Raw genomic sequence first — 108,230 nt, 5'->3', positions numbered from 1 at the left:
CCTGTGACACAATCCCTAGCAAACTGATGTGGCAAGGGTTTGGGATCCCACACATTCTAACAGGTAACTAGGTTGATAAGTTATTTCAGTATGTTATGGATGAACAAAAAACAAACAAGAACAAAAACCTTCTGCAGATCATCCTTAGATCCTAAGGAACCTAGAGAACATTCCAGAGGCTCCCTCTAGAACTCTCCTGGGGCTCAGTGTACATGAAGGGGTGGAGTTGAGACTGCTGAGAGCATTCCTTTCTCATCTCCCTGACTGGTGGCTCCCTACTGCATCATAATTACCTGGAAGACACATTAGCACACACATTGTTGGACTCCAGCCCCAAATTCTAGATATGGTAGGTCTGACATTTTAGCATTTAATAAATAGTCAGCCTTTTTAAGAGATGTCTACCGTCCCTTGTTCTCAATATAATTGTAAATTCTTCATCCCAGAAATGTCTCTAGTCACCATCTTTGAATATGTATTGTTAAAGAGCAAGACCTTGAACTAAGCATGCTCAGGAGACTGCTGGCCTCTATGTGCAGTGCCAAGCCCTTCCAACATGGATGCAGGTATGTCCCTCAGTAAAATCCCTTGCCTGTTGAGTTCAGAGATACTGTCTCTCCTTGTTTGCTGAAAGTACTAAGATATCCATCACTGTTTGTCTCTTGGTTTCACTTGGTTTTGTGCCTACCAAGGGCTGGACCCACAAGCTTGATTGCAGGGCTGGACTCTAGCACTGTACTTCTGATACATCCAGGTAATGCTAATACAGCTGGTCCTGGGCCACACTTGAAGACCACTGTTCTGGAGCTTTCCTAGGCACAGGACACCCAGCATACAAGGCCATATCCCACTCTGCTGGGAATACACCTCCCTCATTTAGACTTGGTGACAAGCACATGTTGGTCTTTGTGCACATGATACATTTTTTTAAGTCCTGTACCTAATTTAAAGAATTCATATCCTTAGCATCATTTAACTTATACTGCTTGTTGATGGGAATGAGCATTAAGATTGGCATCTTGTGTTGAAATATATAGGTTGATTGTACCCAAGAGAAGATGGCCTCCAAACCATATCTTTGTTCTTTTCACTTTTATTTTATTATCCTATCACTCAATACTAAATGGCCAGTGACAAAAAGGAAATTGTTGATTTCTGGAAATGTTCATTATTAGCCATTGCTAATAATAATTTTCAGCACAGACCGGATATAGCAATAACCCCACCAGCTAGCTGTGTCTGATTTCCAGGTTGTAAGAGGAAACAAACACCTTCAGGAAGCTGGAGCCCACATCTCCTTTCCTCCTCCCCTCAGAGGCTGCCCTCTGCCTGGCTTGAAACATCGGGCAAATCTTTACCTCATCTATCAGGTGTTTGTCCCCACACCCCAAAAAAGAACTTAATTCAAGCAAAACTTGCCAGAGTCTTACATTGGTGTGGTTGACTCCAGTAGATTATTAGCAAAGTAAGAAGTTTCAAATATTCTACATACTAATGGGGTATTGGGTAATACATCACTACATGTATATATTTTCTAATCCAGCTAAAGACATCTAGTTCTTCAAACATCATTCATTCCAAAAATTATTTTTACTCTTTTAATCAGCACATAGTAACAGGTTTTCTTATGGCATTTTCAAACTTAGTTCTTGTTGATCCATGCCCACCCATCCCCCTCCCCATTTGTTCCCTCCTACCCCAAGCACATCCCTTTCTGCTTCCACATCAAACATGTGAGTATGTTCTATCACCCTCCCGCCCCTCTTCCTTAAATCCTCTTTTCCACATCATGAGCCCTTTCTGATTTCATGACCTCTGCCCACACTCACTCCCATATAAGTACATGTGTGTACAAACTAGAAAATAGATCTGCAAGTGAGAGGAAGCCTACAGGTTTTGTCTTTCTGACATGAGTGACCTCGATTAATACATATTTTCCAGTTCTATTCGTTTTCCTGCCAGTCTCATAATACATTTTTTACAGTTGAGTCATACTCCATTGTATAAATGTGCCACGTTATTGTCACCCATTCATCTATTGGCAAACATGTAGGCTGATCTACTTCTTTGCTATTATAAAGATAATCAATAAGCATGAACCTGCAAGTGTCTCTGTAGTAGGATACAGAGTTCTTTGGGTATGTGCCCATGAGTAGTATAGCTGGATCCTATGGTAAATCTACTTTTACTTTTTTGAGAACCCTCCACACTAGTTCACATAGTGGCTGTACCAGTTTACACTCCCGCCAACAGTAAGTAATATTCTCACAAAAATGTGCCACCTCTTTTCTTGATGACAGCCATTCTGATGGGGTATTTGACAGAAAAATAGTTAACATCCTTCCGTTTACCTTTTGAGATGTGTGTAACACAGTGGTTACCCACGTAACTCTTCTGCACAGCGGCCTCCTACAGCTCCTTATTCCTATCCACCAAAGCTCCAAAGTATCCGCTGATCAACCTTTCCCATCCCACTTCCCATCTACTCTTCCCAGCCACTGGTGACCACCATTCTTCTACCCAGGCCTATGAGACCAACATTTTATATTCCACATATACATGACATCATAAGACTGCATGGTACTTGTCTTTCTATCTCTGACTTATTTCACTTCACACAATATTCTCAAATTCCATATATGTTGTCACAAATGGCAGGACTCCATTAATTTTCATGGCTAAGTAGCATTTCATTGTGTATATGTACCACATTTTCTTTACCCATCCATTAGGTCATTGATGGACACTTAGGTCACTTCTGTTTCTTGGTTGTTATGAATAGTGTTGCAATAAACATGGCAGTACACATATTACTCTAATTTACTGATTGCATTTCCTTTGGATATATACACAGGAGCGGGACAACAGGATCACACAATAGTTCTATATCTTTATGTGCATGAGTGTTTTGTCTGTATATAAGCACCCTGTCTATGCATCAGGGGTGTGCAATACCAGAGATGCCTAAAAGAGAGTGTCAGATCCCCTGGGACTGGAATCACAGACAATTTTGATCCTCCATATGGGTGCTGGGAATCAAACCCAGGTCCTCTGAAAAGGCAGCCCGTGCTCTTAACTGCAGAGCCATCTCTCCAGCCATTTTTAGTTCCCACCAGCAACCAGTAAAAGATTCTGTTGCTCTGTATTCTCACCAGCATTCAGTGTTCCCCAGTTTACTTTTTAAACTACGTTAGCTTCTAATGTGTGTGGCCACATCTCATTGTTTTGACTTGCAGTATTCCCAATACACAGCATCTTCTCACAAGTCCTTTGTGTATGTTCTATTTAGTATGTCTGTCTAGACAAGTGTGCTTTTTAACAGTCCTTCTGGGTGTTCCTGGAAGTCAAACTCAGAGGGGATACTTCTAGACACATCTATTTAACCATTCAATTTCCACCACAGTATCCTGGACAGGGATTGAAATACTTTCCCCATTTCTTGATGTCCCAGATTGAGATTTGCAATCATTTACTTATCCATCAACAATGCAAGTGAGCAGAAGGGTAATCTGTTGCCAGAAGAAGCTTTACACATGGGGATGTGTAGTTGGAGAGCTTCTCTCCAGCCCCTGCCAAGCCCTATTAGTCCAACAACCCACTTATAAAATAAACACACAGACATTCATATTATTTAAACTGCTTGGCCATTAGCTCAGGCCTACCATTGTCTAGATCTTACTCTTATATTTAGCCCATTTCTATTAATCTATACTTTGCCATGTGGCTCATGGCTTACCAGTACCTTACATCTTGTCATGGCAGCGGCTGGCTGTATCTCTGTCTTCGCTTTCCACTTCCCAGAATTCTCCTCTCTCCTTGTCCCACCTATACTTCCTGCCTGGCTACTGGCCAATCAGCATTTTATTTATACAGATCAATATCCACAGCACTTCCCCTTTTCTTTTATTTTAAAGGAAGGTTTTAACTTTTACATAGTAAAATTATATATAACAAAACAATTATTAAGCAAGAATTACAGTTATAATATTAAGGAAGATATCCTATTTATCTTATATTTGTAAGTCTAAGGTTTTTATATCTAACTTATCTTTTATCATAACTGAGGAAATTATAACTATCTAGTCTTCAGGGATGAGCTCACGGATTATAACAGCAACTTAGAGATGTCCTACCTTCTACAGATTGATGGATTCTTACTCATAAAATGTGATTCCATGGATCACCATGATCACCTTGTCTGGTATCCCAGGGTCTTCCCAGGCAAGGATACTGCTATGCTGGTATGTTCAGTTCATAATTCAGGACACATTTTGTTTTCTTGATAAAACAGAAGATGTAAGTCTATTCGTAAAAAAAAAAAAAAAAAGACAATTCATTTTAGATTAGGCTTATACTTAAGTACAAAATAAATAAGTATCAGTACACTAAAAAAAATCAACTTTTTCCTAAATGGCCACTGATATCACAGCTGTTTCTACTCTTTATCATAAGAAGAAATTTTCTATTTCTCAAGCTTCAGATGTCCTGGGGTGTGTGCCACTCACACTTCCTGGAGACTCCTCACTACCTAATATCCTCTGCACCTTCAGAGCATGTTGTCACTTTCACAGAGTAGGGGTCCATTGCCTCCTCCACTCTGAATCAGCAGCAGGGTATGCTAGTGACACCCAGATCCTCACCAGGGGACCTGTAGCTCTGTTCCCCTTTTGCTGTTCTTTACTTACTTTGAAAGGTCAGAAGAGACAATCACCACCCTCATCATCGCCGTTCTTAACACCCACCAGCTAGATATGTTACACATTCTTCAGCACCTGTATGTTTCATAAACTGCTTTTTCTCTACTCTCTCCTAATTCAAGGTCAGGATTATTGGCAACCAAACTCTCTGTTACTATCCCATACCATTTACAGCTCTTGGGAGAGGGGATTATCAGAGTTTTCCTATTTAATTCCATGTACTTATCAGTAATTATCCTTTTCATGACCTTTTATAGTCACCTCTATGTATTTTATTTTGTTTGTTTGGTTGGTTGGGGGTTTTTTGTTTATCCAAACAGGACCTCCTGTATATCCCAAGATATCCTTGAACTCACTATGTAGCTGAGAGTAATCTTGAACTGAGACTCCCCCTACCTCTACATCCCTACTGCTGGGCACACAGGCATGTTTCCCATGCCTTGCTCTGTGTTAGGTAGCTTTGAGAAATGCATTCCTGCAAACTTTTGATAACTGGTTATTCTTGGCTTCATTTGATGACTTAAGCTATGACCTTTTTCAAAGATTTCTTTATGCTTAAATTCATCCTCTGGTAAAAATACTGACCCACTTCTTCAATCCACAGTGAGTATTACCTAATAGATTGTTCTGAAAATGTCAGGGCCCATAAACATTTTTATTAATGTGCTAAGCTATAAACACACACATTGAAAGAAGCAAGCCCTCAATTTTTAATTATAAAATATCAGCCTGAATACTGCTACCTATATTTACCTATATAATACTAGATTTTTAAAAAGAAATCTAAGAGTTCATTTTGCCTAAAAAATAGCTAATACATATGAAAGGAACCTTTCAGTTTTATTTCATTTAATTACCCTACTTACATCAAAGAATTTTCTAGAATTTTAGACTAGTGAATCTTACATATAATCATACTCTTACATAAATTGTGAATATAATTTTATCAGACAATTTAAGAATCTTTCCATCCAGTCCTTTGATCATCTCTAAAAGTACATATTTCCTACTACTTCAAATGTTTAGTAGATGTGGGTCTTTAAAGAAAACATAAGCTATTTTACATGACAGTCTTTTGGCTACTTCATGACAGCTATCAGGGTCACTCAAAGCTTTTTCAGCTTCCAGTTCCTAGTTCCTTCCTTCATTCAGGCATGGTTTCTTGAATTTAACCTCTATCCTGTCTGTCCTCTCAAGACAGGTCCAGTTCTTCAAAGTACACCGCAGACACAGAAAGCTCTGTGACCACCCAGTGGGAAATCGCACCAGGCTGCCTCCCCTCCTGTGCAACACCCTCCTGTGCAGGCACCCAGCCACAGGCACCCAGAGGCAGACATTGTTAAGATGCTCCCTCATAGGCCCTGCCTTCCAGCCTAGAGCTTCAGCTGCAGACAATTGGAACACTCCAGATCCTGCAGCTCTCCTATGCATCCTGCCCCCTGAAGTCCCTAATGACAAATACAGGTGCATCAGTACTCACCAAAATAGTATCAGGCACCATGACAGCATCATCAGGACAATCCGCTTATGCCAACAGATCCTTGCTCATCTGCAGTTCACCAACATGACTTTGTATTAGAGACCTCTGAGGAAGTTTGACAAACAAGTGCCCCTGGGCTACCCAGAGGCTTGGATAGAATCAGACTGGCTAAGACTGACAAGGTACTTAAAAAAAAAAAAAAAAATTCTCACATGCAATCAGGACTAAAAACAGTGAGGAAATACAGATTCATCCAGAGGATATGCTCATCCATCTGAACACATTTTCTCTCTCATACAACTATGGTTTAAATGTAAACTATCCCCCACAAGCTCCTGTGTTTAAACACTAGCAGTGATGGTGTTTGGAGAGGTTTTAGAACCTTCGGAATTAGGAAGTGGGTCGCTAGCAGGTCTTGAAGTTTACAGCCAACCCACTTCGTGCTGGCCTATGCTTCTGGAAAATGCCATAAATTATACAAATGGCTCCTACCACCACAGCCAGAGCCCCAGCCACTGTGCCTCTCATGAAACTGTGAGCTAAAATAAATCCTTCCCTTAAGGTGCTTCTTGTCTGGAATTTGGTTAACACAGTGAGGCAAGTAACTAAGACCGCTGGGTCAGTAAATGGCTCCCCTACTCCCTTCCACCAGTCCTCTGGGTTGTTAGTGTAGGCATCTGCCATTGAATGGTGCATGAATAAATGATGACAGATGCCCTTAAGACATTCATCTTTGGAGAAAGACAACCTCTCCTCTTCATCCTTTACCATGGACTTTTGGGTTTATCTTTGTGTTTATTTCCACCTGATAGACCTGGAATGCCTTCACAGGCTGTTTACTTCTTCCTTAGCTGAACCAGGGACTGTTCACCTCAGCCATTCACTCTCCAGTCCATCTTCAGACTTAACACCATTCGGAGCATCTCTCCGTAACTGTTTCTCCCCACGGTCCCTTTCCAGCCATCCTCTGTCTGCTCACACTCTTCTTTCCCCTCCCTTCTTGTGTCTTTTCTCACAGCAACATATCAAGACACACTAGTTTTCATTCTCCAACACTCATTTTGCCATCCCTGTCTTCTCCTCAACTCGCATCACTCTGCTTTCTCACCCCAGTGTGTCACAGGCATCCTTGTTAGGGATGTCTGTGAGTCTTTGTTTAATATGTCACATCACTTTCTTGAAGTCATTTCCTCTCTCAGCCACACTCTTACAGCTTGTCTCTCATACCACTGATCACTGCTTGTCATTGTCCTTTTCAGGCTCCTCCTCTGCCACCAGACATAAATGGTATCAGTCCCTAAGGCTCCAGTCTGTTCCCTTAATCACATTTAAATTATCATAATCCTGTTTATTGCTTCAGCTGTTGCTTTTAAGCAGATAATTGCCAACACTTCATCCCAGACCTTTATTCTGAAGTATGAATTGAGTTTAAGAATATCTCATAGTCCTCTCAAATCTAATACACTCAAAATATAACCCATTGCCTTCCCATAGAAACAATATTCTTCTGCAAAGTTATCTGACTTGGACTCCATCCTTTGACATTTAAGAACTCCTGATGGGCTCAGGAGATAGCTCAGGGGATAAAATGTGTGCCCTTCTGATCCCCAAAAACCACATAAGAGCCAGGCAGGCATGGTAGTCTCCTGTAAGACAGAGCAGGGGCAGAGCAGGGGGAGCTCAGGGCAATCTGGCTGGCCAGACTGCAGACATTGGTGAGCCTTACGTTCAGCAAGGTGCCCTGCCTCAATAAAGAAAGTAGAAAGTGCTCAAGGAAGACCCCCAGTACCAACTTCATGACTGCAATGCACTCCACGTAAACACACACGTGCACCTACACACATGCAAATATGCATACACACCGTGAAATATACAGATGGGGAAAAATCCCTAAGAACACCAACCTAAATGTTCAAAAGCTGCCTCATGGTCTCTCCACTCACTATCAGCTTAGCAGAGCCTTTTTTGCAACGTCCAACCCAAAATGATTTCTTCCCTAGATTCCCTATCTAGATATAAGCACTGTTTTTACCCTGGTGTTTAAAAAAAAAAAAAATTCCAGGTCAAAAGTTCACCCCCCTCTTCTACATCAAAACAATCACCAAGTCTTGTTAACTCTCCCCTTTGAAAACTTCTATTCAAAAACACCTATTTAGCATTTTCTAACTCCCAGGTATGGTTCTGGGTTTTGGAGATAATGTTGTAAACAAGAAAGCTACAACTTTGCCCTTAGCAACTCCATAACCAATATCTGACAGAGATCAATCAGAAAAGAAGAGCTTCTGAATGACAAGAGTCTCAGAGCAGAGACTGACCTTGTGTCGCTGTGGGAGGTGGGTGACTGGTTTACGTCCAGCTGTTGCTTCTTCGCATGGTGTTGGCTTGAAGTCAGTAGGGTGGGCAGTTAGGAAGGAAAGATGGGCAGGAAGTGGAGACGGAGGACAGGCTTAATTTCATGTGGGAACTCGAGAGGACAGACCAGAATGAGCCTCAGTCTGCTGCTTCCATCAAGCCTTCATTTTCCACAGTGTGGGTGACCTGCAACAGAAGCCAATACCCTATCTCCGCAGTCTAAACCCTCATCTAGCTTAGGAGTTGGAGAAACTGAAGAGGCTTCTGAGCCCTAGCTGCTCCCTTATGCCAAGAAGGTGAGCCAGCACATCCCCGACTGTGAATGTGGGCAATAGTACCTGACCCTACACCAACTTTCCATATAAACATTCATGCCCTCCTTCCCTCCTTCCAAATGGTGTGTGTGCGTGTGCGTGTGCGTGTGCGTGGGTGTGGGTGTGGGTGTCTGTGTACACTGCTTTAAGACAATGTTTCACCACACGGCCTGAACTGTCCTAGAACTCAGTATGTAGACTGAATGCTGAGATTAAAGGCATGCACCATCACTCCCCGCTTATAGAAATATATTTTAAGGCCAGTTCTTAAAACCCAACAAGGGACAAGAATTGTTGGAAATCTGTTTCCATTTTAGCTAAGCTAACCAAGACAAAGCTACTCACTGCCGCATCTATCCCCTGAGCTGTGAGACTCTGTCTACCTCTGATCTGCCCCGTTCTCACTATGGTACCTAGGAGATGGCTATAAACTCTAACCAGCTCAAATCCATGCCACCTCTCCATCAGCACCGTCCAGCGCCGGAAGTCCTTTGTTCAATGAATCCATTAGGTATGTCTGGAAGAGACAGTAAAATCAGAATAATAGCTGCTTAAACAAAACAAAAAAACGTATTTTTCAGATAGAATTTTGTTGCCACCTCTGCCTTTTCAGCCCTGAATCTCAGCAGGCATCTCTAGCAGGAAGAACTCGGAGAAGAGTGCGGAGGACTAAGTGCCAGCACTCCAATCTGCCCCTGTTTCTGTTCTATGAATGCAGTCTGAAATTGCTAGGGACAGAACCCAGCCCTGTAGGCCCTGTGGCTGTGGAACTGTCCCATTTCCTCTTGTGTTTCCTGGGACACGATCAAGCACAGGCTCTGACAGAAAGAGCAACCTGAGGAGAGGAGCAATGGCTTCTCCACATCTCATGCCCATTGAAGGCACACACAGACGGTTCCTTACAGTCTGTGTGCCTCAGGGAAGAAGACGTATTTCACAAGTGTCAGCCAAAGTGGCATTGGATGCCTTACAAAGGTTAAGAAGAGGATCCTCTGTGGCAAACTAAAGGCCAACACGACAAATATCACTACTGTGGGCACTTGGCTGCTTACACTGCTGCAGTGGTGGGGGAATACCCCCCAGCTAGTAAGTACTTTACCCTCCCCCTGGTCATTACTTCAGAACAGGAGGCCCTTTGAATGTCAACATGTCCCTACCCTCACTCAACTAACTATTATCTATTCTTTTGAAAACACATGAAAGCTCTTCCTTTGACCTACAAATACACAAAACTCTGAGGAAAGCCCTTCCTGCTAATTACTGAGACACAGCTGGCATTACGTCTTGCTGAAAAGCAAATTTGAAAACTACACAGTGGTACAAGCAGTTTGCTGCCCTGTCTCGCTCAACACTCAAGAACCTGTTTGAACAGTTCCAGGCCTTGGTCACCTGTCATTAGAGACCATTGAAAGGCAAACCCAGAAGACCATACCCTCAGTCACGATAGGTGGCCCGTGCAGCCTTTCAGAACACCCCAGATGCTGCTGGTGGAGGTGTGACCATTTCAATCAGAAAATACCACTTCTAAGAAATTATTCCAAAAAATTAATCATTGTTGTGTGCAAAGATGTGCAGGATAATCACCTCATAAGTGTGGGCAGAGCTGTGAATAATTACCTCATAATAAAAGGGAACAATGCACACACATATGTGCACACATACACACACACATATATGCCAAGAAACATATGTATTGTCATAAAGAGTGTCCATTGTGCTAGGTAAAAACATGGGGATATAAAAGAGACTATTCTGTGTGATCCATGTTCTATTTTCAAATGAATTATTACTTCATATATGACAACATAGTTTGCTAGGTAAGTGCTGGCCTAGACTCGGGTGCCTGAGAAACTGGCATCATGTGCCTTCAGGTATAGCCATCCACACTGAGACCTGGATTGACTTTGTCTCTGCCCATGACCACCATGGATTCATAGAGTAAGAATGAGCAAAGACTTCCTGAAGACCTAAACCCTTCCTTCTGACTCCAGAGTGTTTGTGAACTGTCTGATACAAAGGTTGAGGGTAAGAGGGCTGACTGAGTTTGAATTTGAGAAAACCCTGAAGGGAATTCACAATGTGGATAGAAGGAATTATGAACAGTGCATTCACCTGATCAACAAAGAGAAAGGATCCAAGGTGATTGTGATTCTATGTCAAGTACACATTTTCCCTCATAGCGCTTCTCAACTCAACTATCTGGAGATAGGTTTATATCATAAAGTCTGATCTCAGACTCTGTCTTGGAGGGGACATACCACAAAGGCCTCTGGCTTAGTAGCGGTGAATAAAGGAATAAGATAATAGTCCAGTGGAGGTGAAGGTCTGGTTGAAAACCCCAGAGGGGCTGCCAGATCTTCCACATAGTAGTAGTGACATCCAGCTGACCCCAACTGGTATCAACAGCCTTACTTAGAGACTCCATTCTATCCCCAGCAAATTTATGATCAATTGCATAGCTAATAGAAGAAATGCCTGTGTGTGACTGGCACTTGGATCTCTGGGTTAACAATCAAAACCCTCTCTCTTTTTCTGCCACCTTCAAAGCTGTTCTCCATTAGCAGCCAGCTCTGGAGTTTGTTCAGCCCATGACTGGTAGTCCAAGGAAGACCTGAGTTCCTATGCTACCTACAAATAGAAAAGTTCATGCCTGGGAACATTCCACTCATTTTATAATTCTTGGGGATAAAGATGCTGAAGGAAGCTAGATCTCCTGCTAATTTAGCTAGTAATGTTCAAGAGTCCATCTAACCTAAGTATGAGTGTGAGGATGACCAAGCCTAGAAACCTGTAGATGGGAGTGGGCAGAATAGCCTTCCAGAAGGATGAGTTTGTCCAGGACACTCTTGCTATAAGAATAACTACTATGTCCAGAACAAATATGATGTGAGCTCTGGAACCATGTACTGGTATTGTGTGACATGACTAGTGGATTCCAGTGAAACTGAGAATAAGGGGCATTAAAAACCACTTCCAAACTTTGCTCATGAAAATCTCAAAAGAAAATAGACAGGCCTTGGTTATTTGGAGTGCTTAACCGTGATCTTTATGTCTTTACAAGGATTGAGGGGTTGGGATTCTGTGCCCTCGTCCAGTGCCTCTCTTTACTTCAGGTTCCTGAAGATGGGGTGACCTGATGGTACTGTGAGGATGAGCGAGACTGTGTTATGGAACAACCACATATTTGATTGGAGATGTTCTGCAAGGTGTGCCTCACTAAGAGTGTACAGCCACAGCTCATCAAAAGCTCCTGTCTAATGCCATGAGTGAGAGACTGGATGGCCTCGGGATTTCCTTACCCTTATCCTGTGTGCAGAGCCTGCCAAAAGGCAGAGGCAGTGTCTTCTCCTGGAGTGTTTATGACTAGGATATCTAATTTGAATCTTGAAAATACCATGTTGAAAGGGCTCTTCAATTCCCAAACAGTGGAAAAAGAAAGCACTGAGCAAGCCATGCAAGGGGTAATGTCCTGCCCTTCCTGGGTGTGACACCATCTGTGTTTGGGGAAACAATGTGAGGGTGGGATGTCGGGTGCACCACCCGGAAAGTGGCACCACAGAAAGAGTGCCAAACATGAGGTTAATATCTGACTAGGATGGGTGGTTAATGGCATCCTTTCAAGGGTGACTGTACACTTGATTGTCTAAACCATGATATCTTGAACATCAAAGGGGGCCTGTTAATATTTATACCAAATAATAGACATAATACTAGGACTGTCCCAGACCAGTCATAAGGCTTTAATGATGTAACTGCAGAAGAACAGAAAAAAAATTAAATGTAACATGAACTATAATCCTCTGAATAAATACACCTAAGTATATTTTTGAACCAAAGCCAGTAACAGGCCTAGTACATACCAGACTACATGCTCAAGATCCAGTTGTTTTTAATGACTGGTGTTTTTTTGTTTGTTTGGTTGGTTGGTTGGTTTGGTTTTTGGTTTTTCGAGACAGGGTTTCTCTGTGTAGCTTTGCGCTTTTTCCTGGAACTCGCTTTGGAGATCAGGCTGGCCTCGAACTCACAAAGATCTGCCAGGCTCTGCCTCCCGAGTGCTGGGATTAAAGGAGTGTGCTGCCACCACTGCCACCACCACCCAGCTTTTAATGACTGTTTTTAAAATGGAGTGTTATCCAATGTATAGAATTAACAAAGATGCTAAAGGAAATATGGTATTCCTCCATATTGTAAGGGTCCAGTTTAAAATCTTGGCCCAAGGGACCTGGAAGATAATTAATTTCTAGAATTTGATGGTAAACTGATTCATAAATTATATGAAGGGACATTTTATTTATTTGACTCAATATTTATATTAATATTTGGGAACGTAATCCCTTTTCATCTGGGATATAAAGGTTTGGTTACATCTTGACAGGTACCAACACAGACAGGTTCTTAGTGGCTCAACAAATTTAAAGTCAGATCACAATATATTTATACAGCCATGTGAGCCAATCAGCCATCTGTCTTTCTTCAGATGGACCAACTCTAAATTATGAGAGTAAGACTCTTCAACAACACCTTTTAAACCTCGGCCCTCAAGGAGGGGCCAGGCTTCAGCTTCCCAAGTCCGCCTGCTTTGTGGAGGGTTTCTCTGTGTGTCTGCTATGTGTGCCTCTTTTCTGTCCCTAACAAAATAGTTTTCCAAAAAGTAAAGCACATAGTATTACCAGGATTATATCAGAAGTGCAGCATCACTACCATGGCTCTCAACACAGTTCTATCAACGATCTAAGACCTCCTTGAAGTTCAAGGGCTTGAGGAAGCAGTCAAGGAAAGTTATGGCATTGTTGTTAAAAGGCAGACAAAAGACATCTTTCTAGGACAGGCGATCTTGGAGGATCCCATTATCCCAGCCATTCTGAAAGCCCATCAGAGGAAGATTTGTGAGCAGGCATGTCAACCCTCAACATACTTCTAAATCTGAGTTCATAAATAGGCGTCTGTTGGCATGTCTTCCTCCCAAGCCTTTGGTCTATATGTTCTTGCTAGCTCTGTGGATTGGGAACTGTGCTCTGTCTAGAATCCTTAAGGGAGAGAGAGCCCAAGTTTTCACCAAAAGACTAAAACTTGGTACAATCACCAAATGTAACCTTCTTGCTGCCAAAGGACAACTATATAAAGTCCAAGAATGTGTTTGCCAGGTGCTTCTCTGGGGGCAACTGACAATTCCTTACTCTATGAATATATCATCAATGTACACTGTTATTGAGTGGTGGTAGAACACCCTGAGAGTTCAAGATGAACAGGTCTCTTTTGGAAACACAAAGGAAAGATAGAATCTTAAAGTTGCTTTAGGACTCACTTAAAAGCATACCATTCCACAGTCATGGAACTGAGTCTCTCTTTTACAACAGATGAACTATGGCCTCCTCAGGGATACTGGCATATAAAGGGACTTGGCTTTCCAAGAGTACAGACTGACATCAGCTATGTGAGGCACCTGCTCAGGCCTGGCTGGTCATTTGGTCCCTGAGAATTAAGAGCTGATAAAGCAGGGAAGAAGATAGCAGAGAGGACAGGGTAGCCAAGGTTACCACAGCTGGGCTCCTCAGAACCAGAGAGACACCCTGGCCTCTGCAGAAACACAGGCCAATTTCTTTCAACCCAGATATAAACTCAGAAAAAAATAAGATGAATGAAATACTTTGCTGCTGTGGCTTGGTAATATAGATAAGATCATGTTTACTTTCTTTTCCCTCCAAGTTGTGTGATTTTATGAATAATGTTTTTAGGTACAATTACATTCAAAAGACCTCTGTTTTGATTACAATCCTTCCTTTTTATCTCCTATTGCCAAAACAAAGACAAAATAGAAGATAAATGTGTACTGTTACCATAACTAAAAATATATCAAACAAAAGGCCAAAGACTAACAGGTAAAAGGGATTGTTTTGAAAACAGAGTCGGTGGCTATATAGAACCAACATTTGTCATCTTTATATATGATAATTCATACATTTCAGAATAAGCTTTATTCAGAAATATTCCATCAAAACATCTTAGAAAGATTATGCTATATAAAATGGATTTAGCAACTAGCAATTTAGCAGATTCTGTAATGTGGCTTTCTCCTCCTCTAAATGTGTTGGCATCACATGTGTTAGGAAAAGATTGAGTACTTGTCTTAATTAGGGATCCTGCTGCTGTGATAAACACCAAGACCAACAGCAACTTAGGGAGGAAAGAGTTCATTTCATCTTACAGCTCATATTCTATCATCCAGGGAAATCAGGGCAGAAACTCAAGTCAGCAACCTGGAGGTAAGAACCAAAGCAGAGGCCCTGGAGGAAAGCTGCTTGCTGGTTTGCTCCTTGTGGCTTACTCATCCAGTTTTTTATATCATCCTGGACCACCTGCCAGGGATGGTATCACCCACAGTGGGCAGAGCCCTTCCATATCAATCATTAATCAAGGTGACTCTATGGACTTGCCTTTAGGCCAATCTTACAGAGGCTTTTCTCAATTAAGATTTCCTCTTCCTAGACATGCCTAGGTTTGTGTCAAGCTGACAGAAACCAACCATCACAGTGCCTGAGTGAAGAAGTCAAGGCTCTTACAAGAAAAGAACCTTTGAGACAATATCTGCTCAGTATTAGCAGTTGGAGAAGTTATCCAGAAAATGACTAAAAGATGTCAGAGTCAATTGATTATTAAATTAAAGGGCAATGTTACAACTCTAGTGCTCACTCTCCTAGCCTGACACCATTACAACCCTCTAATACCACTTTGAAGTACACTTAAACCTCTGCCTTGTGTGATCTAAGTGCCAAAGTGTTCTTACTCTGAAAAACTGATATCCTCCTCATTAGACCATGACAAACAACATTGGATGGCCAATATTACAGAGGAACATCCAAGGCCTTTTACAATGAGAGGCATATTGTAATGAAACATACCCACTCTTTGTAGACTTACATAGATATCTTAGTTTGGGTTTCTATTGCTGTGAAGAGACACCATGACCACTCCAACTCTTTTAGGGAAAACATTTAATTGGGGTGGCTGACTTTATAGTTCAGAGGTTCAGTCCATTATGATCATGGTGGGAAGCATGGCAGCAGGCAGGCAGATGTGGTGCTAGAGCTTAGAGTCCTATATCTTGCAGGCAACAGGAAGTTGGCTGACTGTCACACTGAGGGAAGCTTGAGCAAAAGAGACCTCAAAGCCTGCCCCCACAGTGACACACTTCCTTCAACCTTCTAAGAGAGCCACTCCTTTTGGGGGCCATGTTCTTTCAAAGTGTCATAGTAGCCTAGCATGGATGGACTATTTTGGACATCAGCATACTAGGGCATGTAAAATGATGATTTAGTGTATAGAAATACATCTGGTTTCAACATTCTCCATGAGGAGAAACTAGCACCATTTGCTTTGAAAAACAGCAAGATCCAAAGGGTCCAATGGTCTTAAGAAGCAAGCTGGTGTAGCCATCCTAATATCCAGCAAAATAGACTTCAAACTAAAATCAATCAAAAAAGATGATGAAGGACATTACATACTCATTGCTGGAAAGATCCACCAAGATGAAGTCTCAATTCTGAACATTTATGCCCCCACCACAAGGGAACCCACAGATGTAAAAGAAACATTACTAAAGATTAAATCACATATAAAACCCCACACATTAATAGTGGGAGACTTCAACACCCCACTTTCACCTCTGGACAGATCGGCCAAATTGAAACTTAACAGAGAAATAATGAACTTAACTGATGTTATGACTCAAATGGACGTAATCGATATCTACAGAACATTACACCTGAACAAAAAAGAATATAACTTCTTCTCAGCACCCCATGAAACCTTCTCTAAAATCGACCACATACGTGGCCACAAAGCAAATCTCAAAAGATATAAAACAAATGGAATAACCTCCTGTGTTCTATCAGACCACCATGGTTTAAAGTTAGATGTCAACAACAAAAAAAAGTACAGAAAACCTACAATCTCATGGAAACTGAATAATGCTCAACTGAATCACCAATGGGTTAAGGAAGAAATAAAGAAAGAAATTAAAGACTTCCTAGAGATCAATGAAAATGAATACACCACATACTCAAACTTATGGGACACTATGAAAGTAGTGCTAAGAGGGAAATTCATAGCACTAAATGCCCACATAAAGAAATTGGAGAAATCTCACACTAGTGACTTGACAGCACAGCTGAAAGCTCTTGAACAGGAAGAACCAAAGTCTCCCAGGAGGAACAGACTCCAGGAAATTATCAAATTGAGAGCTGAAATCAGTAAAATAAAAATAAAGCGAACAATACAAAGGATTAATGAAACAAAGAGTTGGTTCTTTGAGAAGATCAACAAGATAGACAACCTCTTATCCAAACTAACCAAAAGACAGAGAAAGAGCGTCCAAATTAACAAAATCAGAAATGAAAAGGGGGACATAACAACAGACAATGAGGAAATCCAGAGAATCATCAGGTCATACCTCAAACACCTCTACTCCACAAAACTGGAAAATCTAAAAGAAATGGATAATTTTCTGGATAGGTACCACATTTCTAAGTTAAATTAAGACCAGATAAACCATTTAAATAGTCCAATAACCCCTAAGGAAATAGAATCAGTCATTAAAAGTCTCCCAACCAAAAAAAGCCCTGGACCTGATGGTTTCACTGCAGAAAACTACCAGATCTTCAAAAAAAGACAATACCAATACTCTTTAAATTGTTTCACACAATAGAAGCAAAAGGTATATTACCACACTCCTTCTATGAGACTACAATTACCCTGATTCCTAAACCAAACAAAGAAAGAGAACTACAGACCGATCTCCCTCATGAACATTGATGCAAAAATACTCAATAAAATTCTGGCAAACAGACTCCAAGAACACATCAAAACAATTATCCACCATGATCAAGTAGGCTCCATCCCAGGGATGCAAGGGTGGTCCAACATACGAAAGTCCATCAATGTAATACACCATATAAACAAACTCAAAGAAAAAAAACCACATGATCATCTCACTAGATGCAGAAAAGGCATTTGACAAAATCCAACACCCCTTCATGATAAAGCTCTTGGAGTGATCAGGAATACAGGGAACATACCTAAACATAATAAAGGCAATCTACAGCAAGACAACAGCAAACATCAAATTAAACAGAAAGAAACTCTAAGCAATACCACAAAATCAGGAACAAGGCAAAGCTGTCCCCTCTCCCCATACTTATTCAATATAGTACTTGAAGTTCTAGCCAGAGCTATAAGACAACATAAGGAGATTAAGGGGATACAAATTGGAAAGGAAGAAGTCAAGCTCTCCCTATTTGCAGATGACATGATAGTATACATGAGTGACCCCAAAAATTCAACCAAGGAACTGATACAGCTAAAAAAAAAAACCTTCAGCAACATAGCAGGATACAAGATCAACTCAAAAAAAATCAGTAGCCCTCCTATATACAATAGACAAACAGGCTGAGAAGGAAATCAGAGATACATCACCCTTTACAATAGCCACAAATGATATAAAATACCATGGGGTTACTCTAACTAAGCATGTGAAGGACCTATATGACAAGAACTTTAAGTCCCTGAAAAAAGAAACTGAAGATGTCAGAAAATGGAAAGATCTCCCATGCTCATGGACAGGCAGGATTAACATAGTAAAAATGGTGATCTTACCAAAAGCAATCTACAGATTCAATGCAATCCCTATCAATTTACCAACACATTTCTTCACAGACCTGGAAAGAATAATACTCAACTTCATATGTAAAAACAAAAAACCCAGGATAGCCAAAAGAATCCTGTACAATAAAGCAACCTCTGGAGGCATCACAATCCCCGACCTCAAGCTCTACAATAGAGCTACCATAATAAAAACAGCTTGGTACTGGCATAAAAACAAACATGTGGACCAATGGAATCGAATTGAAGACCCTGATATTAACCCACACACCTATGAACATATAATTTTTGACAAAGAAGCCAAAAATATACAATGGAAAAGAGAAAGCATCTTCAACAAATGGTGCTGGCATAACCGGATGTCAATGTGTAGAAGGCTGCAAATAGATCCGTATCTGTCACCATGCACAAAACTTAAGTCCAAGTGGATCAAAGACCTCAACATAAATCCAATTACTCTGAACCTGAGAGAAGAGAAAGTAGGAAGTAGTCTTGAACGCATTGGCACCAGAGATCACTTTCTAAATATAACACCAGTAACACAGACACTGAGAGAAACAATCAATCAATGGGACCTGTTGAAACTGAGAAGCTTTTGTAGATCAAAGGACACGGTCAACAAGACAAAGCGACAGCCTACAGAATGGGAAAAGGTCTTCACCAACCCCACATCTGACAGATGGCTGATATCCAAAATATATAAAGAACTCAAGAAATTAGACATCAAAATGCCCAACAGTCCAATTAAGAAATGGGCTGTAGAACTAAACAGAGGAAGTTCAAATGGCTGAAAGACATTTAAGGAATTGCTCAACATCCCTAATTATCCAGGAAATGCAAATCAAAATGACTCTGAGATACCACCTTACACCTGTCAGAATGGCTAAGATCAAAAACACAGAAGACAGCTTATGCTGGAGAGGATGTGGAGCAAGGGGAACTCTCCTCCACTGCTAATGGGAACTCAAGCTTGTACAGCCACTTTGGAAATCAATATGGCGCTTCCTTAGAAAATTGGGAATCCATCTCCCCCAAGACCCAGCTGTAGCACTCGGGCATATACCCAAAGAATGCTCAATCATACCACAAGGGCATTTGCTGAGCTATGTTCATATCAGCATTGTTTGTAATAGCCAAAACCTGGAAACAACCTAGATGCCCTTCAACTGAAGAATGGATAAAGAAAATATGGTACATGTACACAATGGAGTACTACTCAACAGAGAAAAACAATGACATCATGAGGTTTGCAGGCAAATGGATGAATCTAGGAAAAATCATCCTGAGTGAGGTAACCCAGACACAGAAGGACAAACAGGGTATGTACTCACTCATAGTAGGATACTAGATGTAAAACAAAGATGACTAGACTGCTACACAACTCCAGGGAGGCTACCTAGAAAATGGGACCCTAGGAAAGACCCAGGGATCACCCAATGACAGAGAAATGGATGAGATCTACATGAACAACCTGGAAGACAGGGGGAGTAATGAAGGACAAGATTCAAGGGAAAGAAAGCTTAGGGGAGCAGGAGATCCCAGCTGGATCAAGAACAGAAAGGGAGAACAAGGAATAACAGACCATGATAAATGATGACCACATAAGAACAGGAATAGAAAGAGTGCTGGAGAGGTCCCCACAAATCCACAATGATATATCCTCTGTAGACTGCTGGCAATGGTTGAGAGAAAGCCTGATCTGACTTAGTCTGGTGATCAGATGGCCAAACACCCTAACTGTCGTGCTGGAACTCTCATCCAATAACTGATGGCAGTGGATGCAGAGATGCTTGGCCAGGCCCCAGGTGGAGCTCCAGGAGTCCAATTGTCAAGAAAGAGGAGGGACTGTAAGAGAGTGAATTGTTGAGACCAAGATTGGAAAAGCACAGGGACAAATATCCAAACAAATGGAAACACATGAATTATGAACCAAAGGCTGTGGAGCCCCCAGCTGGATCAGGCCCTCTGGATAAGTGAGACAATTGAATAGCTTGAACTGTTTGGGAGGCACCTAGGCAGTGGGAGCATGACCTGTCCTTAGTGCATGAGCTGGCTGTTTATAACCTTGGGCTTACACAGGGACACTTTGCACAGCCTGGAATGAGGGGACGGGACCTACCTGTTCTAAATCCACCAGGTTTAAATGAATCCCCAGGGGAGTCTTGGCCCTGGAGGATATGCGAATGGAAGAGAGTGACTGCAGGGAATGTGGGGGTAGGAGCGGGAGGGGGGAGGACAGGTGAACCCATGTCTGATGTGTAAAATTAAAACTCAAATATAATAAATTAAAAAAGGGAAAAAAAAGAAATAAATAATAAAAATACTTCAAAAGATATCAAAAGAAAGGTATAAAAGAATCTTGAGTGCTCAGCTTTGGAGCTGGCCTCCCTCCAAGTTGCCATCAACTCTAACTTACATGACAGCTAGAATTAAGAGAAGAAAGAGCTGAGAAAGGAAAAAGAAGGAGAAGTAGAGGGGGTCCAGCATCAAGCTACCTGCTTCTTTGATCATTGTTACTGCCTTAGCCAACCTATAATTGCCCTTCTGTCCCTCCACCCCATCAGCCATCCATCTTCAGGTGTCTGTTCTTATTGCTGGGTACTATGCTACAAATCATGAAGTTATAGATTACAGTCATCCAGGGACATGGACAGTTACACCTATGATCAGGCCATAACCAAACATATTTCTAGAGAACTCTCTAACTCTTCTAGTGGGTATCCTTGTGGCACCTAAATTCCCCTATAACAAGTTATAACATCTCCCCTCAACACCATTCAAAAATGAGGAGTGAAATTAAAAGTGGAAGATTGGTTGCCATGCTCTAATCTTATACCACCTACATGGCCTAGATGAATGGCCACTTCTCCTAATCCTGTCCATTTTTGAGGACAAGATACATACAAGGCCAAAAGTTTTTCAACATGTGGCCTGGCCAAAACTGACTAGATCCAAGATGGCTACCAGAGTGACATCAGGTGGCCTATAACTTCATTGTAATCTCATCTCATGCTAAATTGCACCATCACAGTGTGGTGACAGTTAACAACTGGCATGACGATAACCAAGAAGAACCATTAAAGGAACAAAATGGGCCCTAGCCTCTTCCCATACCTCTTCCCAGTACCATAGTTGAGACCTCATTGTGTAATCCTTCCTATCAGTGACTGGGAAAGTTCTCTTTAAGACACATGGGACAGCATGTGATGGGATAGAAAGTAATATAGGAGCCCAAGATTCCATTTCAGACACACTATGAGTCAGTCACTATTTCTCATATCAATTTCTTGTTTCTGGTGATGGTACTGGAACCCAGTTTTTGGGGCATGTTAAAGATGCACTCTGTCATTGAGCAACAGCACCTCACTTCTCATTTCACATATAAAAGTACCTATATTCTATTGCATCTCTTCCACATCCACCACAAACTCAGTTTTTTTCATTCTCCACTCATGTTTCTCATATTCCTCAGATCATTTTCTATCAATTACATCATTCATTTCCTCTTCTTATATCATCCCCAGTCTTCTCTCCTGCCACACACACATCAACTGTACTATATCCTGTTCTTTCTACCTTTCTGTTATTTACTAATGTCAGCATCACAACCCACCCACCATCTTACAGTGAGGACTTCTGTAGGCAGATTTTTTTGGTCAGGACCATTGGCTCCTCAGTAATGACATGGAGACTCATTATTAATTATGAAAGCTCAACAAATAGCTTAGGCTTGTTTCTAACTAGCTCTGGTAAATTAACCATTTCTATAAATAAACCCCGTGGCTTTATTACATTTTCTTCGTATTGCCCATCCTGATTGCTCTGAGTCTCCTGGTATCTCTGCCTTCTTCTTCCCAGCATTCTCTCTGCTCCCAAAATCCTACCTAGCTATTGGCCATTTAGCTTTTTATTAAATCAAACAGAGTGACACATCTTCACAGTGTACAGAAAGATTATTCCACAACAGACTTAAGAATTTTGTCACCCACATGGATACATTTAATCTCCACATAATCATCTACAGAACAATGTCCATTCAACTTTTATTGGAACTCTGGGTTGTTCTTGCACAAATATTCATTTTCATTCAACTGCTAGCATTCCATTCTAAAAAACATGGGCATTCTAAATAAGCATTTGATTCTGACGCTCTAGAAAAGTAAAAACCATGTTCCTAGCCTGTTTGAGCCTTATCTTTTTTATGAACCAGCTGGGGCACAAGGTGACAGGTCAGTTATTCAGAGTCAGAACCATCCATGGCCCCAGCAACAGTCTCTTCTATTAAATGGTTTCATCTCTTCAAGATGGCTCCTCTCACTCTGCCAGATAATTTAATAAGTCAGCAAAGTCCTGTTCACTTAATCACCTACATATTTCTTTAATATTCTCAATGCTCATTGTTCCTATTTCCATATGATCTATTTAAGAGGCCTTATTATCTGTTCATTATTACCGCTCTACTAACCTAACTCCCTACACATTGCCCTTTTAAATATGTTCTCATATTATCTAACATATAAATTTGGCCACAATATTCTCCTATTTGATCATTTTTCTAGAGAACTTAACCTTTGCAATAAAATGACAAAAAAAATCAGGAATAATAAGTAACAGCAGAGAAAAGCTATCATTACATTTAAGTATCTTAATTATCTACTAAAATGCAATAAACTGAAGAACTATTATGTCACAACCGCCAGTTATAAACATCTTCTACAGAAATTAGTAGCTTCCTTAGGAACTGATTATAGCCAGATAGAAAAAACGATGAAACTGAAGCAGTGCTCATATAGCAAAATAGATTGTAAAACATCTAGCAATAAACTTTAAACTAAAAGTGCATATGCATTTAAAAAACAGAAGATGAATAAAAGGAAGACCAAGCTATACCTGGCTACAGAGATCTGATATCCTAGTATTAACTACCTTGAATTTGCATCTATAAATTGAATGCATTTGAACTGAAATCCAAGAAGGGTGGAATGAGGTGTTGTGGAGATGGTAACTCTTCTATTCCAGTGTACATTCTTCAAACTCTTTCTTTGAAATAAAACTCTCAAACTCTTGCTGGGCACTTGGCCCCTTAGAACAGGGATACATATTTCCAAGCTTCAAGATTGATCAGGATATTCTGGGACCTAGTGAAGCCAATAAGATGTAAGTACAAATGTTCTATGTCAACTGGCATGAAACCTCCTCTAAATACCAGTATGATGCTTCATTTTCCTCATGATCCCTGTTTCCTCCTCCAGGTGCTGTGGCTGACCTTTTGAGTCATTGTGGATGAAGAGGCAGAGGCCATGAGGGTGATGAAGCAATAGTACAGAAAATACTGATATTAACCATGGATGTGTCTGAGCCTGCCTAAACTAAGACTCTGTTTGCAAAAAAATGTAAGTTAAGCCCCTGCAGGCTTTGTGACTTTAGCTGTACCTGGTCATGATGGATAGACTACACAAAAAGAGTGAATGAACAAAGAATAGTGAACAGCAAAAACAAACAAAGCATTTTTAAAAGACTGATTAGGTCTGGCAGACAGAGGGAGCAGGATAGGCACAGGACATGTGTCCTGAACCAAGCCTGGAAGCTGCAGAAGGTGCCACAGGGCTCTGTAGACTGGATCAGAGCATGGGACTCATGATCTCTCCAAGGATGGGGGTAAATGCAGGCTTAAACTAGTTTGGGGTAATGTGCAATAAGACATACTGTTTTCTCTGACCAAACTTCTAGGAAGAACCCTCTATTTACCATCTTATACCCATGCATAATTGAGCATGCATATGATCAAAGCCAAATGCATTATGGGAAGGCCACAGGCATTAGAGGAAAGCTTATGTAACTCAAATCTGCCAATCAAAATAGAGAAGTGCCCAATCTATACCCCTTAATAATCAGCACCTCTTTCCTCTAACCCCCTTAAAAGATGATCCAGTCTTTGGACGCTCTGTCACTCTTGACCACATATTCTGACCTATACTACCATTTTGCTTTTAAATTAAATTTCCTTGCCACTTTACAATCTAAGCACATTTACTTCAGTTGCTTGAATAAGATGTCAGAACCTGGAAACAGCCATTGCAGACACCAACTACCAGTAACAATAGGAAGGAGGAAGAAGGATTTCTCCTACAGTTCTCAAAAGAAACATGCCTTCGCCAGCACCTGATTTCAGGCCAACAGCCTGCAGACACATTTTTATTGTTTCCAAGCCACACAGTTTGCATTGCTTTGTTGTTCAGCCTTGGAAGCTAATGCAGTCTCTGTCTTTAGTGTATGAAAAGACAAACATACACACATAAAGTAAAAAAGGCAAAACAAACCAAGAAACAAAAACATGTATTAAGAATCAAGAATAATACCAAGTAGTGACACCTTTACTAAGGACCCAGAGAGGGAAGCATTGGGGCAAATTCACAGATGCAATGCAGCTGACTTTGATCACAGGATGGCCATATAAACAACCTGAAGAAGGAAGGATAATGACCTCAGCACAGAAACCAGGTGCTGCAAAACCTGGAGGGTGAGATGACACTGCTGGTATTTTATTGGAGAGCTAGGGTGCTGTGACTGATACCAAATCTAGCCATAACAACAAAGATTCAAAAGTCAAGGGTTGGATATTGCAGCATCCATATGCTGCCTGCAACATCCTGAGGCTGTGCCAAGAAGGCTAGAATTTGCCCATTCTGTGATGGGGAGCACTGAGGTTCATAGGTCAGCCATTTGACCAGAACTGAAAGGTCATACTCTGAGCAAATACAGTAGTTAGGACAGATTTCTGATACCAAGCCTGACAGAAAGACTAATTACTAAGCTAACATTTTCTTTTCAGTCCCTCATGACTTCTCTCTTCCCACCCACACCTCATCAGTCCCAAAGGGACCATCAGACATCAGGTATTACAAAGAAAAGAGATCAGTCAAGTTTCTTATGGCCTGGGTTGTAATTAAGAGTAACTGATGTAAAAGAGAAAATACCAAAAAAGCATTCATTTGCTGTAAAAATCTTTGTAATTATTGCAGCCCCCTCCCCAAACCAATACAGTCTCTATGAAGCAAGAACATTCTAGGCTAAACAAATAGGAAATGTTTCCCTCCTCTGAGTTTTTATACATTTCTTAGTACTCCAATTTACATTGTGGAGAATTCTAGAGAATATTTCCCTAATATATTTTTTCTGCCAAGTATCACAACCCAAACCTGAGCGTGCCTTGAGAGTGAAGCCAGAATTTTCTAGGAGGTACTGATGCTTCCTTTCGCTGGGCTGTATGGCAAGAGATCATCTCTCTTAAGAACGAGTGGCACATTAGATTAAGCTATTTCTAGGGTCACTTTCAACTCAGCTTGCCATTACTCTGTGGCTATTGACAATTTCCTTGTGCTGAAATCCAATTTGGTCTATCTTCAATATTTCATTTTATTATTGATTTATTTAAAAGGGAAGCAAGTTTCACCCACAATTAAATGATAAACAAAACTGAGCAATAAGGATGTAACTTTTTCTTCTTTACTTACATAAAGACCATTCAGTCCCTAGGCCAAATAAAAGATATTTCTTAATCCAGATATACAGAGAGCCTTTGGCCATAGTATCACACTCAGTAAGTAGTGTGGCTTTCTTTCAGATCTATATTCTACAGGATGGACAGCAACTTATACTATTCCTAAACTTTTTCCAGAAATGGGAAGAAGCATTTTACTCTTTCAGAGGAACACTGTCGTCTTTGATGCTTAGAGGAGTGAAGGGTGAGCAAACACACACAGAGGTGATGTGGAAGGGAATACATGGAATGCATGCCTCTCACCTTCATGGTAACCAGAAAGTACCTGAAAGTTGACTCAATTGAAAGTGAGCAGTAGAGGCAGGAAGAAGTTCTGAAAGAAATCTCTATAGGAAAGAAACAGAGAGTGGTGGAGAGAGGGAGATAACTTTTAGAAGATTTCCAGACCATTCCACTGTTTATACAGAACTTTTACTAATTTCTAATGATTTTCAAAACAATCCCGTGTGGTGGATAATATTGATGTCATTTACAAGTGAAGAGTTGAGTGTCTTATCCAAGTTCCTAACACATACTGAGAACTTTTGATTCAAGTTCAGTGATCTTTCCATCCTCTTTACCATTCTGATTAGAACCCCAATGTTAATATGGATCATAGAAGCATACCATCAAGTGGAGGAGCATCAGAATATGGATTCCATCAGCTGTGGCCAGGGTGCCTTTCAGACTGGAAGCCCATGCATGGAATTGCAGACATGTGCCTGAGCTTATTCAAGTGTCCAAGCTAAGTGGTTACCACTGACTGCCAGCTTGACATAATTTAGTCACCCAGGAAGGGAGCCTTAGTCTGTGTGTCCATGAGAGAATTTCTCAGTTGGGTTATTGAAGTGGGAAGATCCAGCCTACATATGGGTGGCAGTATTCATGGACAAGGTCCTGGGCTGTGTAAGAGTAGACAGAGAAAGCAAGTTAAGAACAAGTGTGTGTGGGAGACCTTGACTTGGAGAAGGTGGGAATGGGTGGTAGGTTGGTGGGTGAAGGCTGTGGGGTGGGAGGAGGGAGGACAGGAGAATCTGTGGTTGGTATGTAAAATGAATAGAAAATCTCTTAATAAAAAAAAAGAACAAGTGTGTGTGTGGGGGGGGGTGTGTGCGTGTGTGTGTGTGTGTATGTGTGGGTGTGTGTGTGCGTGTGCCCACCATCCCTCTGCTCTTGAATATGGACATGACTAGCTGCTTCAACTTCCTCCCATCTTGACATCTCTACTTTGATGAGCTATAAGCTGGAATTGTAAGCTAAAATCTACCCTTTCTCCCCTAAGTTGCTCTTGTCAGGGTGTTTGGTCACAGCAAAAGGAAACAAAACCAGAACACCAAAAGTTGCCTGGACCGAGAAGTGCTCTACTTCCTCCCAGCAGAGCACTTTCCTCAGCAGCAAAGTCACATCATGTCATCTGAAGGTTCCTGAGATGCCAAGCTGTCCACAAAGCAGTTAATATTTTAAATGTGTGATTTTGATAGTCTTAAAAACTTGTATTACCTCAAGGCAATAAGAAGTAGTGCAGTATTTACAATGCTTTATAAAAAAAACTGGTTTATTGATGGCATGACTAAATGAATTGCTAACAAAGAAGAGAGTTAATCAATACAATATTGTAAAAGCATGCCATTTGAACCACAGATCTTCACAAGATGAAAGCAGTCACATAAGCTGGTGGTATATATTATATCACAAGTGTTATTTTGGCCCCATTTTAAAGAAAATTGTGAATACATTTGCTGGATCCATTGATTCTCCAAGAGCCTTTCAGTAGTTTTTCTATCAAGAAAGCCAGATTCCTTGACTGTATGCTAAACTCAACCAATATGTACAATCTTGTCCATTTAAAAGTGTTCAAGGAAAGCCAAATTGATAAACATTTGGTGTTCCTGATTATTTTCAACAAAGCTGCATCCCTATGTACCCAGTAGGTCTTTCTTTCTACTGTCTTCCTTTCTGATCAGTTATCCTCGCGACAGACCGTGTGGAGAGAAGGAGGAGAAAGATTGCAATCTGCAAAACTAGGTGGTGAAGTCTGTCCAGAGATGATCTTTTGTTCATTACTTCTTCATTTTTCTTAGTTGCAGAAAGCTATTAGGTGAGTGCAGGACAGGCAAAGAGTAGAATAAAGAGAAATCCATTGTAACTATTAGGTGGATTCAGGGCAGGCAAAGAGTGGAGTAAAGAGAAGTCCGTTGTTCCAAATAATTGTGAGATTTTTGTAAGGGAAGAATCTAAGAATAGAATAAGAGCTGGGGGACGGGGGTATAAAAACAAGATGGAGACACAGAAGGCAGGGTGGTAAGGAAAGGGGCACCAGAGAAATGACCATTTGTGGGCGTGGTTGTTGGGCTCAGAGAATGAGCATAAGCAAACTACTACTTTATATTTCTTTCTGAGCTACATGAAGTCACACAAGCCTGATTTCAACCTTCATCACCTAAAACCAAGAACTCAGGGCTAGGGCCTAGAGAGGAAGGATTTGTAATAAGCCTAACGATGGAGTCTATTGGTGGAGGATGCAAAGTACATGGAGCCTCTTCCATTGGAATACGTTGTTTCATTGAGAGACAAAGCCCAGGATTAGGACCTAAACAATTCTCAAGATCTGGGGGAAATTCAGGGGGAGGCACCTAATAGAATAGCAAAGGATCCTCAGGTTGTTTGATCATTTTCAATCTAGCATTCCAGGTGACCAGATATCATTCTTCTTCCTCTGAAGAACAATCCCCATGTGTTTAACAAGCCTAATGCCTCCATTGCTTTCTTTAAACTGTACTTCATACAGCTATATGTAAACAATAAAGCAAAAGAGAAGGAATGTTGGGAGCAGAAATGTGGAGACAAGATTGGTGGGAGTGACGGTAAAATACAGGACTACTGGCTGAATTTTAATTCCAGATGACATTTGTAGTCATAAGAATATCACAAATACTGCTTGGGATATACTTGTGCCAAAAGTAAAAAATTACTGTTATTAGTTTAATTTGGCGAACCTAAAAGCAATTCTCCTTCCCTTTTCCAAAAGCCTTTGGTTCTATTGTAGGGCATGAATATTTCTCTTTTTTTATTTGATACTGGGTTTATTTACATTCATTCAGTATGCCTTCTTACATCACAGCAGCCAAATTGAACTGAGAAACTTAATACAAATAAGCAATCAATTCCCTGATACTAGTTTTAAAACATTACCAACCCAGTAATCCATAACTAAGCATCTTTTCTGTTTCCCACATCAGTTTGCTATAGTCCTAGCATTTTAAAATAAAGACTATTTTCTGAGTGCTTTATTTCCCATGCTACAAAAAGAGAGATGAGAAGTGGATTTCCTCTTGCCATCACAGGGTTAGTCAGCTTGAGCAACCTTCCCAATCAAATCATCTAAAATGCAGATTGAAACATGGTTTTAGAAATACTGAAAATGCATCCCAGAGCTGGTACAAATGAAGCTCAAAACTGAGCTGAGATCAGGAATCCTCCACAATAAGCAGGGACCAAACCCTACAGGAAGAGTTTGCAATACCCTGGCTACAAATGGAGTAAAACTCACAATGCTCAGGAAAAGCTCCTTGAGTCCTAGACAACACAGAGAATTCACATGGAGAGCCCTGCAAACGAGGGAAATCTAACCATGCTCAGAATAAAGGTGATGAGCAACAAATGCCTCCTTCTCTGCAAAAAGAACATTGTGTCTGCACCTGATGCTCATACAAAGGAGAAATCTAGCCTCTCCTGAGATCTCACAGCCACAGAGGAGTCTCCTGGGGATCAGAGTCTAAATTTAACCAAACTCTATGCCCCAAGATCTCACAAAGAAAATGTGAGGTCCCTCTAGGACCTCCTCAAAGTGAATGACAGCAATAGGGTGAAGTTACTGAAACTCCCCGAAACTTATCCTGAAAAACCAAGAAAAACAACCTAAAAATGCTGATGGAACCCACATCTACCTTTCAGATGCTGGCCAGAACCTCAGGATGCTTTCTCTGGTACTTTTGGTTCTTTACTCTTTCTCTAAAGCTTCCTTCTCCATCCTGTGGCTGCTCCTCTGCCATATGTCTGGCTCCATGTCCACTTAAAAGGCTAGATTTCTTCCCTTCTCTCCTCCACTCCCGTCCACTGGCCTGTTGCTGAGATTTAGTTTGCTGCCCTGCACTTTTTTTCTTTTAAATGCTAATAAAATTGTTCTTGAGCTTTAAAACAAGTTGATAAATACTCAACACCAGCTTTAAAAAAGAGGTTGGCAAATCCTTGGCATTCCTGTGGGTCTTGGAAAGTGACCCTGAGGACAGATGGAGGGAGTGACAGAAAGCCTCGGAATAGTCAAGTCCCAAACCCAATACAACTGCTGCTGTACTGAAGCTGTCCCACCATTTTAAATCTTAGAGATTTCCCCTAATTTTCCCCCAGTGCCTCCCACTGACAAATCAAATAGTCAGCTGACATAGGAACTTAGAACACAAGGCTACTGAATACCAACTTCTTGTATTGTACAGTAAGTAAGAGAAGAGGCAAAGATAAGTTCATGTCAGTCAGGCAAATGACCAGGACAGCCATTGTTTTTCCTTAGCGCTAACATTTAGTCTTACTGATCTTAATCTATGGACAACAAAATTTAATGAGATATGTTCTGTCATTTACAAACTGAATTTTGCTTTGTATATAATACTATATTAAAGTAAGGTATAATATAATAATTTTTTTATATTTTCCTTATATCAATTTATTTTAAATCACTTATAAAAAAGGTATACACATTACCTTTAAAATTAAAACTGAAAAGATTTTGTAGTCTATTTTTTTATTCTTTCTTTATTTTATTTTTCAAGACAGGTTTTCTCTATGTAACCTTGGCTGTCTTGGAATTTGCTCTATAAACCAGGCTGGCTTCTGTAGACCAGATCCTGCCTGCCCCTGCTCTCTCCGGTGCTGAGATTAAAGGTGTGAGCCAATATTACTCAGCACTATTTTTAGTAATTAATGGAATGACATTTTATAGTATAAGTTTAGATCTACGGGACACTTGAACAGCTAACATGGAAGGTCCCTATGCCCATGTGGTGCCCTCATCTTCCTGCATTCCTCTTAGTAGTTCTATTCACTCTAGTTCACAGTTTACACTTACATGTCGTTCTTCATGTTGTAGGTTTTAACAAGTCATTACCACATTTGTCTTACACTTTCACACCTAATTGCCCCACCACACTAAAAATCCACTGATTCTTCACTGATTCATTCCTGTGGTAGTTTGAATGTAATTGGCCTCCTTAGGCTCATATGGAGTGGCTATTAGGAGGTGTGGCCTTGTTGGGAGGAAGTGTGTCTCAGGTCACTTCCTGCTGCCTGCCAATCAAGATGTAGAACTCTCAGCTCCTTCTCCAGAACCATGTCTGCTGCATGCTATATTCCCCACCACGAAGATAATGGACTAAACCTCTGAACTGTAAGCCAGCCCCAATTAAATGTTTTCCTTTAGAAGAATTGCCACGGTCATGGTTTCTCTTCACAGCTGTAGAAGCCCTAAGACAGTTCCAGTCTCCCTCCCTAAGACTCAAGAAAGTTCTGGTCTTTTAGCATCTCTGAATTTTTGCTTTTCCAGGATGTCATATGGTTAGAATTAGATAATGTGTGGACTCTTCAGACTGGCTTCTTTCACTTAGGCTCACCTTTTAAATAATAACATAAAGCTCTGTTGTGAGAAACTATGGAAGGCCAAAGACATGTCCTATAGTCTTGGATATAGATATAATACGAAATGCACTAATTAAGATTCACTTAGGTACTTGCAATATTCAAAAATGTGCAGATAAACATACAGAAAGAAAATAACCACAGAAAATGAGTAATTAGTACAAATTTCAGGGTGATTACCATTGGGGAGTAGGTTTATAGTAGAATATTATTTTAGTGTGTCGTACTTTCATTTATGGTTTATTTGTTGAACTCTGTGAAGCTGTGTTACTGTGCCTGTGTAAAGCACCTGATGGTCTAATAAAGAGCTGAATAGCCAATAGCAAAGCAGGAGAAAGGATAGGTGGGGCTGGCAAGCAGAGAGTATATGGAGAAGGAGAAATCGGGGAAGAAAGATCTAGCAGCCAGAGGAGGACAACTCCAGGGGCCAGCCACCCAGCTACACAGCAAGCCACTGAGTAAGAGTAAGATTTACAGAAGTTAGAGAAAAGGAAAAGCCTGGAGGTAAAATGTACTTGGAATAATTTAAGTTAAGGGAAGCTGGCGAGAAACTAAGCTAAGTTAAGGCCAGGCATTCATAATTAAGAATAAGCCTTCCATGTGTAATTTATTTGGGCTGGGTGGCAGGCCCCCCAAAAAGAGCATAAACAACCTACAATATAGGTTCACTGGGAGAAGGTTCCTTAAGGGCCTTCTGAGTTTTTATAATGTTCTGTTTCTTAAGCTGAAGCATGAGTGTGCAGCCATTTATTTTACTTTTCATTGAACTGTGAAGTTAATTTGATACATTTCTAACTATACATTTTAAAAACAGAAATTTGGGGGCTGGGGCTATAGCTCAGTGGTAGAGCATTTGCTGTATCGTGTGTGAAGACCTAAGTTCAATTCCTAACACTACAGGTGAAAAAAGAAGGGAGGGAAATATAAGAGAATTGAAAAAAAAATAAAAGTAATAGTAAATGATTTTCTCAAACTGTCAACTAGCCTATGGTTGTCTTGAAAATTCCTGGTTAATGTTAGCCTTCTTAAATTTGTAATGACCAAGCTGTTACACCCCCAGTATTGTTCCACATCCTAACCCATTGCCTTGTAGAAGTACATGATACAGGAAAAATAAATGAATAAACAAAGCCTCATTAATTCTCTATAATGGTACTCATCTAAGCCAAAGCCAATCATTCTCATCTTCAGAACTATAGTTCTCATGTTCCTATATCTCTAAGCCCTGGTGGTGTGCCTTTATTTCCTGCCCATTGTCGACTGGATCTCCTTTCAGCTGAAATGGTTGACTCACTTCCTCATATATGTTTAATGAAGTTGTCAGCAAAAACCTTCCTCAGCATTCAGCCTGGCTTGTATTTCACTTAATGTCTTATTAGCATACATAATTGTATTTGCAGAAAACACTGGTAATTAAAAATACCAAGTCTGAGAGAATAGCCCAACAACATTCTTGGCATTTAGCTTGTATCTACACCACCCAAAATGCAGGGTCCTAATTCTTTTACTGGACTTCAGTAGCATGACAGAGCATGAGCATTTTCTCCAGAGTCAGTGAAGAGCCATAGTCAGACCAAGGAGGAAGATGAGCCACTGGCGTAGGCAACAACAGTGACAATTAGCTTACAAAATAGTGATGTGGTGGTTTGAATGGCAATGGCCCCCATAGGCTCATATGTTTGCACACTTGGTCTCCAGTTAGTGGAACTGTTTTGTGTGGGCTTGTTGGAAGAGGTGCATCACTAGGGATGGGTAGGCTTTGAGGTTTCAAAAGCTCACCCCATTCCCAGTTGGCTCTTTCTCTCTACCCCCTCTCCACCTTCTGCTTGTATATAAGGATGTAAGCTCTCAGCTACAGTTACAGCACCATGCCTGCCTGCCTACTGCCATGCTCCTCACATGATGGTCTTGGACTCAGCCTCTGAAACAGTAAACCCTAATAAACACTTTCTTCTGTAAGTCACTTTGGTCATGGTATCTCTCCATGGTAATAGAAAAGTAACCTAGACAAATGGATTTCATTGTGAATTTCACAAATATATAACTTTTCATCTTATACGCATTCTCCTGTCATTCCCTCCCCTCATACCTCCTTCCCTCCATGCTGCTGGCCCCCTTCCCTCCCGATAGTTACTCCTCTGCTTTGGTGTCATACAAAGAGACATAAATATAAATATACATACAGATATTAAAGTCTAGATATAAATATAATCTGTCTTTCCTCAATTATCCTCTCTTCCTACCCTGCCTCTCCTTTCAGACCTGCCCTTCCTTTCTCATAACCTCACTTTGATCTTCATGTCACACACACACACACACACGCACACACACACACACACACACACACACACACACGTTTATTAAAATCTTGCTTTTATGTCACACATACACATGTTTATTTAAATCTAGCTTTCATGTATGATATTTGTTTTTCTGGATATGGTTTGTTTCCCTTAACATAATGGTCTCTGGTTCTATTCCTTTTCCTGCAAAACCAATCATTTCATTCTTCTTTAAGGCTGAACAAAACCCTACTGTGTGTATGTACCATGTTGTCTTTATCTACTCACTTGTTCCCAGGCTCCTGGTGTAGCTCCATATCTTGGCTATTGTGACTAGTATAATTAACACAGATACACAAGCATCTCTGTGATAAGCTCACTTATTAACTTCTTTGGAGGATGCACCCAGTAAAGGCATATCTGGGTCACATGGAGCTCCACATTAGTCACAGAAGCTGTGCCAGCTACATTCCCAGCATTAGCTCTCTTTCTCATACACACCTGTCAGCACTCATCTGCTTCTTCATGGCAGCCATACTGACCAAGGTGAGATAGATCTCAATGTTGCTTTACTTTCCATATCTCTGGCGGCTAAGGATGCTTTATGCTTTTCCAAATATGTATTAGCCATTTGTATTTCCAAGAACTGTTTGTGCAATTCTTTATTGATGAGAGGTTTTTGTGTTTAAAAGTTTTAGTTCTTTCTAATACTAAATATGGATCTCCTTTAATCAAGGTTGGGGTGATATTGACTTTCAATGTGAGTGAGTAGAAAAAAGAACATGACTACAACCTTTCACAACTCTGAGATATGATCAAGAGACCAAACCTGGGTCAGCAAGATGGCTCAGATGGTAAGTATTAGTCTTACCAACAAGCCTAATGACCTGAGTTTGATCCCCAGGACCCACATGGTAGAAGAGAACCAACACTTGCAAGTTGTCCCCTGACCTAAACACACACACACACACACACACACACACACACACACACACACACACACACACACAAAACCCTGTACATACACATATACACACAGAGAGATAAATAAATAAATTCAATTTGTAAAATAAGAGAATAAACCTAAGAATTCATGGAATAAAAGAAGAAACAGATCAAAATACAAGCATTAAAAGCTGTTTGATCCCAGCACTTGGGAGACAGAGGCAGGTAGATCTCTGAGTTCAAGGCCAGCCTGGTTTATGGAGAGAATTCCAGGACAGCCAGGGATACACAGAGAAACCCTGTCTCAAAAAAAAAGCTCTGTTGAATGAAATTATAGCAAACATTTTACAAAACAGGGAAAGTAATGTGCATCCAAACACAAGAGACATTTAAAACCCTAAGTATACATGATGTAATAAGTAACCATCCAAGGCACATTAGAGTCAAGATGCCAAAACTGAAAAACAAAGAAAGAATATTACAGGCCAGAGGTCTGGGTGGGTGGCTCGGTGGATAAAGTACTTGCTGAAAAGCATGAGGACCTATGTTAGCATCCATGTAATAGATAAGAGTAGCAGCTCATATCTGTAACCCTGGTGCCAGGGGCCAGAGACAGGCAGAGACAAGGCTTGCCTGCCAGTCAGCCTGGCCAAAACAGTGAGCTCCAGGTTCAGCAAGACACTCTGCCTCAAAAAATATGTGGGAAATGATAGAAGACATCCAAAGTCAAGCTCTGACCAACACACACAGGTGAGCATATAACACATGCTTGTGCACACACATGCACACATGATACATAAAAGAGAAAAGGAAAAATTTGTAAGAGAAAAGCCTACTTTAAAAAGGCAGACACATTGGAACAGCATCACATTTTTTAACAAAAACTGTGAAGTCCAAGAAAGCACAGAACAACATATATCAAGCTGTAAAAAAGAAAGAAAAAGCTGTAAACAACTGTCAATCAAGTTTTGTACATATAGCAACACTGACTTTTTAAAAAGATGGAAAAATACAGAAATTTTAAGACAAGCATGAACTAGAGCAATTCATGACCACCAAGCCAGTGATGCAGAAGATAGCCATTGTTGGACTACCAGACAGCATCTCATAAGACAATCGAATAGGTCCTCTTTCAACACATATTCATTCGATCAGCTCTGCTCTTCTGGAGAATTCTAATCTACCCCTTGTTCATTTTCTTTTTTTTCCCTTGTGCATTTTCAGTGTCCTTCCCTGCTTTCTTTTTTAAGGGATACAGTCTATTATTTCTTATCATGACCCTCATTATCACATCGCATGGCAACATCTCATCTGGCATCTTTCCTGAGTTGGTACCAAATAAACTATAATTTCCTGTAGGAATGTTCTCCTCCCCAGTCCATTTCCCTCTCATACCGACTCTGGCCTTCTCCTCACCAGCACCTTATTTTCAAGAGACTAAAATACAGATTTTGGAACTAGAATGTCCTACATTCTAGTGCTGACTCCGCCAGTTAAAAAAGATACAACTATAAAGAAGCTATGTGCCTTCTCTCAGCCCAGCGGAATAGCACCCATCTCAAAAGATCCTCATCAGATACGTTGGTAAACAGCAATCATGATCATTTCCTCCATCCTCAGAACAAAAATTCTGAATGGTATCCCAGTGTTATCTTCTCTGGGATTAGGAATGAAATTGTTTTTCAAGTCCTACATTTATATTAAGAAAGAAAATAATATATTAAACTCTAGGAAACTCTAGGAAATTCTTAAGAAAAAAATTAATGTATTAAACTTTTTAACCAACTAAAATCTAATGAGTTGGAATTGTGTATTTGGAAAATACACAGTCCTTCACTCAACACCCACACAATTTGAAGTAGTTTACTAACTATTCCTGATAGCTGAGAGGACCCAAGACCTGCTCTGAAACCTCAGGCACAGGCATGTCTCCGTTCACTTTCCTAAAAGAACAGAACACTGTTGTGAGGCATCAAGCCGTATTTCCTTGATGCAAGTCCCTCTTTGTTGTCTTTGTTTGTTTTTTGCTTGTTTGTTTGTTTTACTTTTCTATTAATTTGACAATTTAACATCTCTAATGAAACATTCTGGAGCCAGAGAGGTGGCTCAGTGCATAAAAGTGCTTGCCTTCAAGGCTGATGAGCTGAGTTTGACCCCAGTGTTCCACAAAGTAGGAGAGAGCTGACTGGTTCTCCCCGACGATCTGTTCTCTGACCTTCACACATGCATGGCTACAGAAAAGCAACTAAGTATGGGGAGTGAAGTGAAGGAAATTATATATGTGAGGTTCCAGAATATTCACATTCTCTCACCACCACCACCACCATCATCACAATGTGGGTGAAACACACAGCAAAAGTGCTCTATTCTACTAGGAATGTATGAAAATAAAAATGGAAGTGTTGACTGGTAAACGAAGACAAGAAAGAATTCCGTGGAGTATGCATACACTGTCTTAGTTGGGGTTGGTTTATATTGCTGCAGTAAAACACTATGACCAAAAAACTAGTTGGGGAGGAAAGGGTTTATTTGACCTACACCCACACATTGTAATCTATCATTGAAGGAAGCCAGGATAGGAACTCAAACAGGGCAGGAACCTGGAGGCAGGAACTGATGCTGAGGCCAGGGAGGGGTGTTGCTTACTAGCTTGCGCCCCATGGCTTGCTCAGCCTGCTTTCTTATAGAACCCAGGACCACCAGCCCAGGGAATGGCACCACCCACCATGGGCTGGGCCCTCCCCCATCAATCATTAGTTAAGAGCATGTCCAGCCAGATCTTATGGAGGCATTCTCTCAATTAAGGTTTCCTCCTTTCAGATGACTCTAGCTTGTGTCCATTTGTCACGAAACTAACCAGAACCTCTATTAAGAAGATATTCTTGTTAGACAACAACACACAAGCTTGAGTAAGACCTACTTGTCTCCAAGCCCTCAGTCATCCAGAATCTCATTGTTAAGGTAGCTGAAGCCAAACCTCTAATGCACACCACAGGAAGAGTAGGTCAATGAAATTACTTCCTGCTCTAGCTGATGGGAGAGGCTGCCCAGGAAAGGAGGGGGGCATTTATTCAGGAGAGGCATGTCTGCAAGGGCAGTACAGGCAAGCACCAGCAGAAATGATACAGGGAGCGGCCTCTTTGCCAGGCATCTAGATGTAGGGGTAGAAGAGATAGGAGAAAAGACTCCAGAGGCCAAACCAGACAAAGCTGGATGCTCTGTTCCACAGCTTCACCCCGCCAGGGGATAGAGGAGGCAGTGGCTGTAACTGGCTTAGAGCAACAAGGACAGAAAGAATATGGAGGTCATGCTAGTGGCAAATTCCGAAGTAACAGGTGACAGAGAAGAAGGAAGAGATGGAACCAAGGAGAGCCAGCAGGTCCCCAGTATGTAACTGGCTGTGCTTTAAAGAGTTCAGAAGTAGGGGGGGTGACATGGGATGGAAGGAAGAGCGGGAGTATTCATGAGGTCCAGGCAATGAGAAGCCTGCAGTTCTGAGCTGCCAGAGTGAACGTTTGAAAACAGGGTCATTGCCAGAGCTGATGGCAGAATTAAGAAGTGAGACATGAAAGAGTGCAATGGCTGGCCTCTGCTCTCCCTAGGAGCCTAAAGCTCAGAGGCCAGTGCTGAAATACACCACACAGTGGCCCAACCCCACATCCAAACTCATCCTGTGTTCCACAAACACTTCTGTTTAAACTCCACAGCCTGAAAGCACTGCAGAGATGAAAGGGGGAAATGTGTTGCCCTGCATTAGAGTCCCTGGCATCCGTGTACTTAATCTTCAATGTTTTCAATTAAATCATGAGGAAATAATTATGCAAACTGTAATTTCACCATCCACAGGGAAATGATCAGTGTATTATCCTTGAGGGGTTTGTACCAGAGCATCTAAAAGCCTTAGATAAGGAACTAATTTAATTTTGGTTCCCCTCATGCTAAGATTTCATACTCTGGGGTAATATATACAAAATAAGGAAAACATGCACAGTCTCTAGGTCAAGAATATCAATGTGCTTATTAATGAGCAGAGAGATGGCTTTCATATTCCTGAACTTCTTACATCACTAACACTCTTTCTTGCTTGCTAATCTCCTTTATTCTTACAGATACTATGATATGAGGAAAGGATCTAAAACTAAGCTATACTCAAGGCAAAGTGTGCCTTGGGAGGAGTCTCATTTTTTTGTATATTCATCACCGAACTTACAACACTTCAAGTCAAAGAATTTTATAGCTGACTGAAATCAATTCAAGGAACCTCACTTATCTGGGTGTTATCAATATAACACAAGGACCACAGGGACCCACATGCTTCAGTCCATTCCTCTGTCCTCCTCCGAAGACTTTCATTGTCTACCGGTTCCTTTTAAAAAGCAAATCGTCTCTAAGTTATAACTATCTCTATTCAAGCTCCATTACTCTCTCTGGCTTTACCTTCTCCCCTCTACTTGTTTTCCTAAGTTTATCAACCTGCCACCATCCTTTGATCATGCCTTCCTCTTAAGCTTCAGAGACAAAACTTTCAAAAGAACGTCTCCCTCACCATCTACTCTTCCTTCCTTCCCCTTATTCCTCAGCCCACTGCCATCAGGAGCCTGGGCTGCCACTCCAGTGAACTCTATGTTTGGAAGTCACTCAAGGTCTCAGTCCTAGGAAAAACAAAGGGACCTGTCCTTTTGCAGACGTCTTTACTAACTCTTCTCCCTTGGCACCAAGCTCCAGCCCACACGGTGTGTCTTTCCCACTCAGCCTCCATGGCTGGCACTTCGCATTTATCAGCCAGGAGCATTAAAGCCATGAGGACTGAGTCAGCTGATCTAGTGAGGAATAAAAGAAGAGGCACAGGTGTCTCAGCCCACCCACATCCTGAAGCCATGCTCCCAATGCAGAAGTCATATGTTCTCTTCTTTCATTTATTCATTCAATACCTATTTGTCAAACAGAAATAATGTAGCAAGTAATGTGCTGAGAACAGCTTATGAGGAGAAGGGGAAGTATGGAAGCTGCTTTCTCTCTGTCCCGCCTCCAGCCACCATGCTCTAGCTTCTCCTTCTCTTGGGAAGAGGTGGCAGCTTATGTGGGTCCTTCTGCCTAAACTCCACCTGTGATTATTTTGGGAAGCATTCCTGTGGGCATGGTGTGTAGATCACAATCTAGTTTATTTTATTTTATTTTATTTTAAATTGTGTATATGTGTGAGGGTAGGTATGTACACATAAATACTGGTGCTATGGAAGCCCCCAAGAGAAGGTCAGTTCCCCTGGAGCTGAAGTTACACCTGATTGTGATCTACAGAGCATGGATGTTGACAACTGAACTCAGGTCCTCTACAAGAATAGTATGGACTCTTAACCACTGAGCTATCAGTCCAGCCCCTTAGTCTATCTGCCTAATCGAACTTGTTGGCATTGCCCCAAGTGAACATCACAGTACAACTGTGATTTTTCAGAATGTACACTTTCACGCCTCCTTTCTTTTTTTACATTTGCTGTTGTCTCCCTCCAGAATCCTTCAACTACATTCCATGTATAGTAACATTTTCTTCTTCTCTCAAAGACTAAGCAGAAGGGGATTAGGGATTTAGCTCAGTAGTAGAGCACTTGCCTAGCAAGTGCAAGGCCCTAGGTTCAGTCCTCAGCTCCAGAAAAAAAAAAAAAAAAAAGACTAAGCAGAACGTCCATCTCTCTCATGATACCTCCTTCACACCCCCTGCATCTTGTTCCCATAGCTCATCAACATGTTGTAGCTCCTTCCAGCACTAACTATATCGAATTAGTCTTTTTTCCTGTCAGCCTTCACACTAGATGATCTCTAAGAACAAACCAATGTGATATTTAACTCTGTGCATGCAGATCCCTTGAGAGGCTCTGATACAGTTATTTGTTGAATTAGTGACTACATTGTTGTTGGGACCATGAACAGTTGCTATAGTGTGTCCTCAGCAACACTGAGGATTTTCTGGGTTGATGTCTTCTTTACCTTTCACCGCTTTTCAGTCTATTTATGGACCTCAAATGGAAAAGAAAAAAACCTGACCTCTTTTTTTCATCCCTCAGGCTCCTCTTTATTAAGTTAAAACTGAAAAAATACTAAGCCACAGAAAGACTTTTTGTCCAGCGCATTTAAATAAAGAGGCCAGATTTCTTTTCATGAAATTTGATTCATTCCTTCATAACGGAATAAAGATTAACTTTAGGAAAACAGTATATACAACCAGAGGTAATTCAATGACTAGTGAGATATTACATAACCATTTAATTGGTTATTCTTCATTTAAAAGGCGCAACCTCTGTGTTCTACAATGTTGAATTTCCTTTCATTCTTTCCAAGCATGTCATTGTACAGTGATTTCTACACAGCCCTCTTTGAAAACCATGCCTTCCGCTCATCCTATTCCTGTCCTTTGAAAAGAGCCGAACCCACCCACATCAGACCTCATTGAGATTGAGTTAAAGTCGACACAAAGAAATATAGGTCATCACTCTGCCTCCAGGGTACCAGAGGTTCCTGCTGCTTGCTCACCTCACTGTGTCTCCCACCGGGATGTTGAGGTTCCTCCGTGCTCTCATGTGGGGTCTGTGTATGGCCCCTATGCTCTCCTGGTAACGTGGGAGACTGGGAGTTTCTCTGGGATAGGATATTCAGAGCTGCCACTTGCTGCTCACCGAGTGTCTGCTGGCCACCAGGTCCCTGCTTCAGGCCACAGAGAACCACCCTGGGAACACAGACTTAAGAAGTCCAGGCCTAGAAGGAGAGGGGGCTGATGGGATGCCATGCTGCCTCATAGTCATAGTTTAATCAGTCCATCATGTGTTCTAAACTCTCCTTCCTCAGCTCTTCTTCATCAAGCCTTTACGTCATAACAGCCTGCACAGTGGGCCTCCCCTCTTCTAATACTTACCTCCTGTGGAAATACACCTTCCCTACACGGGGTAGAAGGCAGGATGTGGATGCCCCCAGTGCCCACTCTTGCTTTAGCTCATTGACCCACAGGTACCCTCCTTTAAAATCTCTGCTCCTATGGAGGTTGTGCCATCTGACTGTGCATTGCCCTGCTGTCAACCCTGTCCCTCCAAATTACCATCCACTTCCTCAACTTCATTAAAGATATGAGCTACCTGGATCAATAGACACGTAATTTCGGCAAAGGGTGTAGCTCAGTGGTAGAGCACTTCCCTACTATGCACAAAGCTCTGAATTCCATCCCTAACACTGTGACCACTCCTCCAAAACATCTTCTCCCCAAACCATTTCTCTGTTAAATTTGTAACTCAAACTCTGCCTGACCCAACTCTTTCCTTCCAATTGATCTGCCAACCATTACCACTATTCTTAATTCTCAGGGACCTCCGATTCATGGGCCCACACACTTCTGTATACACATCTGCAGTTTTCCCATCCCTCTCTCTCTACTCTGCCTCACTGGACCACACTTCCTACACCCTCCCCAGAGTTCCAGTGTCCTTCCCTCTCTGGCTTTCCCCGCACATGCCCAGGGAAACCCTGGGTGGTCCCAGCACATGCTCTCTTTGTGCAGGAAATCTTACTCACCCATTCTCCCTGTCTTCTCCTGGTGGCCTCCATGGATTGCAAGGCAGAGGTTGCTCTCTGTCCTGGAGGGGGCGCTGCTTCACCTGCTAGCTGCTCCTCCTCACCTAACTCCTTCCCCCGCCCCTCTCACCTCCTACTAGAGACCAGTCTCCACCCTTACCCCCTCTACTCACTCCTTAGGTTATCACCTGACATCTCGGCTTTCAATAGTATCCAGATGCTCATGACTGCCAAATGGTGCATTTAGAATTTCACAACTGCCTACCTAAAATTTTGACCTGAATATCTAATGATTTTTCACTGTTTTTTTTTTCCCTTTTATTTTGCTTTTTAATCCCTAGCACGGGTAAACCCAACTTGATTGCATAAGAACCACCTGGAGGTGGCATTTAGAGAAGGAAGAGGAGGAGGAGGGGAGGAGGAGGAGGAGGAGGAGGAGGAGGAGGAGGAGGAGGAGGAGGAGGAAGAAGAAGAAGAAGAAGAAGAAGAAGAAGAAGAAGAAGAAGAAAAGAAAAGAAATGAAGGAAGGAAGGAAGAAAAGAAAAAAGAAGAGAAGAAAAAGAAAAGAAAAGAAAGAAGAGAAAAGAAGAGAAAAAGCTAGCTATGTAGCTCAGGTTTGTTTCAACCTCTCAATATTCCTATTTCAGTCCCAATTTTTCCTACATCCAAAAACCAATTCTCCAGCTCTCTATTCTAACAACCTTGTTATTCATACTGCCTCTCCACCTGCATTATAGGCGACTTTATCATTCTTTCTTGGGCCAAAAGTCTAGAGTCATCCTTAACTCAACCATTTCTCATCCCGTATCTGACCCGTCTGCTCTGTCTGGAAGAGCACTGAAAAACACCGTACTTCCTCTGCAGTTGTTTGGTTCAAACTACTAATATGTGTGCACAATATCAGTCTGCATCCTAGACTAAACACTGCCATTGCCTGTGAGGACCAGGCTGCGTCCCACCTACCCCACTCCACCCACCCCACCCCGAAGTTGTATTCCTTTGCTCTAGGGTCAGTGGAGAGTTTTTAAAGCCACCTGCCTCCAGCTGGGAGTGGTGTCACTTGCCAATAACCACAGAGCTTTGGAGACAGGGGTGCTGAAACAGGAGGATTGAGCGTTTGATTGAGTATCTGATTGGGTGTTTGAGCATTCCCAGCAGCCTAGGCTGTTGTCATTTTTTTTTAAAGCCACTCTAGGTGGTTCTTATGTGGTCAAGTTTCCAAGCCACTGTGCTAGGGATGCAAAATACTTTTAAAGTAAAAAAATAATTAGTATTAATCAACATTTAAATGCTAAGTGGATTTGGGTATCATACACAAAGACAATATCCCAAATAGTACAGTAAATCATAATTAAAACTGTGATGCTATGTAAATACACCCTAGCCTCTGCATTCCTTTAATCTTCAGTAATCTTTGATTTCCTATTTTGATTAAAACCTTTTATGACTTTTAAATGTTGATCTTTTGCTCAGACTATCTTTCCACTACAGATCACCCATTCTCTGCTCTCACTCCTCTGTGTATTTCCATTTCAAGTGCAGATTTTTTTTTCTTTGAATTTGGAGGAAATGAGCTGAGAAGAAATGAAACTGAGAACCCACTCACCACTGGCAGGGTTGCCAGGTTTAACAACTGAACAAGACCACTTTTATCACCTCGACTTTCTTTCTGAATTTCCTAGCGTTTTTCCTCCAGAGGCATTCAGGCTGTGGCATTTTTATGGGGAGGTGGCTTTGAAAGTTGTAATGGTTAGTCAACAGACAAGCAGAAAGAGACATTTGGGAAGTAAAGAATGGCATCTGGACCTGGCAGAGGGGCTGACACTCTGAATTCTAGCATTCGGGAGGCTGAGACAGGGGGGAAGAGAGTCAAGGACAGCCTTATCTCTGTAGTGAAACCATGTCTCAAAAAAGAGAAAGAGAAAGAAGAAAAAGAAAGGGGGAGGTTGGTACTGGGAGTGTGGCTCAGTGGCAGAGTGCTCGCCTGACATGCACAAGGACTTAGGTCTAAACCCCAGTGCTTGAAAATAAAAGTCAAAAATGACTGGAGAATAAGAGGAAGGAAGAAGTGGCGGCAAGTATCTACCCCCTTCCTCCATTCCTGTCTTTGGCAGGGAGTCGGCTAAGAAACCCACAGGTGGTCAACCGTGTGAGACACATCATCACGTCAGAACCTGACATTTCCCTTCCACATCCTAATTTCTATGTGTTTTTTCCCCCTGATCAAGACTTCTATGTGGTGGTGGCTATGGGCTTTATTGGGTGTTTGTTTGTTATTGTTATTTGTTGTTACTGTCTTATTTTGAGATGGAGTCTCTCATACATCATTGGCTTCAAACTTGTCACCAAAAAATGACCTCGAATTCTTGATCTTTCTGCCTCCAATTCTTAAATGCTGGGATTACAGCCTTGTTCTTCCACATCAGCTACCAGAATTTCTATTTCTACCAGAATTTCTACTTATACTTGTTTCTGGAGCCAAAAGAAATTTCAGGCTAATCCCATGATGCAGTTTAAGTCATGTGACTTTCCTACTACATTCTTCCTCTGAGCTTGCTGTCCTAGCATCTACTAATGAGAAACTTCCTTTTCATTTCTCTAGTAGGGGAGCATGGGTGAGTGGGTCCCCTTGTGTGTGTGTGCACATGTGTGTGGAAGCCAGAAGTTAACACTGGGCATCTTCCTCAATCTCTCTTCACCTTAGTTTGTGAGACAGGGTCTCTCACTGAACCTGGAGCTCAAGGATTCCTCTGAACTGGCTGGCCAGCAAGCCCCAGGGATCTGCCTGTCTCTAGCGGGGTTACAGATGCATAAAGCTGTGCTGGAGTTCTGGGGATCCGAACTCAGGTCCTCATGCTTGCACAATAGGCAACTGAGCCAGCCCCGCAGCCCCCCAATTGTTATTTCTTTTAAAACATATCAACCAGAGTACTCAAAAAAAAAAAAAAAAAAAATCAATGAAAAAAACGCCTATAAGAAAAAAGAAAAGAAAAGAAAAATCGGAGAAAACTAAATTTTGGGAGCATTTTATTAGCTATTTTATTTTATTTCCACATTTGTATCCTAAGCTTCGCTTACAATGACACTTCTCAAATGATTTCGGGAAACGAAAAAGTAAATAAATAAATAAAAGTATTTACCCACATAAATATCCCCGGAAATATTTTCCATGGTTCGGAACATGTACCTACGATTCGCTCCATCAGCAGCTTTGTTTGTTCTTCCAAACATGTCTCATTTCACTTTTAAAACACAGCATTTTTCTGGTTTTGGAAAAACGTCTTTAAAAGCAGGAACAAGCCCTTCTCTTCAGCGGAGCACAAGAACGGCTTCTCTGTCGCCTCCTCTCCTGGAACGGTAACAGGCTGACCCTGATTTCACTCCTCTAAATAGGGTAACGGTGGTTTGAGCAGGAAATCTAAATCCGGCCTCCAAGGTAGCCCAGTGATTTTCCAGGTCAAGGCAACGGGAGAAAGCAGAGTTGGGAGGCTTTTGCAGTCAGTCCTCTCCCAGGTACCAACAGGCCCGGCGCTCGCTGGGAGAAGTCTGCCACCTAGTGGACCATAGAGGCCACTGACGCCACTTGTAACCCTTACTGGCCTCAAGAAGTAACTGGAAAAACCACATTCGACCCCATAAATATGTACAGTGACTGTGTTAGTTTAAAATAACAAGTTTAAAAAAATAAGTGTTGTGGTGGTATCGTGTACCCCAAAATATTGTGCACCCTAACAAATTTATCTGGGGTCAGAGAACAGACAGCCACTAGATACAGAGGCTAGAAAATGGTGGCACTCACGCCTTTAATCCCAGCATTTCAGAGACAGAAATCCTTCTGGATCTCTGTAAATTCAAGGCCGCATTGGAAACAGCCAGGCATGGTGACACGTGTCTTTAATCCCAGGGAGTGATGGCAGAAAGAGGAAGATATGTAAGGCGTGAAGACCAGAAACTAGAAGCTTTTGGCTGGTTAAGCTTTTAGGCTTCTAGCAGCAGTTCAGCTGACACCCATTCTGGATGAGGACTCAAAGGCTTCCAGTCTGAGGAAATAGGATTAGCTGAGAAACTGACAAGAACTCATTAAGATTCATGCTACAAAGTGTGTCTACAGACAAATATAGCAAAGTTTCATGGTCCAAAGCAGAGTTAATGCCAAGCAGAGTAACAGAATAAATAGTACACACCACCAGGTGGTGGTGGCATTCAAAGCCAAGACACAAAATGTTCCTACTAATGGAAACTACGTGCAACTACACGTAGACGTCTCCTCATACAATAGTGTCGTGCAAAGTGGAGTGTTTTTATTTAACAACCCTCTCATTTTGACAGCGACCTGTGTATCGTGGGTGCTTTTTTTCCTTTACAATGAATGAATAATACTTAGCCTATGTCTCAATAATTAAAGTCACACAGTTATAAACTCCCAAGCAAAGAGTATTTTCTAACTTGTCACACCCATGTAATAAATCATTCATATTGTCTTTTGGAAATAACTGATAGTGTCATGTGAAATTGATGAGGTCAGAGCTAGAGCCCAGGCTGGATCAAATGACTCAAATCACGCTTTCTTCTTTTTTCATTCCATTTGTCACATTTCTCCAGGTTATCCTGAAGAATTGCTAAGAGTTTCCATGAAAGAGGCACAGGTGCCATATATATTTGACAGCATAGCCCAGACCCTCCCAACTCTAGGCTTACTTTCTAGTTGCGGCTCTAATAGATGGGTTGTGGGCAGGGGTGCCATTTCCTTCTCTGGGTTTCTACCTGGACACTGTCTACTGAATTCTGTCTGCTGTGAAACCACACTGCCACATTTCAGTGACACTTGGGGACTTAGACATTCAGGGGATAAAATCTGTTGTTAATGCTAAGCAAATGAAAGAAACCACCCCTCTGGGTACTGAGCTTCATGCCACGTATCACCGGAAGCTTCATCCTGAGTCACAGAGCACCAGACTAGAGACAGCTTGAGATTTAGTCTCTCTATACCTTCCCCTTCATCTCATCTCCAGCCGCCAGGTAACATTTCCTCCCCTGTGGTGTTCAAATGTGGAAACAGAAGTGATTTCAGTGAAAGGCTCTTCTGTCACTGGGAACACCCACATTGCCTGTAGAGTGGACTCCAGGGATCCTAGAGAAGTGAGCAGAATTCTCTCAGCATCATAGAGGGAAAGGGTGGACCCAGTGGTTGGAAAGGAGACAGGGGTGGCCAGATTCTAGTCCTATGTCATCCCAGTTAAGCCCAATTCAAGCATGGCACAGTGGCTGGAATCAGACACATGAAGACTGGTATAAAAGACCTCTTGGCACTGATTGATGTGGCCCCTGAGTCAAATAGGCCAAGAATCACACATCACTGCCTGGTCGTTAAGTGATGGGGGGGTTTCTGATAGGTTTAAATTAATTGCATGACCATGTCACACACTAAGATTCAAGTGGGCACCTGCTTCAAGATGACAGACTGGCGGGGGGATGCATGTCTGCAGGGGACACTTAGAGGTGGCAGGATTTAAACTAATCTGCCCTGAGCCATGGCTGTGGCTGGTTTGTAGAGTCTGTGTAAATAGATTAGTATAAACTCATTGGAAGACATGGGTGTCTAGGGAGCACCTGGAGTCTGTGACAGGTTTGTTCCGAAGGGTACTTCAGAATGCATCAAAATCCCTGAACAGTTCCACTCCATGCCCACCGTCACGAGTGCCAAAACAAACCACTTACCACTTACCACTTGTTTACTACGGTTGTCTTTGTGGAAGACAAAGGGGAAATGGAGATTTTTATGTCTCTAAATTAATTCTCTTTAAAAACTTACCTTCTTCCTAGAGATGGACAGGCTAACCAGGGAATGGACTGACAGCAGGGGGGGAGTGTTGGGGGGGACAGAGAAGGACACTATTCTACCTGCAGTGGAAATGATGTCTATGTGAAAACAGGCCTCCACCCTGTTTCCAGTAACGAAACCCCGGAGTAGAGACATGTGGATCTTGTTTAGGGAACTTTACCAGAGGAGAGCTGCTATTGCAGAACTAGGCAGCAGCAAAGGAGAACTAAACAGTTAACGGCCTTGCTGAAGTCATGTCTTCCCTGACTGTCCTCCTTCAGGCTCACTTCCCACAGCCCTGTGCATTGGCCTGGCCTCCTTCATCTCCCTTCCTGTGGCCACTGCCACTGCTGTGCGCTCTACCCAACATTAGCAAGGCTTGTGCCTGTCCACCTCCACACCCTTGTTCCATTTTTATGAATTGAAGTCTATACTTACGTTTGATTTGCTTTAGAAAATTTCCTAAGTACTTATTTGTAAACTTGCTCGTGTTTTGTTTCACATAGCTTCAAGGTAAAAACACGCCCCACCAGGATATGCCATGCTAATCCTACAACCTTGGGGTCTTCTAGGTACTGGAAACCCCTTGGGCCATGATCCTCACTTCTAAGTATGAACTCGGAGTACCATGGAAGCATATGAAGCATGTCTTCTGCCCAAATAAATGCATGATACCATCGCTGCTCGGGGAAGGCAAAAGATTAAGAAAGACTCGGTGGAGCCAGGTGTGAAAAGCATTGTTTGAACCATTGTCAGTAGTATAAATGTGTGACACCAAAAAAGAATTACTACTTATCAATTCTTTTGCAAAAAGTGTCCTCAGTTTGCTCTGTCAGCTGTCGGCTAAGAGTCACCTGAGACGGGAGTCTTGATAGAGGGACTGGCCTGTGGGCGTGTCTGTGGGTGACTGACTGTCTTCGATGTCAGTGGTGGAAGGAACAGCCCACATGGTTCCTGCTTCTGCCCTGCCCTGACTTCTCTCCATGGCATGGCGTGGTAAGGGGAAGTAACCCTTTCTTCCCTGTGTTGCTTTCATTTGGAGAGTTTTGTCCCAGCAACGGAGAAGACACTAGGACAATCAGGAAACAAGTCATTTTACAAACAGACAGACATCTTTAATACAAATGAGCAGTACTGTGTAGCAATGTCAGAAATAAGCTGTCTTCAATGAGAGGTTTTTTTTTTTTTCCCAAAAGATACAAGATGCACAGATATAAATCAGTGATACTTTACACATGTTCAATGGGGGGGCACTTTAATTTCATAATGAACTATGAATATTTTCATAGTTTTCAACCATTTGAAATTCCAAAAACATTAACAGAATTATTCATTTCCATAATTGTTATAAGTAAAAAAGGAATGAATCCTGTACCTTAATATTGTCATTCTATGTATTACACAAAAGTATAATAACCCTGAGGACAAAGGAGAGTTGCTCCCTTTCCTTACTTACATAGTATAAAAAGACTGAGACAACAGCAAACGTCCATCACTAACACAAACCAAACTATGCTGTGGAATCAGTCTCATAAACACAAGTCCATCTGTTCTCTTTGGTTCAAAAATTAAAAAAGAGGTAGGCTAGAGTCAAAGATTCCCATTTCACTAGATTTTTCAAAAAGCAATTATAACAAAAATTACCAGAAACCAAATGAGTATATGGACTAAATCTTAAAATGTTAAGAATGTGTGTGTGTGTGTGTGTGTGTGTGTGTGTGTGTGTGTGATTTTTTTTTTTTTGAGTCAGGGTTTCTCTGTGTAACTGTGGCTGTCCTGGAACTCATTCTGTAGACCAGGCTGGCCTTAGACTCAGAGATTCACCTGCCTCTCCCTCCCGAGTGCTGGGACTAAAGTTCTGTCCCACCACTGCCCAGCTAAGAATATTGAATGTCTTCTTATAGAAGAAATCAGATTTTTCTAAGTTCTAATAAAACAAATCATAAAAGATAATTGACTACAAAATCAGCTTCAGTAAAAATTTTAAGTGCTGTTGATATTAAAATGTCCTGCTACCTTCCTAAATCTTGAGTCAAGTGAAAATGTGGATGCATGTTTACAGATTGAGCCTTTCATTCTAATACATAAGATGAATATATACTGCTGTTGAATGTGCTGGTGTCTTAGCTTTGAGCCACTCCATCTGAGGAGCGCAGGTTCAAAAGACTTCAACAGTAGGAGTGAAATGAAGTGTCATTTACCTGAAATCAACTCTCAAGTCATGAAAAGATCAATTTCAGATTGCCATGAAGGTCCCAGGGAGCCTTCCTGATTAAGAGAATTTGATTCAAAGAGTAAAAAATAAAATAAAAAGAACAAAACCAAGACATTCTCTAGGAAATGGTACAAGTCAGCGGTCTTGTTCACAGATGTTTTCCATAGCAATGGCAGAATAAGTAGGATCTACCAAATAACTTATATCAATAATTTAACAACATATGACAATCAGTGTCTAAAATTGGAGCCCAAATAACAATGCAAGTAGAACAGAAGAATGTCCACAGAAATCAATACTATCTCACTGCTCCTCCATACACAAATTTGGCTACTATAATTCATCCTTATTCTGCTTACAGATGAGGATATCAATTGTGCAAGACTGATTTTAAGTACAGTGATTTTTTTCTACTAATGTTCCTGTAGGAGAATTTTACATCTATAAAGATATCCAAAATATTTAGAACAACTTAAGTCCCAAGGCTTTCTGATCATTTTGGTTTAAAAAAAAAAATGGGTCTAAACAAATTGACATAAACTTGGACCAATCAGAACAAAGATTAGTGATTTATAATTCTACCACACAAAATGATTTCAGCTTAAGCAAGTACATTTTCAGATTTAGGGTGCAAGGCACGGATCTTTATCGGCAAATATAAAGTACAATTTTGTGACTTCTTCAACACTTATTGAACTATGATTTTGAACATGACTGAAGATATAAAACTGAGCCCAAATGCTTGAAGTGATTGCACATTCTCTTCCCTTTGGCTGGGGGAAAACAGCTTCTTTTGCAAGGGACTTGCTGCAATCCCAGAAGACATTGGAGAGCGCTGACAGCTTTGGTCATCATGGAAAAGAAGGCTTGGACACGTCACTTCTGAGCTACTCCTAGCATCTGCTTCATATTTTCATACACCACATAGCTGATGCCGACAGCAGGGAGCACCTTCATGAAGTTTGGGGTGATGCCTCTGTAAAGTCCTGACACTCCTTCTTTGGAGACTATTCGCCGAAAAAGGCCAACCATGCTCAGCTGCGGGGCCCCTTCTACCATGGCTAGCAAACAGAGAGACAAACAAAAAAAAAGATAAATAAAACTGAAGGAACCAGGCTAATCACATATTCAGGCATGCCTCGTTATTATTATAACAGACAATTGGGTTTTCAGAACGGTGTCTGGAATACAATGGACCGATACAAATCAATCACAAAAGCAACCCTCTTTGTGAGTCACCCACCAGTGAGTTACAATGATGGCGGATCTTTATGAATGGTTGTTCTAAGTTAGTTACTTTCCATGCTAGCCCTTCAGGATAAATATACACATTTCACAATTGAGCAATTAGAAACTTGTCCTGAAACCCTAGTTAGCTAGTAGCGAAACCAAGAAGCTGTGGTTGATGCTCAAGCCCGCCACTTTTAACCACATCACTCCATCACAGCATCCTCCCCACGCTCTGACTAGAATGGTTACATTTTGGATAATAGGGGAAAGGGGAGATTTGGAGAAGTTTAGACACAGTGTAGGAGACCTGGGCCTTGTAATTGTCTCAGTAAGGGGGGGAGATGAAGAAAGGAGGAAGAGGAGGAGGAGGCAGCCCTGTATTGCTGGTACAACAAAGGACAAAGGCAGGAACGGGCATGGGAGAGGGGACCATGGTGATTTGGGGATGTGATTATTACCCAAAGGGTACTAAGGGGCTGGAGATGCCCACGTGTTGACTAGCTATTTTCTCCAAATTGAAGCATCCCCACAGGATCGAGGAGACTCCTAAGACTCAGGAAATAAATAAAACCTACCAAGCTCAGTCAACTTCTGAAACTAGAAGAGTCACGGGACCCCTCCCCACTCCCCAAGGTTACATGAGCAGTTATAACTCCAGCACAAGTTCCTGGCAGGTTATGCAGGGGGCTCCAGGGATTTGGCTTCCGTGGCTGGTCACTTGCACTGGTTGCAGGGTAGGGTGGGGTGGGGTGTTGGTGATACAGCTGCCTTCGAGTCACTCAAAATGACTCAAGTAAGTGGCCGTCACTCACACTCCAGTCATAACCCCGGCAAACTCACCCACGCACTCTGCTTGCCGTGGGTGGACCTGTTCCTTTGGTCTGTCTGTCCTTACCCTATCTGGGTGAATAGACAGGTCAGCTCACTCTAGCCTCCACGGGAAACATCGCACAGCAGCAGAGTGGGGTTGAGGGAACTAAACCTGAGGCACAATATGATGGCTAAAGACTTCGGAATTCCCCCTGAGAACTTTGGGATTGACACTGGAACCTCTGAAAACTTGGAGAAATGTCTGAGGAGCTGAGCCATGAGTGGGCCTTGAGGAAGAACGGCAGACCTTGGCCGCTGTGCTAGGTCAGGACTTGAGCTCAGAGGAAGGGGAGGCTCACTGTGCAGCAGTTTAAATCCCTGGGTGGATCTGAGCTCCAGCTCCATTCCCTGACAATTGCATAACCTTACCAACATCCCTTAACGGTTTGGGCCTGTTGGTCCTTTGTCAAATGTGGATGGTATTAGCATGGAGCTCCCCCAATGGTCACAATGGTGAACTGACAAACTGCACACATTCAATTGCTATTTTGCATTCCTCTCTGCAGCCTTGATTACCCCTCGGCCCCTCAAACACGCCACTCTGCAGGCCTGTTCCCAGCTAGCTCCCACTGCACTCCTAGGCTTCATCTGGAGATGGTGTAGAACTCATGCCATGGGGAGTTTTATAAAGGGCCATCTTCTGCTTGAGTCCATGTCTTTTCCACTCTACAGTGACAGCATTCACACCAGCCTTGTTGCATTCTCTAATCCTAGCACCCATCCGACAGGTGTCTGGTCCCAGATGGACCAGTGACTGGCTGCTTGGTTGAAGGAGGGGTTGGGAGTGGAACCGAGGATGCCCAGCACTCATTTAGAAGAGAAAGTACAATAGATGAAGGTGGCCAGGGACAAAGAAGAACAGAAAAGAAAGTCAAATAGTAGTTCATGTTTTCAAAGGGTAGGCAGCAATAAATGCCAAGAAGCAGCAAGACGAGAGTAGTCTTTAAAAGGCAGGAGAGTCAGGACAGTGCAGCCTAGGATCCAGCGGAGGGAGTGACACAGAGAGGGGGTGCCACAGAGAGGGGGTGCCACAGAGAGGGAGTGCCACAGAGAGGGAGTGCCACAGAGAGGGGTGCCACAGAGAGGGAGTGCCACAGAGAGGGGTGCCACAGAGAGGGAATGCCACAGAGAGGGAGTGCCACAGAGGAGTGCCACAGAGAGGGAATGCCACAGAGAGGGGTGCCACAGAGAAGGAGTGCCACAGAGAGGGGTGCCACAGAGGAGTGCCACAGAGAGGGAATGCCACAGAGAGGGGGTGCCACAGAGAGGGAGTGCCACAGAGAGGGAGTGCCACAGAGAGGGGTGCCACAGAGAGGAAGGGCCACAGAGAGCGGTGCCACAGAGAGGGAGTGCCACAGAGAGGGAGTGCCACAGAGGAGTGCCACAGAGAAGGAGTGCCACAGAGAGGGGTGCCACAGAGAGGGAGTGCCACAGAGAGGGAGTGCCACAGAGAGGGGGTGCCACAGAGAGGGAGTGCCACAGAGAACGGTGCCACAGAGAGGGAATGCCACAGAGAGGGAGTGCCACAGAGAGGGGTGCCACAGAGGGAATGCCACAGAGAGGGAGTGCCACAGAGAGGGGTGCCACAGAGAGGGGTGCCACAGAGAGGGAATGCCACAGAGAGGGAGTGCCACAGAGAGGGGTGCCACAGAGAGAGAGTGCCACAGAGAGGGAGTGCCACAGAGAGGGAGTGCCACAGAGAGGGAGTGCCACAGAGAGGGTGTGCCACAGAGAGGGGTGCCACAGAGAGGGAGTGCCACAGAGAGGGAGTGCCACAGAGAGGGGGTGCCACAGAGAGGGAATGCCACAGAGAGGGGTGCCACAGATAGGGAGTGCCACAGAGAGGGAGTGCCACACAGAGGGAGTGCCACACAGAGGGGTGCCACAGAGAACGAGTGCCACAGAGAGGAGTGCCACAGAGAGGGAGTGCCACAGAGAGGGGTGCCACAGAGAGGGAGTGCCACAAACAGTGGTGCCACAGAGAGGGAGTGCCACACAGAGGGGTGCCACAGAGAATGAGTGCCACAGAGAGGAGTGCCACACAGAGGGAGTGCCACAGAGAGGGGTGCCACAGAGGAGTGCCACAGAGAGGGAGTGCCACAGAGAGGGAGTGCCACAGAGAGGGAGTGCCACAGAGAGGGGGTGCCATAGAGAGGGGTGCCACAGAGGAGTGCCACAGAGAGTGTGTGCCACAGAGAGGGAGTGCCACAGAGAGGGAGTGCCACAGAGAGGGAGTGCCACAGAGAGGGGGTGCCACAGAGAGGGGGTGCCACAGAGAGGGAGTGCCACAGAGAGGGAGTGCCACAGAGAGGGAGTGCCACAGAGAGGGGGTGCCACATAGAGGGAGTGCCACAGAGAGGGAGTGCCACAGAGAGGGAGTGTCACACAGAGGGGTGCCACAGAGAAGAGTGCCACAGAGAGGGAGTGCCACAGAGAGGGAGTGCCACAGAGAGGGAGTGCCACAGAGAGGGGTGCCACAGAGAGGAGTGCTACAGAGAGGGAGTGCCACAGAAAGTGAGTGCCACAGAGAGGGAGTGCCATAGGGAGGGAGTGCCACAGAGGAGTGCTACAGAGAGGGAGTGCCACAGAGAAGGAGTGCCACAGAAAGGGAGTGCCACAGAGAGGGGTGCCACAGAGAGGAGTGCCACAGATAGGGAGTGCCACAGAGAGGGAGTGCCACAGAGAGGGAGTGCCACAGAGAAAAGGGCTCAGTGCCAAGCTTAGGGTCTGAACGGCACTGATAAACAGTTCAGTCCCCACTTTGAGAATTTAGCAAATGCTGAATTCTTTACACATATTCCTGTTAATTCTTTTTGTCCCTGTTCATGGAAGACAAAATGAAAAAGAGAGATGTGGAGCAAAGACCTGAGCCCAAATCTACTAGATGTCAAACCTTATGCTCTTAAAACATAGATTATTTCTGTAAAGGAGGAACAATAACACACAACACACACACATACACACACACACACACACACACACACACACACACACACAGAAAGAGAGGGGGGTGATCAAGCATGTGATTGACATGAAGTATCACCACATCCATCCTGGAAGGCAAACTCACCTTGCGCCTGCATTCGAGTCCTCACTAAAGCCAGAGGGTAACTGGCCAGCTGCCCACAGGTGCTGGACAGGGCCCCACAGCTCAGTAGCACCACCACACCGGGGTTGACAGAGTCTTTTGCAAAGTTATCCAGCCAATAAGACTTCAAAAGCTGCCCCAGAAACAAAGAAAGCAATCAACAAAGGAGATACTCAGACATCATTCACTCGACATAAACATCTTCAGGGCTGTTTCATGTAGTTAACTCTTGAAAAGTAAAATACTTTAATCATAAACTATATATGCTAATACATTTTTAAAAGCCTATATACCTCGTTGTGCTGATTTGAATGAGAATTGCCCCGGTGGAGGTTTGAATGGAATGGCCCCCATAAACTCATGTGTTGGAATGCTTGACCCATGGGGAGTGGCACTATTGGGAGGTTTGGTCTTGACAGAGTAGGTATGCCCTTGCTGGAGGAAGTATGTCACTGTGGGGGCTGACTTTGAGATCCCAGAAGCTCAAGTCAATCTCGTCCGCTGCCTATGGATCAAGTGTAGAACTCTCAGCTCCTTCTCCAGCACCACATCTGCCTGCATGCCTCCATGCTTCTCACCATGATGATAATGGACTAAACTTCTGAAACTTTAAGCCAGCCTCAATTAAATGTTTTTCTTTATAAGAGTTGCAGTGGTCATGGTGTCTCTTCACAGTAATAGGAACCCTAAGACAGCCACCATAGGCTCATAGGTTTGAATACTCGGTCCCAGTTGGTGGTACTGTCTGGGAGATGTGTCACTGCGTGGGATCGGTGAGCTTTGAGGTTTAGAAGCCTACCCATTCCCAGTTATCTCTCTCTGACTCTTGCGGATAAGGGTGTGAACTTTCAGTTACCACTCTAGCACCATGCCTGCCTACCTGCTGCCCTGATCCTGACCATGTTGGTCATGGACTCACCCTCTGAAAATATAAGCCCCAAATAAACATTTTCTTTTGTAAGATGCCTCGGTCGTGGCATCTTATTGGAACAATAAAAAAGTGACCAAGACTCTCACTTAATTTTTTAAATTTTGTTTTTGTTTTATAGACTTGTATTTCTCAATGGAAACCTTGTGGGCTAGGATGTTACATTCCAAGTACTAAGATTAGACAACAACAAAAGGACCCTGCCAACCAAGAACAGTATATTGACAAAACTGTCTTTTGAATATGAAGGAGAAATTAAGAGCTCCGTGGATAAGTAAAAGCTGAGAATGTACCACCACTAGACCTGCAAGAGATGACAATGGCATCCTTCAATCTGAAACAAACGAGCAATAAGCAGCAGCAGGAAACATGAAGAGCCCATGGTAAAATGAGTAAAGAAAAAACAACAATAGTCTTACAATGTGGTAATACAGATATGTGAACAACTTTGAAATCTGAGACAGAATTCAAAAATAAAAGCATGAGAATTCATGGCACACCCATGTTAGGGGAGTCACTATGAAAAAGATGACTTTTGGTAACTGCTTGTCATCAAAACAGAACAGGGGTGCCCAGGGGTAAGGAGTGGCTTTATATACAATTCCGGTTGACTTGAGATAGAATTTTATAATGTCAAGATTTTTAGATTGGAAGGAGTTTGGGAGTGCTCCCTATGTTTCTATTTTTTAAAGTAAATTTTATATGAAGAGTTCAAGAATCAGTAGCAATCACTTGTCATTGTTACAAAGAATGCACATGACTGTGGGTCTCTACTATGCACATGACTGCAGGTCTCTATTGTGCACATGACTGCAGGTCTCTACTATGCACATGACTGCAGGTCTCTATTATGCACATGACTGCAGGTCTCTACTATGCACATGACTGCAGGTCTCTATTGTGCACATGACTGCAGGTCTCTATTGTGCACATGACTGCAGGTCTCTATTATGCACATGACTGCAGGTCTCTACTATGCACATGACTGCAGGTCTCTACTATGCACATGACTGCAGGTCTCTACTATGCACATGACTGCAGGTCTCTATTGTGCACATGACTGCCGGTCTCTATTGTGCACATGACTGCAGATCTCTATTACGCACATGACTGCAGGTCTCTATTACACACATGACTGCAGGTCTCTATTACGCACATGACTGCAGGTCTCTATTACACACATGACTGCAGGTCTCTATTACACACATGACTAAAGGTCTCTACTATGCACATGACTGCAGGTCTCTACTATGCACATGACTGCAGGTCTCTATTATGCACATGACTGCAGGTCTCTATTGTGCACATGACTGCAGGTCTCTATTGTGCACATGACTGCAGGTCTCTATTGTGCACATGACTGCAGGTCTCTATTGTGCACATGACTGCAGGTCTCTATTGTGCACATGACTGCAGGTCTCTACTATGCACATGACTGAAGGTCTCTATTACACACATGACTGCAAGTGTCATTCTTCTGTTCAACAGGCATCATAGTTGGTTTCTTTACACCAACATCACCCCAAACATGTGAGTCACTGATGTTAAGACACTGAGAAAAACACCAGGCAACACATATTTTTCAGCTCCATTATCATCCGTGGCAACACTGTCATATATGAGTGGTCTCTCATTGGCCCAAACATCGTCATGTGACACATAATTGCATGTATTGTATGACGTAATGTTATTGAACCAATAGGATAATGAAACATGAGACATGAATGGACTTTAATGGCTTTCTGTTCAGTGAAATAAGTCAGACACAAACAAACAATACGGTATGGCTCCACTGGCGAAACACCTAGGATACATAAATTCATAGAGACTAGGGGGTAGGTTAGAGGTTCAGGGGGTTCAGGGGGTTCAGGGAGACAGAGGGTCACTGCATAACAATCTGGATTGATAGAAAAAAGTTTTGGAAATTTACAGTAGTAAAGGCTGTGCAGTAGTGCAGATGTTATTAACATTACTGAATTTCATGGTTCAAAAGAAGTTTTTATGTTTTGTCACAATTTCACAAGTTAACAATGAAATACTCCAAAAGCCCTTGGATTGTATATTTTAAGTGGGTGAAATGTGTGGCATGAGAATTGTATCTCAATAAAGCTGTTCAAAATAAAATGGAGTTATTTTATAAAAAATTAAGACACAATCCTGGGTAGGTAGAAAAGGAAGGGATCTATGAAAAAGTGAAATTGGGTATAATAATAAATGAATAATCGATATATTTAAAATAAGTCTTCTGAGATATAATATATAATACAAAAATAATAACGTAAGTCTTCTGAGTCGCTTCCATTACCCACCTTCCTTCCTGAGCTGGGGCTCAGCTCTAGTGTGTGTGCTGGCTCACATCTGTCACAGCATGTCAGACAATCTGAGTTTCTCTTCAGGCTTGCCCAATTCCTCACCAGACCTTTGGGCTCTTAAAGGCCCCGAGTCCTTCCTTCAACCCAGTATCTAAAGCAACGGTTTGAATGTAGTGTGTGTTCAGTAAATGTTTGTCAGATTCCTAAGTTATCAAGCGGTCCGTGTGGCAGGGGTGACCCAGTTTTTGACCTGAGTGGCGGGAGTGACCCATGGTCTGTAGTCTGGGTTGCCTGAGCTGAGTTATCTGAACTTAAGTCTCCATGCTCATGTTTCATTTTGTAGGCTGAGCCGCCTTCCCCACCCCCACCTCCTAGGGACTGTCAGATGACAAGGGACGAAGCTTGGCTTTATCGGTGCCAGATTTCAGTAATCCTAATATTTCTGCTTATTTTTTCTGTGTCTCCCAGTCCCTCATGCCATCTTCTAATCTGAATTTTTGTTCATACTCTTTGTGAACAAAAGTAAATACGCATGGAAATCTAACACAAAAAGTGACTCAGTACATGTGTGCTCTCACAATCAGGGTGCTGGAAAGATCAAAGGACACACTAGGGGCCGTCCAGTCACACACAGTTCTCCCACCGGTACCCAGCTCTCCACCTTGCAGACTACCTACCTACACTGCGGATGGGAGCATGCTGGACCCTCACTCACCTCATACACAGCGAGATCGATGCCTGCATAAGGAATGATGCCCAGTAAGTTGGGAACGTAGCCTTTGTAAAAAGCCCCAAAGCCTTCCTGTTTCAAAATCTTCTTGGCACAGCCATATATTCCAGAGTATTGTCCAGTTTTGGCTACAGCTAGCCGGGTTTTCAGAACCTACATACCGGAGAACATAACACAGTATCATTCACATTTAACATCAAACAGTTCAAGTGTATTGATTTTGTGAACCACTAGGAAATTCTCTCTCTCAAGCGAATGTCCGGTTCATTTCATTGATAGATTCTCCCTCATGGGTTACTTCCACTGAGAAGCTAAAATCAGAGCCAGGGAGGGCCAGTTATTTCAAAGAGAGTCTGAAAGAGGGCTTTAAAAAAAAAAGAACCAGAAAATGGCCTAGGGGACAACTCCGGTATCTTCAGCTCGGAGCACAGGCTGAGGAGGTGGAGGAGCGGGAAGGGGATGGTATTGGTTAAAATGAGGGGTGTGTGGGTAGTATTAAAAAAAACTCTAGAGGCTCAGAGGTAGCACAGTCTACAAAGCACTTATGGCACAAGCATGTGGCCTTGAGTTTGACGCCCACAAAACCCACATAAAAAGCCAGGCGTGGGAGTGGATGCCTGTGACCGACCCCTGGGGAGGTAAGACGGACAGCTCTCTAGGCCTTACTGGCCTGTCAGCCTGGCCTATAACACTGAGCTCAGGCCGGTGAGAGAACCAGTCTCAAAATACAAGGTACACAGTGCCTCCTGATGAATGACACCTGAGGATGACCTCTGGCCTCCACAGGCACATGCACACACAGCTGCACCCACCCACACAAGCACACCTGTGTGCGCACATACACATGCACATGTACACAAATCTATTGGCATGCGTATCACAAAGAGGTTAGTTAAAGGTATATTTTCCTTAGATCTTATAAGTTATTGACCTACTTGTATCCATAAAACTATCCACATCTACTATATTAGTTTTGCTCTAAAGTGGGAGTTGGCAAACACTTTTGCAAAGGCCAAGCAATAAACATTTCAGTCTTTGCTAGCCTCCAATGCGAGTCTCTGTTAACGCATTCTTGGCTTTCTCTTCGCTTCTTCCTGTCTTTGTCAGGTGTAACCGCGATCCTTAACTGAGGCTGTCCAACACAGGTTGTCCACAGTTTGCTAGCCAGCCCATGTTCTTCTGGAAGGATATCTAGTTGTTATTACTAACCTACACCCAAAGCCTCAGCTTCCACTGCTGGGGTTATAGTACAAAAGCTCACTGGAGAGGAATGAGAGGTGTAACCCTGATCAGCGCTGTGGCCGCCGGTCTCTGAGATGGCCTCTGAGGGTCCTGTCTCCAGGGGTGCTCTGCTTTGCAGAGTCCCCTCACACACAGTACCAGGGTCAATCTGTGTAGCCAGCAGGGTACAGTGAAAGCGACAACAGGCACACAATTATTCCCACACAATCTCTTTCTCTCTTCTGGCTCACATCACTGACTGTAAAGGAAGTGAGGTTACCATGCTGTGAAGACACACAGGCCATCTAGAAAGGCTTGCCTAAGAGACCGATGCTTCCAGCCAACAGTCAGTGAGGCCTGGCAGCAGCCACCTCAGTGAACTTAAAAGCAGATCCACTCCAGGTTAGCCTCTAGATGAGTGCAGCCCTGGCGGACACCTTGACAGAAGGCAATTAAACACCCGGAGCCAGGGATCCCCAGCTATGCTGCTCTTACACTCCTAATTGCCAGAACTGTGAGATGCTAAGGCTTGTTTTAAGCTGTTGAGTTTGGGTTAACCTGGTATACAACTACACCAAGCAGTCAGGCCACAGTGGTACTTACCTCCATGGGATAGATAAAAGTCTGTGCAGTTGCCCCAGCCATGGAACCAGAAACGAACCTCTCAAAGGTTCCTAATTTTTGTCCTTCTTCAGTAAGCAGCTTCTTGTACTGTAAAAAGGAAGTTTTAAGATGCACACTAAACCCACTGAACCCACATCCTCCCCCTGGCCAACCATCCCCCACAACATCGACAACCCCTAGAGGCACAAGATCCACCTGTATCGGTTGGAAGAACAGACCCACTCTGCTGCCCTATCCCACCTACCCCAGCATCCTCCCCCTGAACAGCCCTCTCCAGTAACATCAGCAGACCCTGTAGGCGTAAGTGCCACCCACACAAGTTGGCAACCATAGGCACAGGCACAACCCACAACAGTTGGAAGACAGACCCCAAAGGCACAAAAGCCCACACCAGCCAGAAGAACTGGATGATACACTGGATCTAGGCACTCAAACACCCACAAACCTCAGCTGAGACAACTCTATTCAACCTGACAACCAGCCAATTACCAGAACCCTTGGGCATTCAGGGCAAAAATAAATAAATAAATAAAGGAACAAAAGACCCATCCAACAAAGACATCACAAGAATCAATACCTGTACCTATAACTATCCCAAACCCAGATGGGTAAACAGCAGTGTAAGAATACATTCAACAACATAAAGAGCAATATGGCACCACCAGAACCTAGTAGTTCTACAGCAGCAAGACTTGAACATCCCAACACAGATGAGGCAAAAGAAAACAAACATAAAAAGGACTTTATGAAGATAATAGAGGCCTTTAAAGAAGAAATAAAAAATTCCTTTAAAGAAAGGGAGGAAAAGACAAACAAAAAATTGGAAGAAATCAATTAATTCCTTTAAAAAGCCAAGAAGAAACAATCAAACAGATGAAAGAAACAACTCAAGGCTTGAAAATTGAAATAGAAGCAATAAAGAAAACAAAAACTGAGGGAATTCTGGAAATGGAAAATCTGGGAAATGGAACAGGAATTACAGATGCAAGTATAACCAACAAAATTCAAGAGATGGAAGAGAGAATCTCAGGCATTGAAGATATGATAGAGGAAATAAATTCATTGGTCAAAAAAAAATGTTGAATCCAACAAATTCTTAACACAAAACATCCAGCAAATCTGGGACACCATGAAAAGAGCAAACCTAAGAATAATAGGGATAGAAGAAGGAGTAGAATTCTAGCTCAAAGGCACAGAAAATAGATTCAACAAAATCATAGAAAAAAACTTTCCCAACCTAAAGAAGGAAATGCCTATGAAAGTACAAGAAGCTTACAGAACACCCAATAGACTGGACCCAAAAAAAGTCCCCTTGCCACAAAATAATCAAAACATTAAACATACAAAATAAAGAAAGAATATTAAGAGCTACAAAGGAGAAAGGCCAAGTAACACATAAAGGCAGAACTATCAGAATTATACCTGACTTCTCAATGGAAGCCAGAAGGTCCTGGACAGACACTAAGATGCCAGCCCAGGCTACTCTACCCAGAAAAACTTTCAATCACCATAGATGGAGAAAACAAGATATCCCACGACAAAACCAGATTTAAATAATACCTATCCACAAATCCAGCCCTACAGAAAGTACTAGAAGGAAAACTCCAACTCAAAGAAGTTAGCTGCACCCATAAAAACAAGCCAATAGATAACTTCACAGCAGCAAATCCCAAAGAAGGGAAATACACACATACCACCATCACTAACAAAACCAAAAATAACAGAAATTAACAATCACTGGTCATTAATATCCCACAATATCAATTATCTCAATTTGCCTATAAAAAGACACAGTCTAACAGAATGGGTATGAAAACAGGACCCATCCTTCTGCTGTATACAAGAAACACATTTCAACCTCAAAGACAGGCATTACCTCAGAGTAAAGAATTTGAAAAAAGATTTTCCAATCAAATGGACTGAAGAAACAAGCTGGTGTAACTATCCTAATATCCAACAACATAGACTTCAAACTAAAATTAATCAAAAGAAATGGAAAATGACATTTCATATTCATCACAGGAAAAAATCCATCAAGATGACATCTCACCTCTGAATATTTATCCCCCAAATACAAGGAAGTCCATGCTGTGGATATGTTCTGTATGCTGTGAATGTGTTGCTCTTATTGGTTGCTAAATAAAATGCTAATTGGCTAGTAGCCAGGTAGGAAGTATAGGCAGGACAAAGAGAGAGGAGAATGCTGGGAGGTGGAAGGCTGAGTCAGGAGACACTGCCAGCAGCTGCCACTATGAGAAGCAAGATGTAAGGTACCAGTAAGCCACAAGCCACGTGGCAACTTATAGATTAATAAAAATGGGTTAATTTAAGATATAAGAACTAGATAGCAAGAATCCTGAGCCATTAGTCCAAACAGTTTAAATAATATAAGCGTCTGTGTGTTTATTTGGGTCTGAGTGGTTGTGGGTCTGAGCTGGACTGGAGAAAACTCCAGCTACACATCCACATTTGTAAAAGAAGCATTACTAAAGCTTAAATCACACATCAAATTACACACACTAATAGTGGGAGACTTTAACACCCCACTCTCACCAATGGACAGGTCTGCCAGACAGAAACTTAACAGAGAAATAAGGGAACTAACAGACATGATGACTCAAATGGACTTACCAGACATCTACAGAATATTCCAACCTAACACAAAAGAATATATCTTCTTAGCACCTCATGGAACCTTCTCTAAAACCGATAACAAACAGTCACAAAGCAAACCTCAACAGATACAAAAAAAAATGGAATAACTCTCTGTATTTTATAAGATCACCATGGCTTCAGATTAGAATTCAACAATAACACAAATTGCAGAAAGCCTACAAACTCATGGAAATTGAACAACACTCAACTGAATCACCACTGGGTCAAGGAAGAAATAAAGTAAAAAATTAAAGACTTCCTAGAATTCAATGAAAATGAATGCACAACATACCCAAACTTATGGGACACTATAAAAGCAGATTAAGAGGAAAGTTCATAGTACTAAGTGCCTACTACATAAAGAATTTGGAGAAATCTTACACTATTGATTTAACAGCACATCTGAAAACCCTAGAACAAAAAGAAGCAAACTCACCCAAGAGGAGCAGGTGCCAGGAAATCATCAAACTGAGGGCTGAAGTCAATAAAACAGAAATGAAAAGAACAATACAAAGAATGAATACAAATGAAACAAAGAATTGGTTCTTTGAGAAAATCAACAAAATAGACAAACCCTTATCCAAATGAACCAAAAAAGCAGAGGAAGACTATCCAAATTAACAAAACAGACACTGAGGAAATCCAGAGAATCATTAAGTCATATTTCAAAAATCTATACTCCACAAAATTGAAAATTCTAAAGGAAATGGGCAATTTTCTGGAGAGGTACTATATACCAAAATTAAATCAAGACTAGATGAACAATTTAAATAGACTGATAACCCCTAAGGAAATAGTCATTAAAAGTCTCCCAACAAAAAAAGCCTAGGGCCAGATGGTTTAAGCAAAGAATTCTACCACAATTTCAAAGAAGAGCTAATACCAATACTCCCAAGTTGTTCCACACAATAGAAACAAGGAACATTACCAAACTCCTTTTATGAAGCTACAGTTACCATGATACCCAAACTACACAAAGACGCAACAAAGACAGAGAATTACAGACCAATCTCCCTCATGAACATTGATGCAAAAGTTCTCAATAAAATACTAGCAAACTGAATCTAGGAATATAAAAAAAAAAAAAATCCACTGTGACCAATTAGGCTTCTTCCCAGAGACACAGGGATGGTCCATCATACAAAAATCTGTCAGTGTAATCTATCATATAAACAAACTGAAAGAAAAAAAACACATGATCATCTCATTAGATTCTGAAAAAGCCTTTGACAATATTCAACACTCCTTCATGATAAAGGTCTCAGAGAGATCAGAGATACAAGGAGCATATTTGAACACAATAAAAACAATATACAGCAAGCCAACAGCCAACATCAAATTAAATGGAGAGAAACACAGAGCAATTCTGCTAAAATCAGGAACAAGACAAGGCTGTCCACTTTCCCCATACTTATTCAACATAATACTTGAAGTTCTAGCCAGAGCAATAAGACAACAAAAGGAGATCAAAGAGATACAAATTGGAAAGGAAGAAGTCAAACTTTCACTATTTGCAGATGATATGATAGTATACATAAGTGACCCCAAAAATTCTTCCAGGGAACTCCTACAGCTGATAAACACCTTCAGTAAGGTGGCAGGATACAAGATTAACTAAAAAAAATCAGTAGCCCACCTATATACAAATGATAAATGGGATGAGAAAGTGATCAGAGAAATAACACCCTTAACAATGGCCATAAATAATATAAAATATCTTAGGGAAACTCTAACCAAATAAGTGAAAGGCCTGTATGACAAGAACTTTAAGTCTTTGAAGAATGAAATTGAAGAAGATATCAGAAAATAGATCTCCCATGCTCCTAGATAGGTAGGATTAACATAGTAAAAATGGCAATATTATCAAAAGCAATCTACAGATTCAATGCAGTCCCCATCAAAATCCCAACACAATTCTTCACAGACCTCAAAAGAACAATACTCAACTTCATATGGAAAAATAAAAAGACCCATGATAGCCAAAAAGAATCCTGTACAATAAAACAACCTCTGGGGGCATTACCATCCCTGACTTCAAGCTCTATTATAGAGCTATAATAATAAAAACAGTTTGATATTGGCATTAAAAACAGATACATGGATCAATGGAATCGAATCAAAGACCCTTACATAATCCACACACCTATGAACACCTGATTTTTGACAAAGAAGCCAAAAATATACAATGGAAAAAAGAAAGCATCTTCAACAAATGGTGCTGGCATAACTGGATGTCAACATGCAGAACATTGCAAATAGATCCATATCTGTCACTATGCACAAAACTCAGGCACAAGTGGATCAAAGACCTCAACATAAATCCAGTTACACTGAACTTGATAGAAGAGAAAGTGGGAAGTATACTGCCTTGTACACATTGGCACAGGAGACTACTTCCTGAATATAACACCAGTAGTACAGACACTGAAATTGACAATAAATGGGACCTCCTGAAACAGAAAAGTTTCTGTAACGCAAAGGACACTGTCAATAAGACAAAATGGCAGCCAACAGAATGGGAAAAGAGTTTCACCAACCTCACATCTGACAGAGGGCTGATCTCCAAAATATATAAAGAACTCAAGAAGCTAGACATAAAAACACCAAATAATCCAACTAAAAAATGGGGTACAAATTTAAACAAAGAATTCTCAACAGAAGAATCTCAAATGGCTGAGATACACTTAAAGAATTGTTCAACATTCTTAGCTCTCAGGGAAATGCAAATCAAAACAACTCTGAGATACCATCTTACACCTGTCAGGATGGCTATGATCAAAAACACTGAAGACAGCTTATGTTGGAGAGAATGTGGAGCAAGGGAACACTCCTACACTGTTGGTGGGAGTGCAAATTTGTACAGCCACTTTGGAAATCAGTGTGAAGGTTTCTCAGAAAATTGGGAATCAATCTACCTCAAGACCCAGCTATACCACTCTTGGGCATATAGGCAAGGAATGCTCAATCATACCACAAGGACACTTGCTCAACTATGTTCATATCAGCATTATTCATAATAGCCAGAACCTGGAAACAACCTAGATGTCCCTCAACTGAAGAATGGATAAAGAAAATGTGGTTTCATATACATAAAGGATTTTTACTCAGTGGTAAAAAATAAAAAAAATAAATAAATAAATAACCTCGTGAAATTTACAGGCAAATGGTTGGAACTAGAAAAAAAAAATCATCCTGAGTGAGGTAACCCAGACCCAAAAAGACAAACATGGTATGTACTCACTCATAAGTGGATATTAGATATAAAGCAAAGGATAACTAGGCTGCAATTCACAGCCCCAGAGAACCCTAAGAGGAATGGATCACCCAGGGAAGACGAAATAGATGAGATCTCCCAGGTGAACTGGGGGTAGGGGAAGGGGAAGAGGAAGTGGGAACATGAGAGATCGGGTTAGTAGAGTTGAGGGAGTGAAGGAGATAGCAAGAGCAATGAAAGAGATATTTTGATAGAGGGGGCCATTATGGGGTGTGGGAGAAACCTGGTGCCAGGGAAACTCCCGGGAATCAACAAAAATGACCCCAGCTAAGACTCCTAGCAATAGTGGCTTTCCCCTGTAATCAGATTGGTGACTACCCTAATTGGCATCATAGAATCTTCATCCAGTAACTGATGGAAGCAGATGCAGAGATCCACAGCTAAGCACTGGGCCTAGCTCCAGGAGTCCTGCTAAAGAAAGGGAGGAAGGATTGTACCGAATGAGTCAGGGGTGTCAAGGTCATGAAGGGGGAACCCACAAAGACAGCTGACCCAAGCTTGTGGGAGCTCAGGGACTCTAGACCAACAGCTTTGGGAACCTGTGTGGCACTGACCTAGTCCTCTGCAGGTGGGTGACAGCGTGTAGCTTGGTCTGTTTGTGGGGTGAGGTAAATATGAATCTACTCTGAGAAAAAAGATAAAGAATAATAGGATAAATGGGTTGATCACTGAATCTACTGTAAGAAGAAAAAGGGGAAGATATAAAAATGACAAAAGGTAGACTACTGAATCTATTATGAAAAGAAAAAGGATAGAATATAAATATGATAAGATAAAAAGGTCAATTATTGAATCTACAATTAAAAAGGAACTACTTGTTTTAAATAGGATAAGTAATGAATTTTTTGGTCTGAGCTTATCAAATGTTACTGAACTTGGATATTGTTAATATATATATAATGGAGTTTTTCATCTGAAAATGTTAATGGACTAGACATCGTTAATGTAATTCTCGACTGTATATATTGTATATACTTATTGGACAGTTTTTCTTGTATTAGTTATAAGCTTTTCTTAATTTTAGACAAAAAAGGGGGGAAATGTGGTATTGTATTCCCCGAAATATTGTGCACCCTAATAAACTTATCTGGGGTCAGAGACAGAACAGCCACAATATTAAACATAGAGGATAGGCAGTGGTAGCACACACCTTTAATGCTAGCATTCCATAGAGCTGTTCAAGGATATATCCAAGCTTGGTGACTCATGCTTTTAATCCCAGAGAGTGATGGTAGAAAACAGAAAGATATATAAGGCATGAGGACCAGAAACTAGAAGCATTTGGCCGGTTAGGCTTTTAGGCTTTGGAGCAGCAGTTCAGCTGAGATTCATTCTGGATAAGTCTCAGAGGCTTCTAGTCTGAGGAAACAGGATCATCTGAGGAACTGGTGAGGTGAGGTAGCTGTGGCTTGTTCTGCTTCTCTGATCTTCCAGCATTCACCCCAATACCTGGCTCCAGGTTTGTTTTATTAATAAGACTCTTTAGGATTCCTGCTACAGTGGGGCCCTTAGCAGTGGGACCAGGACCTGTCCCTGGTGCATGAGCTAATGTTTTAGAACCTACTTCCTATGATGGGATGCCTCACTCAGCCTTGACGCAGGGAGGAGCAGCTTGGTTCTGCCCCAACTTGATTTGCCATGTTTTGTTGACTCCTATGGAAGATCTTACCCTTTCTGAATGGAGACAGAGGAGGAATGGATGGGGGAGTGGATGTAGAAGGGAGGTGGGGGAGGAAACAGGAGGAGAAGAGCTAGGGAAAACTGAGGTTGGTATGTAAAATAAATTTTAAAAAATTAATTTAAAAAAGATGCACATTAATAGCAGCCTTAGGGTAACTGTGCCCCCTCCCAAATTCTTATATTAAATCCTAATCTTCATTGTGATTGTCTCAGGAGATGAGGCCTTTGGGGACATTTGTGGTTAGAAGAGGTTCTAAGGCCTCAGGATAGCACTAGCATCCTTATCAGAAGAGACACCTGACCGTTTACATTCCACCAAACCGTGCACCAAGGCCATATGACTATGGAGCAAGAAGCCAGGAAGAGAGTCTCCACTGCCTGGCCTCTTGATCTGATACTGCTTAAGCTTGAAAAGTGTGAAAAATAAGTTTCTACTGTTAAACCACACCTTAGATGGTATTTCATGGTGGCAAAACACAAATCAGATCCTAGAAATCAATTCACTTGCAGTGTGATGAGATGCCTCAAGACTCATACTCTACATTAACAATCCTAGCAGAAATGTGGGGCTTAAATGCTGATTCTGTTTCCTGGGAAGTAGGTTTTCAAATTAGGTCTCCATGTGGCTGGCAATATAGCTCAGTGGTCGAGCTCTTGCCTGGCCCATGTAGCGACCCTAAATTCAAATTCCAGCATCATTAAAAAGAGGGGGGGAGTGGCTAGAACTCAGTAAGCCTGTTGGAAGGGCCAGGTTAAGAATACGTCAGGGGGTACCAAGTGTGCTGTGGGGGAGTTTTCAGATATACCAAACCTCCTCATATTGATATTGATAATAACAGCATTATTTTTGAATATGTATCTTAAGTTCTGGCTTTCCTATTATAAAATTAGTCATAATTTGAATGTTCAGGCATTCAAATCGGGAAGATCTTTTTTCCCAGGATGGGCTCCACCTGAGGCCAGCTGCTCTTTGCGTCTCTATTTCGCAATCAAAGAATGGATACCACCAGCTCTGGTCATTTCAAAAGAGTGGCACTTCTCCAGAACAGCATCAACCGTACTCAGATAAGAAACTGGAGTGTGGAGTTGAACTTTGAGGCTCATTTGGACCATGATGAACGATAAAGGAAGAGACGACAGAAGAACAACTAATTGTATAGCAGCTCCAATGGAAGCTGTATAGAAGCCAATCTCTAACCTACCACTGTGATTTAATCTAGTCAGCAGAGAGGGAGGCAAATGCCTTCATTTACTACCTCATTCATTCGCTCAACAAACACTCAGCCCTTCACCCATGCTGGGCTCTGCCCGGGTGCTGGAGTGCAGGGAGAAGCCAGATACCCTGTCTTCATGGAATTTTCAAGCTAAGTACAATTCCATTCACACAAAGGAATTCATCTGAACAGTTTTCTTTCCAGAAATCAAAGTTTGTAAAACTTAGATGAAGTGCCCCCTGCGTCCACTAGAATTCAAGACGAGTCAGCTAAAAATCATGCTTTGAGGAGCTACTTAGGAAAGAGGTCGGTAGCAGGGCAGTGGTGGCGCACACCTTTAATCCCAGCACTCGGGAGGCAGAGGCAGGAGGATCTCTGTGAGTTTGAGGCCAGCCTGGTCTACAAAGTGAGTTCCAGGAAAGGCGCAAAGCTACACAGAGAAACCCTGTCTCGAAAAACAAAAAGAAAAAAGAAAAGAGGTTGGTGGGGAAAGCCTCCCTCTCTAAATGGTATTATGGAATCCAAAATCCTATAATTCAGCTGTGTGAAATCACTGAGTTTATCGAGTTCTAGTCTCCCATAAGGAATTGCCTTGTGGAGTATTAGGAATCGACACCCAAAGCATTTGCATACTGATCTTTACTGAATGAGTTAGCTAACTTCTTCTGTTAATCTTTTCCACAGGTAATAACAGTTACCTGTTCATAAGCCCAGAACTTAACAGCTGTCTCGGGAGCAATTTTAATGACATTTGTGCCATTTCCTCTCCAAAGGGAACGGATTCCTCCTTCCTTCACCATCTGCCGAAAGCCTCCAAATATATTCATTGATTTGGAACCATGAACCTAAAAATAAAAGCAAAGTGTCATGGGATACTTCTGCATATTGTTGAAACTATTTCGAAAGTAGGTCTGAGCTGAATCCAAACGCTAGATGCTGAATGCTAAAGCCTCCAGAGAGCATCTCTGATGGGCTGCAATGTTCTGCTCACCGTTTTTACACATCAATACCAGGAAAGAAAGGCATCAGGGCTGCACAGGGCACATACAGAAGCAGATCTACATTTCGAAGTTTCCTGGACTTGGCCCTCTGCACTTCCTTTCCTTGGTTAATTTGAATCCTTATTTCTTCCCTGTAATAACCACAACCGTGAGTCTGCATTTTTATGAGGCCATCTAGTGAACTATCAAGCCTGCAGGAGACTTTGAAACCCCTTCAAATGTGTAGAAATGACAATCTTAACAAATCCACTTTATTTTAAATAATAAACTTCACAATAACTTATGACAAAGGAAAAGATGTATGCTATGGATATTGCTCTGTGTAAATAAAGTTCTGATTGGCCAGTGGCCAGGCAGGAAGTATAGGCGGGACAAGAGAGAAGAGAATTCTGGGAAGTAGAAGGTTGGAGAGAAACACCGCCAGCCGCCGCCATGAGAAGCAACATGTAAAGACACTGGTAAGCCACAAGGCATGTGGCAAAGTATAGACTAACAGGAATGGGTTAATTTAAGATAGAAAAAGCAGATAACAAGAAGCCTGCCACGGCCATACAGTTTGTAAACAATGTAAGTTTCTGTGTGCTTTCTTGGTTGGGTCTGAGCGATTGTGGGACTGGCGGGTAAGAGAGATTTGTCCTGACTGGGTCAGGCAGGAAAACTCTAACTACAAATGGTGCCCAACGTGTTGGCAAGAATTTCCACCTAAAACCTGAGAAAAAAGATTCTAAAACAGAGCTAAAAAGAACTTCCTAGTTGTCTTTCTCAAGGTAGCGGCAGCCTGCCGGTTTGAGCTACTATGGCGGGTTCCTGGCGGGTTCGTCTGACCTGCAGTGCAGCGGGAATGAGGAATCTACAAGTGGCACTTTACTCTGCTGAATGGTGGATTTAGCCTTTGCTAGTTTAAGAAAAGAAAAAAAAAGGTTTCTGGGCTATGCACTGCTTTGATAGAACTGCTTCTGATAGTTGATGGTATACATGGCTCCAGACCCAGAGCTGGTGGTAAACTGTACCACAGCCATGTTGGGAAGCTGAGGTGGGCGGAGCCAGCAGCCACAGCAGCGTTTCAGTCTTACAAAGATGGATATTACACAAAGAATCTGGTTTGTCTTGTCTTTGGGATTTTTAACTACAGAAAAAGATTTGATCGTAAAAACTGTTGAGTTAAACAAATATGTAAATATAAAGGTACCTTGACTTCAAAATTTGGATATAAGGATATGTTGCTTTGGAAAGGAGTCTCTGCTTTTGTTTCCACAGAAAGCCAGAGGCTGTGGATTTGTTCCAGATTAAGATACATCAGATTTTATCAGCCAAGACCACCTGAAGGTCTCCGATGACACCATGGCCCAGATGATCCAACATCCAAAATGGTTTCAAGGCAACTGGCTCAGAGGTTCACCCCAATGGACTACTCCATAATCCTAAAATTTTCTTTGTGTTCCCATAAGATACAGCGCCCCCCTCCAGCAGGAAGTAGTAAGAGAAACTACGCCCAAATTTCCAGCTTGCTTTGGAGATGGAATTGGCTCACTCCTTCTCTAAACCCAGACATATTGCTAAAAGAAAAGGTTAAGAGATTTTTGTGTCCCAAATCAGAAGAGCCCTCTGGTGTGGGACAGAAAAAAAACAATATTTTTATTTAAAGCAGGTTGATTACAAATGTGATCTCTTTCTAAAGATAAAAAGGGGACATGATATAGATATGATAGGATGAAGGGTAGATTAAGGAACCTACTTCTAAAGAACAATGACTTGTTTAAAATGTTTTACATTGGTATAGATTTTAGTCTAATGATACAAACTTAAAGTTAATTTTGTTATATTGTGTATATATTTCTACTCATATTTAATGTATTATGTTTATATAGCTCATTTTAAATTGTAATGGATAATTAAAAATAGATTAATAATTAGTCATCTATGATAATCATACTCATAGCCATGTTAGTTAAGTCTTCTAGGTATACATAGAGATATTTCAGATAGATAGGTAATCTTCAAATACTTCAAAGACCTTCAGAATATGGCATTTAAAATATTTTTAAAATTTAGACTTTCTGGACAGTGAGACATGTCTGCTCCTGGCAGCACCATTTTACTTCAGAGAGGAGGATGGGCATTAAAGACACTTCATATGGAGTTTATCTTCACCTTGGCAAAAATAGCCATTTGGACAAGAAACGGTTCTTGCCTGGACTGCTTGATCGACTGGACATGCAGGACCCATAGAAAGGTGACCACTGAACTTTGTTTGACAAAATGGTCCTTCAGGTTCCTGCTTCGCAGAGGAAACTGCCAGACATTCTACAGGACACTGAGAGAAGTGACTGAGAGACTCTAGCCTTGAGAGCTGAAGACAAATGCTCCAACTTTACAAAGGAACATTAGGTGACTGTCCAGACTGCCAGCTGTCTCTGTCTACCCTGCAAGACTCCCGAAAGTTGCTTGCATCCTTCTCCCGGTTCTCAGGTAATATTATATCCTTCTGAGGTCTTTGATGTGGTTGAAGACTAGATAGTTATAAATTCCTCAGTTATGATAAAAGATAAGTTAGATATAAAACCTTAGACTCACAAATATAAGATAGATAGGATATCTTCTTTAATGTTGTAACTATAATTCTTGCTTGATAATTGTTTTGTTATATGTAATTGTACTATGTAAAAGTTAAAACCTTCCTTAAAAAAAAAAAGAAAAGGGGAAGTGCTATGGATATTGCTCTGTGTAAATAAAGTTCTGATTGGCCAGTGGCCAGGCAGGAAGTATAGGCGGGACAAGAGAGAAGAGAATTCTGGGAAGTAGAAGGTTGGAGAGGAACACCGCCAGCCGCTGCCACCATGAGAAGCAACATGTAAAGACACTGGTAAGCCACGAGCCACGTGGCAAAGTATCGACTAACAGAAATGGGTTAATTTAAGATAGAAGAAGTAGATAACAAGAAGCCTGCCACAGCCATACAGTTTCTAAACAATGTAAGTTTCTGTGTGCTTACTTGGTTGGGTCTGAGTGACTGTGGAACTGGCGGGTGAGAGAGATTTGTCCTGACTGTGGGCCAGGCAGGAAAACTCTAACTACAGATGTATGCCTATTCAAGCTTCCTCAAGGTCAGTTTACTACTGTACTAAAGAAAAAAGCATCTATCTTTTTTGTTTAAACAATTTTTTAAAAAGTGTTGAATATATATATATAAAGCACAACTTTAAAAACTTTTTAGAGGAATCTTAGGAATGGCTTAGTGCCTAAGAGCACAGGCCACTCTTACAGAGGACAAAGGTTTGATTCCCACTACCTACAAAGTGGCTTACAACCATGTGTAACTCCAGTTCCAGGGGATTTGGCACCTTCTTCTGGGATCTGTGGGCACTGCATGGCAAAACACCCATACATATAAAATAAAATAAAAACATTTTTAAGCAACTGCTATGGTCTTCTAGGTTATTCCAGTATGCTAGTGCCTCTGTAAGTTCAACTTTAGGGCCGCCCTTGTTATATGCTCTGGCTCCCATTATGGAACGGAGGAAATGAGATCTCAGAAGTCAAACGCAGGGTTAGAACCAAGGGATCTGGAGGTGAAGTAACGTCATGCCTCATCTATTCTTCTTCATTAAGGAAACTTTAATTCTTACAGTCTCGGTCTCCTCATACGTAAAGTGAAGGCACACCACCTGCTTTCCTGAGCTCCCGTGAGTATGAAATGGGTTACCATGGTGTGTACAAATGGATATTCTTTCTTTTCTCTTTTCTCCATGTGGCCAGCCCCAGGCCAGTGAGCAACCAGGTCTGTCTAGAAACCTGGGCCTTTTCTGCTAACCTGAGCTCTAGAGTCACTTCTAAAATTATATTCTTGTCACCAAGATTCTATACTTGAGAAATCCTGTTTTCTCAAGTCATAACATCAAAGAAAATGTAAGTAATTTAATGAGAACCCTATAATAGTGACAAGGTTTTTGGTTTTGTTTGTAATTAGACATTTGAAGTCATAGAATACTGAAGACTAAGATTTCATTACACACAAGTGCTAACAATTTACAGTTTAATGGAACAGAACCAAATACTTAGACGTGTGCCTAATCTTCGGGTTAATGGTAGCAGACTATAATTTTCTACAGTATGAAGGCCTGTGGCTGGACATAGCATGCTTTCCATACAGGCTGGCACAAGGCCCGGCTCACCTGCATCATGACCTTGAGTCGATCCAAGGGAGCAGTGCTTGTTCGAGAGGTTGCGCCAGCCACGCCTCCTGCCAGAAGCTGCCGCCACCACTGTCCTGATTTCCTCTCATCTTCTGTGAACTCGTCCGGAATAGTTAAGCTATCCCCTATGTCAATTCCCTGGTAAAGTGGAAAGAGATCCCACAGTTCTTCAGTCCCAAACAGATAAGCCCAGAACTTTCTTTTTGTGTCAGAGCTGTTACTGTTCCAATCAAGGTTCTTCCTTGGGATTGACAGTGAGCCAGTCTGAGCACACATGAGTGAGCATCTAGACACCCTGAAAGTAATGCAGGATCAACGTAATGCAGAGTCGATGCACAAGACCTGAGAACTGTCCATTGCAAAGTCACAAGTTTGTTTTTTTTTTTTTTTTTGGAGCTGAGGATCGAACCCAGGGCCTTGCGCTTGCTAGGCAAGCACTCTACCACTGAGCTAAATCCCCAACCCTTCTCTTTCTTTTCAAATCAGGTGGCTTTTATTGGACTGAATTGCAATGAAGGGGTAATATTTTGCCACTGTTCTCTATATAGCTTGAGAACAGTTTTATCACTATGATGCTTTTGCAACATAATTATCTAAATGCTATGGTGGGTATAACTAGGTCTGTAGAGCACTTTCTTAGCATGCTCCAGGTCCCAGCACCACACACAAAAACATGTCCTTGACATAAAACTTTATGGGCAAGAATGAAAGGTAATGAGCCACACTTGGGCAGTAATGCTCCTTCTTTGTTACCAATAAAATTGTTTTATGATTATATCATCAAATGTTATCAACTATCCCCAAAAATATAATACAAAGTTCACATAGTATAAAATTTATACTCATAATTGATTTTATAATGCTCTGTATAAGCTTTGGCATTGTTACTAGTGACAGTGTGAACTCCAGGTGTATGGAGTGGGAGTCAAAGATACTTCTCTCCAAACACAGAAGACAAGTCCACAGGTTGAGGGGTGAAGGGTGGGAAAGCCCGCAGAAGGTCCCCAAGGGCTTCAAGGAACAGGCTGTACAACAGAACCCAATTTACACCACTATATTTTAGCAGAATGTCAATGAAACAATCACAATGAACTTTTATGAAGTACACACTGGCAGGAAATGCTATGCATGTGAGTCAAAAAATATTCTCTAGCATTCAATGAGTAATGCAATGCCTTATGACAGTGATAAATCGAGGCAGCCTGACTAAATAAGCAGTTTTGGGAGGGACCCGAGGCCATGTCATCTTTAGCAATCTGGAAGTGCAGAGATGATTTGGCAATATGTGACTTCTGACTTTGAGACTTCCCTATGGCAGAAGCATTAAATGTCAATGAAACCCAGGAAGCTAGTTCATCAAGATGGGCCTTCTTCCAAGTTTTGAGAAAAGCTGTATTTATGCCACCTTGGGGACTTTAAAGATGCTCTATAAATCTGTGCCTAATAGATAAAGAGATCTAGACATTCAATACCTACTGGGACCGTCCTGGGACTTGGCCACCCTTCCCAGGGTGTTATGATGTTCGTGAGTGGCAAGTATTGTGTAGCAGAGCTCCATGAAGTGTAAGTGATGGCAAAGGTTGACAGCCTGCTTAGAACCTCAGTGACTAGAGTCGACCTATCCTAACTACTTTAATACCAACTTTCTGCCCACCTCTGTGTGTGACCTGACACCTTTGTGACTGTTAGGTAAACCCTTTGGAAGGTATGAACAGAGGCCTAGATTCTACCACCCCAAGGGTTAAGATCACACAGCATCTGATGTCCATAATAGAAAGTTTGTTACTTTGCTTTAAGCCTTCTATCTCATGTTTCCACTGATGTATTTGAAAAGTATCTTGATTTATGATTTTCTTTGCTGTGTTACTATAAAAACCTCATGAAACTACTTCCATGTTAGAACATGGAATTTGGGGTAACCTGAGTCTGCATTCCCAGGCCATGGTCCCTCATTTAGATACAAAACAACCGATCTCTGTCTCCTTTAAGGTGAGAGCCATGTTTCTTGCATCAGCACTATACCTGAGACTTAGAGCTACAGATACAGAAAGCAAACTTACCGTCGAGTGTTTCCAGAAACGGACAATTTCTTCAATGTCCGTAACAGGGTTAAATAAAAAGTAGTCCCTCCATTCGTTCCAGTCCACTGTCATTGTCCCGTCCGAGTCAATGCTGGAAGTGTAAACAGATGGTTAAAGAGCAAGATGTGGGCACGGCTAACACTATTGCTCATTTTACAGAATGAGATTTTGCTTTCCAGATTAATATTGAATTTTAAAAACCAGTTGGCAGGTTTAAAGGGTACAGCAATGGAGCATTTGGTTAGCAGGCATGAGGCCCTGGATTCTACCCTCAAGAAAAACACACCACTCACAATCTTACGTTACTGGAAATAGAATCATGTATATTATGATCCTGCCTGACCATTTTTACTATTTGGAGAAAACCAGATGCAAATATTACAGAGAGAGCCCACTACAGACTGCCTTTAGCACTCTGTCAAATTCAAAGTCACTAGGTTAAAGACACAAAGATTGGATAATGAAATATTGAGAGGTACGAATGAATAAATCAGGGTCCTTTTTTGTCCTCTCACAAGCTTGGGAAATTATTTCTTATATCCTAAGACTGAAATATTTGGGTATGATTTTTGAAATAGATTCTAAATATGCTATCAATTTTCTTCTCAATATCAGAAAATTAGCAGTGATTCTAAGAAACCACATTCTTAATGGCTGACTATTTGAGTTTTGAGAAATCCTGGTATCTCATCAAATCTAAACTTAGTATGCTGTCATCTTCCACATGTAAGTGGTAACACAAACTCAGATTTTTTTGTGTTTTTTATTTGGGAGGTTGTTTGTTTGTTTGTTTATAAGCTTCTTGACAGAAAGCCCATTCTATGAGATTTTCCTCGGAACAATGCAAAATTATACCGGGTTTGATCTCGTTTTTCAATACAGATAGTTACCAAAGTGGCAGGTGCAAGGAGCTGGTTTTGAATTGAATTCCCATGTCTGAAATAATATTTTGATGTTTCCTCAAATTTTATGCTATAATCTATATGACAGTGAGACATGCAGGCAGCATACAAATAAAGTGAAATTTTCAGATGATATTAGTATGTTATTAGTATGTTTTCAGTATCATTTTCAGTTTCAATGTGCTTATGTGAGATTATACTTCAGCTTTCACTTGCCCAGTGCAAAGGTGGCGATGTTCCATATCCACTAAGAATCCTAGTCGCTGCTTGCATTTAAAATGTGTTCTGGGTTGCAGTATTAGCAGCTCTGATTTTATCAATATTTTCTGGTTTTGTGCAATGATTTAGCTTTTAACCCCAATCCCCAACTGCCCTTTCATGAGCATTTTCTACAAGGAAAGTGTCACCTTAGAAACATCTCACAACTTTTTATTTTGTTTTGTTTTTTGAGACAGGGTTTCACTGTGTAGTTTTGGCTGTCCTGGAATGTACTCTGTAGATCAGGCTGGCCTTGAACTCACAGAGATCCGCCTGCCTCTGCCTCTGCCTCCCCAGTGCTGGGATTGGAGGCATGCGCCAATATCACAGTCATCCCACAACTGTAATATTTCCAAGTCCAAGTCCCCTTGAATTTCCACTCTGCCCCATGTTGTGGGAAAGCATGGGTCCATCTGTGGTACTTTGTTATACAGCACATAAGCTGACTGGAAATTCACTTGGATCTACTGTAGAGCTTGAAGTTAGAATTTGCTTTATTCCTAATGCTGTCAAAGGAAATACAAGAAAAATGATTTCTGGCCTTAAGCAAGAGAGGAAAAAAATTCATACTTTGCTAAGGGTTTGTCAATATTCTTTGCCTTTTCAAAGAACTAACTCTTTGTTTTGTTATGATGCAAAAATTCTCCATAAACTATTTGCATGTAAACTGAGGACAACAACACACTTAAAGGATTATACACTGTGATGAAGTTAGTTTTATTCCAAGGATGTAAGAAGTCATCTTTCCAGATGACTCAGGAGTTAAAAAGCACTGGCTGCTCTCCCAGAGGTTCTGGGTTCAATCCAGCACCTTCACGGCAGTTCACACCTGTCGGTAACTGCAGTTCCAGAGGATCTGGTGCCTGTGGGCACTGCATGCAGATGGATGGCATGCACACACACGTGCCAGCAAAACACCCATACACATAAAATAATTTTTTAAAAAATGGTTTAATGTATACAAACCAATAAAGTAATACAGCACACAGTAGAACTAGAACCAAAGACCAAAATCACATGATCGTCTCAATAGATACAGGACAAACCTTTGACAAAATTTTCCATCTCTATGGTAACAGCCCTGAAAAAGCTAGAGGCAGAAGGATCGTATCTCAACATAATAAAGATGATGTGTGACAGCCGTACAGCTGGCTTTACACTGAATGGGGTCAAATGGAAGAATTGCCTCTGACACCAGGAACGGCCCAGGTGTTCAAAAGTTCCACTCTTATTTTACTACAGTGTCTGAAGTCTCAGCAAGAGTCATAAGACAAAAGAAAGAAGTCAAAGATTTGATACAAATAAAAAGAGAACAAACCAAATGACCCTCATTTTCAGATAATATAATTCTATAGCTAAAGGACCCTGAAGATTCTACTAGAAAACTCCGAGGCCTGGGAACACTTCCAGTAGATCAGTGGAGTGCAAAACTGATGTCGAAAATCCAGTCGCTTTTCTATAGGCCTGGAGTGATATTTTATTTGTATGTTAATAAAGTTGCCTTGGGGTCAGAGCAAGCCAGAGCAGAAACTCGGTGGTGGTGGTGGTGGTGGTGGTGGTGGTGGTGGTGGTGGTGGTGGTGCACGCCTTTAATCCCAGCACTTGGGAGGCAGAGCTAGGCAGGATCTCTGTGTGTTCAAGGACACAGCCAGCATGGCAGACACATGCCTTTAATCTCAATACCAACCATAGAAGACCTGGAGGTCTGTACAGACAGGCAGTGACGAGGAGGTCATGTGGCTGGGTTTATAACCAATGAGAAGCCAGAACAGAAAGTCTATATAAAAGACAGGACACAGGAAGTAGCTCTCTTGTGGAGAGGAAAGACAGAGCAGCAGTAGGGTAAGGTTTTCAGCTCTCAGCTATTACTCTGACCTCTCGGCTTTTAACTCTTCAATTGGCTCTGTGTTTCTTATTTAACAAGACAGTTACATCTACATAGGCCAATAACAAACATACTCAAAAGGAAAACATCTCATTCACAACAGCTGCAAATAAATAAATAAACACTAGGAACAAACTTAACCACAAAAATGAAAACTCTCCTTAACAAAAGTTTTATATATAAAATACTGAACAAAGAACTAGATGACACAAAAGATAGAAAGAACTTCCACACTTGGGGCCCGACAGAATCACTGTTGTTCAAATCACCATGTTACTAAAAACAATCTGCAGATTCAGGTTAATCCCTAGTCAAGTTCTGATGGCATTCTTCACAGAACTCGAAGAAACAATAAGTTGTTTCTTAAATAAATCTTAATAGTCATATCAAATCACGGAAGACCCCAAATAACTAGACCAATTCTGAGCAAAAAGAGTAACACTGGAGGCACCACCATAACATGATTTAAATTATACAAGAAAGCCATAACAACAACAGTAGCATGGTACTGACTCAGAAAGAGGTGCTTAAATCAAGACATAGAACAGAGTGCCCGAAAGTAAGCCCACTCGGCCACAGACGCCTGGTTCTTCTCAAAAGGCAGCCTCCTTAACAAAATAAATAAATAAAGGAGAAAGAATTAGACTCCCAAAATTAAAAAATAAAATAAAATAACCCCCATAAATAATCTAATCAGTAAGTGTCCAAATGAGTTGGACAGTTCTCAAGAGAAGATGTATAAATAAACAGTAAATATATGAAAATTGTTAAACAACTCTTAGTCATAGGGGAAATGAAAATTAAAATCACTTGGATGTCCCACCTTACCCCATTCAAAATGGCCAACATCAAGAAAGTGAGAACAATGGGTATAGGAGAGAAAGGGAGCCTTATGCTGTTGACGAGAATGTAAATTAGTGCAGCCTCTGTGGAGCTCAGCATGGAAATTCCTAGAAATAAAAAAAATCAAAACTAGACCCGGCAGGTGAGCCCTACTATTCCACTTCTGGGAATGAGCGCCAAGGACTCTAAGTCAGCACACCTCAAGGTACTTCTCGTCTGTGTTTATCGCTGCAATACTTACAATAGCCAAGACATAGAATCAGCCTAGATGCCCATCAACAGATGAAGGGGCACACACACACACACACACACACACACACACACACACACAAATTGACCACTATAAAGAAGAAAGAAATTATGTCATTTGCAGGGGAAAAGCATGGAACTGGAGGTGATCATGATAAGAAATAAGCCAGGCTCAGAAAAACAAATATGACAAGTTTTCTCTCATGTAGAATCAAAATATTTTTGAAAGATGTAAGCAGAGGGGTGCTATTTGGGTGAAGGAGGCCAGCAGGAGGGAAGTGGGATGAGAGAGGATGGTAGAGAGGCGAATGTGACTGAGGCACATTGGAGGAAAATGTCACAGCGAACCTCATTTCCTTAGAGAGTTAACACATACCAATACTTTATAAAAACAAGGGGAAACCAAATTCATTTAAAAAGTAATAGCCAAGGGCTGGAGAGATAGTTCAGAGGTTAAAAGCACCAAGTGCTCTTCCAGAGGACCTGGGCTCAGGCAGGTCCCAGCACACACATGGTGGCTCACAGCCACCTGTAACTCCAGTTCCAAAGGGCTTGACACCTCTTCTGTGCTCCACAGGCAGCAAAAATACAAGTGATGCAAAGACAAACAAAATGCCCTTCACACATAAAATATATAAAAGAAATAAATGCTTAAAGTAACCCCAAAACCCTTAGCTCCTACCTCTAGACATAAGCCTCATTGCTGTCCCAGTGCTCCTGAAGACTTGTGACAACCGACTAGTCCAGCTTAAACATCCCTCTCCCATCACTGCACTGTAGATAACGTGTTTCCACAGAAATGCAAAGGGAATGAAGGAAGGAAAGACAGCAGGCGTGGGTGATGAGGCACGCTGAGATGCAGGGAGGTATCCAAACGTGGCACGAAGAGACCAGCATGGAAGACGAGACTTTAAAGTACTTAGTCAGTTTGATGGAGAGCTCACCTTTGAAGAATCAGTTTTGCTTGATCTTCAGAAATATGTAAACCCAGCATCTTGAGAGACTGGACAACTTCAGAAGGCTCGATTTTCCCTTCAAACAATGAAAACAGTGTAAGGTCAGGCTCAGAATCTCAGATTTCTGAATGATGAAAGTGAAAAATAAGCATTTGGGTAAGCCAGTGACCTTCTTAAATGCGTATTGTGGCATCAATACTCAAAGTTTTCACAAATACCTTAAAAATGTGCACATATTATTCGATTCACAAAGCCTAGGGGATAAAGAGTGCTATTCCTCCAAATAGAAGGCCCAAAGCTCCCATGGCCTTGTTGGGAGAGTTAGAAGCAGCAGGAGAGAGCTCTAGATCCTGATCTCCTATGAGACAAGCTCCATTAAACTAGAAATTGTTCACTTAAAAGTACCCATATCCACATTTTAATAGGTAGAGGGGCATTTACTAAGCATGGAGTCCCATGTGACCAAGTGAGAGGGTGCAAAAAATGAAGAAATTGAGCCGAAGAGCAGAGAATTATCTGACAAATCTGGCAGTAAAGATAGATAGAAAGGACCAAAAAGCAATGGAAGAGAGAATAAATTAGCACAAAGGCCATCTGAACACGTTAGAGATGGAACAAATCAGGAGAAAGGGAAAGAGAGAAAATAAACACCATAAACAAGCACCCAAGCTCTTCCCTCAGGTGGCTCAAATACTCGTGAGGGTCCTGAGGGCTGAAACCACTCAAAGTGAGAGGCTCTGCTACCATGCAATGTGGACAGCAAGCTCCTGGGGGAGGGACCACACAAATGACGGGGGGCAGGGAAGACGTCCTCTGAGAGAGGACTAAAGAAGTGACCGGATGCTAAGGGGATCCAGCCAGAGAGAGGAAAATGGCAGAGGAATCTGGACAACGTTAGGGGACAGAGGGGGCATTATTTCAGCAGTGAAGTGCTTTGGATTTCCCCTAGCATTCTCCCAGGGCCACACTCTTAAAGACTTAGTGGTCCACTGTGCAGTGGCCATGTTCTATAAAATTACTGCAGATACTGGATTAGCAAGCATAACCCTGCAAGGGATTCAGGTACAGGTTCCTGGGAGACTCTATCACAGTAGTTCATCAGCTAATCTAAGGTTGTTTCCCATTTCTGTTCAGACACCTCATGACATTGAACTCTTGGAAAACTTTTCTAGGAAATCTGCATTTCTGCATGGCACACATCATGACTTTCTTGGACTTGGAGATACTAGCACCACATATGGGGAACATTTTATAAAGTAAAATTTCCCACCAAACCATGTACAATTTTCCACCAAACCATGTACAAAGATGCAAAACGCACAAAACAAAACTGATTTGAAAAAGATAATCGCTTATAGTCTTAGAGCTAAAATAAAGAAGAATGTCATGTGCTGGACATGCCTTTAATCCCAGCACTTGGAAGGCAGAGGCAGGCAAGCGGATCTCTGTGAGTTCCAGGCTAGCCTGGTCTACAAAGTGAGTTCCAGGAAAGGTGCAAAGCTACACAGAGAAACCCTGCCTCAAAAAACCAAAAAAAAAAAAAAAAAAAAAAAAAAATGTCACCTTGTGTTTTAGAATCAAGAATGTCACCTTATCCTTATTATGTCTCAACTAAGAATGTCTATGTTCAGCGATTCAAAGTTTTTACTCTTCTGTGCATGGCCACAAGTAACTGGAACACATATCTTGAGACTACTTCTGAGGTTAAATTTTAGCAAGTAGTAATATCCGCCAGAACAAAGACCACAAATATTGAGAACATAAACTACATATGTTTAAGTTAAGGAATTCTGATAAATAAAAATATGAACCTTTAATGATAAATTGTTTCAAATATATGTGAAGTAATAAGTAAAGGCAGAACTATCTACGTTTATGAAAAAAATGTATTGTTGAAATTTCATTTCTATTTCCTGTGGTTCAAGTCTAGTTTCCTGGAGTGGACAATGATGTGCACACCACTTATGTACTGGATGGCTGAGCACTAGTCATATAGCAGTTGGTCCTGAGATTGTCTCAGCTCCCAGCTATTAACAGGACAAGGACAACATTGTCTCTGCCACTGTAGAGGGTCCAGGCTGGCATGAAAGTTTGCATGCAGGAAGGAGAGTAAATTTTAAAAACTGAATTTGCCTGAGGACTGGACTCAGAGGGCTTGATGGCAATATACACAGTGCAAGGCTTCCTGGAGGTTACAGCCTCCACCTCCACCACACACTGAGCCCTTAGCCATTGTGAACCATCAACAAAACCATCTAAATGGTTTGGTTATTTGAAGGAATTCAATTTAAGTTCACGTTCAGTCTAAATCAGTAGATAGTACATTATAACTGCCAATCCAAATGAAGCCTGTTGACTTTCTTTCTAAATAAAGTTTTATTTGAACACGTCCATACAATTTGCCCGCATACTGTCTTCGGTTAAGATGCAGCCACAGCTCAGACTACATGGCCCACACAGTTAAAATATTTACAACCTAGATTTTTATTAAAAGTTTTTAAACCAACCCTTGAAAAGAATGGTACTTTTTCCATTTATTGTTCAACTTCCTTCTTAAATAACAGGTTTGTGAAGTGAGCCATTCACTAGGCTGGGAAAGGTTTAGGGCTGCATTATAATACTTGCAAATGCATTCTTCCTGTCCATGGTTGCCTCTGGACCTGGGATCTGATGATTTTTCCACTGCTGGTTTTCTTCCTACTTACCCGGGAACTCTATTCCCAAGCTAACACTTTAAACAGAGGAAATGCCACCCCAGCCAGAAGGTGCATACTAACGTTGATCGTCTCTCATTATTAGGATCAGAGACCATCTTTCCTAAATTAATCTTTCAAAGAGATTATAAAATGTAAGATATGAATATGAAGTTTTTTTATTTTATAATACACAAGTCATGCTCCTATATGGAAAAATAAATACCTCTTATTGAAAGAACAAGTAGGTAATTATTATTTTTAAACCACAACTATAAGTGAGATCAGCATAATCTCAATAGTTAACACTTTATGGCAATTTTTAATTCAGTAGAAAAAACTATAAATTTTCTTCACTAAAAATATGGACTCGAGGCTGGAGAGCTGGCTCAGTGGTTAAGAGCAGTCATTGCTCTCACAGAGGACCCAAGTTCGGTTCCCAGCACACACGCTAGCTGGCTCAGAACCACCTATAACTACAGCTCCCGGGAGTCTGCAGGCACCTGTACTCATGTGCACATAATCCTACACACACACACACACACACACAAAGAGAGAGAGGGAGAGAGAGAACTAAAAGTAGAATAAAATCTTTTAAAAAAATGAATAAAAATATGAACTCCCAATCACATTAATAAAATAAGTACTAGCACAAATAACAGTCATCTGAAGAGATTAACTATATCTTATCTTGGACTTGGAAAGCATAAAGGCAACTTTTCATAAGAAGTGAGAACAGGCCACACCATCACTATTCTTGTCCAAACTTTTAAATGCTAACTTCATTTTCTTCTCATGGTCTTTCAGATATTTCATAAATTCTTCAAAATCCAGCTTCCCATCTTTGTTGACATCACCGGCAACAAAAATTTTCTACAGAAAAAGAGAGAGAGAGATTTTACTGTTGGCATGGGCTAAAGTACTGAACTAATTGTGTACAGGCTTCCAGTTTGGGCCAGAAGTGTTAGTATCCATTATGACGTAGCTCTGCAACCTTTCCTGCGGTTAAGATTCTCAGAGTTTGGGCTGGAGAGATGGCTTAGAGGTTAAGAGCACTGAATACTGTATACATAATAAATAAATCTTTAAAAAAAAAAAGATTCTCAGAGTTTCACAAGCAGTGGATGGTGACAATTTGATCATTACATGAAGACTAAGCCTTCTCTTTTGAATTGTCTTGTAATTCCCTCTGTGGAAATAAAGACACAAACCAGGGCCATCTCTTCTGAGCTTGCTGCCCTCTTCATTTGTGTTTTATATAGACCCAAAGATGGGGCAGCGCACAGGAAGCTTTGTAGTGCGAAGGGGTGGGCATGTGAAGGGGTGGGCACAGGCTGACTAGCCAGGAGCAGAGGGTCCAGTGTGGTTGGATGGGAGACATAACTGTCTTTCGTTAATCCCAAAGTGAAAATGGAAATCAAAATTGGGAGAACTATCAGTGAGATTAACCAAGTCCTGGCCATTTGGGGAGGAGCTTTTACAGGATCGACTTCGCAAACTCCTGGGCTGTCACTAGAGACATCAACTGCCTTCCTCCAAGCCTGTCAGTTGTAAGGACCAGGTTTCCTGGCTGTATGTGCTGAATCAATGTCTATTTTTATTTATGGCCCTGCCATTATCTGTTTGTATATTCAGTCCCTCCTACCTACAGAATAACAAAAGGAAGTTATCGCTTCAAATTTATTATTTTTCATAATAAAAAGGTATCTTTTGCACCTCACACTATACAATGTAAATTTCTCTTTTGAAAAGTTAATTGAATTCTCAGTCCATACGAATGAAATTCCTTCTGCAGACATTGGAGAACCCACACATTAGAACTTCTGATATGTGACCTTTACCTGAGGGAAAAGTCCAAGAGTTCTTTTAAAATAGAATGTTCCATGTGGTTGGTGCAGAGCCCTGGGGAATGACTCCCCTCAGTTTTGATAAGCGAATGCTCATATGCACATCTTTTGCCAAAAAGATTTGCAGGAAAATAAAATGTTGAAAAGGAGTAAGTGGGCTTCAAAGAACTTAGCTTGTTTATGGCAAAATCTAGGATCCTTTCTGAAAGGCTCATTGGTATCAAATAAGCAAATATACTTCATGTTTTGAAAGAAGAGGGACCAGGGTCCCAACATCCACCTCCATATGGGAGATTTCCAATTCTTGAAATTCTCACCGTTAAGATACACCTTTTAGAAGTTGCAACACCACCCCCCAGTAGAATCATGGGCAGAGTGCCAAGTCATTAAAAGGAACACCTTTGACAAACAGTTATCCCAACCACAGCAAAAGACAAAGAAACTACAATGCAGTGCTTGCCATATAGAACCAACTGGTTGACCAATGGAAAGCTTAAAGACTCCAAAAGTCTGCACAGTTAATAGGATGATGACGACTCTTAGGAAGTTCACCCCCTTAGGAACAGAACAAAACAAAACCACTGAGCCTCCAAACACATGTGGACTTAATGTTCCAGTTCTCTAAACCCATGACACAGCTTTGGCCCATACGCTGTGGTGGTTTGAACAAGGATGACTTCCATTGGCTCATATATTTGAATGCTTGGTCCACACTGTTTGGGAAGGATTAGGAGGTGTGGCCTCGTTGGAGGTACATCACTCACAGTGGGCTTTGAGGTTTCAAGAGCTTATACAATTCCCAGATAATTCTTTCCCCCTGCCTCCAACTTGTGGATAAGATGTAAACTCTCAGCAACTTCTCCAGTTCCTGGCTATCTGCCCTGCTCCCCACCATAATGTTCATTGTTTCACACTCTCAAACTGTAAGCAAGCCCCCAATTAAATGCTTTTATAAGTTCCCTTAGTGTCTCTTCACAGCAGTAGAAAAGTAACTAAGATATGCCAAAGCTACTAATCTAGGCCTCTGGTGACATGTGACAACACTGAACAGGTTGACCCCCCAAAACAGAACCTTAGCCAACAGCAAAAGCAATCAGAAGTTGGAAATTTGATTATAGCCACAAAGAAAACTGAGAAATGTTCTTGAGGATATTAGCTGTGAGGATGACTTGAACTTCTTCTAAGCACCCTGCCTCCATATCTTCTGTGCTGAGATTAGAGGCCTGCACCATCACAAAGGTGTTTACTATACTATACTGTACTACACTATGCTATAGTACACTATACTATACTACACTACACTACGCTATACTACACTACACTACGCTATACTACACTATGCTATACTATACTATACTACACTATACTACACTACACTATACTATACTACACTATGCTATACTACACTATGCTATACTACACTACGCTATAGTACACTATGCTATACTATACTATACTACACTACACTACGCTATACTACACTATACTATACTGTACTACACTATGCTATACTACACTATACTACACTACACTACGCTATACTACACTATACTATACTGTACTACACTATGCTATACTACACTATACTATACTACACTACGCTATACTACACTATACTATACTGTACTACACTATGCTATACTACACTATACTACACTACACTACGCTATACTACACTATACTATACTGTACTACACTATGCTATACTACACTATACTACACTACACTACGCTATACTACACTATACTATACTGTACTACACTATGCTATACTACACTATACTACACTACACTACGCTATACTACACTATACTATACTGTACTACACTATGCTATACTACACCATACTATACTATACTATACTACACTATGTTATACTACACTATGTTATACTACACTATACTATACTATACTACACTACGCTATACTACACTATGCTATACTACACTATACTATACTATACTATACTATACTATGCTACGCTATGCTATACTACACTATACTATACTACATTACGCTATAGTACACTATACTATACTATACTATACTACACTATATTATACGGTATTGGTGACATAATCGAGCACTCTACCTGCTACCTACATCCCTAGTCCCTGGATTATTCTTAATAATCATAAGCAGTGCTAATCCAGCCGCACCTCAAAGGACCCAGGTCAACTTTGAAAACTATGAATTTGGCTTCATTCTGCTTCAGGAAGCCTCTCTAGAGGTCCTGGCCCGGACATCAATCTGAGCCTCGTGAAGCCCACCTGGTCATCCTCCAGAGATTGCTTGACCCCTAAATCCTCCAGGCCTTCCTGAAACTCAAAGATATCCAAAGCTCCATCTTCATCATGGTCCAGATACCAAAAAAGGTCTTCATAGAGGGAATCCATCTGCAATGTCTCCTGCGGCCAGCGTGATCCCTGCTATGGCCCTCTGAGTCCCCCAGGAGCAGAAGTCCCCAGGAGAGGACAAAGAAGATGTCTGTTCAAGATGAGAGAGAGGGGCCAAAGGCAAAGCATCTGCAGGGGTTACCGCATAGGAAGGAGAGAGCCTCACTCTAACGGTCCTGGGAGTGCAGGGGCCACGTGCGGGGCAAGAACCACTGAGTTACTCCTGGAGAGGGATTCTGCCCCCAAGTCCGCTGGGCGGAGACCCTGTCTCCACCCTAAGTTCAACAGCAGCCAAGACAGAGCCAGCCATGTCCCGCCACAACTTCCAGAGACCCCCCCACTCCCACCCCCGCACAAGGCGGTCTAACAAGGAAGTTTGTGTTTCGTCTTGTTTTGTTTTATAAATATGCAAGAGTAAAGCAGAACTGGGCTACTGCTCCGTATTCCGCTAACAGTAGAGGTCACCTGACCACTTTTGGAAGACTGTGTGTGGTTTGTGGCTTGTTATTGTTTTCTGGGGTGCTGGGGAAGGAATATGTTGGAAACAGGTGCACGTTCTAGAAAATCTCTAATCACTCCACCACGGTGCTTTGGGTTCGGTCTAAGCCAACCATTTTGTCAATAGGCAGATTGCACCTGCCCAGGAATCCTCTTTTTAGGGGTGAACCGCACCAGACAGGCCATCATAAAGACTGAAAACAAAAAGAAAATAGCCTGTGTGGACCTTTTCTTCGGTGTTCCCTCCATCTCCACCTCCCACCCCTGGTTTTTTATCTTTTATTTTCATCCACTATCCATAGTCACTCTGGGGGCAAAATCGCTCCATCTGGACACCTCTAGAGAGGCACCCAGAGGATAATCCCCAAATTGCCAGCCGTTATGGCAGCTGGACTCCAACGAGAAGGCAGGAGATACTGTTATTATTATCTGTGGCTTTTTAATGCTCACCCTCCAGAGGCATGGGAAGCCCTGAACCCCTTGTTCGTGTACCTGTGGCCCCTCAGGCAGCTTCAGGACAAGTGTGGAAGTGCCGTTCCACAGGAAAACTCCCTGCTTTTACATGACTTACTTTTCAAACTGAATCATTTTTGTTTTTTGGTTTTTGTTTTGGTTTTTTGGTTTTTCGAGACAGGGTTTCTCTGTGTAGCTTTGCGCCTTTCCTGGAACTCACTTTGTAGACCAGGCTGGCCTCGAACTCACAGAGATCCACCTGGCTCTGCCTCCCGAGTGCTGGGATTAAAGGCGTACGCCACCAAATGAAAAAAGAAAGTTGAATATTGCCCAGTGAGATAGCACACGCCTGACACTTGAGGGTCAGATAGAAGGCTCCTGAATGGTAGGCCAGCCTGAGCTAAATAAAGCATGATGAAACCTTCGCTCAAAAATAAATGAATAAATAAACATTTAATTAGATATTAAAATTCATAAAGAGAATTTAATTCTGCCAGTCTCCATTAGTGTTGGCTCTGTACTTCTCATCACAGTGAGTGCTGAGAGCAGGACAGAGACCATCACAAACCCTAGACAGACTCCCTCAGGGAGAAAGTTGCACCACAGGTAAACATAGATGCTGCCATCAACTGTGCAATAGACACTTTCCCAAGAGCTGTTGAGCAGGGGCCAACAGATGAGACTGTTTCACAAAACCTGTTGTGGCCCAATCGTGAATAAATTATTCCACAAAAGAGGATTTTATTTTACATTTTAGATGTATTTATTTTATGTGGATGAGTGTTTTTGCCTGCTTGTGCATTTATGTGCATTTCACATGTGCTGGTGCTGGAGAGGGTCAGTAAAGGGCACCGAGCCCCTGGACCTGGAGTGACGGATGGTTGTGAGCCATGATGGTCTGGAGAACGGGGGACACTGTTTTGTCACTATTAATTGCCACAAATTTCTAGTTTTTCCACTTTTAATGTCATTGTGTTCTCCTCTGCCCTCACCCATCTCTCCTTCTGCACTCTTTCTAGCTTTTTGTTTTGTTTTTAAGTCAAAGATTATACTAGAACATTTTAAAACATAGCCCCAAAATGTGGGTATTATCTGAAATACTCTGATGAAAATAAGACACAGTTAGGACACTGGAGATGGAGGAAATAATCTGAAACTTAATGCTTTGACACAGAAGTCATGAGTAACACAACGCTGAAGAAGAGTCGAGGAACTTAGGTGGAAGTCTGTTCATACACTTATGCTTAGAAGACCTAGAAACATCCTCTACTTCTGAGATTTGAACTTACAAATAAGGCAACACACATAACAAAGGGAAGTATGCCCAGGGTGAATTTACATTTGAGGGTCTTTCTTTGGTCTACACTTATTTTGTGACAATATTGTATGAGTATATAGAAGAGAGAGGGAGTATGGGGCTGGAGAGAATCAGTTGTTCCTGAACCCAGGTTCATGCTAGCACATTAATTAAATGTGCTCAGTTAGCTTGAGAAGTTCCAGGCAGTTTTAAGACTATGTTGTTTGCTATAATGTCACAGACAGAGCTCCTACTGTGACTTTCTTAGAATACACTAGATTCACAGGAGCCTGGGACCTTTGAAGCTGAGAAGATTGCTATGTGGACAAAGTTTGGATCACTCAGCTTCTGTGCAGCCATTAACTTACCTTATGTACGGGTATCCAGAAGTCAAGCTTTCCTGGGTAATTAGTTCCTAAGAGTGGAGCCCTCATGAATGGGATCAGTGCCCTTATAAGAGCCAGTAGACCTCACTTGCCTCTTCTATCAATATGAAGAAGGCTCGTAGACAGAACTTTTAATAAAAGCACATGTGAATGGCTATAGGCTTATGGAAAGATACCTTTAAGATACACCCTAGCATATGGCTCAGTGCTTTCTTTAGAAGTATCCTGTGTTTGGATCCCCAGCATCATGTAGAAAGCTAGGCATGGTGGCATGCTTCTGTAATACCAGCACTGGCAATTCAGAAATAGGAAGATTCCAGGGTCTCATTGCCCACCCAGTCTACTTAAGTGATGAGCTCTAGGTTCTATGAGAGCCCTGCTCAAAATAAAAGGTGGGACACAATAGAGGAAGACAGTCGACATTGACCTCCAGCCTCCATACACACTTGCAGAAGTGTGCACACATGCACACACACACACACCTTCACACATATTAAAAGATGTGGTATCATAAGTACTAGATGATAAACATCTTGGAGACTCAATATCAAGAATGGTTCAACGGGTAAACTGACCTCAGGAATCATTTAGGTCCTCTATTCTATAACTTTTCATTTTTCTTTAAAAGGGAGCATTTTCCACAGATGGAATAGAATTGAATGCAAAACAGCAGTTGTGAAATGTTTATTGCTCTGCTTTAATTTTTTTCATGTTTTAACCCCATTTAGATAATTATAATTTATCTCTGAACAATGGAAACATTAGGTTAATGTCCCCCTTTTTTGTGATGCTGGGGATCTAACCCAAGCCTACACACACACACACACACACACACACACACACACACACACACACACATATATGTTGGCCTACTGAGCTTCAGCTCCAGACTCCACTAATATCTCAACTATCTGAAACTTGATAATAGAGGTGCATTTTAGGGCATCATGGCAGGGAGGTTATGGAATAAGAAAAACAAGGGAATTCTAGCAACATTCTCATCAAACGTACAAAATCAGTATCTTGTGTGTTTTCCCCCCAGTTTATATTCTAAAAGCTAACGTTACCTTTTCTTTGTGGAAGTAAAACTTCTGAGAGAGGAAAACAAACAAAGAGAGAGAGACTCCTTTATAAGGTCTAGCATGGCCTTCTCCTGGAGAGCATTCCAAGCCTAATCAGTTCCATTCCCAAATTCCCAACAGCCTATGTGCCTTGACTTTGCCACAGCAAGTGTGTTTATCTTTTTTATTTTACTTTCTCTGCCTCAAATTTCTCCCATTCTTCCTGATAAATTACCATGAGTGTTAAATGAAGCATCTCCTCACTCTTGCCCTAATCAATTCAGAATTATTTATTTATAATTATTTTTCTAGTTATGACACATGTAGATAAGTAAGCTTCCATGGAGCAACATTCTGTAAAATGCTACTTAACCTCTCTTGTCTGCTCTGAGTTCAAAAATCTTACCTTTTTATACAGTGAAGCAGTTGACTGATTGGGTTCATGAAAATGTCAAAAGGATTTGCTGGCAAAGACTGAATGAAGTTCACTGTGAAATATGGATCATTATCTATCATACATTAGCTTAGTCATGGTATATTACGAGCTACAGAATCAGACCAGAGTTAAATGAGTTTACCAGTTGCTAGATTCAGGGTCATAGTCAAGTCACTAAATTCCTAGAAGGTTCAAATATAAAGTGGAAATGATTAAAAATAACCCCAAACCCTCGTACGAAGATTTTTATTTAGTTGCTGTTATTGAACAGTGTAAGACAAAGTTCATTAAGCTGGGGTGCAGCAGTGAGCAAGTCCAAGAGGCATGAGCCATCATGATATCCCTTAAACTCTTGCTATGTATTAGTTGGTTAAATACATAAAAATCAACTAGCAAATAACAAACAGGGCAATTTCAAAAAATGAAAAGATACTTGATAAAATACTTGCATGTTATAACATGATGCTATCAACCTTGTGGTTTAGTCCTCCCTCTCAATCTTGAAAATGCAGTCAGCCGGCTTTCCTTACTATCTTGGTCATGACTTGGTCTTATCTATGTGGTGACACAAGCACCTCCTGTAGAGGTGCGTTCTCTACCAAATACATCAGCTGTGTCTCTGAATTCTCTACAGTACACAAAGAAGGCCTGTTCCTCAGGGCCAACAAAACCCTCTTTTGTGGGGCTGGAGAGATGCTTCAGCAGCTCAGAGCACTCGTTGCTTTTGTAGGGGACTGAGGTCCATATCCTAATAATCCTGAGTCCTAGGAGAACTTACATAAAGTATCTCTCTTCACATCAAATTACAGGGCTCAAGGAACATCACAAAAGCAGGGGCACAGAGAATGTAAGAGCCAGAGGTGGGGGGGGCATGCTGTGAAATGCCATTCCCCAGACATGAAGTGTCTGTGGAACATGTGAACTCACAGCAGCTGTGGTTACCTGCACAAGGTCTGCATAATAACAAGCCAGTTAAAAATACAAGTGTGGATGGGAGATGCTCCCGAGGCTCCAGCCCTGCCTGAGGAACTATTGACAGGTGCTGGGAGAGGCAGAGTCTCTTTCATTAGGGGGTGGCCACAGGGAGGCTGCCCAGACCAGTGGATGACTGCACACCTATTCACATATGGGCTGCATTCATTAGCTAACTAAAAAAAGAGGGCTTGGAGCTGAAAGGCAAATATACTGGGGAGGAGACTGAGGGAAGGTGGAGAGAGGGAGTGGAGGTGGATATGTTTAAGATGACTTGTATCCGTGTGTGAAATTTTCAATGAATAAATTTTAAAAAGAGAAAACGGAGGTCATAGCATCAAAAATGTAGCACAGCAATTTCACAACTGGCTGGCTCTTAATTTTGACTCAGGATTGCCTGCCATAAAGTCCTTTCTCTTCCCTCAGTAATTTTGGAATACTTACCAATGATTAACTACTGTGTATTTTAAGTCTATTTTCCATATTCTACTCAGATATTTCTTGTATCCAAAGCTGGAAAAAAAAAAAAAAACAAACTGGAGCCTGGACCTGGCAAGATGGCTCAGCTGGTAAAGGGGCTTGCCACCAATCCTAATGACCTGAGTTCAATCCCCAGAGAGAGCACTGACTCCTTTAAGTCGTCCTCTGAGCTCCACAAGTGCACCATGATGTACAGGTATGTGTGCACATAAAATAAATGTGAGAAATAGTATAAAACCTAAAAAAACCTAAACAGATATTTGTTCTCTTTGAAGTGCTAAATTTATTGTGAAAAGCTTGAAAATATGAAGAAGAGGTAAAATTAAGTGAAAAATCTAGGGATTTCCCTTCAAGGTAAATATTTGTTTTAGGGACAAACTATTATTGTGAAACTTGAATAGTTCCATAGTTCTTACCCTTGTGTACTCAGATAGACCATCTCCTCAGTTCTTGACAGTACACCAACACTTGACTATGCCTTAGTCAATATCTCTTGACTGAGTCATCAGATTGAAGTATGTTATTGGCTTGTTTCCCAGATATGATGGTGAACTTTAAATATCAGTTTGATTAGTATATAAAGGATGTGCGTGTAACCAATAACAACATTTCTGGGTGTGTCTGTGAGTAATTTTGGAAGAGATTAACATTAGGATCAGAAGACTGTGTAGAAGGGCATATGCCAGTCCACTGAACAGAACAAAAAATTAAAAGTATGAAGGAGACTAAAAGACATTTCTCTTTCAGGGCGGGAACATTTATAAAAACTGGTATCCTAAGTAGAGGGAATTGGAAATGCACAGACTGTGGATCAGTAGCAAGTGCAGCAAAAACAATGTTTCTTCAAAGCAATCTACAGCTTCGTTAATATGTGCAATCCTTGGACTTCAAAATTTCCATCTTTCAAAATGTATCTTATGATAATGAAATGTGGTACATATGTAACACCATGGAATACTGTTCAGGAATATCTGTAAAGGGAAATAAAATCATGAATTTTGCAGGTAAACAGAGAAACCAAGAAACAATCATATGGAGTGAGGCAACCCATACCCAGAGGGCAAGCATCCATGTTTTCTCCCATTGAGGGCTCCAAATATTCAGATATGAGCACATAGCCTGGAGTAACACAAAAACCAGGAGAGTAAAACAGGATCATTGCCAGGATAGGGGTGTTGGGGAGCAAAAGAGGGGGATAGCAGTGTACCAGTGATCTGATCTGGGAAAAGAGGGCTCTTCAGGTGGAGGAGGGAAGCAAACACAGAGAAGGAGGGAACTGGGTAAAGGGAACAGTAGGACACAGTGATATGGGGATTTGTGGACAGTAGGACACAGTGATCTGATGGGATTTGTGGACAGTAGGACACAGTGATCTGATGGGATTTGTGGACAGTAGGACACAGTGATATGGGGATTTGTGGACAGTAGGACACAGTGATGGGGATTTGTCGACAGTAGGACACAGTGATCTGATGGGATTTGTGGACAGTAGGACACAGTGATATGGGGATTTGTGGACAGTAGGACACAGTGATCTGATGGGATTTGTGGACAGTAGGACACAGTGATATGGGATTTGTGGACAGTAGGACACAGTGATCTGATGGGATTTGTGGACAGTAGGACACAGTGATATGGGATTTGTGGACAGTAGGACACAGTGATCTGATGGGATTTGTGGACAGTAGGACACAGTGATATGGGATTTGTGGACAGTAGGACACAGTAATCTGATGGGATTTGTGGACAGTAGGACACAGTGATCTGATGGGATTTGTGGACAGTAGGACACAGTGATCTGATGGGATTTGTGGACAGTAGGACACAGTGATCTGATGGGATTTGTAGACAGTAGGACACAGTGATATGGGGATTTGTGGAAGGGCCTTTTAGGGAGGTGGGAAGAGGGAGGTGGGTAAAGTAACAGTAAGGATGTCTGAAACAAACCATAAGAAATCGTGCCATTAACTATTTACCTAAAACTAATTCTAATACCTGTAATTCTGTATATAAATACCCATTTATAGTTTTGGGGTATGTTTTAGTTTTGGTTTATTGTTGGTGTTCTGTTTTGTTTTGTTGTTTCTTTGTTTTTAGAGACAGGGTTTCTCTGTATAACAATCCTAGCTGTCCTGGAACTCGGTTTGTAAATCAGGCTGGCCATGAGCTCACAGAGATCCGCATTTACAGTGTTCACAAACTTTTCTCGTCTGGGATGACAATGCTCCCTCCAAGAACCAAAGACCGCCTAACCAGACATGAGAAGCCTTCTTTAGTCCAAGCGACTCCCCCCCCCGCCCCCGAATTACAGCCAACTGCTAAGGCCCTTGGTTGCTGAAGACACCATGCACTTCAGAAACAGGGCCCAGAGGTGCCTGAGCTGGAACTGTTCCGAAAGCCTCCTCTCCAAGGATTAGGTTTCATGGTACCAGAAGATGCCACCCAAGCTTCCAGAGGAGGGAAGCAACCAAGAGCCGAATCTAGCTGTAACACCTAAAGAAGCACAACACCCAGAATGATGCAGTAATCCTAAGGGGGCAGCAGTGGCACACATACCTTGGCGGTACCCAACAGCTCTCCAATTAGATTTAAGACCCTCTCAAAAAGAGGGAAAACATGTCTGGGACAGGAAACCCGGCTTCCTACTCAGTGCTAGTGAAGTCATAGATATTGCAGGAGAATCTACAACCATTAATTTACTGAACCAGCATAATCCTTAGGGGCAATTTAAACATTTGTCCTTATACCGACAGATAGGTGTTGTGTTCACCCCTCATCAAGAAGACTCCTCCTTGCAATAGACAGAGACCACTACAGGAAACCACAAACAATCAAAATGCAGAGTTGTGGAGCCCAGTCCTAATGGATACATCTCCAATACACTCCCACACCTAAGGTTCAGGACACACTGTAGAAGATGGGAAGAAAGATTGTAAGCTCCAGGGAGTTCGCTATGAGATTGTGTTTCCTAGTAATGTCAGAAACGGCATCCATAAAATCTCACCAAAATCTCATCCATAAAGTCCAAATGACTGTCCAAATAGAAGCTGAACAAGAACAATAGACATTCCAAAGTGAAAGGAGAAAAGCCCATGAGGCCTCACCCTACCCTGGGACCTACAGGTAAAATTAGGAGAAATAGTCTTCTTCAAGGAAGAGCACACAATACCAAATGGTCAGCCATGAAAACATGTGTACAAGTAGCATTATACAGGTTATATTCCAGCATATATATGTACATATATATATGTACATATATTCCATTACATTGTGGAAAGAGGCCCTAACTTTGGAGGAAAGCAAGGAGGAGTGCATGGGAGAGTCTGAATGGGAAGGAAGAAATGTTGTAATTATATAAGTTTTTTAAAAATGTACCTTGTGAAGATAATTGAACCAAATGAGACAAAAATAAAAATGAAAGGATTCTAGTGCAATTTCATTTGATACAATTTTGAAACTGTCAATAAGCAAAATGGCAGAGTATTGACAATCTATTATATAAACATGAAGTAGTATATCATACAATCATTAAAATGCTGCAAAGTAGTACCTGACAACCTGTTTGGTCTCACGATCCTTTTAGAATCTTGAAAATTACTGAGGACTCCAGGAAGTTTCTGTGTATTGTAGGGATCATGGCCCATGCAGGGTGGGATTATTTCCCTTCCAAGGACCCTGCATGGGGGCATGGCTTACTGACATACTCTGGCTTCCAGCCATGGTACCTTTGGATACACTGCAAAGACATCCTGTCCTTGGCTGCTCCAGGCAGTGACTAGATTCTCTGGGGAACTCAAGCCAGGCCACCTGTCCCCAACACAAGTGTCTTCTCATTCTCTTGTCGATACCATTTGGCTAATTCCCTGTCAGCCTGTCCTAGACGTTCTAGGAATTCAAATCCCACACCTCCGTGAATGAGGAGGGAAAGCCGAAGCCTGGTTAACTAAGGATCCCTGAGTGTTTGAGCAGAACACCAGAACTGCCATACTCCAGACACAGGAGAAGGAGCCTTGGGAAATGAAGAGAAGGAAAACCTTCCCAGCATGTGTCTAGGCGTGAAGGGGTGGCATTCACTGCATGTGTGAGGAGAAATGGCCTGAAGTGGAAACATAAACAGGTTATGGATGTCCAGATCACAGTTAATAAGCATACAAGTTGGCCCGTGGCTAAGGAATCCCCCTGCCATATCACATACCACATGTTTATCTGATTTTCCCCAGCCTGCTTTTGGCTAGCTGGTCCTACTTATGGTGAAAACAGAGACACTAACAACTGGGGCCTATAGGACAGCACAGAGGGAAAAGGCACTTGCCACCAAGGCCTGAGTTCCATCTTGGAGTTCACTTGGCAAGAGCAAAGAAGTGACTTGGTGAGTTATCCTCCATATGAGCTCCACATACATGCAATGGTTCTCATGAAAGCACATGTGCACGCACATACAAATAAATAAACAAGTGTATAAAAAAGTAACACAACTGATTAAAGTTCAGGTTTTTTTTTTTTTTTTTAATTAATAAAGGACAGGTCACTGCCTTGTCAGTGTATTTCAGGTTCTAGCCTTAACCTTTTGATATCACTTTGATCCAATGAGTGAGACAGAATTGTTCATCCTGAGTGCTGGTCTTTTGGGAGGGCACAATGATTAAATAAGTAATACCACTTGAGACTCATAAAAGCAATGATGCATGAGGTCAGGAAGCCACAAACAGCAGTAGGCAGTCAGCTAACCTCTGGAAGGTGGTCCAGCAGGACATACCACATGGGAGGTGACAGTTTTTCAAAATAAAAATAGCTTCCCCTTAATTATAAAAATGATGTGCATTTATTCTCCTAAACTGAAATTCTACAAATGTAAAGAAAAAAGTAGAATATTAATCCCTTCTCATTGAGGAGTAACTATTACTAACATTTTGCAAAAGAATGCATTAATCTGGGACTAGTTTGATCATGCCAGGCATGATCACCAGTAGTGACACTATACTCTGAACGAAATGTAATTTATATATGCACAAAATATATACATTTATTAGTGATAAACCTGAGCTGCCCTGTTATATATGCTTATATATACATAGTTTTACCTAATTTATTTTATATATAATACATTTTGAAAAATTCGACTTTTTCTCCTGATTCTGAGTGGTTGTTACTGTGGGGTTTGGGGTCTTGTTGTTGCTGTTTGTTTCCGTTCACTCAGGTTTGACCCAAGTGAGAGGAGGACAGAGCCCAAGCTGACCTGTAACTTGCAGCAATTCTCCTGCCTCGGCTTCCAGAGTTCTGGGATTATAGGCCTGCACCATCATGCCTGGCTACTCCCTCTCCTTTTAAAATCTCACCAGATGCTTTGTCTACTTTATTCATATTTTCAAAAAACAAAAACATTTAGGAAATTTAAAGCACTCTTAAAATGATGCATGAGTCAAAGAAGCCGTGCCAGTGATTAGAAAACACGAGGAAGAGAATAATACAAACAAATAACCCCGGGCATACCTGTGAGATGCAGCTGCGGAGAGCCTAAGAGATGCTATCACTCAAAATTAGCAAGTCAGGCCTCTGATTCAAGAAATAAGTGGAAATGAGTCAACCAAAGCCAGTAGAACAGACACACTCAGCAGAAGTACCCAAAGTTGGTTCTTTCAGAGTGTGTATTAATTAAATAAGCAAACCTATGGCCAGAGTGAAAAAATGGAATGAGCAGAGCTCAGAAATGAAATATGTAATAATCCTTTGGGCAAAATGGTTCACTTCCAAAACAAGTTGTAACTTACTAGGAGGGCATAGTGGAGTGAAGTGGCCTCTATTAAGGACATTGACACTGCAAGAGGAGTTTTAAATATAGATACAGAACAGTTGGTAGCCCTCGCAGTAACTCAAGCACGTTCCTCTTGGGATAGGAAAGCCAGTGCCCTCTTGCACAGCAGCGGGCTGGACAAGTTCCAGATCCCGTGTCCCCACCCTGCCAAGGGGCCTGGATGTCAGGGACACAATTTACATGACTCAGAGGAAGTACAGTTGCTTTACAACAGATCAATATGTGTACTTCGGGCACTAACTTGGAAAGTCATAAAAACGGAATGTGGCCTTTCCCCCTCAACCAGCGGCTGGGAGCACGGCTGGTTTTAACCCGTTTTTGAAACAATAAACTCTAGTAGTTGTAACAAAGTTGCTTCCAGGAGATATAAAGTGTCTCTTTCACCTAACTTGGGACCTACAGAAGTCTGACAGTTAAAACAACCATGCAGGGTTTGCAAAGGACAGGGCAAGTGACGAACCAAGAACCAGAGATGCTCTCAAAACGAAAGCGTTGGCAGTTTTAAGTGTGCAACACTAATTTATCTGGAAAAACACCAGCTGCCTTCCAGATCCAACTCTCAGGAGCTCTTCCCGCCCGCTGGCGGGCATAGTTCCGCCTCCTTGCTTGGCCTCAGGCCACCGCCCTCTGGGTACCTGTGTCCCCGGAACGTTTTGCAGCCGCCCCAGCGCCCCACGGCGACCCACCTCCTCGGCGTCCTGGCCCAGTGGGATGCCCAGGTTCTGCAGCCCCTGCTGCAGCTCTCCGATGTCCACCACGCCGTCCCCATTGCGGTCCAGCGCCCGGAAGAGCGTCTCGTAGCGCGTGGGCGGCTCCGCGTCCTGGCAGGCGGCGGTGGGCAGCACGAAGGCCCGCAGCCAGCGCAGCATGGTCCCGGGGAAGTCACTACGGGCTGCGAGCTGGCCGGGCACGATCCGGGTGGTGAGGCCTGGCTGGGTGGGGCGGCAGCCGCAGAGCCTCTGGAACGTCGTCGGGGGGCGAGGCTTCTGGCCCGCAGGAACCTAGCTCGGCGCAGGGTGTGGCAGCCCAGCTGCTGCTTGGGGCGGAGCTGGCCCAGGCCTGAGTTGGCTGCTGGGACCGGCTGGGCCAAGATGCCCGCCTCCCGGAACGTGCAGACAGAGGGGATGGAAGCCCCTCAAAGCACAGTTTTGCTGCCAGCTTGTTAAAGGTTGGAGTGCGGAGGTGGTTCGAGGGCAGGTTGCTCAGTCTCAAAGGCCCATTGGAGAAGTGCTGTTTATGTCCGCCAGAAGGATGGGAGTGGGTAGGTAACTGGGATGGCGAGTCCATTGTGGAAAGGTCTATCAGACCAAAAAGAGCAGAGAGGCCTTTTTCAGAGAAGGGCATCAGTCACCCAGGAGGCCGTAGAGAAAGGAGGGGAGATAGAGACAAGAGGGTCCCTTCCCACAGCACACAGAGAAACTTTAGCTCCTTCCGCTCAAGACAAGTGTGATTCTGAGGTTCGGCATGTAGTTCAGATGAGACACAGTTTCGAGGATAACGGGAGAAACATTGGTCTACAGAGAGAAGGTCCGAGACCTGATCCTCAGCTGTGTAATTCCAAGAACGGGATGTAGCTTTCTTGAATAGCCTTTCATCAGTAAAAATGAGAATATGAACAGCTGCTTCGCCATCAAGTAGGATGCCCCTTCACTGGAATATGCTCCGTTCAGTCGCTCTACTTAGTAGAAACTGTGGTTATATCCTGTTGTCTTCGGGTATTTGAAATGAAAACTAAAACCACCTGTTTCTTCAAAAGCCAGGGTCTAAGTTCTTGAATTTACCTCCTTCCCTACCATTCTGTTTAAAACATAGTGTTTGAATATTAACTCTGTAGATAAGGGCTGACTGCTGCTAATAAAAATCGTCCTGAAGCCAGTTCCTGTACTTCAATTGTTTCCACATTGTAGTCTTGGGAAAACCCTTAGATATCGTCTGTTCTTGTTACTTCTCCTTTAAAACGGCATCAAAGGCCCTCTCTAGAGATCTCCTGATCTAGAGGGAAGACGCTTGCCAACGCAGAAACAACCGAAAGGTTCCTGAGTGGATCTGGAGCTGCAAGAGTTATGAGTTGCTTTTATTGTGGGGAGGGGTGATATTAAGAGCTAAGGGTGGCATACGGATGGGGGCGGTGGGACTTCCCTAGATCTTGATTACGAAGGTGCTTACACAGTGTGTGCTCATCAGAAGAAACCTACATGGGTTTGTTTTGTTCTGTGTAAAGAGTCTCAGTAAAGCAGACTTTAAAAACCAGTCTTAAACATGAACAAAATGGAATAAAGAATTCTTAAACAAGCACTGTGAAAATCAAATATACGTTTGTGAAGTGGAGCCATTGGCCTGCAGAGCCAGTTTCATGAACTGCTCAGAAACAAACTTCAGGTCTGTCTGCCCAGGCTTCCTGCACAGGAATCACACCGAAATGAGAGCGGCAAATGGTTTGGGAAGAAGAAAATAAATGTGTGCCACAAGGCAATGAGACATTGGGGAAATTCAGAAATTCGATCAGCTTTTTGTTTGTTGAATCTAATAAAAAACTTAGGCCTATCTTCTAATTATCTGGGAATAAGTTTTACTGTTTTATGAAGATATGTTCAATGGATTGAGAAACACCGTATACAACTGCTGTAGTTTGGAGATGGATGTCCCCAGGAAGACCCGTGTTGAACTCCTGGTCCTAAGCTTAGCACTGTGGAGAGGGGTAGAGCCGTTAGAGGTGCGGCCTATTGTGAGGTCTTCAGGCCAGTGGGGGAGAACTGTACTGTGGCTCTGTTTTTTGTTACCCAGCCATGAGGTGAGGTTTTATTACACCCTGCACACCCAACTGTTGTCATCTACACACACACACACACACACACACACACACACACACACACTCCACCCTATCCCCCCACAAAGTGGCCTATAAGCAGTGGGGTCATGTGACCATGGACTAGAACTTCTGGAACCTTAAGCCCAGGAGAACCTTTCCCTACTTATAAACTGATTCTCTCCGCTGTTTGCTATGATGGTGAAGGATGACTAATACACATAACAGTCACAGCAAGTTTCTGCATGGGAGAAGAAACCGTCTGTGGACTTCACACCCAGGAGAGGGCTTCCTTTCCTGTGTCTGTTGCTAAGACCCACAGGCCAGGGGCTCCCACAAAGGCCACACCGAAAACGCTGGACTCATATTTGTTTTAACTTCTGTGGTCAGGAAAGAAGTCTAGCACTCAGCCTAATTCAGCACTTCTGCTTTAAAAGGCTCCTGGGTGCCACCTGTCCTTCATTTCCATGGAAACAGCAGACTTTTTTTTTACCTCATCAATTTTGGTCTTGAAGACTTCAGCACAGACTGGAATCCGTGGAGTGGTAGCGGATCTGCTCGAAAAACCACTCTAGAGCCTCACTGTTTGAGCAGGTAAATGTGTTTGCTCTTTTTACTAGCAGCTGCGAATTGCCCTGATAAAGACAAAGTACCGGCCCTCCGTGAGGACCCATCCTACTGGGCGTGTTTAACAGCCACTGTACAGCTACGGTCATCGTAGGAAAGGTGATCTTATGATGCAGCAAAATATGAACCTGGATGTCCTAGCAGTGTAGTGAGGAAATAATCATTTCAGGTTTAGGCTCATTCATTATCACATTTAAGCTACTTGGAAATTCTATCATACTCTCTAAGTCGTTTAGGAGTCAGAATTCCGTGTTAAAAGGTGGATGAATTCTGTCTCTTGCCCAGACTATCTACCAACCCCTTCCCAAAACAAATGCAAATAATTCTCAATTGTAAAAACATGGCACTAAATTACTAAAATCACCACCATTACTAAATCATGTGAATACTTCACATTTAAAAGTAATTGTAATTGCTTTAATAGTTAATAATAGTTATAACTGGCTTTAAAATCATGCCTCATCATTTTGAAAATTATTTTAAAAGCTGTGTTAAAACTTCAGTGTTTCAATATTTATTCAAATTATGTCCTGAAAACTATACATTTAGTGTAAATAATGTGAATCTTTTTAATAACAGTAATCATAGGCAGTGGATCAATCTTGTATATTTCCACTTTATAATAAAATACTGACAGTCTCTCTTCCCTCTATGCCTCCTCTGTCCTTTTGTTACCCTCTTCTCTCCATCTCTGGTCATGCACGATTCCTTCTTCCCTTCCCTCTTCCCTTCCCTCTTTCCTCCCTCTTCCCTTCCCTCTTTCCTCCCTCTTCCCTTCCCTCTTCCCTTCCTTCTTTCCTTCCCTCTTTCTTTCCCTCTTTCCTCCCCCTCCCTCCTTTATTCTTTCCTATCTTCCTTACAAGAGACACCAGGCAGGTCTGAGTGACACAGCTGTGTGGCAGACATCAAAGGTGGCAGAACAGGATGCCTGACGGGGGGAGTGAGTAGTTCCATACAGGAGAACAATCTGAATGCAATCACGAGGAAACGTCAGATAAACCAGAGTGTTCTACAGTTTGTAACCTTTAGATTTGTAAAGATAATGAGAGTTGAGGAATGACTTAAACAATGTTCTTGGATGAAAAAGACCAGAAATAAAAGAAGTTCAGCACGTGACCTGAAAGGATAGCATCTGAAGAACAGGTAAAATTTGGATGGACTCTGTGAATAAGTATACATGGGCTGCTTCTTTTCTATGTTGCATGGGTTTGCAAATTGGCTTTTGAAGTGAACAAAGCCCCAATATTCTTTAAAAAATTCCTCTCCTCTAAGATGGGTTTACTTATAACAAATTTTCCTGCACAGGAGCAAACTAAGTAGAACCAGCTTGTTATGACCAGAACAAAGTACAACCCATAGTTTACAATAATACTTTCATGAGGTCACCAGTGTGATACAGTAAAAGCCATCCAGACGATGAGAGAAGGAAGAAACACTGGTCACTGATGTTCAATTGAATGGCCAGGAATGGGGTTAGAGCGAAGAACTTACCTCCCTGCATCTCCCCCGTACTGTCTCCTGTGATGTTAAGCATCATAGAGAGGAGGTTGGGATTTGTCTAGGAAGCTAGCAGGAAGAGGTGAGTGACAGCAGAGCTTGTTCTGTACACCCAGAGTCTATTAGGGAAAAGGAAATGGCATGTGGAGGGTGCATCATGTGACCCATCCTTGGCCTAATATCACAGGGTAGATTAAGTCAGCAGTGGTTCCTCTAAGCCTCTGTATAATTTAACCTTCACGACTCTTCTATCAGCCATGAAGGTAAACTTTCCAAATACATTTCTTCATTTTAATGTTGGAAATGTTCCACACAGGCATTGAAGGCAAGGCTTGGTGTGCAGAATAGACGTGCAATAGTTGAGGTTTTCTTACCCACTTGTGGAATATCTTCTACTGAAAAAGCTACACACAGGTTCCAGTGTAAAACACTCTCTTTACAACACAAAGCTTGACTGCCTTTCTCCTTGCAGACTTAGAAACAACACCCAGGGCATGAGGAAGACTCTGCAGATATGGTGCACTGCAACCATGATCACCGTCCTTATTCAGAGACATGCTCAGTTTTCTTTACAACCTAACTCTCATTCCTGCCTCCCTACTATCCAGCGGGAGAGAGAGTTCAAAGCAAATGAAGTTCAAAGGGTTTCTGGGAGTAGTCAGGAATGCTCGAGCCAGGAACAATAACAGAAGTGACCACAGGCTGGAGGGAAGTGAAACTCTTAGCTGGAGCTTTATTACAGTACAGGACAGTGATACACGTTGCGCTATTGAAAGCAAAGCTCCTAGCAAGTTTTGTTGTTCTAGAAGGTAAATTAATAACACAATAAGCTACAACGCCATACAGGGTTAGGGGTGAGGAGAGCTGGAAGGATATCTCAGTCAGGGAAATGTCTGCCTTAGAAGCATGAGTACCTGACTTCAATCCCCTGGCACCCACGTCAAAAAAATAACAATAATGGAGATGGCAGTGCACACCTGTGATCGCAGTGCTGTAAAGGCAAAGACAGGGATCTCTAGGGCTTACTACCCAGACAATCTTGCCTTAATAGTCAAGCTCCAGGTTCATGGGAGACCCTGTCTCAAAAAATAAGGTGGAGGGCCCAGGAGAAGGCTCAGCAAGTAAAGATACCTATTGTTAATCCTGATGATCTGAGTTTGATCCTTGGGACCCACAGGGTGAGAAGAAGGAACTAACCCCCAGCAAGTGACCTCTGACCTCCACACACATGCCTTGGCACTTGCACACACACACACACAATCTAATAAAAATTTAAATAAGGTGGGGAGTGATTAAAGAAGACACCTAGTGTCGACCTCTGGCCTCCACATGCACACCTACACATGTGAACACATGCAAAAAAAAAAAAACACACAAAAGGTGAGATAAAACTACAATAACATTAATTATTTTATATAAACTACTTCCCTGAATCATATTAGAGTTAGGTACCAATGCAATAATTACCAACATTCTAAAAAGAAAGGACTATAATTAAGGTTGGAAAAAGACAGGTAACAAAAGGTGGTATAATAACCCTTGCCCTCCACTGACTATAAAACAAGTGTAAACAGATGTTCCTTCCCCTGGATGCGACCCGTTCAACTAGTAAGTCTTCATTGAATGCCTGCTATGTGCCACCCAAAGACCTCCACCTGGGAGAGACAGCAATAAAGAAACTAGCTGAAGCCCCTGTGCTTATGGGGCTGTCCAGGGAGGCAGATTTGGGTTAGGGGCTGGAGATACAGCTTTGCAGTTAAGAGCATGATTTGCTCTTCCAGAGGTCTTGGGTTTGGTACCAAGCACCCACATGACAGCTCACCACCATTTGTAACTCCAGGTGTCACCTTTCCCTCCTAAGCCACTGGCAGCCACCATTCCACCTGCCTCCATGAGTCTAATCAATCTTGGTACCTCATATAAGAGAACATACGATGTTTATACTTTGTAACGAGTTATCTCACTTAGTATAATATCCTCCAGGGTCATCCATATTGTAATATGTACCAAGATTTTCTTTTAAAAGAGGAAGAACATTCCATTATATGCACGAACCACAGTTTATTGACCTGTAGATGGACTTCCAGGTTGCTTGCACATTTGGGTTATTGCAAGTAATGCTGACATGAGTATAGATGAGCAAGTCACTCCTTGAGCCCCTGCTTTGAACTGTTTTTCAAATAGCATAATGTAGCTGGAGATTTCTCCAGTACCATGCTGTGGGATGTTCT

At 42.0% G+C, this 108,230-nt stretch overlaps 1 protein-coding gene and 1 long non-coding RNA gene across 2 annotated transcripts; both read right to left on the bottom strand.

The window, feature by feature from the left end:
- Nucleotides 1-4,087: 4,087 nt before the first annotated feature.
- Nucleotides 4,088-45,981, bottom strand: LOC118585133. The gene is made up of 5 exons (XR_004945148.1): nucleotides 45,697-45,981; nucleotides 9,282-9,360; nucleotides 8,493-8,715; nucleotides 6,178-6,246; nucleotides 4,088-4,302 (listed from the first exon to the last, which is right to left on the bottom strand). It is a non-coding gene; the product is annotated as an uncharacterized LOC118585133 (long non-coding RNA).
- A 5,065-nt stretch (nucleotides 45,982-51,046) lies between these two features.
- Nucleotides 51,047-102,180, bottom strand: LOC118585692 (calcium-binding mitochondrial carrier protein SCaMC-1). Its single transcript, XM_036190523.1, has 10 exons — nucleotides 101,756-102,180; nucleotides 86,179-86,305; nucleotides 82,728-82,815; nucleotides 77,626-77,737; nucleotides 75,545-75,703; nucleotides 71,070-71,216; nucleotides 61,528-61,635; nucleotides 59,689-59,856; nucleotides 55,716-55,866; nucleotides 51,047-51,606 (listed from the first exon to the last, which is right to left on the bottom strand). The coding sequence occupies exons 1-10, from the start codon at nucleotides 101,936-101,938 to the stop codon at nucleotides 51,422-51,424; spliced, it is 1,428 nt and encodes a 475-aa protein (XP_036046416.1). The 5' UTR covers nucleotides 101,939-102,180; the 3' UTR covers nucleotides 51,047-51,421.
- Between the last annotated feature and the right edge of the window lie 6,050 nt (nucleotides 102,181-108,230).

Source organism: Onychomys torridus, chromosome 6, assembly GCF_903995425.1.
Source record: "Onychomys torridus chromosome 6, mOncTor1.1, whole genome shotgun sequence".
In the NCBI taxonomy this organism is placed as follows: Eukaryota; Metazoa; Chordata; class Mammalia; order Rodentia; family Cricetidae; genus Onychomys; species Onychomys torridus.
Note: the sequence above shows the minus strand (reverse complement) of the source record. Positions and strands in the feature narration are given on the sequence as shown.

What these genes read in the sequence shown, in the direction of transcription:
- LOC118585692 (XM_036190523.1), bottom strand. Translation starts at nt 101,938, where the DNA reads ATGCTGCGCTGGCTGCGGGCCTTCGTGCTGCCCACCGCCGCCTGCCAG. An exon ending in TTTGGACAAGAATAGTGATG is followed by an intron (nt 82,816 to 86,178) that starts GTGTGGCCTGTT and finishes CATTGTTTGAAG; the next exon opens with GGAAAATCGAGCCTTCTGAA. An exon ending in GTTTCTGGAAACACTCGACG is followed by an intron (nt 75,704 to 77,625) that starts GTAAGTTTGCTT and finishes CCACTTTACCAG; the next exon opens with GGAATTGACATAGGGGATAG.